Genomic DNA, 142,744 nt, shown 5'->3' on the forward strand with positions numbered 1-142,744 from the left:
CTCAAGGTCAACATCCTTGTTGCTCTACTCTGTAGGCTGACGGGTCACTCTTCTATTTACTTGAGGAGAACAGTGCCTGGCTTACAGTCTTCTCCGTCCTCAATCCTGCCCTCTTTCTTGGGGACTTCAATATCAAACTCTTGGCCTCTCACTTCAACTTCTGTGACTTTCACTCTATCTCAGGCATCCACAAGTCATACATCTCTTAGCCATCACCATCACCCATGACTGTTCTGCCTTTGAATTTTTGAATCCCCTTGCAGATGGAATAAAGCTAGGAGGGCTCAGATGGGTCGCCCTTAGATGATGGTGTTAAAAACCCTCTTTTCAATCCGTCAACTAGCTGCTTCCCTACTGCCTACAAACACGCCCGTGTTTCTCCCATCCTCAAAAACAAGACAAAACAACAACAAAACAACAACAAAAAAACCCCAACCCCCCTCATATGATCAGTCCATCTTTATCAGCTATCGTCCTCCTTTTGGGGGCTAACCTCCTTTATTCCATCTGCAGATTTGAAAAGGATGCCCCCAAGTTCTCTGGTCTCCAGATTCCTCCTCCATAAAATGAATGGGTTGAAGTAGGCAAGCCCCAAAGTCTTTCTACCTTTAAATCTACAATCTAATGACTTCTTCCTCTTCCTGAGGGTCATACAGTTAATTGAAAGGGTGACTTAAGCCCAGGCAAGGTCACCAGTTCTATGCAGTATTCTGACTGCCTTCCTAACTTCCGTGATTTAAGCAACTGAGTTAACAGTCCTTAACCTGGCATCCCCAGTCTTGTTTTAAAAGATATTTTGGTGACTGTATTTAAGACAATTGGTTTCCTTTGCAATGATGCTTTATTTTACATATTTAAAAGCTGTCTTTTGAGAAGGGTTCCCTAGGGAGCCCAAGGGCCTGAGGTCTAAGGACAGGCATTTAGAGAAGGTGCCAACCTGCATCAGAGACAAGACTTTCCTCACCCGGGAGTTCCCTGTATCCACACAATCACAGGTCCAGGCTATGCCAAGGTTAGGTAAAGAGCAGAATGTAAGCTTCCAGGGGGCCAGATCTGTTTCACTTTTGTCTCTGTTATCTGTAGGCGCTTAATAAATGCTGGCTAGTCGATTGATGTAGCTAGGGTCCATGGCTGGGTCTTGGGTCACCTAGGTCAGGGTTCTTTTTAGTAGACTAAGGACTAGAATTAGAATTTGTTAGGCTATTAGAGAAGAGGCGGGGCTTTCCCGGCACTCCGTGACGTCACAGACACCTTCCAAACGTTCTTCCCCAGACCCTCATCGTAGTGGAAACTCTGCCCAGAGCATTCGGTCGGCTCCGCCCCCTCCCTGCCGGGGATGGTGGTGGTAGGCCACGCCCCCAGGTTGGGCGGCCCCGGCTGGGCGTGGGTCACGTGTCTGGTTCTGGTCTTTCTCCGGCGTAGAAAGGAAGCCCCGCCCCCAAGGAGGGAGAGGTGGGCCACGTGCCAACGCGGAGTGTTCGGAGGCCCCGCCCCGGAAAAGCCTCGCGCCGAGCCCGCCCGCGCTGCCATGACAACAGTGTCCACCGCTGCCCTGGTTAAGCAGCTGCTCCGGCGGGACCGAAGCAGGACCGCGGGCCGGGGCCTGGGCCCTCCGCCGCCGCCGCCTTTGCTGCCGTCGCCCCCAGCTCCGCACTCCCTTGCTCGGGCCCGCGGCCGGGGCCGCCCCCATGCCGAAGATGAAGGCGCTGCAGTGCGCCCTGGCGCTGGAGATCCGCTCAGTGAGTGACCGGGCCGGGCCGGGCCGGGGAAACTGAGGCACAGGGGAGGGGGCCATGGAGCAAGATGGGGAGCTGTGGGGGAAACTGAGGCACGGCGGGGAGGGGGCCATGGAGCCGGAGCTGGGGGGAAACTGAGGCACAGGGGAGGGGGCTATGGAGCCGGAGCTGGAACTAGGGGGGAAACTGAGGCACACTGAGGGCCAGGGGTCATAGAGGAGTTGGAGGGATGCAACCCAGTAAGTACCTCATTTGATGAAGGAGGAAACTCAGGCCGAGGGAGGGAGGGGCTTTCCTCCACCTTGCCCTCCTCCCTTCTCGTCCCTAAACCTTATCTCTTCAGAGGAAGGGTCTTTCCTTCTTGAAAAAGAAACTTCCCGCATGTCTCCTTCTCCTCTCAGTCGGCCGTCCCTTAAAGTTTTAGGGAGAGAAAGAACTCCCAACCTTCTCTAGTGTCAGGAGACCCCTCACTCCCACCCCCAGAAATAAAGGTCCCCTCCCTCAGTGACTATGGAAGTCTTCTGTGATAATCCCTTGACAGGATTTCAGGATTGCCACCTTCTTACCCCCAGCTGTCTGAGCTGTCAGCTCCTGGAGCCCAGGGCTTGTCTGTTTGTTTTGTAAGTGGTTAATTAGTTTTTTGTGGCATCGAAGCTCCCCTTCCTCTATTGCCAAATCCCCAAAGTAAATTTTCGTGGTCCCCCTCTTTTCTGATTTCCTTCTTGATTTCTTTTGCCAGTGCTTTAAAGCAAGAAGTTGGGAGCAAGGTAGAGTGGGGTGGGGAATGATGAAATTGCCCAATCCCTTCACTGGCCTTTCTTAAAACCTCTCTCTTGGACAACTTTTTGAAGACAAAGAAGCTTCTCAGACTTGCCTGGGCTAGGGACAGTTGGTGCTCCCTTCCCGGGGTCCAGGGACCCTGATGTGTCAGCTCAGCATCAGCAGCTGCTTCCCCACCCTGCCCTAGAATGGGGAGGGGGCCTTCTCCCCAGCCAGTCAAGCAGGTCCCTTTCTGAGGCTGCCTGTCTTCTGAGCCATCCGAAAGGAAATAAAGAATGCAATAGTCTTCTGCAGAGGAATGCAAAGAAATCTCTCCATTCTCTGTCCTCTGGGCAAGCTGAATTGCATTTTGTACCTCACCTTGTCCAGCCAATGTGGCACCCTCATTCTCATCTCCCACCTTGCTCAGTTCTGCTTTTCTTTTTTCTTAATCCATCTCACACCTTGGTAACAGACCCCTCCTTTTCCATCTTTTTTTTTGGGGGGGGATTCAGAACCTGTGATTTTATTGATGCAGGACCTGTGTGCTGACCTGCACCTGTACTGCAACTCACCGTCTCATGCAGTTGCTTGGTGACACTCAGAGAAGCCAAGGGATTTTTCCCAGGACATGCCAGAGGCAGCCTTTGGGCTCAGGTCTTCCAGGTACAGAGGTCAGCTCTGTCCACCAGAGTCAGGTGACCAGGCCATGCTGCCCCCTTCCCATCTTAACCTTGTTTGAAATCTGACGTCTGCCTTTTGCCCATCTCCCCCAACTCTGCCCCCCGCCCATGATTGTTCTCTCCTCACACTTCTTAGAGCGCTTTGCCTGCGTCCCAAGTTGGCCATAAATTTCTACTTTGTGGCATCCATATTTCAGAGGGTATGTGATTTCACTCATGTGAGCTCATGGGTGGAGATCACAGACACCCATGGCCTTCTCCTTCTGTGTCACTTTTCATCCTCCATCCTCCTGTAAATTTCCCATAGAAGATCCCCCCAACCCACTGGTAGTCTTCCTGTAGGTATCTTAATACTATGTGGGTACTGTTGTGGCACTCAGGTTATCCATCTCTTATATTAGTGACTGACTGACTAAATGAATGACTGAGTGAATGACTGAGTGCATGACTGAATACATGCACATCCCCTCTCATTTGTCTGGGTGATAACTATCATGCCTCTTCTTGAATACAGTCATCAGTGCAGTCTGCCTATGTTTGCTTCTCTCGTTTGCCCTTTGGGCCACCTATCAAGGAAATCTGACCCTTTGGAGGGCATAATGTGGGTTTTTTACGATTCTTTGGATCAGGAGCTAAATAAATTTTTTTTCATTGCTATAATTACACTGACAGAGACACAGCACTCATTTTTCTTTCAATAGACTATTAAGTCCCCCGAAGAAAATATTTTTGTCTCTAACCCCAGAACCTGTCACCCGGCAGACAGATGTTAGGTGCCTGTTGATTGATTGATTTCAGGTTCTGGATCTTGGATATGTCCTTGTGGAGTTTGTAAAATGTAGAATTGGACGATTTGGTGTCTTGCAGTTCAGTCTTCTGATCATCTGAACTGTCCTGTAAAGAGCTTGCAAATTTGTGTCAAGATGGCTGCTTTCAATACAATGAAGGTATTCTGCAAATAATGATGTTGCTGTTACTGCTGTGATATTTGCATCCGTGCATCATTGTGCAGTTCACTGTTACTGCACTTCACCCCATCCTGCACTCAGCTGTCAGATAGCTCTTCTTAGAGTCCAGGCCTGACCCTGTCCCCCCTCTATTCAGGAAAGTCCAGTGGATCCCAGTTACCAGGAGGATCAAATGGAAGATGCTGCTTGACTTTTAAAGGCCTTCATGCCCTGGGCCCTTCCTACTTTCCCACTCTTACATCCTACTTCATACTCTGGGACGCAGTGTCCCAGGCCTCTTTGCTGTTCCTTACACCAGACACTCCCCTTCACTCACCAGGCAATTTCTCTAGCTGTCCCTCATGCCTGAAGGGCTCTCCCTCCTCACCTGCCCCTCCTGCCTCCCTGCTGAAAATCCCGACTTCTATAAGAAGCCTTTCCTGATCCCCCCGGGCCTCCTTGCTGTGATTATCTCCGACTTATTTTGTCTGTATCTTGTCTGTATGTGGTTTGTGTGTCATCTTCCCCAGCAGACTGTGAGCTTCTTGAAGGCAGAGACTGGCCTTCTTTGTACGCCTAGTGTGTGGTATGGTGCCTGGCACACAGTAGGCACACTGTGTGCTTTCTGGCTTGCCTTGAGTACAGCGCTGCCCCTACTTTACATCCTGAATTGGTCCTCAAGACTGTCTTGGGCAGAATGTTAGACAGGGCGGTTTGGGAAGGAATAACCTTGCCAAGAGCTATGGTCTAGAGGAAGAACCCAGCATTCCGTCCTTTAAATTGCTTCTTGTGTTCAAGTGTCTTCTGGTATCATTTATGGGTAAATGGTTATGGTTAAATTCCTTAGCCCTTCCTCAGCCTGTGGGTCATTGGGCCAGCACTGTACACAGAGAGTTTAGTGTCTGTAGATGCCAAGAGCAGTATGAAGCTCAGAAGCTTCTGCCCCCTTTGGTGCCACGCCACTGTAGACTGAATGAAAAAAAAAATTTATTAAGCACCTACTGTGTACTTGGTAGTGTGTTAAGCAGTAGGGATACAGATACGATTAAGCTCCATAGTTCTTGCCCTCAAGAAGGGGTGAGAGAACATGTAAAAGGAAAGTCGGAAAGTGGTGGGCATGAAAGGATGAGGGGGGGAGTCGTTTGGAGACCTCAGGGAAGTAGAGGCCCAGCCCTAGGCAGGACCCCAGGGAAGAGGTCGAGGAGAAAGGCCAAAGTTAAGGGGGTGTGATTTGGAAATGGCAGGAAGTGGACAAGTGTCCCATAGGCCCCGTGGCTTTGTCTTTAGCAGCTTCCTGAATTGCTCTGCCTGAATGTGTGAGGAGCCTGGCTCTGTGGCTCTCACCATACCCCCTGCAGGAAGCCTGGGAGGAGGGATGCTTTGGGTGGACGTTCCATTAAATTAACGTCCATTAAATTGATTCAACAAAGCTTGGCACTTACTAAACAGGGAGGTGTTTGTATTCCGGTTTTGAATGAGTGTCCTCGAAAAATTACTGCCACGTGCTACGGATATTGTTTCTGGGCTTATTTTAGAAACTCCAAAGACTTCTGTGCTGCATTGAGGTCGGAGATGGGGGGGGGGGCGGGACGTGAGGGACTTCCATGCCTGTGGGCCTCGGAAGCCTTCCCTCCCAGCCTGCCATTGGGAAGTCTGTCCTGGCTTTTCCTTTGGCCTCGGCAGTACTGTGAGAATGTGGGAACTGCAGGAATTGGAGGGAGGTTTCACCCTCCCACAGGACCCGGAATTCCCTACAGCAGCTTTATCAGAAAGCAGAGCCACCTAGTTTAGGAGAAAATAATGTGTTGCCAGGGGGGATATATGCATTTTCTCAGTGATTCCGTTGAGAATTGTGTGTTTTCTTGCATAACCCGCTTTTAAAGAGTAGTGTCAAAACTGTACTTCTCTTTTGAGTCTAGAATAACATACTTTTTAGTGCAGTTCACCCAGAAGGCAAAAATTCATTACTATATTAGTCTGAATATAATCTGCCCTCAGAACTAGAGATGAATCAGGAGAGTCTAAACTTCGATACTGGGGAGCAACAGACCTGCACCTAGAAGGGCTGTAGAGGACCATGTGTAACACTTCTGAGGAGAAATAGTCAGAAGTCCCAAGTAGAGGCTTACCACCCTGGAAGTTATCAAGGTGATCTGTGTATAGCTGTAAATATACTCCCCAAGCCTAATTTTCATTTACTAGCTCCCCCTCCTTTCTATTTTTGGGGTCAGTGGATAGAGTGCTGGGCCCGGAGTCAGAAAGACTTGTCTTCCTGATTTCAACTCTGGCCTTAGATACTTACTAGCTGTATGACCCTGGGCAAGTCACTTTACCCTATTTGCCTCAATTTCTTTCTCTGTGAAATGAGTTGAAGGAAATGACAAACCACTCCAGTATCTTTGCCAAGAAAACCCCAAATGGGGTCACAAAGAGTTGGACACAACTGAACAACAATAGAACCTTTCTTCTTTCTCTCTTTTTCTACTTCCCCTTCTTCTCCCTTCCCTTCTCATTTCTTTCCTCTTCCCTCATCTTTCCTTCCCTCCTTCCTCTTTCTTCCCTTCCCTTATTTTGACAGATAAGGAAACTGAGGCTTAGAGAGGTTAAGGAAGCTCTTGTCTGAATCACAGTTAATATCAGAGCTAGGAATTGCACCCACTCCAAATCTAGCATTCTTGTCATTACAGCAGATTGGCAATGATGCCTCTTTTGGAGGCCCATGTATGAACTTTTGGAATTTGCGGTTAGCAGACACCGATTAAGCACCTACTGTGTGCCAGTCACAGTGCTGAGTGCAGGGGATACAGAAGAGCTCCTTAAGGAGCTCACCATCGAATGGGGGGACAACAAGCAAACAACTACTTCCAAACAAGCTCTATATGAGATGAATAGGAAATAGAGGAGCCTTAGGAGGGGTGGGAAGAGCTTTCTGCAGCAGCCGCCTGGGACATGGGGAGGTGGAGATGAGGAAGGAGAGCATTTCCAGCCTGGGGGGTGGCCAGGAAGAAGGCTTAGGTTGACCTGAGCCCAAAGGGGCTTGTTTTGTGCAAGGAACAGCAGGGAAGCCAGGATCACTGGGGTGGGGATGGGAGCAGGCACGAGAGGCCGGCTGTGAAGGGCTTCGAAAGGTAAAGGGGCATTTTGTGAGGAGATAATCACTGGAGTGTACGGAGTAGAGGAGTGGCATGAGCAGAGTGTGCTTTGGGACTGGAGTGAGGAGAGACTTGAGGCAGGCAGACCCCGACAGCCAGGGCACTGGTCCAGGCTTGAGGTGATGGGCTCGCACCACGGCGAGCGGGGAGGGTCAGTGGCAGAGAGAGGAGGGGTGTTTGAGAGATGCCACAGAGGTGAAATCAACAGGCCTTGGCAACCCTTAGGTTGTGAGTCGGAAGGACTGGGCGGACAGTGTCACCCTCCATAGTAACAGGGAAGTTAGAAGAGGGGCAGGTTTAGGGGAAAAGAGAATGAGTCCAATTTTGGACATGTTGAGTTTAAGATGGGCCTCCTGTACAGTCTGAGGTGTCTGAAAGACAGTTTGAAGATGCAAGATGGATGTCAGCAGAGAGGTTAGGGCTGGATTGTTGTTTGTCTTTCTGCTCAGAGGACCAGGACACCGGGGTGATGTCATGACTTGCAGTGAATTGCATTTAAGTGAGGGAGGACCGTGCAAGGTCACCAACCTCACTCTCTCCTCTAGAGCCATCTGGGTCCAGTGGCCAGATAGGCACCAGAACGACTGGAGATGGCCCCGGATGTTTAAGGCAATTGGGATTAAGTGACTTGTCTAAGGTAACACAGTTAGGAAGTGTCTGAGGTGAGATTTGAACGCAGGTCCTCTTGACTCCAGGACCAGTGCTCTCTCCACTGTGCCACCTAGCTGCCATAGGACTGGATAGATTTGAGAATCATGAGCGTAGAGATGATAATTCAGCCCAAGGGGGCTGATGAGGGCCCAGAAGAGAACCCTTGGGACACCTGTGATTAGAGACAGTGGTGTGGAGGAGGATCCAGCAATAGAGACTGAAAAGAAGCAGTCATAGAGATAGGAGGAAAACCAAGAGGGAGTGATGTCCCAGATGTCTAGAGAGAAGAGGGTGTCAAGGACAATAGAGTCATAAAGAGTGTTAGAAGCTGCAGAGAGGTCGAGAAAAATGAGGATCGAGAAAAGGCCATTGGATTTAGCAACTAGTAACTTTTCATTAGTAACTTTGTAGAGAGCAGCTTGGGTGGAATGGTAAGATTGGAAGCCAGATTGTAAAGGCTGCGGGAGAGAGAGAGAGAGAGAGGAGAGGAAGAGAGAGAGAGAGAGAGAGAGAGGAGAGGAAGAGAGAGAGAGAGAGAGAGAGAGAGAGAGAGAGAGAGAGAGAGAGGGAGGAGTGAGAGAGAGAGAGAGAGAGAGGGAGGGAGGGAGGGGGAGAGAGGAGAGAAGAGAAAGAGGAGGTGCTTATTGTCCACCTTAGCAGGGGCAGAAGGATCAAGTGAGGATTTTTGAGGGTGGGGAGACATGGGCATGTTTGTGGACAGCAGAGGACGAGCCATTTGACAAGGAGAGAATGACGAGTATTAGAGTGGGGACTACAGAGTGGGTAGTCTGCTGGAGGAGATGGGATAGAATGGTATCATTTCAACAAGCCTTGGTAAGGAGTAGGACCACCTCTGCATTAGAGAGAGGGGCAGAAGGTACCCAAGTCATAGGAGATGAGGCAGAGGGGAGGAGGAGGAGCTCATGATGATTGGCCTGATTTTTTTCAGTGAAATATGAGGCAAGTTCCTCAGCTGAGAGAGTGTGGAGGGGGAGCCATAGGAGGCTTGAGGAGGAATGAGAAGGTTTGGAGAGTGAGTTCAGAAGCAAAGTAGCTTGAAAAAGTAGATTGCCAAGCAGCAGGGAGGGTCTGATTGAGATGGTGTGACATAAATTTGTAGTGACCCAGTCAGGAGGTGGTGAGATTTTTTTTCCCATCTTTGTTCAATTACATGTGTGTGGGATTGAAGGTAGCAGAAGGTGGGAGTGATCCAAGGCTGAAGCTTGGCAGGGCATCCACTTAATGATGATGATTTATGATTTCTAGACATCTCATATTACCTTATACTGATGTCTTTGTTTGCCCCTGATCCTGCTGCCCATGTTGTTGCTGTACTTCTCAACCCTGGTTCTGACTCTGCTTCTTCTTTTGTTGACTACTCAGAAAATAGACTTTGTTGCCTCAAACAACCCACTAGCAGACATCTTAAGAGCTCAGTGGCATAGTTGTTGGAGTTAGGAAGACTTGAATTCAAATTCTGCCTCACATGTTTACTATTGTGTAACCCTTAGATTTTACAGGGAATAGGGAACAAGAAGCCGTTCACTGAAATCTACCAGTGATACCAGTTTCAAGAAATAATAAGTCCTTTTCTCCTTTGGGGGTACTTCTTTTGGAATACCCAAGCTCAGAATTTGTCTTTTTTCTTCCCAGAGGACATCTTATCCTTCCCCTTCAGAATGTAAACACTGAATCATCAGCTAATCTTTTTGAGCTATTTAGAGTTGTTTACCTTTATTAAATTTCTTTTATCTGCTATGTATTTTAAGCACTGTCTCCCACTATGATTTTTCAAAAGTCATAAGTTCTGCCAAAAGTCTTCTTTTTTATATAAGACTAAACTCAACTTTTTAGGATATTATCCTTGGGTATGAGCCACTTTTCCTTGCTTTTTGGGTACCTGATCTTCTTTTCCTGGAGGCTTTACCTTGGAATGCAGGAGTTTGGTGACTCCAGTTCTGGGAGAGTTAGAGCAAGGGTTCGTTTCTAAGGGTGTTCTGTGAATTTTATCCGTCTTTACTTTTATTTCTGGAATTTTTGATAAACTTGACTTCTTGATTATAGCATTCAGGCCTTTCATTTCATCATGCATTGTATCGAGTGGCCTTCCAATAAAATCTAATTCTAGATTTAGATTAGAATTCTAGATCCTAACTCTACTTGATATAAGAATCTCATTCTTACACTGTCTTGCTGAATCCTGGCTACTGGGTCAGTTGTTTTTTTATGGTAGAAACGTCTTGTGTCTTTCCAGTTTTGCTGTCTTTTGCTGTTCTTTTAATAGCTCTTATTATAATTTACATTTTGAATATCTTTCCTCTATTCTTTTTTCTCCAGTATGTCTGATTTATTAGGATTTTCCAACTTCTAAATAAACTTTTTGAGTTTTTAATTAAAGTTCAAACTTTATTCCTTGCATTTGATTTCTTTTTCTCCAGATTTCCATTACTTCTTGGGTTCTTATGGCTTTCTCTTGTCCCATGGCATATTTTTTTTCATTTTCTTAGTCTTTCTGTCAGTTTTTCTGTTTTACTCTGATACATCCCGTGAGGCATTTGTGCTAGACACCTGTGGATTCAAAGACAAAAGTGAAAAATGGCCCCTGTCCTCAAGCTTACATTCTCCTGGGGGGATATAACATGGTGATCTCATCACTAGATGGTGAGGGGTTTAATGGTCATTCCTATGTGCAGGATGGCCCCCCTGATCTACAAATCCAGCTGGAGTCTCTCCGGCTTCAATCTGGCAGCACCAGCTGCCTCTTGGGTATCTTGTCATGGACAGCCTATACACAGAGCTCATTTTCTTCCCTGGCCCAGTCCCTCCCCCAGTCTCCTCTCTTCTCACCTCCCCTGTTACTGTCAAGGATACCACCATCCTCACTTCCATCAGGATCTTCACTCCTACTCTTTTCTACCTTCATAGCATCTCTCAAATATCCCCTTATGTCCACTTTTACACAGCCCTGTCCCCGCTTCCTCACCTTTTGCCTGGCCTTCTGCAACAGCCTTCTACTTGGTCTTCCTGCCACCAATCCATCCTCCATTCAGTCTCCAGTTACTCTGGTGTGTGGGTCTGACCACGTCACTGTCCTGTTCTAGTGGCTGCCCATTGCCACTGGAATCCCATGTGAAACCCTTAGTTTGGCTTTTAGAATGCTTCCCAAGCTGCCCTTGTCCTACCTTTGATCTTCTCACATCCTTCTTTCCTCCATGACCTTTACATTCTCGCTGCACTGGTTTCCTTTAGTGCCTCCAATGTGACCCTCTGTCTCCCCTCACTGTGCCTTTGTGCCCAAGGGGTGGCTCTACCCCTCACTGCTCCCTCTTTGTTTCTTTGACTTCTTCTAAGGGTCGGCTCAAATCCCACCTACTGCAGGAGGCCTTTCCCTCTCAGCTTGTCTTCCCTATGTACTGTATGTATCTTGTATATTTCTAGTTATTTTCATGATAAAATAAAAGCTCTTTGAAGTGAAGTGTTGTCTTTTGTCTTCTCCCCTTTTGTGTAACCCCGGTGCTTAGCGTAGTGCCTAGGACATAGTAAGTGTTTGCTAAAAGCTTGTTCACTTGACCTGAAAGTCTACACATGATAAATTGAGGCTGAAGAAAGGGGTATTAACAACTAAAAGGGAACCGAGGCACACGGCGACTGCATTAGGTTGGTCCCTGCGTGAGGAGAGAAAGAAATGAGAAGGGTGAGGGAAGGGAACAGCTGGGGACGTGACTGAGGTTTCAGGATGATGGTCTTCTTGATGAAACCTGAAATTAGAAAGAGGGGGCTAGGATTAGAGGGAGATGATGAGGACTGTTTTAGAAATTTTGAGTTTGTGATCAATCATCGATGGGGCATCCTATTGGTGATGTGGGACCATTGCACCAGAGCCAGACTAGGGCTGCATCTATAGATGTGAGAGCCTTCCGCAGGAGGTGAAAATTAACCCTCCAGGGGCTGATCTTCACCAAGAGAGGATGTAGAGAGTGGGAAAAGGAAAGCCCCAGGATCCAGAGTTAAGGAACCGGGCCTGGATAATAAGATCTGGGTACGGGGAATATCCTTCCTTTCCCCTTTTAGGTTTTTTTGTTTTTGTTTTTGTTTTTGTTTTTGTTTTTTGTGGGGCAGTGAGGGTTAAGTGACTTGCCCAAGGTCACACGGATAGTAAGTGTCAAATGTCTGAGGCTGGATTTGAACTTAGGTCCTCCTGAATGTAGGGCCAGTGCTCTATCCACTGCACCACATAGCTGCCCCTCCCCCTTTTAGTTTTAACAATTTTATTTGGTGCATTTCTAGAGGTGATGATGGAGGAGCTGATCTTACAGGCTTAGGTAAGATTTACTCTTACCAGAAATCTTTGTAATTTTAATTATTCTCATACTCTGGCAAAACAAGGATGTTCCATTTAGCTCTGCCCAGTTTATTTTTTAAAGTTCTTCTGTTTTTCTCTTGTGTATAATAGAGAAGAGTTCCTTTTATAAGCCACGTTGAGGTCATCAGAATGTTCATTGTCTCCCCCTGCTCCAGGTATCTTGTCCACGTGTACAGCTGAAAGACAAGGAGGACGTCTACCTCAGCGTTTGTGTGTTTGGCCAGTACAAAAAGACACAGTGTGTCCCTCCTATCTTTCCGCTGGTCTTCAATGCCAGAATGGTGTTTGAAAAGGTATGTTCCCTTGTGAGTTCAGCCCCGTGTGTCCTGTAAGGCCATGGTTACATGTCATGGGCCAGGCGCATGTGAATGACTACTCCCTGAGTTTCCAGGCTTAGGGGAGGACCGGTATTTGACTGCACGAGGAAACGTGTGAAAAGAGCCTCGTCATTTGCCAGGAAAAGCACAAGTCTCATTTTACTCTTCAGAAACGCCACTTTGGTGTCACACTTGTGACTTGACTTAGTCCAGACCCGATTCCGACGTGCCACTGAAAGTCGAATTTTCTGCCCCTGGAATGATTTTTTTTTTTTTTTGGTGAGGCAATTGGGGTTAAGTGACTTGCCCAAGGTCACACAGCCAGTAAGTGTCAAGGGTCTGAGGTCAGATTTGAACTCAGGTCCTTCTGAATCCAGGGCTGGTGCTCCATCCACTGCGCCACCTAGCTGCCCCGAAATGAATGATTTTTAAAAATCATCCAACAAGGTGTTGTTAGTTACATCTGTGGGTGCCCCACCTCGGGCTGATGGTTTTCTTGCTTTTCTTCTTTGGGGCTGTTAGAGCCCAGCTCCGGATCCTGGTACTCTGGACTCTGGTTTTCCTAAACTGTGGAGCCAAGACTGAGCAGCGTAGAAACAACTCTTTGCTGTCAGCCACTGAATTAGGAATGATTCCCCTTAGCTATCATTTATCTTTGATTAAAAAAGACAACTGCACCTTGAAACGTAAATAATATACTACAGGAAGGCAAGGAGCAGTGATGGATACCACATAAGAAGGCATTGTTGACTTGTGGATCCTTAGAGCTAGTTCTCGTTCTCTCTGGTCTGTTTACCCGGCTTGCCCCTAATTGCCAGACAGCATTTCTTGAAGCTCAGTATTAGCATCTGTATTTCTGCTCACTCTTTCCGTCTACTCCCCTACTCCCCAGGGCAGCTGATATTTCCATAAAACAAACCCCTTTGACAACAACCATGGGAAGAGGAGACGAAGTGACGCTGCAGACGAGAGACCAGGGTTTCTCTAGATGGAACAGGAAGGACTTTGTGAGGATGAAGGAAAAGAAAATCACATCCTCATGATGTTCCTTGTTCGAGTAGAAGTTGTTGAACTCATTGTCTTTGTGTCCCCAGTGCAGCACAGGGCTAGCTCACAGAGCTGCTTAGCCAGCACTTGCTGCGGGCTGATGGGAGTCTTCTCTCTGCCTCTATTCTCACCAGGTGTTCCCTGAAGCCATAGATCCAGGAGATGTTGTAGCACAACTTGAATGTAAGTTTCATTTTAATTTTTTTAATTCCCTGTTTTTAACTGTGTGCGGATTCCTCATTTTTCTATAAGGGTTTGGGGGCTGATCTTTGAGTGCCATCCTCACAACACATGGCGCTGTCAGTGCTGGACAGGGGAGGGAGCTGAGCCTCACAGACAGGGAGGAAGTTTCTGATCTAGCCCACAGGCCTAGCGCCTGGAACAGAAGCTAGGCCTGCTACTTCTCTGCCTTGCTGCTTATTGTTACAATTTAATCCTTCAAAAGTGCAGTTTTCAAAGACAGGTTTCCCCCTCCCCCCAGGATGTAGGTAGTACAAATAATACTATTTTATGGATGAAGAAACAGAGATTAAGGAGGATGAGATGGACTGTCTAGTCTGCAGCTTCCAAGGAGGTCAGAGCTGGGACTTGAACTCAGCTCTCAGCCATCTCCACACTGTGTGGTCTTCCTTGATGGCCACCTCTTCCCCACTGGAAAATTGGATTCTGCTCCAAGAGCCACCTTGGGCTTTGATAGGCTGGTTTTGTCCTGATTTTGCCCAGATCCAGGGCTCCACGGCATTTCCAAATAGTTTTTTTCCAATAATTGGGTCCTCACCCCAGTAATTGGGGGTCATTAGGTTTATTGGATGCTATTTTACCATGTCTGTTTTTCTTCTGTATGCTGTGTTAGCTAATCTCTCTTACTGATTGACTTTTATATATTTCATCCAGAACCAAATTGTTTTGATGATCATTATTTTGTAATGTCATTTGAGATCTGGTACTTCTAGGCTCCCTTCCTTCTCATTTTTTTTCATTCTCTCCTTGGGAACCTTGCCCTTTTCATCCAGATGGATTTTTAAAATTAAAATTTTTTAATCAACAAAAATATGCCTTCTCTTCCTCCTTTGTCCCTCCACCCCCAATCAAGAAAGAAAGAAAAACGAAGCTCCTACACAAACATATATAGCCAAGCAAAACAAATTTCTGCCTCAGCTATATCCAAAGAAATAAGGTGTCCCTCTGTCCCCTGAGTCCTTTACCTCTCCATCAGGAGGTAAGGAGCATGTTTCATCACGAGTCCTCTGTGATTTGGGTTAGTCACTGTGTTGATTAACGTTCTCAAGTCTCTCAAAGTTGTTTGCCTTTACAACATTTTTCTTTTGGTATAAATTGTTCTAGGTATGTTCACTTCCCTCTGCATCACTTTATACAAGTCTTCTTAAGTTTGTCTGAAACTCTTTCCTTTATCATTTCTTACAACGTAGTAGTATTCTGTCCCATCTATGTACTATAACTTGTTCAGCCATCCCCCATTTGATGGTCTTCTCCTCACTTTCCAATTCTTTGACACTGGAAAAAGAGCTGCTGTAAATAATTGTATCAGTCCTTAGAGACTGTTTTGATTAGGGTTAATCCCTTCCTTAATCTATCCTTCTTAACTCTTTCTTTTCCCCTTTCCTTCCTATTTTCCTGTTGAGTAAAATGCATTTCTGTACCCAATTCTGTGTGTGTGTGTGTGTGTGTGTGTATGTGTGTGTATTCTTCCTTCTTTTGACCAGTTCAGATGAGAGTGTGGTTCAAGTGTTCCCCCATTCTCCCTACCCCTTCCTTCTTTTTTGTATTCCTTTTTTGTACTCATTTACTTCAATTATGTGAGAAAATTTTCTTTAACCTGACTTTCCCTTTCTCACCCCTTATTGTGCCCTTTCCCTCCTCCCTTTCCTTTTTTCCTCTTACAATTATCTGAGGCCCTCTGTCATATTTGGCTCCTTCTATAAACCCTGATATCAGAGTTCTGAGGGGATACTGAATATAAAGGCATCATTGTTCTTTAGTCTCTTATAATTGCTCACTCATATTTACCTGTTTATTTTGTTTGACCCTTGTGTTTTGTCTTTCACAGTTTCTACTCAGCTCAGGTCTTTTCATCAGGAATGCTTAAAAGTGTTTGATTTCATTAAAGATCCTTTTTTTTTTTTCCTCCTATGGCATTATACGTAGTGTTCTTGGGTAAATTATCCCTGGCTGTAAGCCTATATCCTTTGCTATTTGCAATGCCATACTCCAAGCTCTCTGTTTCTTCACAGTATGGCGGCGGCTGCTAAATCATGCGTGATCCTGACTGTGGTTCCTGTTGGAATTCTTTCTTTTTGACCGCGTGCAGATTTGGAAACCCTGGACTTTGTCTGCCGTGTTTCTGGGAGTTTTCATTTTGGAGTTTGTTTTAGGGGCTGACTGCTGATTCTTTCTGTTTCCACTTTGCCGTTGGCTGCTTTGGGATTTGGGCAGTTTTCTGTTACCGTTCTTGAGATAGGATGTTTAGGCTCTTTTTGGTCCTGGCGTTCAGGTGGTCCAATGAGTCTTAAATTATCCTTGATCTTTTTTCCAGTTTAGTTGTTTTTGCTATGCGATATTTTGCAATTGCTTCTATTTTTTAATCTTTTGACTTTGTTTTAATATTTCCTGTTGTTTTATGGAGTGTTTAGTTCCCATTTGTTCCATTCTGATTTTCAGGGAGTTGGTTGCTTGGGCAATGTTTTTTACCTCTTGTGCTAAGCTGTTAATTCCCTTTTCAGTTCTGTCTTCCATGGCTCTCATTTCATTTATATTTTTATTTATAAAACCATTTTAAAGTCTTTTAAAAATTCTTGCTTCATTTCTTCTAGGAATTCTAGTTGAACCTTGTGTTCAACTTGTGTTTCTCTTTGAGATTTTGCTTGTAGATGCTTTGGAACCAGATGCTTTTATAACTTTTGTGTTGATGAGTTAGCAGTGCAAACAGTTTGGAGAGGGATGGAGACGTCACTGGCTTGAGCCTTCTCCTTAAAATGGAGGTTCTGGGAGGAACCACCCAATCTGAGGGAGATGGTCTCTTGCCAGGTTTGTTTCTCACTGTGCCCCTTTAGAAACCCTTTGTAATTTGGTGAAAATAGACTGTTTTTCTTTCTTTTATGTGCTCTGTGCTTCCTGACTCTGGGTCCTTCATGGGGCCTATGGGGTCCCTCAAATCTTCCTAACTTCCCCAATCAGATGCAACCTTGCCCCTTTTTAAATTTGTTATTACTCTGGTCTTAATATCTACCAACTCTCCCTTTTGACAAAGAAAAGCAGTTAAGCAAAGATGCCCATTAGTATGAGACTCTGTCCTGGGAGTTCCCGCCCTGTCCAGTGGGAGGGATGAGATGTTTCTCTGCTCCTTTTCTTTCCTGGGAACTTCCTTAGTCATCCCATACTCGGGGTCCAGCTTCCTTCAATGATCTCTTACATTGCTGTAGTCTCTATGCACATTTCCCTCATGGTTCTACTCACTTCTCTCTGAATTATTCATACAAATCTTTGCACCTTTCTCTGAATGTCTTAGATATTTCAAGGATTGTACGCAAGGATGGGCAGGTTGTCCAGGGACCTGCTGAGGTCATGGAAATGTGCCTTTGCCTTTCTGCCTGGTGATTGTTCTGATGTGCTGAAAGAATGGCTTAGGGCTGACCTGGCTTGGTTTACTCATGAAAAATCTGTTTTCTTTCTTTGCAGATGACACAGCAGTATTTGAGTTGATACAGCTTGTTCTCCCAGGTATGAAACGGATTCTGTTCCTAAGACAATATGGGCTATATGTGGGGAGCCAGTTCCCAGGGGAGTGAGCTTCTCCATCTCCCCCAGCTCAGTCCCACCCCCATCCTTAGCCTCTTACTTCCTTAAGGACAGTTTTGTTTAGTGCTGAAAAGATCCAGAAGATGTCTGGCCAAGGTGATCGGGATCGCATTGTCCAAACTTTGATGAACAGAGACTATTTCAAATGTGACGTAAACTGACTTCATCCAAGACTGTTATAGCCGCCACAATTCAAGCTCCAGCTTTTGTGATGTTGCTAAAAATGCAGACTCCTGTTCACCACGCGGCCTTGGCAGTATATTTCCTCCCTATAGCTGATGCCTCCCCCCTTTTTAAAAGGAAGGATGACTTGAAAACTTGGGCATTAAGTGTATTCACAGTTAATTAATCACAATTAATACATTAACTGTATTTTAGGATCCATGAAAACTCCCAAATGTCTGTTTCTGTTTCTGTATCATCTGGATGTTTACGTGGAGAGAACAGGAAACATGCTTCATGCTTTATTGAAGAACAACTCATTGGTGGGAGCGGGGTGGGTAGTCTTTGTTTAAGACTAGATCCTCCCATCTCACCAAGGCTGGAAGTGCAGCATCTTCTCATGGCTCTAATCCCGAGGCCGACTGCTACAGATGCTTTCTTCTGCTCCGTTGTTCTGAGCTGTCTGGTTCACCCCTCCTTAGGCAGCCTAGTGGCTCTCCATTCCTGGGCTCTTACCATCTGAGCACTGTACGTCGTGCTGACCCCCAGTGTGCTTTATCTCTCCTTCAGCTTAGAATTCCCAAACTCAGCTGGCCTTGCCCTGTAGCAAGCATTACGGGCGGGCACCACCATAACCTTCTGGGGGTTTTGTTGATGTTTTTGTAGGTGTCTACATGTCATGTAAAACCGAAGTTGTAGTTTTTGAAAAAAATTCTTTTGTGACCCCACATAACTTCTTGAATGTGTGAGAATATCTCCACTTTAGAGATAAGAAAGTAGGTCACACTTGTTGATAATTAATAGTCTAATATTCTGATTCATTGGCATTGGTTTTCTCTGAACTAACATAGGTTGCCATCCCCTTCACATCTTAGTAGGTAATTGCATTGCTATGGCTGAAAAATATGGATTACCTCATGAGCAGACCTTTGGTGAGGAATCCCTCAGACCTTTTTATGGCCTGTCCCCCGTAGCAGGATCATGGTTATTCCCCAGGTCTGGCCCAGAGGCCCTTCTGTTCTGCTAGTCACCCAGGGCTGTTTCTGTGTCATGAGGAGGCTAGGGGAGGGCTGGAGGGGAGAACCTGAGGAGAAGGGGTTAGAATCACACCGACATTTCAGCAAAACTGAGACGGAGGGAAGCAGTTGTTGGGTGGCTCCTGCCTTCCCTGCCACATTTACTTTTCAAGTAAAAAATGATCCATATCCCTATTCTGGGCTTTTCTCCTTAAGAAGTATTAAAATTCAGATGCAGCCTGGGGCTGGGATCTTCAGTTGGCCAAGCACAATGGGATCTGGCAGGACGATCTGTAAAAGATGCCGGAGTTTCTGGATGCACGGGTGGGTATTGGTGTCTTAATCCGTCTTCAGTCCTAAAATCTGTTCCTTGTAGTGGGTGAAACGCTCTCTACATATGAGGAGAACACAAGAGACTTCATGTTCCCGGGTCCAAAGCAGATGTCTGGACACCATGATTCAAACCGCCAAGTGATGATGCAAAGAATTTCTGGCATCAGGGTAAGTGGCAAACATGTGAGGCCCCAGCTGTGGTACGGGAGTGGGGATCCCGGCGGCCCGGAGCCAGACCTTCCTTAAGTGCTTGCTCTTGACTGGTCAGTCCATATCAGGAATGGTGAGTCCTCTCTAAGGCTCACCTCGGAGGGCATAGACTGTGTCTGTAAGAAATGATCTCCACCTTAACATGCCTGCTCTCAGCCGTGGGCGTGTGCCGCTCAGGCTCTGTGGAGAGGAGCGGAAACACTCCGCAGTGCTCTCTTCACTCTTCCCCTCCCCCATGGATGGATGTGTGATGAAGGGATGTTTGTTGCCCCCAGTATTCATCTCCTTCACTTTCAGCTTTGGTATGCTGTTTATCCTTGGTCTTTCTTTTGGGCCTCTCTAAAGGCTCCACTCAGAGTGCGGGTGGAGGGCCCTGGGAGCACTCGGCTACCCAGGGAGCACCATCTCTTTGTGGTCTCTTGCTCTTGACACCTGAGCTTCTTACCTCACGTATTTTCTCGATGTCATCCTAGAGAGTAATTACTCTGTGGGCGTAAGGCCTCACTGACAGAACAGTGCTCGCCACTCTGCCGTGCTCTCTCCATGCGGTATTTGGTTTGGTCATGGTTTGGGTCTGAGATTTTATCAGAATTGGAGACTTGTGGTGAATAATGCTCCTCTGCCAAAGTGGCAGAGGAGCACCTCTTTGTCTCCAAGAGTGCTTGGGACGCTGGGAGGTCAAGCAGCCTGGCCAGAGGCACACAGTCAGCATGGGTCAGAAGCCAGGCCTTCCTTTTTTTTTTTTTTTTTTTTTTTACTGGGCAATGAGGGTTAAGTGACTTGCCCAGGGTCACACAGCTAGTAAGTGTCAAGTGTCTGAGGCCGGTTTTGAACTCAGGTTCTCCTGAATCCAGGGCCTGTGCTTTATCCACTACACCACCTAGCTGCCCCAGCCAGGCCTTCTCGAATGCTGGGGCAACTCTGTCCATTTTGCTGTATTCCCCCGCTTACAGTCCAATTCCACCAGCATTTATCAAGTGCCTGGTTCATGCCCTGCTTGGCAGGGTTGGGTTGAAGGGTTGAGCTAAGCCATGGGCCCTGTCCTTATGGAGCACACAGGCTTGTCTGGGAATACGACACCACCAGGCATCGATGGGAAGGGCATTAGAGAGGGTCAGACGAAGGTCTACGGGAGCTTTGGGTTGGAGAGATGTGCTGACATCAGGGAAGGCCTCAGCAGAGAAAGTCTGGGTTAAACTAATGAATGGGCAAGAATTCAGTTGAGGGGGGGAGGGTATAGGAAAGACAATGTAAGGAATGGCTTGGAAGTGGGAAATGCCATGGCATGTTTTAGGGCAGACAGATAGCCAGTATGTGACTGGAGCATTGAACGTGGAGGGCATGTATGAAGTCTAGGTGGAAGGGTTGGGTGTCTCTAGATTATGGGAGCAGAGGACTACGGCCTTGACTTGGAAGCTGATTTGGAGCCTTCCAAGATTGCGGAGTGGAAGACTAAGGTGGCTGTGTCTGAGCCAGAGAAAGATCATTCCTAAAGTCTGTGGAGCATCCAAATGAAGTGTATTGTCAGCCCATCAACAAGCCTGCCGCGTGACAGGCTAAGTGCCAGGGACACAAAGAAAGGGGAAAGCAGCCCCTCCGGGCCCTCCCATTTCACTGGAGAGACATTTTGTAAACAAATAAGAGAAAGACTAATGGTGGAGGTGCTATTTAGTCCCAGCTCTGCCACTGAAAAGAGTCACCTTGTTAAGGGAAACACATCCCCAGACTGTCCATCCCTTACTTTGCTGTAGCAGAAAACCGAGCTAGACTTGGGGTTCATTCTCACATAAAGTTAGATAACGCCTCTGTGATGAGTATGTGAAGGAACCAGGGGCCTTCAGATTAGCCGGAGCCTGAGGGGCGGGTGAGGACCTCCTCCAAATGACTGAAGGGCCGTTATGTGGAAGAAAGATTCAACTTGGTTTTGGAGATTTTCCTAAAGCACTGATGTGACTCTGTTCTTCCCCTCCTCCGTGAATGCCTGTAGCTCCTATTTCCTTTGGATCAAATACACTGCCCCACACTTGGCATTTGGAGACCTTTTGGGAGTGGTCCCACCTTACCTTCCTGGCCTAGTCGACACCGGCCCCCTCACATACTCCGTGTTTCAAATGAACCTTCCTTCTTTGCTGGTCTTCATATTCTGGCACCATCTCTGTGCCTTTGCAAGGTCCATTCCTCATGTCTGAAATTTCTCCTCATGTCTGCTTCTTAGTTTCTCTGGCTTCCTTCAAAATTCAATTGACTTTCTACCTTCTACATGAGACTTTTCCTGTTCCTGACATATGCTTGTGCCCCCTACCCACCTCTCTTCCAAATTACCTTTTTTTTTTTTTTTTTGTGGGGCAATGGGGGTTAAGTGACTTGCCCAGGGTCACACAGCTAGTAAGTGTCAAGTGTCTGAGGCCAGATTTGAACTCAGGTCCTCCTGAATCCAGGGCCGGTGCTTTATCCACTGCACCACCTAGCTGCCCCCCGCCCCCCCCCCCCGCCAACTTACCTTTTAATTTATTTTGTCTTTTTATCTGTCTGTCTATGTACACACACATAGTCCAAGATCACATGTTGTTGGCCCTAGTAGACTGCAAGCTCTGTTAGTGTTTAGGGGACAGTTTCAGATTTATCTTTGGGCAGCTCCAATTGTTAGGAAATTTTCCCGAGGCCAGGCCTAACTTTGGTTCTTTGCAGCTTCCCCTCACTGTTTCTGGTCGTGTCCTCTGGGGCCAAGCTGAGCAAGGCTAGTCTCTCACCCACAGAGCAGCCCCCCACATGCTTGAAGGTAGCTTCCACAACCTCCCCGAGCCTTTTCTTTTCCTAGGATAAACATGGATTATATGACATGGATTCCAGGGCCATTGTCCTTTTTATTTATTTATTTATTCACTTATTGATTGATTGATTGATTATGGGGCAATGAGGGTTAAGTGACTTGCCCAGGGTCACACAGCTAGTAAGTGTCAAGTGTCTGAGGCCGGATTTGAACTCAGGTCCTCCTGAATCCAGGGCCGGTGCTCTATCCACTGCACCACCTAGCTGTCCCCCATTGTCCTTTTTGAGGCAAAACCGTGCATGCTGTGGTCCAGCTGTAGTCTGATTAGGGCAAGGACAGTGGGATCATCCCCTCCCTCCCTCTAGACCCCAGTGCCATCTCCTTGTCACTCGAGCATATTTCCTAGCCAGCATATCCACGAGGCTGTCATTCTACTGTCTGGTGCCTTGAGCTCATTGAGTGGAGCTAGCGATGATTCCTTCTTTGTCTCTGGAATGCTGGCCTCTCTTCCTCCCCTCTGCCTCAGATTTGTCCCTTCCCCCATTATCTGCAGGAAGGGTTTCCTAGTGTGCTCACTCTCTCTTTAACTGCCTTGTCTTGAATTATTTAGCATCTCTTTGTAGTTATTAATGTTACATTTTTGCTCATTGTATACGTAAATGTCTTTGTTGTTTCCTCCATTAGAATTTACTAAGATCCTTGTGAGCCAAGGATTTGTATTTTCCATGCCCAATACAGTGACTGGCACATAGTAGGTGTTTCATCAATACTTGTTAATTGATTGATTTCTCCTTCTTCCCAAGAGATGTGGTTCTATTTTTTGTGGTTTAAGGTCGTTCCCTTTGGAAAGGAAACCAAGCAAACTCAGACTCGGCAGGTAGAACTCCTTTTGGCCACACCAAGCAGAAGGCCTGTCCCTTAGTTTCTTCTTCTTTTTGCTGTCTTTCTCATTCCTCAGTCATCTGCCTCTTGTATATTTAACAAACCCTTTGTCAAGAAAAAACAAAACAATCTCTGCCATCAAGGGCTGCTTATAGTCTGTCCTGGAGAAGAACATGTACCCACATAAGTAGATTTAAAATATATCCAAAGTGAGTCCAAGGTAATTTGGACAGAGAAAGCTATGAAGACGTGCGGACCGGGTCTGTGACAAGTTTATGTTGTGTGACCTCGATTGGACGTTCCCTGCTGCAAGGTACCCCTAGCATTAGGGGCAGATAGAAAAGGAGACCGAGCATTGTCAGACATGTAGGAGAAGGACAAGGAAGAGAGGCCTGTGATGAAAAGCCAGAGAGGAGAGATTGTCCATGAGAAGAGGGTCACGGCTGCAGAGAGGTCAAGAAGCATAAGGACTGAGAAAGGGCCATTGAAAAGATGATTAGTAACTTTGAACAGAGCAGGTCCACTAGAGTGATGTTGATGGAAGCCAGAATGCAAAGTGAGTATGTGAGTAAAGTGAGTAAAGGGAAAGCAGTTGAGTATAGACACATTTTTCTAAGAGTTTGAGAAAGGAGGGGGAGAGAGAGGACGAGGGTTTCAGGGTGAAATGAGAATGTTTTTAGACCTGTGGGTGGGGAGACTGGAGAAGTTTGGAGTTAGCAGGGAAGGAGCCAGTGAAGTTGAGAGAGAGAGCAAAGATTAGAGAAAGAGTGAGGATGGTTTGGGGGCCACTGTCAGAGGAGATGGGAGGGAATGTGCTCCAGGACCTTAGTGAGGAGAATGGCCATCTCTTCATCAGAGATAGGAATCAAGGCTCAGAGACGATAGGGATGAAGTCAAGGGATTTCAAGATGTTAGAATATTATGAAGTGAGAGGTGGTGACAAAGAGCACTTCTTCTCTCTGTTAAGTGTGCAGCCAGGTCCTCAAGCTCCTATAAGCTACTGGAGTGTTGGGAGGGATACTGCTTGAGGCTTGAGGAAAGAAGAGAAGACTCCAGATGGTTGTTTTGGGAGGCGTGATCAAGAGTCACTTAGGTAGGATGAAAGGGAGTGCCTTGTTGTACTGAGATCGTAGACATTTGTAGTGGACCCAGTCAGCATGCGACATCTTCCAGCACCATTCAGCAGTGTGTGAGTGGGAACAGAGGAGGCAAATGGTGGGCTGGTGGGCTGGCCAGGCATGAGCCAGGATGAGGCGAGGGGATGAAGGCACAGGGAATTCCAGAGTAGAGGACGCTGTATTGTTGAACTTGTTAACTACAGGACCAAGAACCGGAAGGGAGGAAAGAGAACCCTAACAGTCATAGTTTGGAAGAGAACTTGGGCTGGGGGGCGGTATAGGGATTTGCAGTCAGTAAGAATGAAGAATAGGGTTAGGAAAACTTAGTCCCAGGACAAGATGAAGCAATGGGTTGTTAGGGATGTGCCCGACACCACTACCCTTTAGTTCAGTTCCGGTGTTGGGACAAGATGAGGCCCTTATAGGTTCAATGAACAAAAAGGGTTTATTTAGCCACCACAGAGAAAAGGTAACAGCAAGGAAGCAGCAGTAGTTAGCCAGATATGGTAGACAAAGCCTTTCTTACCTCCTTATGGAAATGCACCTGATCAGCAGGACAGGGTATGGTGACTTGGTGGTCTCCAGGACTGAGAGGCCTGGACTTCATGTGGGGGGGACATTTCATGCTGTTAGGTGATCAAGAAGCTGAACCAAGGGAGGTAGGGGCCAATCAGAACCTAGGGATGGCTTTGTCATCTTTTAGGACAAGCTACCCCGTATTGGGGATTGGGAGGGGTGGGCCTAAGGCCACTATTGCTGGAGGTTGGAGGTGGGGACATGCTCTTGTTAATTTTATTACAGGGGTTAGGGTCAAATAGAAGAATTTCAGCCTTCATCATGGAAGGAGAAGATTTGTGGGTGATAGAGAGATGAAGGTGGGAGTTAGGGGGAATAAGCATTTATACAGTATCTACCATGTTCCAGGAACTGTGCTCATTGCTTTTTTTTTTTTTTCTTTTAGTGAGGCAATTGGGGTTAAGTGACTTGCCCAGGGTCACACAGCTAGTAAGTGTCAAGTGTCTGAGGCCGGATTTGAACTTAGGTACTCCTGATTCCAGGGCCGGTGCTCTATCCACTGCGCCATCTAGCTGCCCCAGTGCTCATTGCTTTTTGCAAACATCTCATTTGATCCTTACAAGTCTTCCAGGTAGGGGCTATTATTCTTCTCATTTTCTAGTTGAGGAAACTGAGACAAACAAAGGCTAAGCAATTTGCCTAGAGTCACCCAGGTAGTAAGTGTTAAAGGCCAGATTTGAACTCAGGTCTTTCTGACTCCAGGCCCAGCGCTTTGTCCATTGTACCACTAGCTACCTCTAAAGATAAAGGCTCTGACCCTGTGGTGGAATGAAGAAGCAGGACCTGAGAATTGGAATGGGAATGGGATTATTCAAAAGGAATACACTTGAAACATAAAGATCCATGCAGTTAAAGAAGAGGTTGGAGCAAAATCCGTTGTGCTTCAGAAGAAATTAAAAGGCCAACGATAGCAATCCACAAGCATTTATTAAGCAGTTACTATAAACTAATCACCATGGCAAGTTCTCCGAATACACAGAAAAGTCCAATGTAAAACAAAACAAAGCCATAAAGTAAACAAAAAGTCCCTGCTTTTTCTATATTACTAAGTGTATATGTATATGTATATATATATATATATATACACACACATATATACTAATATACTTTATGCATACTTTCTTTTGTGTCTTTATGTATAAATGTATGCATTTAATATGCTAAAGCATTTTGTGCCTCATGGAACCCTTTAGCAATTTGACGAAGCCTGTTGTTTCTTTCTCAGAATAAATTATATTTTAAAATTAATAAAGTACATAGGAGTACAGAGAAAAACAATTGTATTGAAATAAAATGATCAAAATATTTTTACAAAAGCAAACAAGTTGCTGGACTCCAGGTTAGGGATCCCTGTTCTAAAAGATCCAACTATTCTGGAGAGCAATTTGGAACTATGCCCAAAGGGTATCCAGCAGTACCACTGCTAAATTGACATCCCAAACACACCCCCCCAAAACAGAAGACCAATTTGTACAAAAATATTTCTAGCAGCTCTTTTTGTGGTAACTAAGAATTGGAAATCAAAGGAATGCCCATCAATTGGGTGGTGGCTAAACAAGCTGTGGTATATGATGCTGATGGAATATTATTGGGCTATAAGAAATGACAAGCAGGATGACTTCAGAAAGGACTGGAAAGACTTGTATGAACTGATGTATTGTAAAGTGAGCAGAACCAAGAGAACATTGTGCACAGAGACAGCAATATTATTTGATGAAGAAAAGTGAATGACTTGACTATTCTCAACAATGCAGTGATCCAAGACAGTTCCAAAGGACTATTGATGAAACATACCATCCACCTCCAACGAAAGACCTGATATTGATGGAACAGATTGAAGCAGGCTATTTTTCACTTTCATTTTTTTCTTTTAATCTTCTTGTACAAAATAACTAATATGGTAATGTTTTACATAATCATACATGCATAACCCATATCTGATTGCTTGCCACCTCAGGGAGGAAGGGAAGAAGGGATAAAAATTGGAACCCAAAACTATAAATAAAAATGTTTATAATATTTTTTTAAAAAGGAATGCCTGTTCTAATAGGGGAGATACTATTTAAATAACACAGTATGTAGAAGATATATACAGAGTAGATTAAGGTGTTCTGAAAGGGGAAAGCATTAGCATCTGTATTTAGTAATCATGATCTCAGATAAGGAAATGGTAAAAACAAATTTGATTAAAAGATAAACAGGGGAACTATATTATGAAGAAAGGTACCAGAGACAGTGAATTAATATCTGTACTAAACATTTATGCACTAAATATCATCACATCTATCTACTTAAAGGTTAAATGATTTATAGGGAGAAATAAACAGTAATACTTTAATAGCGAGAGACCTGGATGTATCCTTTTAATGTCTAGTTAGAGCTGACCAAAATATAAACAAGAAAAGCATTAAGTGCATGAATGGATTTTAGAAAAGTTACATATGATAGACCTTTGACAATTACGACATGGGAATAGGAAAGAAAATACATATTGCTTAGCTGTGAATGACATCCTTACAGAAATTAACCATTAAAACCTTGCAAACAAATCTAGAAATGCAGAAACATTAAATACATCTTTTATGGACCATAATTCTACACATACGATGAAGAGCTACTGAAGAAATAATTCATAATTAATTGAAGACTGAATAATTTAAACTTAATGACTGTGTGAGTCAAAGAACATATCAAATAAACGTACATAATTCCTTTAAAGATAATAACAACAATAAGGCAGCATAATAATATTTTTGGGAAAAGCTGTTCTTTGGTTTTTTGGGTTTTTTTGGGGTTTTTTTGTGTGAGGCAATTGGGGTTAAGTGACTTGCCCAGGGTCACACAGCCAATAAGTCTTAAGTGTCTGAGGCCGGATTTGAACTAAGGTCCTCCTGACTCCAGGACCGGTACTCAATCCACTGTGCCATCTAGCTGCCCTGGAAAAGCTGTTCTTAAGGGAAAATTTTTGTCTCAGAACATTTTTAACAATAAAATACAAAACAGGTTAAGAAATTGGCTGTGCAACTTAAAAAAACCCAGACAACCAACAGATTTTTTAAAACCCCTAAACACCAAAATATAAATTCTAAGTGTCAAAGAAGAGATTAACAAAATTGATAGCAAAAATTAAGTCAATAAACATAAAATTTTTAAAAAAGAAACCAATAAAATAGATAACCCTTTAGCTAATTTGATTTTAAAAAAAGAAATAGGAGTTCTACCACTTTTCTTCTATGATACAAATATGATACTAAAACCATGGAGATTTAAAACCGAAAAATATGACTTAAAGGCTAATATCTAAATGAATATTAATGCAAACATTTTAAATAAAGATATTAGGAAAGAGACTAGAAAAACATATTACAAAGATGAAATACTCTGACCAAGTTAGATTTATACTATATTATATACTATATTAGGAAAATTATCAATATAGTAGACTATATTAACAAAACAACAAAAAGCATATTATTTTATCAATTGTTACAGAAAAAGCTTCTGATAAGATACAATATCCATTTCTCTTAAAAAACTAGAAAACATTGGAGTAAGTGAATCTTTCCTTATTAAGTAGTATCCAGCTAAAAAGAAAGTGCTGGGGCAGCTAGGTGGCATAGAGGATAGAGCACTGGCCCTGGAGTCAGGAAGACCTGAGTTCAAATCCGGTCTCAGACACTTAACACTTACTAGCTGTGTGACCCTGAGCAAGTCACTTAACCCCAATTGCCTCACCAAAAAAAATAAATAAAAAGTAAGTGCTAGCATTATATATAATAAGGAAAACTAAAGGCCTTTCCAATAAGATCAGTGATAAGACAAGCATGTTCGTTACCACCATTGTCATTTAATGTAGTGCTTGAAGTGCTAGCTATAGTAATAAGGAAAATGAAATGGAGGGAGAAAGCCTTATCAGAGGGAAAACAAAATGATCACTTTTTACAGATGACATGATGGTTTTCATAGAGAACCTTAGAGCCCTAACTAAAAAACTAATTGAAACGGCAACTTTAGCAAAGAGAAGGGAAAGGGAAAAGCATTTATATGGTGCTTACTATGTGCCAGGGGCTGTGCTATTCATTTTTTACAAGTATTACATCATTTGATTCTTATAACAACCCTTTGAGGTTGATGCTGTCAGGATCCCTTTTTTTTTTTTTTTTTTTTTGGCGGGGCAGTGGGGGTTAAGTGACTTGCCCAGGGTCACACAGCCACACAGCTAGTAAGTGTCCAGTGTCTGAGGCCGGATTTGAATTCAGGTACTCCTGAATCCAGGGCCGGTGCTTTATCCACTGTGCCACCTAGCCACCTAGCCACCCCCGATCCCTTTTTTTTTTTTTAAGTTGAGAAAACTGAGGCAAATGGAGGTGAAGTGACTTGTACAGGGTCACACAAAGCTAGTGAGTATCAGAGGCTGGGTTTAGAACTCAGGTCTCATTGCCTCTAAGACCAGCACATTGAGTCACCAGCTGCCTCTACAAAAGTTTCCATATATAAAACAAGCCCATATAAATTTTCCATATTTAAAATATTGTCAACAAAACACAGCAGGAAGAGACAAATTATTCCATTTAAAATAACTGCAAGAATGTCTAAAATACTTGTTGGTGTGCCTGCCAAGACATATACAGTAACTATATGAATGCAAATATAAAACTTTTTACACAAATAAAGACAGACCTAAATAATTAGAAAAATATTAATTGACCACGGGTAGGGTTAGTCAATACAATAAAAATACCAGTATTGCCTATGTTAATTTACATATTCAGTGCTGTACAAATAAAACTTTAAAAAGTTTATAGAGAAAAATAGTAATTGAATTCACCTGGAGGAAAAAAAGGTCAGGAATCTCAAGAGAAATATATAATTTTAAAATTGGGCAGGAAAGGGGCCTAGCAGTGCTATATTTGACCTACTACTGCAAACCAGTAATCATTCTAACAACTTGGTACCAGCAAAGGAATAGATCTCATAAGATCTCATAGACAATGTACCAAAGCAAACTAGCCTTGTGTTGGATAAGCCCAAAGACCCCAGCAACTGAGGTAATAGTAACTTACTGAGCTAAGATAAAAGCTGTTGGGAAAACTGGAAAGCAGTCTGGCAGAAACTAGGTACAGACCAGTATTTCACAGTGTCTCCTGAGACAAGCTCCAAATGCATGCGTGGTGTAGACAAAAACGGTGATGGATGTCATCAGGAAGTTAGAAGAACAAGGAAGAAATTGTCTTTCACACCTTTGGATAACGGAGAGTTCATGACTAGACAAAGGAGAGAGAATTTTAGGAGATAAAATGGATACTGTTGATGATATAAAATTTAAAAGTTTTTGCACAAATAAAACCAATGCACCTAATATAAAAGAGAAAGAAGTAACTGGGGGGAATCTTTCCAGGAAGTTTCTCTAATAAAGGTCTCGTTTCTAACACACACACACACACACACACACACACACACACACACACACACACACACACATGTATGTGTGTGTATATGTATATGTGTATATGTGTATGTATATATAGGATGCATATTATATAGAATACACATAATATGTATTCTATGTAATATATGTGAAACTGTTCTAAGTTTATAAGAATAAGAATCATTCTCTATTTGATTAATAGTCAAAGCATATGGACAGTCCATTCTCAGGGGAAGAAATACAAGTTGTTAATGACCATATTAAAAAATCCTTCCAAACATAGAGAAATGAATTATGGTTGCACTCACACCTATCAGATTGGCAGAGTGACAAAAAGGAAAAAATGACAAATGCTGGAGGTGTTGTGGGTAAATAGGTCCATTAATGTACTATTGGTGGAGCTATGAACTAGTCTAGCTATTGTGGGAAGCAAATTGGAGTATGTCCCCACAATGAATAAACTGCATATACCCTTTGACATTGTACCCTAAAGAGATCAAGGAAAGAGGAAAAGAACTCATATACAAATATATTTATAGCAGCTGTTTTTTTGATGGTAAAGAATAGGAAACTAAAGGAACACCCATTGATTGGAAAATAGTTGAACAAATTATGGTATGTGAATGTGATAGAACACTATTGTAAGAAATGATGGGGGTGGGGCGGCTAGGTGGCGCAGTGGATAAAGCACCGGCCCTGGATTCAGGAGGACCTGAGTTCAAATCTGGCCTCAGACACTTGACACTTACTAGCTGTGTGACCCTGGGCAAGTCACTTAACCTCCATTGCCCTGCAAAAAAAAAAAAAAAAAAAAAAGAAATGATGAGGGGAATGGTGTCAGAAACTTGGGAAGATTTGTATGAACTGAATTGAGTGAAGTGAGCAGAACCAGGAGAACAGTAACAATAATGTAAAGGCAAATAACATTGAAGAACTTAAGAATGCCAATCAAGGTAATGAGGACTCATCATGAATATGCTGCCTACATTAGAAGTGATAGACTGAGCTGTAAACTGAGACACATAGTTTTTGAACACAGCCAGTATGAGAATTTGTTTTGTTTGTGTGTGCATGGGTTAAGAGTTTTGGTTTTCTTTCTTTTTTCAGGGTGAGGGGGTAGAGTTGGAAGAGAGAGAAAGATTTTTGTTTAGTTAAAAAAAAAAAAAAAACAGGGGCGGCTAGGTGGCGCAGTGGATGGAGCACCGGCCCTGGAGTCAGGAGTACCTGGGTTCAAATCCGGCCTCAGACACTTGACACTTACTAGCTGTGTGACCCTGGGCAAGTCACTTAACCCCAATTGCCTCACTAAAAAAAAAAAAAAACCTTAAATTGAAAAAAAGTAAAATAAAATTGGTGATAATAACATCTTTAATAATTGCCTAACAGAGTTTGGGAGATCCCACTGAGGTCATATATGTAAAGTACTTTATAAGCTTTAAAACATTATGTCATGATTATTATTATCTATTATCTATTATCTCAAGTAGGTAGCACAATACAGAGCCCTGGGCCTGGAGTAAGGAAGACCTGAGTTCAAATCTGTCCTCAGACACATGCTAGCTGTGTGACTCTGGGCAAGTCGCTTAATGAATCTGCCTGCCTCCATTTCCTTTAATGACATTAAAAAAATTCTTAGCACAATGCCTCGCACATTATGGGTGCTCAGAAAAATATTCAGGGGCAGCTATGTGCACGTGGATAGAATGCTGGGCCTGGAGCTAGGAAGGCCTGGGTCCAAATCCAGCCTCAGACACTATGTGACCCTAGGCAAGTCCCCTAACTTTGCCTCAGTTCCCTCATTTGTAAAATGAGCTAGAGAAAGAATTGGACACAATTGAAACAACTGAACAACAGCAATAAATATCTGTTCCTTCCCCCATGTCACATGTTTGAGGATCAGATGAGATGACATCTGTAAGGTGATTTGCCCATCTTAAAATTCTACATAGAGGGGGCAGTTAGGTGGCGCAGTGGATAAAGCACCGGCCCTGCATTCAGGAGGACCTGAATTCAAATCTGGCCTCAGACACTTGACACTTACTAGCTGTGTGACCCTGGGCAAGTCTCTTAACCCTCATTGCCCCACCCCCAAAAACAATTCTACATAAATATTAGTGGCCATTACTATTATCTATTTCACAACTTATTCTGGGTTCAAATGAGATAATGTTCATAAAATATTTTATAAATTGTCAAATGATAACATAAATGAATGAATGAATAAATAAATAAATATTAGCTGTTCTCGTAGTTATTGTCATTTCGTAGGCTGACTTCTGTTCCTCCTGTTTCCCTTCATCTCATGTGCACATTCACAAGTACACACACGTACACACGCATATACATACATGCTCACACACATAGTGGAGAGAGTGTTGGACTTGGAATGAGGCAGACCTGTGTTTAGACCCTTCCTCTGACTTGACTAGCCATGTGGGTTTTTTTTGTTTGTTTTGTGTGTTTTTGTTTGTTTTGGTTTTTTTTTTTTTGTGGGGCAATGAGGGTTAAGTGACTTGCCCAGGGTCACATAGCTAGTGAGTGTCAGGTGTCCGAGGCTGGATTTGAACTCGGGTCCTCCTGAATCTGGGGCCGGTGCTTTGTCCACTGTACCACCTAGCTGCCCCGACTAGCCATGTGAGTATCATAAAATTGGGCCCCCCTCTGGGCCTCAGTTTCCTCGTCAGTGACCAGTGCTGATATCACTCATGGTATGGACCCCATCAGGCTGTTGTGAAGCTCCACTGAGGTCCTGGATGGGAAGCGCCTGGCAGCCCCTAAAGCCCTCTGCCAATGGCTGTGGTCTTCTCCTTCAGTCCAGTGCAGAGGGAAGCGGGCCTCCTCCCCTGCTGGATGGGCAATCGCACAGGTGGAAACGATGAGGATTTGACTGAACAAGGTTTTGAGCGGCAGACTCCTTTTATCTGCCTTCACAAGCCTGCCTGGAGTCCTAGGATAATGAAGTGATCGCATCTCTGGCCGTTCCCTCGTGGTTTTGCTGCCTGCTGCCAGGCTCTCCGGTTGGTAGGTCCTGGGGCTTCAGGCTGGTGACAGCCCTGTAAAATGGTCTTAGTTGTAGGTGTTTGTGTTATGCCCAGGACATTGTGGCCACCTTTCAGCTGCTCTGGTTGCTTTGGTTTCAGTAGTTTGTTGATGGAATTCCCAGGGATATTTCAGGTCCCTCAGCTGGTCAAGGATAGTTGACTTTGGTCAGGGATGGTGAGTTGCTGGAACTTACGACAAAACAGTAGTGAAAGTTAGCTCTATTAAGGGGAGACTCTTACAAAGTGAAGGGCACTCAGGGAGGGTGGTGGAAACCGATGGAGCCCACTAGGCCCCAGGGTGTAACTGGGAGCCTTGCTCGGGCTCTGGAAGGAAGGGGACACCCTCTCCCCACCCCACCGACATCTGGTGGGTTTTTAAAGGGTTCTTCTCTGGCTTCGGCAGGACCAGGCCTTGGGGGAGGGAGTGAGGAGCCTGGGCCTGGGGACTTTCGCTTATTCCTGTGAGTGGGGAAGGGAAGCTCCTGGAGGCTCGGAGGCTTGTCTGCTAGGATAAGGGGGCCTTGGGCCTTGGGTGCTAGTCTGATCCTCACTGGGTCACTCAGCTCCCCTTCAAGGGGGCTGGGGCTTTCTCGGGGGCTTCTTTGTCCAGGGCTTCAGGGAAGTGCCTGGGCTCCTCATATTGGCCTTTTTATTATTTTCTGAAAATTGATGGCCTTGGTCTAGTGCTCTCTAAGATCCCTTCTCATTCTAAAGACTATGGCTTTATTTTGAACCTGGCTGATGTCTTCTGTCGAGTCATTGATAAAAAGTCTGAGTAAAGAGGGTCTGGGCACACATGCTAGGAGAAGCCTTCTTCCAAGCTGGCACTCGGATGGAGAGCAAATTAAAAATATATGTGTGTATGTTTATATTTATGTAAATATATTTAAGTTGTTCTCCATCCAAGTGTCAACTTGGATACATGTACATACACACATATACATATATATGCACATATGTGTGTATGTACGATGAGTTATTACATTTTTTTTCCTGGGCAGCTGGTTGCACAGTGAATAGAACTCTAGGCTTGGAGTCAGGAAGACCTGAGTTCAGACCTTTCATCAGACACTTACTATTGGCGTGGTGCTGGGCAAGTCGCTTCACCTCTGTCTGCCTCGGTTTCTTCAATATTAAAATAAGGACGATAATAGTCCCTGCCTCCCAGGGTTGTTCTACAGCCTAGCACAAGCATAGCATAAATGCTTAATAAATCCTTCCTTCCTACTTCCCTTCCTTCTTCCCTTATACGTTTTCTTTCCTCCCTCCATTCTTTCTTCCCTGTCCGTGATGTCATCCAGTGCTCAGATTGCATCCCTTCTTTATCCTTTTCAGCTCTATGTGATACGGTTTTGAAGATAGTGTTCGGGCCTAGAATTGAATAAGAGAAAGGGAACAAGTTGTTGAGTCATTTCACATGTGTCCGAGCCTTTGTGACCCCATCTGGGGTTTTCTTGGCAAAGATACTGGAGTGGTTGCCTTTTCCTTCTCCAGCTCATTTTACATATAAGGAGACTGAGGCTAACAGGGTGAAGGGACTTGCCCAGGGTGACCCAGCTAGGAAGTGTCCGAGAATGGATTTGAACTCGGGTATTTCTGACTCCGGACCCGGCACTCTATCCACTGTGCAACCTTGCTACCTGAAAGGAGACAAGAGACATTGCATTCGGGAGACTGCAGAGCTTTTAATAAACTCAGAATTCTCCCTGGAACACACCGGTCCAATGGACCTTCGAAGTCCTTGATTTGGATGTTATCTTCAGTGATGCGGTTTGCAAAGCCCATCCCTACCTGCCTTGTGGGCCCAGGGAAAAGATACCACCACACTGGTATAGGCCTACCTTGCCGACTGCCTGCTCTTCCCTTCCAGAGCCTGTATGAAAGGTTTCATACACCTGTGTTCTCGCCAACTAGGCTGCTTTCTGTCCTAGACTGTCACAGGCGTCAGAGGGTGAAAGGCTCTTAGCAGGTACCTAATTTGGCCTGTACCTGAAGGGAGGGTGGTCTGGAACAAGCCGTTGCTGGAAGACCCCCACTGAAAGAAGCTCGGGGGTCGCCGCTCTCATTGTTGAGAGGACGTGGCAAGTTTGATTTATAAACTCCAGGCACGAATGTTCAGCTCAACATCTCTAGCTGCTATTCCTGGTTCTGTCCCTTGGGGCCAAACAGGACGAGGCTAATTCCCCGACTTCCTTTCCTCCTAACAGTGCTTCACATGTTTCAGTCACTCATCAAGCCTCCTACGTCCCAGGCACTGTATGGGTCCTCTAGTAACAGGGCCTGTAACAAAAATGAAGACAAGAAAAAGCACCTGCCTGGCCACTGTCGGGGGCGACCAAAGTGGCCTACTTGGGCATAGATAGACAAGACATACACAGAGCAAAGACGAGGTCATTTTTGGAGGGGGTGAGGAGGGCTGGGCGGCAGCAGCATCTGGCAAGATCAGGAGAAGCTTCACATAGCAAGTGCAGTTTGAGATCTGAGCTTCGAAGGAAACCAGGGCCTAGGAAGAGGTGAGGAGGAAGTGCCTTCCAGACATGGGAAAAATGGCAGACCAGAGAGCAGTGATTCTCCCGAGTGTTTGCAATAACTCATCGTGCTCTCTGCAAGTAGGGATAATTTTGTCTCTCCTTGGCCAAAGTTTATGCCTTTAATTTTGTTTTCTTGTCTTAGTGTTATTGTTAGCATTCCTAAAACCATGTTAAATATTAATGTGTGGAGGGATCACATTTGCTTTTGGCATGTATTTATTGGAAAATCTTATGTTGTTTATCCACTGCAAATAATATTAGTCTTTAGTTTTATATTCTTTTTAAATCATATTTTTAATGGACTTTCTGTACTTAGGCTTTTCAAACGTGTTTTCTTTTTAGCAAAAATGACTTGTATTTTGTCAAAGGCTTTTTTGGTATCTATTGATATAATCGTTTGGTTGAGTTATTTTTATTTTTAATATGAAAAATTGTTAATTATTTCCCTAATGTTGAGGCTTCCTTGGGATAAATCCAACTTGATCATAGTGAATATTTTTTGGGGAATTCATTGTTATAGTCCTTTTACTAGGATTTTATTTAAAAACTTTACATCAATATTTATTAGTGATATTGGGCTACAATTCTCTTTCCCTGCAATAGCCTTCTTGGTTTCAATTCTAGAATCATGTTAGTCTTTTAGACTAGAATAAATTGTTTCTCTGTTATTGAGAATTTTTTTTTATTAATTGCTCTTTAAACCTTTGATAGAATTTTGGTATAAATTCATCTGAACTGCCTTTTCCCTCACTCTTGCCCCTGGTAGTTCTTTTGTGATGCTCCCCTGCCCCCCTGCCCCCTCGCCATCCCAGAAAGGTTAAGAGCTTCTTTTTATGTTCTACTAATTTGGGTATTTGATATGTTTAATCATATACTTCCTTTTATGATACTCTTGCTAGTGTATGTATGTATATAAATATATATGTATTTTATATAGTAGTTTCCAATCATTTTCTTCTGTGTTTGTGATGAAATCATCTTATTTATTTTTTCTGGTAAAAGGGTTTTCTTTTCTTTTTTTGATTAGTTTCTAAAGGTTTATTGATTTTGTTCTTTCAAAACTCAGCTTTTAGTTTCATCATTTTTAGGCCTTATATTTTGTGTGTTTTTTAAAATTTTGCTTTGTTTTGTTTAATCTAATTAATTAATTAATTTTAGTTTTCAACGTTTGTTTAGATAAGATTTCCAATTTCAAATTTTTCTCCCTCCCCCCTCCCCTAGATAGCAGGTAATCTGATATAGGTTTCATATATATATATATATATATACACATACATATATATATACATATACACACACACACACACACACATATATATATAATAACACTGAACATATTTCTGCATTAGTCATGTTATAAGAGAAGAATCAGAGTAAAAAGGAAAAACCTCAAAAAAGAAAAACAACAGCACCAAAAACAAAAGAAATAGTATGGTCCACTCAGCATATATATTCCACAGTTCCTTTTTTTTTTCTGGATTTGGAGAGCCTTTTCCATCATGAGTCCTTTGGAACTTTCTTGTACTGTTGGATTGGTGAGAAAAATCTAGTCTATCACAGTTGATCAACACATAATGTTGATGATACTGTGTATAATATTCTTCTGGTTTTTCTCATCTCACTCATCATCAGTTCATGCAAGTCCTTTCAGGTTTCTCTGAACTCCTCCCGCTCATTGTTTCTTACAGAACAATAGAATTCCATTACATTTATATACCATAATTTGTTTAGCCATTCCCCAATTGATGGGCATCCCCTCAATTTCCAATTCCTTGCCACCACAAAAATATTTATAGCTGCTCTTTTTGTGGTGGCAAGGAATTGGAAATCGAGGGTTTGGGTTTTTTTGAGGGGAAATGGGGGTTAAGTGACTTATCCAGGGTCACACAGCTAGTAAGTGTCAAGTGTCTGAGGCTGGATTTGAACTCAGGTCCTCCTGAATCCAGGGCCAGTGCTTTATCTACTGTGCCACCTAGCTGCCCTTTAATTTGTGTTGTTTTTAAATTTCTCCATTTTAAAAATTCCTTATTTTTTGCTTATTTTGAATTTGTTCATGTATTGATTTTCTAGTTATCGGTCTGTATAAATATATGTATCTATACACACTCAGTTCATTAATCATCTCAATTTTGTTCATTTATGTTTCCAGAAATGTAATTTTTCCTCTGCAGACTGCATCTCAGAAATTTTAGTGTGATCATTCCCTTTTTGTTAATTGTTTTGATGATTTATTCCTTGACACGCTCATTATAAGGATATCATTTTTTCTCCATTTTTCTTTATCTTTTGTGTTCCCTGTCTTAATTATCATACTTACTGTGTTATGGTCTGTGGCCAGAGAGAAAGGACTTGTATCAATGACTTCTCTTTGAAAAAACTTTAACAAAGAGTCACCTCCATATCTGAATTGGAGCTCATCTTCCTCGTGGCAGAGGGGGGAAATATAGTTTGTCTTGCTCTTCTTGCTAGGTCAACCACTGAGAGAATCAAGGGATTTTTTGGTCTCATTTTTAAGGCTAACAATAGATAAAAACAAGCTGTTTTTATTTTAAAAGCTCACTGTATGATTAATTTGGAAGAATCTTTCCTTCTGAACTACTCCTCCCCTACCCCTTAGTTATGTTTGTGAGTAAAACTTCTGATCTGAGCCCTAAATTGAGAGCCATGGGTTTTTTTTTTTGTCACAACAGGTAACATATATTTAATATTTTTCCCTTTTACATTTGTTTATAATTTCTCTGTGCCCTGGTACAGGGTCTGTTTTTGTAAAGGTATGTATAAAGCAAGTGGCACTGAGGAAAATGAGTATTCTTTCATGTTCTCATTTTAAAGACACCACAGGCCTTTCAAATCCCAATAATCTGTTAAGTTCTCCAGTTCTGAGAGAAACGCTAAAGTCTCTTGCAATTAATGTGTTACCATATCATAGTTCTGCTTTAACTGTAGTTTTGTTTCACTGTGAAGCCAGATTCCTCCCCACACTTGAGATGCTCATGCTGCCTAGCTCCTGTCCCCAGATCCCATTTGTTGCCTGCTCCTGGTGACAGGAATGTCCATGGAGTAACAAAATCTCCTTGTCTGCTATAAGTTCTGGAAGAGGAAAGAAAGAAGAGGGTGGTGGGGGGTGTGGGCGGGTGGAGGCAGGAGGGGAGAAGTAGAGGAAAATCCCAAGGTTCAGGCAGTAGGTCTGGAGGTCCAGCTTCCTGAGAGCCCTGAGTTGTTGCTGATGTGAACTTTCCTCCCAGCAAAGTATACCTTCTGTGAGCAAAAAGCTGCTTGAGTGTGGGACAGCTGCCCCTGTATGTGCTGTCGGTGCCCAGTGGCAGCGTCTGCAAAGGACAAGTGGAGATGCTCTCCCCGCTGTGTGGGGCACACACTGTGTGCCCTGGGCTCAGTTCTGCTCTTGTTGCTACCCACTTAACTTTCCCTTAATGACCAGGGGTGCTAGGCCTTCTCTTGCATATGTTTCATATTGCTATCTCTCTGTTGTGTAAGGTGGCTCTAAATATAATCTTGGTTCTCTGACGAATGTCTTTTGATGTGATTTGGTGGGGAGTTCATGACTGCAATTTCTGCTTTTCTTGGAATCACTTGATGCACAGGGAATCACGTTTTCACTCCTTTGTGTCTCTTCTGTAGATGTGTTTCGTGTATGTTGCAAATTGTTGGGTTTTATCTTCTCAGTTTCTCATTTTATTGGATTCTTTATTCACATGTTAGATTATGATTGTTAGGCTGTATTTTCCTCCAATCATAACTTTTATATTGATTTGTATCCCCTTCCTCTTTTAAGTCAGCACTTTGTCCCTGTAATGAGCTTTGCTTGTACTACTTTGACGCTAGTGTATCCCTAAAGGCTCTGATTCCAGTTGTCAGTTTTTCCTCTCTCTTTTATTTTCTCTCCCCCTTCCCATCTTTGTCTTTCCTCACCCAGATGTGGTTTAAGTTCTTCACTCCTTGCCCTGCCCACCAACCTCATACCTTATGTAACATTTTTTTTCCTAAGTTTTTACTTACTTTGTCTTCCTCCTAATTTCTATCTCTTCTATTTTTTTTTTTCATTTCTGAGACTGTCTCCTTTTTTGCCCAGTTTAGAAATATAGCAGGGGGCAGCTAGGTGGCGCAGTGGATAAAGCACCGGCCCTGGATTCAGGAGGACCTGAGTTCAAATCCGGCCTCAGACACTTGACACTTACTAGCTGTGTGACCCTGGGCAAGTCACTTAACCCCCATTGCCCTGAAAAAAAAAAAAAAGAAATATAGCAGCCCTCATTTTTCTGATCTGGGTCAGTTTACCCCTCCTTGAACAACCTGGTGGCCCTTCTGTTCCCATGACTCAGATGTAGACACCTGATTGCCTTTAACCCTATTGCCCCTTAGAAGTCCTAAACCCAAGTCATTAGCCATCCTACGACTCCTCCAGCATCAGGGAGTACAACCCCCTGTTGATTTTCCCATTCATCACCTATGTACTTTTCTCTCATAAGCAGAGCTTCTGGGATTCCAAATATTAGCTCCATTTCCTTTCTGTGTTATTCCATTTGTCTGTATTACCCTATTCCACTTTCTGTGTGTGCATTCATCCATCTGATATTCATTATTTATATTCCTTCACTCTTAGAAATATCAGTATGTGATGAAAGCTGAGCTGCACTGTGATAGTCATTCTGTGTCCTGTATCATGAGACCTGGTTCTTACCAGTTTTTTACTATGATCACTTACTTCTCCTCAAGCCACAATATTTAGTCATTACATCTATGGCCTCACTACCACCCATGGTATTCACCAACCCTTGGGATCCACCCTCTACTAGTGTGGGATATATTCCTATGAAGTCTAAACTTTCCTAGATGATCTCATATTGGTTCTCCCATAATGAAATTAATTCTAAGACCCCGATTTCTCACCAAAGCCATATACTTCTACCCTGCCATGGGAACCTTATTTAATGGTATCTTTTCATTTTCTGTTTTAGGGTACATCCTTTCTTTCTTTTTTTTTTATAAGGCAAATGATTTTAATTTAATTAATTAATTAATTAATTGATTGATTGATTTTTGGTGAGGCAATTGGGGTTAAGTGACTTGCCTAGGGTCACACAGCTAGTAAGTGTGAGGCCGGATTTGAACTTAGGTCCTCCTGAATCCAAGGCCAGTGCTCTATCCACTGCGCCATCTAGCCGCCCCAGGGCACATCCTTTCTACTGTTCTTTCCCTCAGCTTAGTTCTTCCCTCTTTCTCTTCTTTCCTTACTTAATAAACTTCCTTCTATATTATGTATCTCTCATCCTTTTTATAACCCCTTCTTATCACTTCCTCCTTTCAAAAAAAGTGGTATTTGTGTACTTACATGGTAGAGTAAGGTTCAGTCTGTGGGATATTCAACTCTTCTTTCTTTTATCCTTATTTTTAAAGGATGCCTTTAAATCTTCAGTGTCTTAGGTCCTCTTTATCTCCCAATAATTCCTTTTGTTTTACTCACCCTCTCAATAATTTTTTTAAACAATGACCTGCAAAAAACGAGCACATTGACTTCAATCCTTAGTCTTTTCTTGATAATTCAACTTAATGGCATTTCTTGTGTTTTTCTTGTTTGGAATGTTTGCATGTCAAATGTTCTGTTCACATATGATTAGGTTTTCTGCGTGCTTGTTTTATTTTGTGGGAATGTCTCAAATTCTTCTCTTTTTTCCTCCATTTTCCCCCACTGATTAGGCCAGATGTCACAAGGATGTGTTTTTCTGGTTTGCAGTTTTGTAATATTCTGTGGCTTGTTTCTTCTTCTAATGGCTGTGAAGTAGTCCTGAGTCATTTGCATTTATGTTCAATCATAGCTGAAAGCTGTTTTCTTGGTTGTTTGCAAAATATATGTTCCCTCCCCCCTCCTTTTTTTGGTATTGAAGTTGTGAAATTTAACCATTATGTATCTGGGAGTTTTAAACCTGGAGCTTCTCCTCTGCTGGCAGTCTGTGGAGTCAATCAATTAGTACTTTGTTGTCTGTTTTCAAACTTTTGAGGCAGTCCTTCCCCAGAAACAACCCCCAATAATATATTAATCTTTTTTAAAAAAATTATTACTGGGGCAGCAAGGTGGCTCAGTGGATAGAGCACCAGCCCTGGATTCAGGAGGACCTGAGTTCAAATCCGGCCTCAGACACGTGACACTTACAAGCTGTGTGACCTTGGGCAAGTCACTTAACCCCAATTGCCTCACCAAAAAAAAAAAATTATTACTTTACTCCTCTAGGAAACCAGTGATTTTTAAATTATCTCTCTGCATCTCATCTTTAAGGTTAGCCACTTCTCCTCAGACAGAATTCATGTGGTGTGGAAATAACAGATTTTTGTTTCTCTTCTGAATTTTCCTTTCACTCCTATATTTTTTTAGTTCAGTATCTTTTTTTAAGCCTCTCCTTCTTTGGCAGGATTCTCTATCATGCGTTCTAAGATGTCTACACTGTGGTTTGTCTTCAGTAATCATGTTTTGAAAGCACAGACTTTTGACCCAATTACTGTTCTAGTTTCTTTTAAATTTTTTTTTCTTTTTCTTTTAACTAGTTTACAGTTTCTTGCTGTCTGGGAAGTACACAGAATTCCCTTTGCCACTGGAGATTTTTGGCTTATTTTCCTTCGTATAATACTTATTTAATATGTTGTGGCCTTTTTTGAATTTTTGTTCAACTGTCCTCCATATTTGAGTCACATTGTGTTATACTCTGTTTTGGGTATGTAAACTAGGCTTCTATCTAGATTTTTTCCCCTTGAACTCTTGTCTTTCTAACTTTTTCTTGAATTCTTAATACTTTGCTTTTGCCTTCCTTCTTCACTCTTTTACTCATCTCTTTCCACAATTCAGTGCCCTGAGGTAACTGGTCAAGGGTTCTCTTTTGTTGTTCAGTGGTTTTTCAGTCATGTCTGACTCTTCATGACCCCATTTGGGGTTTTCTTGGCAGAGATACTGGAGTGAGTGGTTTGCTTTTTCCTTCTTCAGTTCATTTGACAGCTGAGGAAACTGAGTCAAATAGGGTGAAGTGACTTGTACAGGGTCACACAGCTAGTAAGGGTCTGAGGCCAGATTGAAACTCAGAAATATGAGTCTTTCTGACTCCAGGCCAAGAACTCTATCCCTGCACCACCTGGCTGCTCCAGCTTCTCATATCTGCTCCCAAAGACACAAACTTGTGAGGTGAGCTATTGGTGCTGGCCATCAGGGAGTTATGGGCTGGGGCTTAGGGGTAGGATTAACATTTAAGTTCTATCAGGTCATCCTGTGAGGGTTTCATCTTGGGTTGTGAGGCAGAGTGGTTTAGAGGGTAGAGTGCTAGGCTCAGAATTGGGAAGATTTGAGTTCTAATGTGTCCTCTGATGGCTCAGTAGCTCTGTGATTTGGGGTAAGGCTTTTCACTCGTTTCAGTCTTAGGTCTTTTCATCTGTAAAATGGGGGCAATAGCACCCACTCCTTCCCAGGGTTTTTGTGAGCCTCAAAGGATCTTTCATGTACAAGTGTGTGTCTATACATGTATACATATACGTACATGCATACATACCTATGTATGCATGCACATGTGGATATGTATATCTAGGTACATATAGTGCTGTCCAAACCTTAAAGTGCTATGGAAATTTTTGTTATGATTGAATGATTATTCTCTCTTCTTGTGGGTTCAACTTCAGTTTCTATAGATTTGGCCATATTTCTTTCTTTTTAGGGTTTTTGGTTTTTTTAGGTCATAGAAGTATAGTTCTAATCAACTTTTGCAAGGGTAACATTCCTAGAAAACAGTGTGAAAGTCAAAAATACAAATATTGATACACTGAACCTATGGGAAATAGTGGGTTAGGTTCCTGTGACCACCAAACCCTGTAATATTTCATTAGAGATTCCTGAAAAAACTTTTCACATATAATCTTTATAAGAAAACATTAAATCTGATAATATATACTTTTCCTAACCTAATAACTGAAATAACCCATAAAATGCAGTGCACAAAATAAAATTAACATGCAAAAACATTTTTCTCTCTAGTAATTGCCTAGAATTTTGTGATCTTTTGTGTTAACATCTCAATAAAAATTTATTTCAGATAATATTCACTTTTTCTAATACATGAAATCTATAGTACCATGCTTTCCTCCTTTTTGTGAATATAACAAATCATCAATTCATTAACACCAAACCCACATTCAACAGTAGCTACAGACATTGTGACCTAAAGTTATCTAAACCCTTTATTTTCTTACTTAGGTGTATCACTGACCTTACGCTTTGGGCTTGGAGCCCAAAGGACTTAAACTGTGCGTTGGGGGCATAATTGCAACACAAAAATCAAGTTTTAAAGTTAAACAATGAAAATATGCAGCAGATGCATGGGGAGCTCTTTAAGGTAGGGTGAATAAGACCAGTGAAGCACCTCGTAGGATACCAGCCCCTCCACAAACTCGCTCATGCCTCAATTTTTTTTTTTCTACTGCACATAGCTATGAGTGTGCACGGATGCCAATGCAAAAGAGGAAATGAGGTTCTTAATTATATCATGTGAATGCTTGAAATCACAAAAGTTAAATAGACAGATAGATGTTGAGGATTGGCTGTATATGGAAGATAAGGAATAGTTACGGCATTGAACTGAAGGGCTCCTCAATAGGCTTATTTCCTTTTCTGTGAAAAAAGGTTTGGACTTCAAGAAATTACTGGTTGGGGCATCTAGGTGGCGCAGTGGATACAGCACCGGCCCTGGAGTCAGGAGTACCTGAATTCAAATCCGGCCTCAGACACTTAACACTTACTAGCTGTGTGACCCTGGGCAAGTCACTTAACCCCAATTGCCTCACTTAAAAAAAAAAAAAAAAGAAATTACTGGTTAATGGGGAGGCTTAGGTGGAAATAGTGCTTCTATTATATAATTTCTGATAGAGAAAAGGGAGGAATGCCCAGACTAGTATGATACAGTCTAGACCTAGAAATAACAGAATTTGAAAACTTCAGGGGAAGGGTAGGGAGGATCTCATGGGGTGAAATTTTCCCCAAAAAGTCAAGCATATGGGGCTAAGGACTTCTGAAGACACAAAGGAAAGAAAGCATTTTCAATGAGGAGGGAGAAGTTGCCTGTTTAGCTACACGTGGAACTCAGCAATTAAATTAGAGTTATCAAAGACAGAAGGAGAAGATGGAAGGGAGGGCATCTAGGAGAGAATGAGTACAACAGTGTAGTATCGTCCCCATATGAGTAGTTCAGGTCTGGGGTGCTAACCTTCTGAAACTGAGGCTGTCAGAGAACACGCAGGGCAAATGAAAAATAAAAGTCTCCTAAGGTCTCGCTGCAGTTTTAGGTTCTGATCACTTGGGGCAGAGGAAGGGATGACCCAAGGTTACAGAGGATGGAAAGCATGGCTCAGTGCTCCTTTTGCATCTCTCTCAAGAGCACATGCTGAGAAAGAGGGAACAAAAATGGCTGGGAAGAGGGGCAGCTAGGTGTCGCAGTGGATAAAGCACCAGCCCTGGTGTCAGGAGGACCTGAGTTCAAATGCAGCCTCAGCCACTTGACACTTACTAGCTGTGTGACCCTGGGCAAGTCACTTAACCCTCATTGCCCCACAAAAAAAATTTGAAAAAAAAAAAGAATGGCTGGTAAGGAGCTGACACCTGACATAAGTGAGGAGAGAGTCGGAATCTTTAGCTACCCTTAATGTGTTCAGACCACTTGGCACTGGAGGATTTGGAAGATAGGATGGCTGAGCCATTTTTGGTGATATTTGAAAAGTTCTGTATGATTGGAAAGGGTAAATGCGCCACCTGTCAGCTCTGGGCATTGTTTCTGACCATCTCCCACGCCGAGGATGCTCGTCCACCTCCTCTCCCCCTACTGGTTTCCCTGACTTCCTTCAAGGCCCAGCTAAGATCTCACCTTCTGCAGGAAGCCTTCCCAAACCTCCCTTAATTCTAGTGTCTTCCCTGTTATCTCCTTTTTATCCATATGGCTTGTTTGCACATAGTTGTCTGCTTGTCATCTCAGTTAGATTGGAAGCTCCTTGAGGGTAGGGACTGTCTTTTGCCTTTCTTTGTATGCTTAGCACAGGACCAGCTTTAAGTAAGCACTTAATAAGTGTTTATTGACTTGCTCTTTGACCGACTGCTTGAAATTAGTTTGCTTTATTTTGATATTGGGCTAAAATCTGCAGGGGTGAAGTCCCCAACTACAAGAACAGGAGTTGAGGAGAGACAAATTGTAAGCCATGTCATGAATCAGGGGTTTGATTGGGTAGAAGATAGGAACAGCACAGATTTCAAAAGAGGAGAGGTGACTGAATGCTAGAGGTAGGGGGAGAAACTGGAAGTGTCAGTGGGAGCAAGGAGTATTTCAAAACCCCCACCTTGACTACCAAGCTGAAGGAAATGAGTGCAGCCAGGACTAGAAAGGGGAGCCTGATTCAGTAATAATTAGTAGATGGAAGGAGTGGGAGACGAAAAGATTGAGGAAGAAGGGAAGTTTTTTGCCTGTGGAACAGGCTTTTCAGAGGGCACATTGGTATTTCATTGGAACTTTGGGGTAGGTTTGAAGTGGATGGGAATAAGGTGGGGGTGGAGAGTGGGGTTTGGAGAGTGACCTGTAGGGATTCAGAATCACTGAAATGTGGAGGCCTCGTTAGCTTATTGGCAGGCCACTATACTGTCCCTCCAGGGCCTCGTTGGGGCGTGGTCCAAACCCACCCTCTGTGTTCAGAGGTCCTCCTCTGACATTGGCTTTGGTGGCTCAGAGTCACGTGATGTATGAGAGGGTGATGACGTGGAACATTTCATATAAATCCAGAAGAAAAGAAGAAAAAGAAGGTGGAGCTAACCCAAGCCTATACTCCTCCTATACTCTATTGTTTGCATCTTCTTCACTGCCTTTTGTGGCGAGGATAGAGCCTGTGTCTGAGAATCTATGCCAGGGAGGTGAGAACTCTGGGAGTTTTGTCCAAACTGAGAAGCTTCAAGTATTGGCTCTGCTGTCTGAGAACTGCCCTGAGTGTGGGGGGAGGCTCACCATCAGCTGGCAGATTCTTTGGCCCTGGCAATCTGTTGAACAAAAACCATGGCTCAGAGAATATGAACAAAAGAAAATGGCTCTGTGATCCCCTCTTGCTTTTGTAATGGTGGTGGCTGAGTTCCCAAAAGTGTTAGTATTTCAACAGGAACGAAACATTAATTTAGCTGTTTGTACTTTAAATTTGAGATCCCTGTCCAGTGATCAGTGAGTCAACATGCTCCTGGAGGAATTGAACTGTATCAATACCGAATGTAGGAGTCAGTCAGTAAACATTTATTAAACTACTAAGATATGCAGCTGTGTGACCTTGGACACATCACTTAATCTCTCTTGCCTTAATCCAAACCATTCCAGCATCTTTGCCAAGAGAACCTCATATGGAGTCAGGAAGAGTCAGACATGACTGCACAAGATGTACCAGGCACTGGGCTAATTGCTGGGAATCTAAAGAAAAGTAAAAGACATTCCCTGCTCGCAGGGTGCTCAACCTAATAAGAGAGACATATAAACAACCATGTATAAACCAGCTCTATACAGGATAAAAGAGGGGAGGCCCTGGAATTAAGGGGGATCAGGAAAGCTTCTCCAGAAGGTGGGATTTGGGGGGGGCGGGGCAGTGAGGGTTAAGTGACTTGCCCAGGGTCACACAGCTAGTAAGTGTCAAGTGCCTGAGGTTGAATTTGAACTCAGGTCCTCCTGAATTCAGGGCCAGTGCTCTATCCACTGCGCCACCCAGCTGCCCCCAGAAGATGGGATTTTAACTGAGGTTTGAAGGAAGCCAGGGCCGCCAAGGGGTAGAAATGAGGAACGGCTCGAGGCATGAGGGATGGCCAGTGAAAATGTCTGCAGTCAGGAAATGAGGAACAGCAAGGAGGCCAGTGCCAGTGGATTGTTGAGTGAGTGATTGTTGAGAGAGTGGGGTGGGGGCAGGCATGGGACACTTGAGGAGGCACTTTGGAAAAGCTGTAGGAATGAATGAGATTGAATAGTCAATCTATTATTATTATTATTATTGTTGTTGTTATTATTATTATTAGGGAAGGTACAAAACATTTGCCTTGCTGCATTAAGGGCCTGGTCAAGATGATATCACATAAATTTGTAATAGACCCAGTTGTCACAGCTTTGTGATTTTCTTCAGCTTCATTGCATGGCGCGTGTTGGAGTAAGACGTGGATGGTGCGAGGGATCCAAGGCTGAGGTGCTGGCAGGGCAAGATTGGCAATATCATAAGGAGGGGAATGGACCCAAGTGAGGAGCACAGTGTGAATACACTGTGTGGCCAAGGGGCAAAGAAAAGAAATGGAGGAGAGTATGGCCAATGCAAGGGAAGTAGCCTGGGAAAGCACTTGAGGGTCGGAGGTCATGGTGTGGAAGAACACAGCTCAGGGTTGTGAGGCAGAGGGGAGCGCCGGTCGATTTTGATCAGATAAGTGAATTTCAGAATTGGTGAATGTGGAATTGGTGCATTTGTGGGTAATGGCAAGACCGAGGGTATGACCATCTCTGTGCGGCTGAGGCAGAGCGGAAATGCATTGAAAATGAATGTTGATGAAATGAGAGGTTAGGGTGTTGGAGGAAATATCATTGTGGATGTTGAAGACCCCTGGTATGATGTCAGGAGTTGGGGAGAAAAGACTGTGAGCAAGCCACTGAGGTCATTAAAGAAAGAAGCAGAACATCCTGGAAGCCAAGAGAGAACAGCGACTGGGGTTTTGATCAGGTGGTAGGCATCACTGAGTGAACCTTAAAGGAGGAGGGGTCCCCGTGTGGTGGGGTAGAGGGGACACATGGTAATGGCAGTAAGGAGCAAGGAGCATTCCAACTGCCCCAACCCAACCAGTGAGTTGGGCGTATTAGTGAAGGTGCTGCCAAGGGAGACCCTAGTCCGTGGCATTGGGAGGAGCCGGGTCTCAGTGAGACCCAGAAGATGGGGTTCAAAAGGAAAAGAATTAAGATGAGAGGTGTGTTCTCTGTGGACCAGGCCTTCCATAGAGCACAGTTGAAGCGGACGGCTCGCTTTTGAGGGGGACCTTGAGGGGCAATGGGGTAGAAGGAAGTGGGTGTTGAAGAACAGGCTTGATTGAGAGCCGAAAGCTCAGAATCTTTGGTCTGAGGAAGGTGTGACCAGCAGGCAGCGTGTTAGTCAGTGAGGAATGAGCGCAGGTAGATGTTCATCGTCCGTGTGTCTTGGGTCTTAGGGGTTGTCCATATGTCTTGGGTCTTAGGGCAGAGGCCTCTCGGGGGTTTATGCAGTTCTTGTGAGGGGACAGGTGCATGAAGCGGAAGGGATAGTGTTCACGAGCCCAGGCTAGAAACATGATGGATTGGCCTTTTCCCTGACAGGGAGGAACCTGGTGCTTGAAGGAGATGTATTTCTCTTCTTCTGGAGAGAGGCAGGAGACATGGTGTGATGGACTCACTCCTCTACCCCAGGTAGGCCGGAGCCAGCTCTATAGCGTGGGCTGATTTTCACTCAAGTAACTGACCAACAACCACCACCACAAGATATGTCTGGGAAGTGCCCTTTACGTGCCAGACACTGTGCCAAGAGGTGCCAATACAGATAGAAAGAATTAAATGGTCCTTAGTCCCTAGGAACTTATATCCTAATCAAGGAGACAAGTACAAGCATAAGCCCAGAATAAATAAGAAGAGTAGAAATACAAGTAAATACAGGATCATTTAGGGGGAAGGGCACTGGCAGCTGAGTGAGGAGGGGCATCAGCTGGTGCTGGAGCTTCGTCTTGAAGAGAGGAATTCTTGGAGGCCCAGGGGAGAGGATGGGAGCTGGGAGGGGTGCGCAGGGGGACAGAGGCATGGCAGTGGGAGAGGGAGTATCAGATGTGTGGGGCAGCAGGTAGGCCGGTGTGCAGAGGAGGAATAATGTGCAGTGAGGCCAGAAAGAGAGATCTGAGCCAGCTGGTGAGGGGCATTAAAGACAAATCGACACAACTGGGAGCCCCTGGAGGTTGCTGATTGGTCAGGTGTGTGCTTTTGGAGGCACCGTAGAGGATGTCTTGTGGTGGGGAGAGTTTGGGGGCGGGGAGACAAATCAGGGGTTGCTCAGATCATCTAAGCTGGGGGTGATGAAGGCCTGACCTTGTGCTGTAGCTGTGTGAGTGGAGAGAATGGAGAGAAGGGGTTGGATGTGAGAGATGGGGAGGCAGAATGGCAAAGGTTTGGCACCGAATGGTCGGTGCTCACATAACAGGCACAATGAGCGACAGAATCCCATCCAAAAGGGCCTTGGCCAACCACAATGTTGGGGTGAATACACTAAGATGAAATTCTGTAGGACCAAATGTAATGGGTACAAAAACATTAGCTTCACGAATAGAAGATGGGGGAGGCGTAACTGCACAGCAGGCCTTCTAAAAAGGGTCTGGGGGGGTTAAAAAACCTCATGCATTCTGGCTGACTGTGGAGGGAGGGGCTTAGTTTACAGCTACAAGGGCAGGGATCGATTGCCCCTGTATGTAGGTAACAAGATTCCACTTAGCTTCACATCCTGTCAGCTTCAAACACTTTGGTGCCCCTTGTATCTGTACCCCCGGACTTAGCACATGACATCGTGTCTGCCACATGCCTGCCTGCATGAAGGGTGGGGTGGGATGCTGAAGAAGTTTAGTGTTGCCCCAAGGTCTTTGTGTACCCCAGTGAGGCGGGTAGAGCGGGACTTCCCAGGGCCAGCCCAGCTCAGTGCCAAGTCTCTGAGAGGAAATCATCTGGGGACACGGGGATGAGGAGAAGAACCTCTGTCTCCTCCCCGACTCTTAGACCCAGTTCACTTGGTGAACTCTGAAAGGTCAGAAGATTTGGGGCATTCCCACAGTGTCCCTGGATCAGCTGATGGCAGGGTCTTCATCAGGAGCCCACAACAAGCTGCACACTGAGGAAAGCAGAAAGCTGCTCTGTGCCCAAGGGAAGCATTGCGAGGAAGCCACAAAAGGAGGAAAGGACTTCTGTCCAGCCAGAACTTTCTAGCTATCCCTTTGCCACGTGTGCTCTAAAGTGAAGCCCACTTTGCCCTGGAATCTGCATGTGCTCCTGGGAGATTCATTAAAGGCTTTGGGGGGGGGGGGTTATACCTGCTGTTTGTATTCTAGGACCTTAGTAAATATCAGTTTGAAAAAGCTGATGTCTCCCGATGGTCACCAGGGGTTCTAGAGAACCATCCCCTAAGCCCACCCCTACCCCAGGACTGCCTCTAGATTCTAAGGAAAGTGGTGGCTGTGGCGGTGGTAGTTGTAGTGGTCGCAGTACTAGTATTAGTGATAATAGAAGATTTGGGGGCCCTGACCTGACCTAGTCCTAGGGAAGGTAGGAGAATGGGCGCCAGGGCATGTGCTAGAGGAGTATTCCGTTTGGTTTGGGGCACCACGATTTCAGAAGACATCAATAAACTGGGCAGTTAGACCGGGAAGGGGCCTCAAGCTCTTGATGTCTGAGGATCGGCTGAGGGAACTGGATGCGTTTAGGCTGGAGAAGAGAAGGTGCAGGGACAACAGGGCACTTGTCTTCAAGTACTTGAAGTGCTAGCATTTTGAGAAAGCCTTGGGCGTGTTCTGCTGAGCCCCAGGAGAATGAAGCATAAGCAGTGGAGTCAAAGTTGCAAAGCGGCAGATTTATGCTTGCTCTCAGGAAAAACATAGAGCTTTCCCAGAGGGCAGTGGGCCATGCTGGGAAGTGGGGACGTCTTCCAGTAGAAGCTGGACACACACTTGCTGGCAATAGATGTATGGTGGAGATTCTACCACGTTACACCAGATGGCATTGGGTCCCTTGGCTGAGGAGTGGGGATAACACGAGGGGCATGAACTGGGGAGAGAAGAAGCCTTCCGGAGAACGTGGGGGCTCTGTGCGCCCTTTCCTATTACAACATCCTGCAGCTTGGTGATTTTTGTTGCAGAGGAGGGTACTAAACCCTTTTCCAGCCATTAACAAAGGTGTACAGGGAAGAACCCTGCTGAAATCTGACTCCTGGCAGGATAAGAAATGTTTTATTCTTTCTAATTCCTTCTAATTATAACTTGGAAACTGAGACTCAGAGGAAGTTAAATGCCATTGTCATGAAGGTGTTGGAGGTGAGATTCAAACCCAGGTTCTGGCTGGACTCTGTGTCTATCTCCTAGGTGCTCCGCTGTGGAGACCTACTGTCGCATTCTCTGAGAGGAAGATAGGGTTTGTGGGGGCCACGTTACTGAAGCTTGGCGCGTGTTTCCTTTCCTGTACAGAATCAAACAGCAGTGAGGCCACTGGCCATTGTGCCCAGGAGAAGGTTCAGGAAGAACATGAGGAGCAGTCGGGGAGAGAAGTCGTGTTGAGCGTGGGGCTTGGGTGGGGGGAGCTTCTGGAGACACTTGGAGTAAGAGGTTTTGACCGTGGGAGGACAGGGGACACGTGTGGTGAGTCTGGAAAGATGCATTGGAACCAAGCCTGAGAGGGAGCCAGGCAGTGACAAAAACCATTGGCTGCGCCCAAGGGTCATCATGGAAACGGGAGGAAGCTGCTTTGAGCCCTTGGTCCTAGAGCTGTCCACTCATCAAATATTTAAATGTGGTCTTGGCTCGGATTATTGTGTTTGCAGGGGATGCTGAGTGTTGATGAGGCATGGTCCCTGCTCCAGTGAAGATTACGCTTGGGTCACCAAGACATAAATATATCAAATAATTCAGAATGTTAGATGACAATTGAATTAGAGGGATAATGTGCACGTGGGAAGTGTATGTGTGTGAGGAATCAGGGCTGGCTGCCTGGAGGAAGTGGCCTTTGAGCTGGGCCTTCCAGTGTGGGCAGGATGTCACCAGACCCATTTGGGAGGGGAGCGTTTGGGTGGCCGGGGTCTCCTCTGTGCTGTCTCAGGAGCTCCCTCAGCCACCTGGAGGCAGTGGAACCAGACAGTGGCCATCTTGGGCTGCCATGGACAGGGCCTTCACTGTCTGAACCTAAATGCCTGGAGTTCTTCAAACACTGGAAACACCCCCAAAGTAGGTGACAGCCGGATGTGTTGAACTGAAAAAACCAGACCTTTCATTGTTTTCCCAAAGCCCCAGAATGGTGCTGCTGACGTTTCGACAGTGACCCCCAATGACAAAGGGAAGGAGCTCGCCTTTAGATGGCGTTTTGTAGCTTTGAGATCTTCGTCCTGATGCTGAGAAATGACCTTTTCCTCTCTCCTTCCTCAGGGACTTGCTCCAAAGATGGAATTTTCTACCACTTCTGTGATCACAGAGTGCCTGATCAGCTCAAGGAAGTGTCGGGGCCTCCAGGTAATGTCTCTTAGCTCAAAGGCTTGCTTCTGTGGCTCAAGGCCTCTGTCTGTGTGCACGCTCCCCTTCCCGGTGTGTCCCGTGCCCACTTCCCACTGCTGGTATTTCTTTGGGTAAAGCAGTTGTTGCGGCTGTCTGACAACTGATTAAATTTAATCAAATGTGATTGGAATAAAAGCTTGCTGCTCAGTGGGAGGTGAAGGAATCAGCTGGTGGCTGCTGAGAGGAGGAGGGAATGGGCATCTTCTCCATTGTCATCCTGCCTTGTGCAGCTAGCAGGCCGTCCAAAAGAAAGACTAAGGGAGCCCATCCCTAGAGCTTTCTTCACAACTGCTCTGGAAGGAAGGGCCCCAGGGTTTAAAGCTGAAAGGGGCCTTGGGGGGCGATTTAAGCCAGAGGCTTCTCATACATAGAAAATGGGAATTTAGCTGAGGCTTGAGGGAGTCCAGGACACCGAGATGAGAGCGAACATTGCAGGCATGGGGTGCAGCCAGAGAGAGAGCCCAGTACTGAGAGATGGAAGGTGGTGTTGGAGGGACAGCCAGGAGGCCAGGGTCCCTGGGCTGGAGCGAGTGGTAAAGAGGGAGGCCTAAGAAGGCTGCCAAGGTGGGAGGGGGCCAGGCTGGGAAGGCCAATCAGAGCATTTCATATTCGACATTGGAGGTGTTCTGGAGATGCTGGGAGTTGTGGGATAGTGAGAAGTGACATCATCTGACCCCTGCTTAAGGAAGGTTGCTTTGACAGCAGAAAGGAAAATGAAATGTAGGGGAAAGAGACTTGTGGCAAGATGGCCAACCATTGGCCTCCTTCAGTGGTCCATGAAGGAAGGGAGAAGGGCCTGAACCAGAGGGTGGAAGGGTCAGAGGAGGGATATTGCCAAGGAAAAATCACCTGCACTTGGTGACTGTTTGGCTACAGGAGGTTAGAAAGTGAAGACTTGGGATGATGCCTGGGTTGTGAGCCTGGGGCACTGGGAGGGTGGAGATCCTCTGAACAGGGATAGGGAAGTTAGGAAGAGGGGAGGGTCTGGGGATAGAGAATGGGTTCAGTTTATGTTGAGTTTAAGATGTCCATGGGGGGGGCAGCTAGGTGGCGCAGTGGATAGAGCAGCAGCCCTGGATTCAGGAGGACCTGAGTTCAAATCTGGCCTCAGACACTTGACACTTACTAGCTGTGTGACCCTGGGCAAGTCACTTAACCCCAATTGCCTCACTAAAAAAAAAAGAGATGTCCATAGAATATCCAGTTGGAGATGTCTAATAGGGAGGGAGTCTGGAGCTTAGGAGAGAGGTAAGGGCTGGATAAGCATATTTGACAGTCATCAGCATAGAGATGATCATTGAAAATCCTGGGAGCTGATGAGATTGCTAAGTGAAATAGTATAGAGGGGGAAGAGGAGAAGGTCAGAGTCCTGGGGGATACCCCCCGCTTTAGCAGTTGTGACCTAAATGAAGATCCAGCAAAGGACACCAAGAAGGAGTGGTCATTGAGGGAAAAGGAGCCCCCAGAGAGAGCCGTGTCATAGAAACCTGGAGACAAGAGGGTGGGCAGTAGTGTCTTTCAGAGGCTTGAGATGAGCTCCTCCCAAAAGGATTTTGCCCGCAAATCTCTGCAGGTCAGCTGCTGGGGCAGCAGTCCTTCCGGGCATTAGTGTGAGGCTGCCTGCCACCAATGTGGCCCGTATGTAGCGGGGGGGAGGAGGGGCAGAGGCTGCATACCGGTGGGGGAACAGCCGGGTGACAAACTGCTTTACACTTGGCAGGGCTGGGCTAGTCCTCCATCGACAAAGCCACAGTCTGTGGCTGGGGCCAAAGTCGAAGCCTTCCATCTGCAGGTAGGACCTCTTAGTGCTGGGCATGGGTCACTTCCACACATCTGGGGAGCCCCCGGCTCGCTAATGCTCTAACGTTTACAAATCGCTTTTTTTCACAAGCGCCACGTGAAAGAACAGGCTAAATGCTATTTCCATTTTGTGGCATGTCTCTGATGCCACATGTGAGTCACAAACCCTTGGCTCCTGACTCCAAGTCCCATCCTATATTGCCACTGTTTCCATCAATACTGGCGACCGGAGACGCTTAATGAAGGTGCAAGCACGAGTTTGCACGAACCGACTCCTATTTTGCTTGTGGCTTTTACGATCAAAGATCTCACCTTTTGCTGATCTCTCTGAGATTAGACTGAATGCATTAAGCTTTTACATGCCAACTCCGCCCATGTGCAGTGCCACGTAATGCGGAAAGGCAAGTGCTTTACAAGTATCATCTCATTTTATGGGGGGAGGTGTCATCATTGCCATCCCAGGTTAACTGAGGCACAGAGAGCTTCTAGAGATTGTTTGAGCCTGGATTTGAATGCAGATCTTCCTGATCCAGAACTGGACCCACTGCTGGGAGTGCTTATAATGAAGGGGAACAGGAAAGGATTGTCATGGACTTTGGAAGCTGAACTGAGTCTGGCAGGAAGGGGCTGAGGGGATGAAGGAGGGAGCATCTGGGGCATAGGGGACAACGAGACCCGAGCACAGAGCCTCTGGTGGAGTGTCTGGTTTGAGGAGCAGCTAGAGGCGCTTGATGCACTCAGGCCTTCAGAGCAGCCTGGGGAGGGCTGACCTCCGTCGGGGGTTGTGGATGTGAAGGGCCTGGGCACCTTATGGGACAACCCACTTTGTAAACCTTGAAGGACGACGATTTCAGAAGAGGATCCATGTTCTATTGACTTGGGTGAAGTAAAGCCTTGACAAAGTCTGTTATAAACTCCTTGGTTTCCTTTCCTGTGAGGGGCCTCGTCTGTCCTGTGCTCCAAGGCCCTAGTTTCACAGTTGAAGGGACTGAGCCCTAGAAGGGAGTGATTGGATTCAGTCCAGCTCCTGTATGCGGGGACCTGGACAAGCTCCGTATGCTGGCATATGGAGATGGGAAGACAACAGTGCCTGCCCTCAGGGACCTCACAGTCTAGGGCTGAGGCTCTTACCTTTTTTGTGCCATGGACCCTTTAGTAGTTGGGTGAAACCTCTGGACCTCTTTTCAGAATGCATGTTCTTAGATAATTGAAAAAAATGCTAAATTTTACAAAAAAGACTGTTTGGGGCAGCTAGGTGGTGCAGTGGATAAAGCTCCAGCCCTGGATTCAGGAGGACCTGAGTTCAAATCCAGCCTCATACACTTGACACTTACTAGCTTTGTGACCCTGGGGAAGTCACTTAACCCCCATTGCCCTGCAAAAATGAATGAATGAATGAATGAATGAGGGATTTCTTTCCCATCCAAATTCACAGGCTCCCTGAGATCTGCCCACAGCCCCTGGTTAAGAACCTCTTGTCTAGTGGAGGTGGGGGTAGAAGGAATAAGATTTCCGGGAAGTCACAAACATGGAACGTTGAGCAAGCCCTCCTAATGTCCCCACGTGGCTCTGGGTTTCCCATGGGTTCTGACCAGAAGGCGATACTGAGCATGGGTCATGAGATCACACAGAGAGAGAGCCTTAGGGAGGCTCCTCAGCAGGCTGGCTGTAGGCTTATGAACCGGACAGCTTGAGTGGCCCTCAGATATCTCACCAAGTCCAGCATGGACTGTATTCTGGCTCAGTTCCCCAGTGGTAGAAGTAACAAGATGAAGCTCCAAAGAGGGAGGGGATGTGCCACCCTTCTTGCACCTTGGGCTTTCTCTCCCTCTCCATCACCACCATGAGGTGACCCCCATTTCTTTTTCAGGCTCAGGATAAACCATCATACCATGCCGCCTCTCTTGAAAGGAGCCATGGTCGGATGCAAATCAGAGGGCCGTCAAGATCGTCCAAGAAGAAATCCAGGTCCCCCGAGAGGCACAAGTACTGCTCTAACCCACGGAACTATGAGCAGCCCACCATCTCGTCCAAGTCCCACTCCCCGTCCCCGTATACCAAGAGGCGGATGTGTGAGCTGTCTGAGGACACCAGGCGGCGGTTGGCTCATCTCAACCTGGGGCCCTACGAGTTCAAAAAGGACACTGACAAACCTCCCTTTGTCATCAGACATGTAGGTGTCCTCTGCTAAGCCTCCTTCCCTGTGCTCTCTCGGGCCCGTGCCCTCTGAGATGGCATTCTAAAGTGCTCTCACCCCTGCCTTTACAGGAATGCATCTTCTGCCCCAAGCAGCCCGTATCCTCTGCCCAGCCATTTCCAGTGGAAGGCAAACAGCAGGGTGAGCACGTCTCCGTCTGCCTGCCATGGTGACTGGCGGAGTTGGTGCTGCCACGCTTGGGCCTTCTCTGGCCACACCTTTTCTCCTGGCACAGGGAGCCCATCTCTGGCGTGATGACATTAGTATTACAGGGACTGAGAAGGACAGGGACGGAGCCCCAAGGGCAGCATAGGAAAGAGCGTTAGGGCCTTGGGAAGCTCTGGGCAGAGGAGGGCCTTGGAGAAGGCGCCTGGAGGAGGAGAGGACGCTTCTGAGCAGCCCGCCATTTCCCCCTCAGCTCCGTCACATTATTTGGCAGCTTTGCCCGCATCAGACCCAGGTTGGCCTCTGGGCAGCTTCCACAGCTAATTGCCCTTGTGCTCTGTCAAGTACTTGAAGGCAGTTCATCTTCATGTTTCCCCTTTGTCTTGTCCAGTGCAGGGGAAGCAGGATGGTGGAGCTGGAGCGGAAGCCCAGCTCGGCCAGTTGCTACCTTGTTCCCCCTCCCCCCAAGTGTCTTCTTCTGGCTCTCTCCACTGAGAACCTCCAGAGCCCCCTCTTGCCCTGAATTTTTGGTCTTAGGGTGCTCTGCCGTGCTGAGCTCTACAAGCTCTGCTCACCCCAAAGTTTGGCCCTTTTGTCCATTACACAATACATGGTTAAGGCTAATCTTAGAAGCTTGGTTAAATTTAACCTGTATTTATTTATTTATTTATTTATTTGTTTGTTTGTTTGTTTGTTTATTTATTTATTTATTTATTTAATTTTTTGGTGAGGCAGTTGGAGTTAAGTGACTTGCCCAGGGTCACACAGCTAGTAAGTGTTAAGTGTCTGAGTTCAGATTTGAACTCAGGTCTTCCTGACTCCAGGGCCGGTGCTCTATCCACTGTGCCACCTAGCTGCCCCTTAACCTGTATTTATTAAGAGAAAGAGTGAAGTGTAGTGGCTGTAAGGACTGGGTTTAAAGTCAGGAAGACTTCCATTCAAATCTGTCCTGTGGTCCTGGGCCCATCATTCAACTCTCCAGTGCCCCAGCTAACTCCCTAAGTCCCTGATGGGGTTTGGGTGGATGGAGTCCCTGACCCAAGCTAAGGGAATCCGCTCCTTTCGGCTTTCCTGGGGGTAATGGGGCATTGGGAAAGAGGTAAAGTGTGAAGCAGACAGGGTTGTATCCTCTCTGAGGTCACAGTCTCTGGGGACCCTGGCAGATAGAAAGGCTAAGCTGAGAAACATGACTTCTGACTGCAGGAGCTCTGCCAACAGGTCAGCCTCGGAGCCCTCCCTCCTATGCACTCAATCGGTGCTTCCGGCCATCCTGGGGGGTAGGGAGGAGCCCCGGTACTAGCCATCCAGCTCGAGGTGAAGCAACTGGTCCGAGGTCACCCACCCAGCATTCCTCCCACCATCTGCTGCCTTCAGCTCTACCCACATGTGGTGCTGAATAAACCATGCTGTTCAGTTCCTCTACAAGTGGATGTTCCACCTCAGCTGAGCCTCACGGCCTAGGCAATCCTTCTGTCCTTCCTTAAGCAGTTCACTGTCCCACTCGCCACAGAGTTTTCCAAGCCTTTTCACCCCTTCTTAAACCTCCCACCCCTACCCCCTCAGAACCCTGCCTTCCATTTCACTGAAAAACTCCAGAGTGCTCAGTGGTGCTTCTCCTCCCCTTCTCCTCCTATCATATCACTCAGCTATCTCCTGACGCTACCTCCTCCTCTACCTCATCTCTCCTGAAGACATGGCCTTGGTCCTTGTGAGGACAAACCCCTCTATGTGCACCAGGGATCCCATGCTATCCCGTCTTCTCCAGCAGATTGCCCCCTCTGTCATCTTCACTTTCTCACTTATCTTCAGTCCTCTTTCCCTGTTGACCGACTACACTTATTTTGTCTCCCCCCAACCCGCCCCATTCTCAAAAATCCTCACTTGGTCCATCCATCCCCATTAGCTGTTGTCCTGATTCTCTCTGCTTGTGGCTAAACTCCTTGAGAAGGCTATTGATACTGTGTGTCTCCCCTTCCTTTCTTCTCCTTAACTCTTTGCAGTCTTGTTTCCAACCGCCTGCTCTCTAAAGTCATTAATAATCTCCTCACTGCCAGGTCTCATGGCCTCTTCTTGGTCCTCGTCTTCTCGACTCCTCTGAAGCCTTGGGCGCTGCTGATCATTTTCTTCTCCTTGATACTTTCTTCTCTCTGGGTTTCCTTGACCCCGCTCTCTCCTGATTCTTCTTCTAGCTTATTGTTCAGCCTCCTTTGATAGATCTTCATCTAGCTCTTGCCTTCCAATGGTGAGTGTCCTCCTGGGCTCTGTCTTGCGCCCTCTTCTTTTTCCTCCATACCCATTCACTTGGGGACCTCATTAGCTCCTGTAGACCCAATTATCATCTCCGTGCTGATAATTCTCAGGTCTGTTTTTTCAGCCCTGCCTTCTCTCCTGATCTCCAAACTCACATCTCCAACTGGGTCTCCAGTGGACATCTTAAACTCAAAATGTCCAAACTGGAAATCGTTCTTGTTTTCCCCAAATTCGCCCCTATCTGAAGCTTCCCTATTAATGTCGAGGGTACTGCCAGTCTTTCAGCCACTCAATTAAAAGCCAAGGTGTCATGCTCAGCTTCTCATTCTCTCTCCCTTCCTATACCAGATTGCTTGCCAAGGCTCTCTATTTTATCTTTTCATTCTCTCTCATATGTATCTGCTTCTTTCCTCTGACAATACCACTGCCCAGGTGCGGGCCCTCAACACCTCATGTCTGGATCATTGCAGGTGCCTGCTGGTTTTCCCTGCCCAAATCCTTCTACCCCAGACTATCCTCCACTCAGCTGTCAGATTGATTTTCCTTAAGCACAAGTCTGACCAGACCCCACCCCCCACATTGAGTCACCCCCCCACACACACTTTGTCTCCCTGCTAGACTCAAATACAAAAGTCCTGTTTGTAAATCCCTTCATAACCTACTCCCCCTTTCCAGTCTTATTAGAGATTATTCATGCCACCATCTCCCAGTAGTATTCTGGGATCCAGTGATGACGCCTCCCTGCGTTTCCTCAAACAAGACACTTGATCTCTCCATTCTGGGCATTTTCCTTGACTTCCCCCCATCTGTAATTCTCTCTGCCCATCTCTGCCACCCGGATTCCTTGATTTCTTCATGTCAGCTAAAGCTCTGCCTTCCCATTCCACCTTAGTCTTAGGTCTTTCCCTTGGAAATTATCTTCAGTTTAATTTTGATGGACAGATAGATGGACAGACAGACAGACGGATGGATGGTGTATCTAGTTGTTTGTGTGTTTTCTCCCCCATTATAGGGTGATTTTCTTGAGAGCAGGCACTTTTTTTGTCTTTCATTGTATCCCCAGCACTTAGCACAGTCCCTGATGTGTAGAGGGTGCTCAATAAATGCTTCTAGACTTGGCAGAACTAGGCCTTGAGCCTAGGTCGTCGTCTTTTTTTTTTTTTTTTTTTGGCAGGGCAGTGCAGGTTAAGTGACTTGCCCAGAGTCACACAGCTAGTAAGTGTCAAGTGTCTGAGGCCAGATTTGAACTCAGGTCCTCCTGAATCCAGGGCCGGTGCCTTATCCACTGCGCCCCCTAGCTGCCCCCGAGCCTGAGTCTTCTGACTCCAAATCCAAGGCTCTTTCTATCACCTCATGGTTGCAAACATGACCTTTAGCATATACAGGAAACAGGAGAATCTGACCAGCTTCATGATTTTCTAAACTCAAATTTAAGTCCTTTTCACGTGAACGAAGAACTCCTTTAAATGATCTTTATTGCAGCCCCAGACCCTGGCATAGCTGAGGAGCAGCAGTAGTTTTCCTGGTGAAGTTCAAGGGCTCCGGGCTCCTTGGGGAGCCATGAAGCCTTGGCTGGCAGTTAGCCACTTACAGCTCAGCTTTCCTTGATCTTCATGTAGGCAGGTCGCTCTTCACCAGGTACTGGCGCTGTCAAAACCCAGAAGTCCTTTTCCGATGCCCTCTTGCTCTGGATCTCTGGGACAACCATTGCCTTTTTAGTTCCAGTAGCCATTGACCATTTTTGCGTCCCTCTTTGTCTCAGCTGCTCATCTTCCCTTTGCCTCCTCCCGATCTGTGCGAGGGCACTTACAGCATAATTTTCCCCATTTAAAATGCTAATTATTGATTTGGGGTTTCTCTGACTGGCCCCAACGCTGTAAGATGTCCACGGTGGTATTTGGCTTCCTCCCTGACTGGCAGGCTGTTTTAAAATGTCCTTAACTTTAATGGCTGTCCACAGTTGGGCATTTTGTGCCTGGCATTAAACTGCAACTGGAGACCACACTCGAATCTAACTTTTAATTGGAAGGAATGGAAGCACATTTAATTAAAGTGTCTGCGTGGGGGAAGATAGTAATCAGAAGTATTTTTATGGTTAAGTGTTAGCCACCTAAACGTTGTTCAGGGACATAGGGCTTTTAGAGTGCTTGACACGGAATGATTTGCATATAGCTCAATACAGACATTTTTAAAAGTTATTTTTGCCCAGCCCATTTTTCTTTCTAGCTCACTTGGACAATAATATAATCACACCCAATTCATCTAAAAATCTCACCGAATATAGCAGTTCACAGTTGACTTTAGTTAGGTATGTTATCACTTGTCCCATGAAGGGATTCTTTTATGTTGAATATGGAAGGCTTTCCTATACATCTTCATTATAGCCGTAATAAGTCCCATTTCCCTAGTGCCTTAAGGCAGACTGAAGGCTTTGCTGACAGCCACTCAATGAGGGAGACACAGAGGTGGCAGTGATGAGAACTGACATTCATCACTTTAAGGTTTGCTTCAAATACACTCCCTGTGAAATGAAGAGCTTCTGCCGGGTGACCCCTTGGATCCTCTGATCTCCTTGGAGCCTCACATTAACCCTGTGGGGTAGGGATGATGGACGTTGTGAGTCCCACTTGACAGAAGACTGAAGTGTAGAGGTTCCCCTGAGCTAACCAGTGGCAGAGGTCGAAGCCCCAAGTCCCCCACTGTCCACTCTGCCATGGGTGACACAGGAGGAACCCGAGGTCTGGAGAGATGAAATCCTACCCAGTTACACACGGCTAATAAAGGGCAACATTGGGGCTGTGACCCAGGCTCCTGATTTTAGGACCATGGTCCGTTATTTTTTTAAAACTGCAATGACACTCTTCCTCTACCAGGAGTTTCGATTCCTACATTAGAGTTTGGTTGAATCTTATTTTTTTTTTCTTGTTTCTATTCAGTTCGACAATATGCATTAAATATGTATTTGATAGGATCCTAGATCTGAAGCTAGAAGAGCTCTCAGAGTCTAGACCCTTGTTTTATGGGGAAAGAAACTGAGGTCCAGAGAAGTGAGGTGACTTTCCCAGGGTCACACGGGTAGTCAAGATCAGAGGTGGGCTTTGGAATCTAACCCTCTGACCCGGAACCATTGTTCTTTAGGCCACCTCAGGCCTGCCAGGGAGAAGGGCTTTTGCCTTCAGCAATCAGGCAGCATGTTTTGGTGGAGAGGGCTCAGGAGACCTGGGCTAGCATCGTGGCTCCAGTACCTTCTGACTCTGTTACTAGCACGGACGTGTCTCTGATCTGCAAAAGGAGGCTATAATCCTTGAACTCACTGCATCCCTAGTGGTTGTAAAGAATGGGCACTGCTCGCCTTAATGCATGGTGGGAATGGGAGTTACGAGTTGTACGTCCCGGCCAGATGAGGCTCTGGGCTTGCTCAGCGAAGGGCAAGGAGTCCTCTTGTCAGAGCTTGTGAGCTGAGGACAGTAGCCCTGGGGGGTGACCTGTTATGGTTCCTTAACTGTTAGAGAAGTGCCCTCCAGCTCTCCAGTTCTGGTAATTTTGTGCCCGGGCTTCCATTGCCTTCCATTTTTCCATCCCTGTGATCCCTTCTAGCAGGCACTGATTTACCATGGCAGTCTGCTTGGATTTTAATTGCCATGCTTTATTTTCATTAAACAAGACAAGCAAAGAGAACCAGAGGGGAGTCCTGGCCAGGGATAGGGGGCATGCAAGAAACTAGATCCACTGCAGGCCCAGCAGCCTTGAGCCACTCTACTGGCAGGGACCGGCCCAGAAGAGCCTGGACCACTGGGACTCCAAGAGGCACCCTAGGTGGTTTTAAAGAAATTTTCATTGGTAGCTGTTGTTTTTTGTACATCCCCACCAGAATTCATCCAAGTATCTCTCCCTTACCCCTTTCCAGAGAGCCATATCATATAGTAAGTAAGATTTTAAGGAAAAAATTGGCAAAACCAATCAGCACATGGGAAAAGTCCAAAAGTATATGCAATATTCCATGCCCATGGACCTCTCACCTCAACAGAGGAGGTGGGTGGGAATGTCTTCTCTGCCTGTTCTTTGGGGCCAGTCTTGTCTGTGTAATTCTGCAACATTCCCTTTAGATTATTGATATTGTCATTATGTGTAGTGGCTCACTTCATTCTACATCAGATCTTGTAAATCTTTCCATGCTTCTCTGTCTTCATTCTAATCATTTCTTTGAGCACAGTAGTATTCCATTACATTCATGTACCTTAATTTGTTCGGCCTTTCCCTAATTGATGGGCATTTATTTTGTTTCTACTCATTTTTTGGTTGTTGTTTGTTGTTGAGTCATTTCAGTCATGTCTGACTCTTCATGATTCCATTTGGGGTTTTCTTGGCAGAGATACTGGAGAGGTTTGCCATTTCCTTCTCCAGCTCATTTTACAGATGAGAAAACTGAAGCAAACAGAGTGAAGTGACTTGTCCAGGGTCACATCGCTAGTATGTGTTTGAGGTCAGATTTGAATTCACTAAGAGGAATCTTCCTGACTCCAGGCCCAGCACTCTATCCACTGCACCACCTAGCTTCGCACCACCAAAAGTGCTACCATAAATGTTTTGGTGTGTGTGGGGGCTTTCTTTTTATTAGTGACCTCCTTGGGATACATGCGTAGAGCTATAATGCCTGAGTTGAAGGATAGGGGCATTTTAGTCACTTTGTTTTCATAATCCCACATTGCTTTCCAAAGTGTTTGCATTGATTTACCTCTCCAACAAAAGTGCCCTAACCCTCACAAATCCCCCAACATCGTGCTATTCCTATCCTTTGTCATCTTCACCAGTTTCCTGAGTTTGAGGTGAAACCTCAGAGGTTTTTTATTTGCATTTCCCTTATTATGAGTGACATTCTTTCATATGGTTGTTAATAGTTAGCCTTTAACCATTTATCTATTGGAGAATGACTTTTTAATTGTGTGTGCGTGCGTGTGTGTGTGTATGTTGTCTATATATTTTGGATACCAACCCTTATCTGAGAAGTTTGGTAAAAAGATTTCCCCCCCATGTTTAACTTATTTCTTCTTGTAGCTACATTGATTTTGTTTGTGTAGAATCTTTTCAGTTTTATGTAACCACTGTTGCATATTTTCTTTTGTAATTGCCTATGTCCCTTGTTTTGTAAAGAATCTGCCTCCTACCTCATACCTGTGGCAGTCACATGATTCGCTTCTCTTTTAATATTTGTGGCATTTTTCTTATATTAAGATCACATATGGGGCAGCTAGGTGGCGCAGTGGATAAAGTACTGACCCTGGATTCAGGAGGACCTGAGTTCAAATCCAACCTCAGACACTTAACACTTATTAGCTGTGTGACCCTGGGCAAGTCCCTTAACCCCCATTGCCTCACACACACAAAAAAAGATCACATTTTTGGTTTTTTGTGGATATGACCTCTGGTGCTGGTCTCAGCCTACTTTCTGCCAAACTGCTTCCCAGTGTTTTTTTTTCCCAGCATTCAGGGAGCTCTTTGTGATGAAATTCATGTTTTCTTCCTTACTGCATGCTGACTTTGTTGAGCTCTGTCCATGCCCCTGACTCCACCTCGCCTGGCCTGTTAATGTGCCTCTCTGGCCTTGGCCACTGCCAGATGGCTTTGATGACTGCTGTTCCACGGTGTCTCATGCAGTTCTAACATCTGAATTCTTCTTTCCCTAGGCTGACCCCCCAAGCCCCAAGCCTGAAATTCTTCTCGGACCTAATGGCAGAGAACCTTCAAGAGAAGGATGGTGCAAGTTGCACAACGGTGAGCTGGGGCGTGCGTGCGTGCGTGCGCGTGTGTGTGTGTGTGTGTGTGTGTGTGTGTGTGTGTGTGTGTGTCTCCTTTCTGTCTAGAAGGAGGGTTGGGCTTACCCAGGCCAGGATCACATAACTAAGAATTCAGTCCCAGCCTGGCCAACAAGCATTTATCTAGTGCCTCCTGTATGAAAGGTAGGTATCAAACCTGTGTCTTCCTAAAGTCCGGCACTGACCACTACACTGCACTGTATCACTGAAGAGCAGGCCCTTCCTGTGGCTTCCTGGTTCCTTCCCCTTCCACTCCTGGGCCCTGGAGGATCAGTGTTTCTGAGCATTTGCCATGTGGCCAACCCAGTAGGAGGAACAAAGAGCCAGTGGGTATGTGCTTAGGGTAGTAATATTTGCCACCACCACCCCCCTTCTGTAGCCTGGAAAACCCTCTCCTCACCCCCAGCTTGTGGGGAAGAGAGGCCTCCCATCCGAGCACTCTGAGGCATAAGGGAGATCTGAGCCAGCTTCCTCGTTTTACGGATGGCCAAAGTAAACTGCAGAGATCTTGTTCATTCACGTGGTAGTCAACAGAAGAACCAGTGGCCAGCCTCAAACTCACACCTAATCACTGGCTGTTAGCTGGCCTCCGTCGGCCACTCTGCCTTCAGTGTGTCCTCAGGTGACACGCTACAGTTGTCCTGCCCCTTCACTGATACTCTGTCTTAGGGACTGTGGTCAAAGAACTTCAGCTCTCCCACCCTTCACTTCAGTTAGCCCTAGGACAACAACAACAAGAGAAATTCACTGTGTTGCCAAGCCATTCCTGCTGGGTAAGACCTGCCACATGCGTCAAGAAGTGAGGGTCACACACATCACCCTGCAGCATTGATGGAGGTTGGAGGATTAGTGGAGGCTGAATTATTTGTGATGAATTAATATGCGAATTTCTTCGGCCACCCAGCCTTGGCCAAGGCAGCTCTTGTCTTGAGTAAGCTCAATAAGGACTTATGTCTCATCGGCTATGCCAGCCACGTGGAACCGTGGGCAGGTCCTGGGGGAGCTCTGAATTGGGTCTCGGCCACAAATTGCCTGCTTCCTTAGAAACAGCCCGGTGGGGTTCAGAGAGGCTCATTACCACATTCTGGGTCAAAGAGAAGGACAAGTGACAAATGGCCCACAGCTGTCCTCCACGTCTCTTGCAGTGGGAGAAAAATGGCTAAGAATGATGATATAGGACTTGAACCATTGATCATCATCAGCTGAGGCCTTGTCCAGTGACCGGTGAGTAGCCTTAGTCCTGGAGGAACTCACGCCAGCCTTGACACGCACACTCTCATGGAAGGCAGAAGATGGAAGGGAGTTGTTGGCCTACAGCTCTTCTCTGGGGAAGAATGTGGAGAGAGAGCAGCCGGAGCATCCTTCCGTGGGAGACTGGGATAACCTGGATCGCAGGGCTTGTGCTGTCGAGAGCCCTTCCCGGCCTGGGCCCCTCGGACCTCTCCTGTTCTCTTACCTCTTGCTCCCTGACACATCCCCCTTGAGGTCCCGGGCCTCCTGGCTGGTCCTTGGAGCACACCTTCCTGGCAGCGCTTCCCACTGTTGTTTTCTCCAGTCTATGCTGTCTGTGGCTTGTTTGCACATAGACGTTTGTGCTGGGTCCCCGTTAGACCATGATCTCCTTGAGGGCAGGGGCTGACATTTGCCTTCCTTAACACAGTGCCCGCACATAGTAGGTGCTTAATAAATGCTTGTGGACTGACCAAAGACTCCTTTGTCTAAACTACACTTCTCCAGTAATGGTGGGAGCAGAGTGTTTGAAAGAGTGCAGGGTTAAGAGAGGCTTAGGCAGTATTATGGCTTCTACGCATGAGAACTTTCCAGGACTGGAGGAACTGAGCCATTCTCCCAACCAAGGAAACCCAGACCAAAAGGCAGTGGCTGTGAACTCCAAGGCTGGCTCCGGCTTCTCTGGAGGCAACAGAAAGGCATTGGTGGAGTTGGGCCTGTTGCTTTTGTAGATATCCACCAAGTCTCTTGCGCTGTTGGGGCATCAGGCTGGGCCTGCGGATGGAGGCAGAAGTGGGGCCGGCGGAATAAAACATGGGCTTCTCCAGGGCAGTGTCCAGTGAAGGGCCCGAAGGCCGTGGAACATGCGGATGGTGCGGAGGAGCTGGGCCCCTTCGGCCGGTACGAGGAGAAGGGGTGGGAGCGTTTGAGGGGCTGGCCCTGTCTGGCTCAAGAGGCAGAGTCAGGAGGAGTGGGTTCAGGTTGCAGAGAAGCCAAGGGAGCTGTCCTGGGGGCAGTAAGCTTCCCCAAGAGCTGGTGAGTTTCCCCAACGTGGGGTCCTTAGGCAGAGGCCCAACACCCGCCGGATGGGAGAGATGTGGCAGAGCAAAAGCTGATGAGCGGCAGCAGCTGACGGGCTGGGGTGCGGGGCGTGGGAGCACGAGGGGCCGAGCCTTTCGTGAGACACCCGATGAGTTTGGATTACAGTGTTCATGGCTTGCAAAAAGACCACCGGGAGAATAATTGCCGTCTAGGGGCCAATCCTTTGCAGAGGATGAAGAGATGTGTCTCCTCATCTCCCATTAAGTTGCACAGATAGTGTTTTGGATAGAATTCTCATAGATGCCTCTCCCCGCAAGTTCTCTTCTTCCCCCTTCTGGGTTTCAGAGCTGAAGAAGCTTGTGAAGGGCAGCCAAGGCCACCTGCGTACCTTCTCTGCAGTACTCCCCAGAATTGCCATCCAGACACTGACAAAATGGCAGACTATGAAGATTCATTCGACAACATCTAACATGCACATACAAAGTGTGTGCGGCAAGATACTGGACGTTGGGAGAGCGACAAAGCGTAAATAAAATATAGCCCCCATAGAGCCACCTTCATAGAGTTTAGAGCCCAACACAGATAATTACCCTATGTAATATCGCTTGGTAAGTATGGTGGAAAATCCCAGAAGAGTGTGCCGTGGGAGGCCTATGGGAGGAGGAAAGCAGAGGAGGGTTGGGGGGAGGTGGAGGGTAATGGAGAAGCAGGCACTCGATAGATGGAAGATGGGTGGGCAGGGCATGGCTGGTATCGGGGTGGTTTGGTATCTGTTCCAACCTGCTCAAACCCATGTCTTCTTGGGCCAAGTCTAGGGCTCTTTGCCCGGTGACGTGCACCTGGTTATCAGTCCTTTCTGTCTGGGATGGGCTTGATCCTTGCACCACTTCATCATCCTGAGGACTCCTGAAGTGGCTGAGTGTCCTAACAATATGACAGTAGAGGTGACGGTTGGAGCCAGATTGTTGATCTTTATGTTATCAAATGTTTGTATTTTAATTCTTTTGTAACATCCTTTTTCAGATCATACTCATCTGGGCAGCTACCGATCCAAGGACTATAAGGTGTGTAGAAAAGGTGTGTCTTCTGAGGGAGGGTGTGAGGGTGTGGCCCCATCATGGAAAACGTGCAAGTGACCCAATCTTGGCCAGCCACGGTGGGCCGGAGAGGCTCTCGGTGAAGCCGTGATTCTGCACCCATCCTTAAGCGGGGCAGTCAGGGTGGTCAGGGACACCCCGCCTCTGTGTTGAGGGGGCTCCCTCCAGGTGCGTTGAATGATGGATCGCGGGTGTCTTCACGGGACTGCCAGCGAGGATGGGGGGCAGGTTTCCTCTTTGTTGTGGCTTTGTGCTCTGCCTCTGCTGAAATGGAAACTTCCTAAATACAAGTGGCGCTGCATTTTCTTTTCATTAGGGGACAGGAGAAGGAGAGAGAATAAGCATTTATGTAGTGCCTGCTCTGTGCCAGGCATTGTGCCAAGCTCTTTCCAAATATCTCCTTTGATCCTCACAACAACCCTGCATGGGAAGTGCCATTGTTATCCCCATTTTACAGTGAAGGAAACTGAGGCAGACAGAGGTTAAGTGGCTCGTCCAGAGTCACAGAGCTTGTGAATTTCTGAGGCCAAAGTTGAACCCGGGTCTTCTGATCTCAGGTCTAGCCTGCCTCTTTTCCACCTGTATGACCTAGTTATAAGCTATTCATTCATTCATTCATTCATTCATTCATTCCAAAAGTTTTTGTTGATCACTTGATTCTTCTTGTTCTCATTATTATTAACCCTCTAGTATAGAAGTAAATGCTGGACAAGCAGGCCAGAGAAGTACTGAAGAATCACAGCCAGGAGTAGTTAGGGGAGACCTTCCTGAAGAACTCTGGCTTGGTTTGGGCCCTGAGGGATCGACAGGACTTGGGTGACCAGAGAGAAGGGGACAGCGTACTCCCCAAGGCTTGGGGCTGCCCATGCACATGATGTGTTCAGAGGACAGTGGGATTCCAAGTGAGCCTGCAGTAGAGACTCTTGGCTGGAGAATGAAGGAACCATGAACTCCTACCTACATGAAAATGTTAGGGGTTTCTTGCCTTTTCCAAATCATACCCCTTTTGTTAGGGGTACTTGGTTCTCTCAGAAACCTCAGCTCTTCCATCTTCCCTCTGCAGTGTGTGTATCTACCCTGTCACCAAGTCCTGCCCGCTCTTCCACGTAATGTCTCCCAGAATCGTGCCCTTCCTCTTTGTCCCACGGCCACCAGCCTACCACACCCTCCATGCTAGAGCCTGGGCTAGCATAGAATCGGAGATCTGGAGAGTTGGAAGCAGCCTCAGGTCATTCAGCTTCTGCTTGAAGGCCTCTAGGGATAGGGACCTCACTACCTCATTAGGCAGCTCATTCTATGTGTTAGGAAGTTTTCCTTAGAGAGCCAAATTGTGCATACGTGTAAAATTCCCCCATTGTTCTTTGTTCTTCTTTCTGGGACTGAGCAGAGTAAGTCTGATGTTTGTTCCACATAGGAACTCTTTGGTACCTGAGGACAGTTTTCTTGTTCTTCCTGAGTCTGCTCATTGCTAAACTAAGTATCTTTTGTTGTTGTTGTTGTTTCTTTTTAACATCCGTTTTAAATATATTTTTATTTTCTCAAATATTTTCCAATTATATTTTACTATTCATTTAAAAAAAATTTTTTTTGTGAGGCAATTGGAGTTAAGTGACTTCCCTAGGGTCACACAGCTAGTAAGTGTTAAGTGTTTGAGGCTGGATTTGAACTCAGGTCTTCCACCTAGCTGCCCCTTACCATTCATTTTTTAACATTTTGAGTTTTTAATTCTTTCCCTTTCTCCCACTCCTTGAGAAGGTAAGCAATATATCAATTGTGCATGTGAAATCATGCCAAACATTTTCATATTAGCCATGTTGCAAAAAACCACCACAAAACAGAAGAAGCAAAAGCAAGAAACTTAAAGTAAACAAATATGCTTCAATCTGCACTCAGAGAGTTCATCCTTTCTGTCTCTGGAGGTGGAAAGCATACAGATACAAAAGAGAAGAAGACCTCAGGGAGCTTGGGTTCCAATAGTGGGAGATGAGATAGGTGAGCTACAGGTAGGCGCCCACTCAGTGAGGGAGTGTGTGAGGAGCTTGGATTTCTCAGTCACCTTCCAAAGCACCCTGGTTGTTTTGGGGCCTCTGGAGAAGGAGAAGGAGGCCTTTGGCTGTGGCATCCAAGCTCCCCACTCCCTCCTATATGCATTTTCCTTGAATTTCTGAGGGGCAGAAAGGCTTGCCAAGAAAGCCCCAAAGCCCGAGTTGGAGGACAGGCTCCACCACTTCAGCCTGGCATGACCTTGAGCAAGTCCTTTCCCTCTCTGCCCCCAGCTTCCTCATCTTTAATGAAGGATTGGCCTTCAGGGAAGGTGTTCTGAGGGTGCTCCAGAGCCCATAGGCCATGGTGTCTGGCCTTCAGTCTGAGAAGGCGGCATGTCCTGCAGGTGGCACGCTGTGGCATGACTGTCCCTCCCAATGAATGGGTGAGAGTGCTGGGGAGGGACCGAAATGTGATCTAAGCGCCATGAGCCGCCTGGGAGCGAGACAAGACCCGAGCTTGTACTGGGCATTGAAGCTAGCAGATGTCAGTGCCGCTACCGGCTACGGTCATCTGGGGCCTCTGGGAGAGCTCCTGCACGTGCAGGCCGCCCACTAGAAAAGGGGCCTCTGGGAGAGCGGGCACGGCGCAGAGACTCCATCTTGGACATTTGAAGTGAAATTGATTTCTTTTCTAAAAAGAAGAAAGTTACTGGAGAAAACCATTGTTGGTGTTACCCAGGCAGTGTAGCTACCAATTAATTAATCCCATTCCTAAGACCTTTGAAGCAAGGCTGTTTTCTAACAAAACTTATTCAGGGACCTGAGCACCTCGGAGTTGGAAGAGAATTCCAGTCTCACTTGTCAGGTCCTTCAGCCTCAGCCTGGGGCCCTGCACGGAGGGGGGTCCACTGCCTTCTGAGGCTGTGCAGCCCACTTTGGGGTAATGCTCATTGTCAGGGAGGCTTTGCTGCCAGCAGGCCTGAGCTGGCCTCTCTTCTACGTCCCTTCCCCCCTTCCCTCCACTTTCCACTGGGTCTGGGTCCACCCTCTTGGGCCAAATGCATCGGGAGCCCGCTTTCTGCAAACATTATTAAGTATGTCATCTGCAGCGCAAGGCTGAGGACCTGAGCTCCAGTGCTTGTGCTAGTGCCTTGTGACCTTGGACAAATGGAAAACTAAAAGTGTCCTTTTCTGTCACGTTGGAGGGCCTGGCCTTAAGATGCAGCTGGTTATCCAATTCCTTCATTATCCAGAGGTCAGAGCACGGCCGGAACAGGGCTACTGCACACCGAGGGCTTTGGATTCAGATCTGTGGAGCCTTGAGCAGAGCCAGCCTTTCTGGGCCTGTTTTCCTATCTGGAAAAGGAGGAGTTTGGACTTGAGCTCCAAGGTCCCATGAGTCTATGGACCCGAGTCCTCTGCCTCCCTCCCCGGTACCTGCTGTCTCCGGCATTGGGCCTTTCGGTGATGCCCCAGAGAAGATGACAAGCTGATTCCTGCTTGGTATACAGCAAGGGGATGAGGAAGCATGGACACTGGTGACTTCAGTATGAATTAGAGGATGAAAAATGCATGTGGTGCTTATTTAAGCTCCTTAGGTGAAGATGCAGGTGCCCGACCAGCAGAGCAGCTTCTCAGTTCAGTCCATGCGTGTTTATCTGCAGTCTGGAGCTTGTGTCTAACCCTCGCGCCCTCCGCTTCCCCTTCCTTTAAGCCTCCTTTTCTTGCTGTCACGGTGTTTGCCCGCTCATCCATAAGTATGAGTTACATCTGGAAGGTAGAATTCTGGTCTAGGCTCCACAGACTGAGGAAACACTTTGATGGACTGACAGTGTTCAGAGGAAGGCAGCCTGGAGCAACGGGCCGGGGACGATGCCAGCCACGTGGGGCTTGGCTGAAGGAAGTGGGGGTGGTTGGCGTGGAGAAGGGGAGACTTGTAGGAAGGGCATTTGTGAGTGTGGACAGAACGCTGCGGGCATGGCTTGGACTCGCTGGCCTCCGGGACCTTCCCCACTCTGAGGCTGTGATTGTAAACATCCAGTGGGTGTTAGGAAGAGTCTGCAAAGAAGAAGGGAAGGAGTGTCCTATCAACTGGTCAGCAGGCATCTGGGAAGCCCTACTGTGGGCCAGGCCCTGGGCTGAGGGTCAGGACACAGAGACCAAAGGAAGCCCTGCTCTCCCAGAGTTTCTGTTTAAGTGGAGGAAGCAACATGAGTGTGTGTGTGTGTGTGTGTGTGTGTGTGAACACAAAATGCACACAGGGCACCTGCAAGGCCATTTCAGGAGTGCAAAGCATTGGCAGCCAAGGACCTGAGAGATCTCTTGGGGAATGTGGCGCTGGGATTCTCAGAGGCAGGGTTGGGAAGGGGGAGTGTCCAGGCGGGGGGGGGGGGGGCGGGGAGGGGGGCAGCTGGTGCAGAGGCCTGGGGACAGCTCATCAGTGTCGAAATAGGAAGAAGGCCATTCTGCTGGAGGGCAGCTAGCATGGATGGAAGGACCCTGCAATTCGACGGGGACCAGTGCCAAGCATCTTTATGTGGATTCTTATAGAAGGTATCAGACGCTGGGACCGGGCCTTTGTCTTTTCTTACAGGCCTTAACCCCCATCTGCAAGGGATTCAGTTAGGGAGTGACGTCCTCAGACCTGTTAGCTTCCCGGTTAGATTCCACTTAGCTCCAGGAGAGGGAAGAGACTGAAGTCAGGGGAGGCATCGGGGATGGCATTATGAAATGCCTGGCATGTGCAATGCACAGGACGACAGATCTCAGAAGGAAACAAGTCCTGTCCTCGAGGTCCTCACGTTCTGCTTGGGAGGAAAGGATACATTTATCTGAAGTGAATTCACAGTGATTTCTGGGCTATGGAAAGCCTCCCTACTGGGCAGATCCATGCCCGGTCCCTCACGCCCCTGCTTCAGTTGGCTTCAGACAGTGCCCTCCTCGCCTTTCTGTCCTGCCTTCTCCTCCCCACTTTGAGTTCAGCAAATCTCCATCAATCCCAGCTGCTATCAGTGTTTGTGAAAGGCCCCTGCTCAGCACTGGGGGCACAAGGACTGGGTGCCCCACACCAGGGGTCTGTCCAGGTGCAGGAGCAGGCCAGGAGCAGAGCGTAGAATAACAGCTACCCATCACTACTGGGGATCCTACCAGGAGACCTTTGCAGACCCTCATTTCTCGGGGATCACTGAATGTTTAGTCCGAGTAATGTTGCCACGTACAAAAGCAAGGTGTCCTGCGGCCAGAAGACCCAAGAGGAAGGTGCTGGTTAAGATCAGGGGCAAGGAGCATCCTCTGCCAGGGCAAGGATGTGCTCTGCCTCAGCAGCTGCTGTTGGAGGTGACTTGTGATCGTGAGGGCCCAGAATTTAGAGCTTAGCAGAGAGTTCAGCCCCCTCTTGTAGTCAGAGGCTGAGCCAGTGTGCGGAGATCTTGGTCTCTTCTGGTCTCCTGTCGTGTGCCTGTCTTTGGGCCTTGTCAAAGGCCGCCCGATCTGACCTGTACAACCATAACGGACAGCTCCCCTCTTCTAGAGCTGTGATGTTTACCACCCTGCATGGAAGCCAGAGTATCAGTGTTCCCATTTCACAGAAGACTGAAAGGTTTCAAATGACTTGCCTCAGTGCCGCAGCTGGCCAGTGTCAAAACCAGGACCAAAGTCCAGAGTTTTTGCTACCCCATCCCTCCGAGCAAGACTGCGTGTCCACAGCACCACTGTGCTGCTTTAACATGTTTCAAGCTCAGTCTCTTACGCTTTCAACTGTGCTCATTGACTCAAATTGACTTTGGCTTCGCTGGTTGTCTATCATTTGATGTTCTCTGGCTCCCTCCAACTGCAAGCTGGCCGCCGTGTGCAAACCCTCCGCCAGCCAGCCTGTCCTCAGCCACCCCTGGAAAGCAGCAGGCCTTGGAGCCCGGACATACCCACACCGGGCCTTTCTCGGATGGAGATGGAGGCTCCCCATTCGTAGAGGTCTCAGCTTCAGTTTCCCACTCTGTAAAATTAGGACCATAGATTTAAAGTTGGAAGCAGCCTTGATCCAACTCCATCCCTGGAGGATCTCTAAGGATCTAGGATGCACCAAAGAATTGTAGGATCTTTGAGGCAGGATGAATCTCAGATGTCCTCTTGCAGAGGCCAGACCTCAACAGGAATCCCTCCTAGGCCACCCTGACGTAGCCCTCTAGTGATGGGCACTTCCTGTCTCTGGGGGCCTCCCTCTGCTGCGGAAAAGCTCTGCCCCATTGTGAGCCTTGGTGCGGGAGGAGGTCCCGCTCCCCTCTGGGTGAGCCCTGGGGTGCTCTGTCTGACTGGCTGTTGGGTCCTTCAGGGAAGAGTTTTGGCTTTTGTTCTTCACATAGAACCTCGGCCAGCTCCCAGTCAGGCTGTGTAAATGATTGTGGGCTGAAGAAACCATCCACATGGATTGGCCAGTGGGAGCATTGGGCTTCTGACCCTTGGGTTCTTGAATGCTCTGTTATTGTGTCTTTTAACAGATTACCAAGCCATCTCATGGAAGAGATCGGGAAGACTCTCTTGACAGGTGTGAAGAATATATTGCCTCAAGGCAGGCTAGGCCACACCACACAGACAGGGCTCTCTTGGTCCACTCTGCACCTTCATCGATGCAGAAACGCTCTCCTAGCCCTGTGCTCAATCAGTCGACTCTCAGGGAAAGGTGAGGCTCTCTGTGTTCTCCCTCTCTGGCCAGGCTTCTTAAGGGGGGGGGCCTCTCTGAACCTCAGTTTCCTCATCTGTTGTTTCTGGGGAAGCCAAGGCAGTGTCCCAGGAAGGATACTGGGCCGTTATTTAGGATATCTGAGTTTGGGTTCTAGCCTTTCCCCTCGATAGCTGTGAGCCTGGACAACCCCTTCAGCTTCCTCAGGAAATCCAGTTGTTGTTTGCTGTAGAATGAGATGCTTGGGCCGAGGTTCTCTGGGGTCACACACTCTTAAAGCAGGAGGCACCTTCTCAACAGACGGTGATTATTTCCACTCTAGACCTCCACTAGCAAACTGGATTAGCGACAGTTGGTGGGGGAAAGAATTTGGTGAGTGGCCCCCAGTGTGCAATGGAGTCAGCCAGTGGGTGGTAGCTGCCAGGGTGGGCTGGAGCCAGGGAGGTGAGAGGCCCATCACACCGGGAGTCTTGAGTTCCTCCTCCTGGATGGCAGATCGTAAAGCACCAGCGGTGCCCTCTGCTCCTTAGGGTCCCCTCCGCCTCGGCCATCCAGGGCCTCACAGGCCCCCTCGGCTCAGGGACCCCCTCACCCAAACAAGAGTTCCCTGTACAACCCTTCACAAGGGGGCATCCAGCCTGTCGCCCTTGCCGGTGACCAAGGAGGGGGAGCTGTGGAGGGACAGACGAGCCCCCTCTGCTGGTCTTTGCATTCATCTCCTCTCCTTGTGACTCATTAAGTCTCTGTACATCTGATGTCCCCTCCTGGGGAAGGGAAAGGGCTCCCTGCTGACTCCCAGGGAGACAGACTGACCGACCAAGGGGCCTTGCTTGGATGGGCCCTGGCTCTGCCCAGCAGCCCAGTAGCCCTGCAGGACTTTAAGCTCTTAAGGGAACAGCAGTGTGAGTGTTTGGGGGCTTGGGGTTAAGGGTTTGTAGCTTGCTCAAGGACCAAATAGGATGTGCTTTTAATGTGATTTACCTTGAGTGAAGAATGTTTTTAAATGGCGCAGTCTGTATTTTGCCTCCTCACTGAGTCTAGAAACACTGTATTGTGGGTAAGGTCCATCCTGCGCCTGCCACGGTGGGCAATCTTATCCCCAAGAGGACCGCTCTCCTCCAGGGTGTTTCTCATCCAAGGCAGCACCTGGGTGATGGCTGAAGTTCTCCACTGAACACAAGGTGTGAAGACCCTCTGTCGCCCTCATGCCTGGATCCCAACTGGCCAGAGACTCAGGGAATGCTGGAGCTGAAGGAGCCCTTAGGCCAGGGAACACGGACTGGCCTTGGTCTGGAATCAATCTTAAACTGGCCAGTCACTCAGCGAGCATGCGAGTGAGTACCCCTGTGTGCCGGGCACCCTGCTAGGCACTGGTGTTACAAAACAAGGCAGGAGCACGTGCCCCGCTCTCAAGTTGCTCTGAGCCTGACGGGGAAGATGACGGCAAACCACTGGAGGCTTCATCTCTCCTCTCCAGGCCTTTACGCTGGCTGTGCCTCGTGCCCGGAATGCTCTCCCTCAGCCCCTCCACATGCGTGTAACTTCTCCCCAAGAGCCATCCTGCCGGTGTGCTCACATGTACTGGTACATAGGTGTGCATGCCTTCGTGTTGTCTCCCCAGTACAAGGCGAGCTCCTTGAAAAGAGAGTTTGGTGTGTGTACTTGTCTCCTCCGAGACTGGCACATAAGAAGTCAGTGCTTCTTGGCCAAGCGGTTGGTTTGTTGTGTGCCCACACAACCCCCTGTGCTCTTGGCTGTCCCCTCAGTGGGGGGAGGGGCTATTCCTGGGGACTATTGGAGCATCTTGGAGAAGAGAAGGTGTGGAAGTATGTGCATCAAGGTTGTTCCTCACTTAGAATAAAGCCACGGGTTCTGATCCTGAGAACCTGAGAACTCTGATGGGGCTGCCTCAATATTTCTTGAGGGCAGGGCCCACTTCATTTCTTTGTCTCTGTGGCCCCAGCCCCTTGCAGAGTTCCTGGCACATAGTAGGTGCTCAATAAATGTTTTTTTTTTCTTTTTCTTTTTTTTTCTCAATAAATGTTTACAGAATTATTGAATAATGTAAAGATAGAGACATTGCCTTCTGTCTGGATTTCTAAAAGTCCATGATCTCCACTTAGAGATGTCAGACTTTCATTGATCTACCATGTGGCAGACTCTTCACATGAAAGTGTGTGTGTGTGTGTGTGTGTGTACACACACACACACACACACACACACACACACACACACACACACACTACGGTGTACTGCCTGTATTTTAGACCAGAATTTAATTTTTCCCCTAGCTGCCTCAGTAAACAGAAAAATTAATGTCTTTAGTTGTGTTACCAGGGAAGGAAAAATGGTTTTGTCCCATTGATTGTGCCTCAACATGGCTAGCATCTTTAAAATGAATTATAAGCCATTCTCTGATTAATCTGCTTTTTTCTGGGTCACTGAGCAATGCTTCCAAAGTGTTTATATAATCTGTTGGAATCGATCAACAATTTAAACTGGTGTAACTGTCGGATGTGTCTGTGTCCCCAGGAAAATTGGAAGTATGACAGAGAATGCAGGTATGGAAGTTTGTTTTGTTTATCTGGGCAAATGGGGCCTGAAATTCAATGAGCTTTCCTGGAAGGCCACAGGAAAGAACTGACAGTGTCACCAGGCCCAAACCTCGCGAGCTAGGATTGCTTTTGAAAGAATTATTAGTGGGTTTTGGCAAATGAAATGCATGCCCTTATAAATGGGGTGCTTTGCTTCAATCCGTTTTATGAAATATATCCACTATAACCTACAATGCTCTCAATAACATGAGATCAGATTTCAGAGGCTATTTTCCTCCCCAAGATGTCTTGAAGTGGTTTAAATATTAACATTATGACTTAAAATTTGGATTAGGCTTTATGGTTATTACTAAAATTAGACAGCTGAGATACCAGGAAAACTAATTAAAAAGAAGCTGAGAATCTCCATCATACTTGGGGTTTGGAATTTCATGAATGAGGATATTAAAAGTTCATGCCCTTCTCCAGCGTCGTTTATCCCACAGCACAGACTAGTGGCTTCTCTGGTGGGCCGTGCTGGACCTTGGAGGAGTGCCACTTGGAGCCCTTGGCTTCAGTCCCAGGTTCCCAAACATGAGTGTGAGTGCCATTGCTGCAGATAACACCAGTACCCACCTTTCACATGCTGATGGGTGACATTGAGGGCTTGTTGAAAGCCCCGGCCTGTGTCCTTTCTTTGGAACCCTTTGGGGGGCCTCACCTACAGTAGATGCTTAGCATGTGTGGGGAGAATGGACTTCACCAGATTCTTTCATAAATCAGTTATTAATTTGGCGGATTTACAAATGGATTACTGGCAACTGCCTGGACAAGAAGATTAATTGGTGATTTATCTTCTTATATGTAAATGTGGACATGTTTGAAATGGCATGAGGGGGCGGCGCCAAGATGGCGGAGGAGAAGCTGTGACTCCCACAAGCTCCAGATAAACCCAACCACTCACTCCCAAATAATGCGGTTAAAAAAAAACCACACACACACACACACACACACACACACACACACACACACACAAAACCCCAGAGCAACCTAATACACATAAGAACAGAGTGAGACTATTTTTCAGCAAAAGAGGGCAATTGCGATCACCTACTGATCAGGCTGAACAGCTCAATGTGCAGTATAGACCCAGCCAGGAACAGACAGTGCTTCCAGAGTGCCTCAGAGTCTTCAGCGCCAGCAGCATTTGAGGCTCCGATTGCAGACTGGCGAGGGGATTCAGCAGTAGGCCGGGGTGAAGTAGAGGCAGTCTCTGCTGGAGTTGGGGCGAAGCGCCCTGGTTCTGAACCAGTGGGCTGAATCGAGTGGTGGTGGCCCAGTGGGGAAGGGGCACAGGCACGCCAAGTTTCCGAACATAGAGAATCAGGGTTCAATCAGACTTCTGTTTCTGAGTCAAAGAGAAAGCGGCGTGGTTACTCACAGGCCAGGCAGGCTGAGAAGAAGCCCAGTCACCCCCTGGGCCACGCTGTAGCTCAAACAGTGTGTCCTGGAAGCAGCGCTACACGTTAAGAAGGAGTCAAAAGCCAAGAAATAGCTGTCCAGGATGAGTAGGCAGAGAAAGCAGCAGAGCATCAAAAACTTCTTTGGGGGAAAGATAGACCACAATACACCCTCAGAAGAAGAAGAAGATAATAACAAAGTCAAAGCTCCAATGTTCAAAGCTTCCAAGAAAAATATGAATTGGTTTCAGGCCATGGAAGCTCTCAAAAGGGACTTTGAAGAGAAAGTAGGAGAGATAGAAGGAAGATTTAGAGAGATGGAGGAAAGAATGGAAAGGGAAATGAGAGCAATGCAGGAAAGTCATGAGAAAAAAGTTAACAGCTTGAAAAACCAAATGGGAAAAGAAATAGAAAAGCTCTCTCAAGAAAATAATTGCCTAATAATTAGGATTGAACAAATGGAAGCTAGTGACCTTATGAGAAATCATGACACAGTAAAGCAAATCCAATTGAATAAAAAAAAGACCATCATGAACTGAAGCAAAGTGAAAATAACAACAATAGTGTAAGATGATCTGGGAGGCATGTGGTTATTTTCAGCAAGGCAATGATCCAATATAACCCTGAAGGACTTATGAAAATTGCAACCCATCTACAGAGAAAGAACTGATAGTATCTGAAAACAGATGGAAACACATTTTAAAAACTTTTTTTTTTGACAATCCCTTAATCTGAAGTTTTGTTTTTTAACTGTTTTCTCTCACCACCTAGCTAATGTGGGAATGTTTTACATGACTACTCATGTATAACTTATTTTGAATTGCTTGAGTTCTTGTGGGTAGGGGGTGGGAAGGGAAGGAGGAAGAGAAGTTGGAACACAAAGTTTTAAAAAATTGATGTCAACAAAAAGAAACATGGCATGAATGAAATATGCAAAGTATTTTCCAGTAAAAGGCCCCCAATCAAAGAACACGAATGACCTCAGCTTTTTCCAAATGAACTGTCCGAATGGAGGGTGTATACTCAGAGCTGGAGTGAGTGACCTTAGAGATGACATGGCTCAGCTCTTCTGAGTCACAGGCACCAGGCTGGCCAGAGCAGGCTTCTAGGGAGGACCTGAGCAGGTGTTTGGGCCCAAGTCTTCAGACTCTGAATCCAGTGTCCCTTGCCTCTGGGTCACACACACTTATAATCAGTGTGATGGCCAGGAGTGGAATGTGTGTGTGTGTGAGCCAGGCCTCAGAAGTGTGAGAAAATGGAAGGAGTGAGAAAGATGAAATGTGCTAATGGTGGGGCCAGCATTCCAGTGGGCACAGCAAAAGGAGTGGGCAGGCATGGAATGGGACATTGTGGAGGAAAAGACCTGAGGTCAGATCCTGCCTCAGACACTCAGCAGCTGTGTGACCCTTGGCAAGTCACTGAAATCCTCAACACCAGTCTCCTCTTGTATAAAATGTGGTTGTTGGGTGCATCAAATAACATAGAGTTTTACACCTGCTACGTAGTTTTGTTATTCTTGCTCTGTGGAAGCCAGAGTTTTAGGATCACAGGCATGGGATGGAAGAATGCTAACCACTGGGAAATAAGTCCAGGCAGCACAGCTTATGGTCTGCTGATAAAAGCAGCAGGTTAGAAAGTTCACAGTCATCGACTTGTGTCCAAACAGCCCTCTAATGCCTGTACCTCCCATGGATTGTCACGGGGGCAAGTCTGGCATGCTGGTGGCCTCAGCTTTGTTGTCTGGCTGGGAAACCTTCAGGGTAAAGAGGCAGGAGGTGGTTGGTCTTGGCCCAGAAGCCTCTGGGAACAGGGAGTGTGGCCCAGCCAAGTCGTGACCTGGGGCCGGCTATCTGTAACAGGCATGTGGGGATCGGGAAGGGCTCCCTACCCGTCTCCCCACAACCACCTTGTCTACAAATCATCTCTCTCTGTCATTTATGTCTGCAGATATCATTCAGATTGGTGCTCACCTTCAAACTCCGATGAAATACATGAGCGGGTAAAAAATGTATTGAAATCACACGGGGTTCATCAAAGATGTCTATATGTAAGTGTGTGCAGCTTCTTGGGAACTCTAGATTTGTTAAAACTGGCATTGAGGCCTCCTATCTTGAATTGTTTATCTGACGTATTATTCCCCTTTCATTTCTACCTTCACAAGATCTGTGAATCGGCACACAGTAAAGGCTTAATAAATGCTCACTCTATCATCTGTCTGTCTGTCTTTCTGTCCATCCATCTGTCCATCTGTCTACGCATCTGTCCATTTCTCAAACCATCCATCTACCCATCCATCCGTCCATCCATCCATCCATTCACTCATCCACTCATCCATCCATCCATCCACCCGTCCATCCACCCATCCATCCATCCATGCATCCATCCACCCATCCATCCACCCATGCATCCATCCACCCATCCATCCACCCATCCATGCATCCATCCACCCATCCATGCATCCATCCATGCATCCATCCGTCCATCTGTCCATCTCTCTAACCATCCATCCATCCACCCATCCATCCATCCACCCATCCATGCATCCATCCATCCATGCGTCCATCCACCCATCCATCCATCCATGCGTCCATCCACCCATCTATCCATGCATCCATCCATCCATCTGTCCATCTCTCTAACCATCCATCCATCCACCCATCCATCCATGCATCCATGCATCCATCCACCCATCCACCCATCCATCCATCCATGCGTCCATCCACCCATCCATCCATCCATGCGTCCATCCACCCATCCATCCATCCATCCACCCATCCATGCATCTATCCATGCATCCATCCATCCATCTGTCCATCTCTCTAACCATCCATCCATCCACCCATCCATCCATGCATCCATGCATCCATCCATCCACCCATCCACCCATCCATCCATCCATCCATCCACCCATCCATGCATCCATCTATGCATCCACCCGTCCATGCATCCATCCACCCATCCATCCGTCCATCCATCCATCCATCCGTCCGTCCGTCCGTCCGTCCATCCATCCATCCATCCATCCATCCATCCATCCATCCATCCATCCATCCATCCATCCACCCGTCCATCCACCCGTCCATCCATCCATGCATCCAACCATCCGTCCATCTGTCCATCTCTCTAACCATCCATCCATCCGTCCATCTGTCCATCTCTCTAACCATCCATCCGTCCATCCGTCCATCCACCCATCCATCCATCCATCCATCCATCCACCCATCCATCCGTCCATCCATCCATCCGTCCATCCGTCCGTCCGTCCGTCCGTCCGTCCATCCATCCATCCATCCATCCATCCATCCATCCATCCATCCATCCATCCATCCATCCATCCATCCATCCATCCATCCATCCATCCACCCGTCCATCCACCCGTCCATCCATCCATGCATCCAACCATCCGTCCATCTGTCCATCTCTCTAACCATCCATCCATCCGTCCATCTGTCCATCTCTCTAACCATCCATCCGTCCATCTGTCCATCCACCCATCCATCCATCCATCCATCCATCCATCCATCCATCCATCCGTCCATCCATCCATCCATCCATCCGTCCATCCGTCCGTCCGTCCGTCCATCCATCCATCCATCCATCCATCCATCCATCCATCCATCCATCCATCCATCTATCCATCCGTCCATCCACCCGTCCATCCACCCGTCCATCCATCCATGCATCCATCCATCCGTCCATCTGTCCATCTCTCTAACCATCCATCCGTCCATCCACCCGTCCATCCACCCGTCCATCCACCCGTCCATCCACCCGTCCATCCATCCATCCATCCATCCATCCATCCATCCATCCATCCATCCATCCATCCATCCATCCATCCATCCATCCATCCATCCATCCATCCATCCACCTACCTTTCTGCCTCTGATGCCCACCTCCTCGTGCCTGCTCTATGGAAGTAGCTCTGTGGTTGGTCTCCCTGCCTCAGGCCTTCCCTCTCTAGCCCATCCCACACTCAGCCACCAAAGTGATTGTTCTGAGGTTTAGGTTTGCTGTCCCCTGCTTAAAAGGAAGGGAGGAGGGGGCAGCTAGATGGCGCAGTGGTTAAGCACCGGCCCTGGATTCAAGAGTACCTGAGTTCAAATCCGGCCTCAGACACTTGACACTTACTAGCTGTGTGACCGTGGGCAAGTCACTTTACCTCCGTTGCCTGCAAAAAAAAAAAAAAAAAAAAAAAAAAATAGAAGTCACAAAAAAAAAAAAAAAAAAGGAAGGGAGGAAGGGGGAAGGGTGGGAGGGAGGAAGGGGGAGGGAGGGAGGGAGGGAAGGAGGAGGAGAGGGGGAGGGAAGGAGGAGGAGAGGGGGAGGGAGGCGGCGCCTGTGGCTCCTGCTCCTCCAGGCTCAGATGCAGGTGTGTGTTTAGCCTTCCCAGCCCCTCACACCCTGGGCCTTCTACCTTCTACATTTGACTCTCCTCCATGTGCTCCACAGCCCAGCCCTCCGGGCCTTCCTGCTGATTCTCTGCATGTTTGCACTGGCTGGGCCCCCTGCCTGCAATGCTCTCCCTCCCAGCTTCCATCCAGATTCAGCCCAAATCCCACCTTCTGCCGGAGGCTTTCCCCACCCTGGGCCTCCTCTTTGGAATTACCTTCCATTGACCTTGTAAGTCTTTTTCTTGTGGGGGGCAGTGAGGGTTAAGTGACTTACCCAGGGTCACACAGCTAGTTAAGTGTCAAGTGTCCGAGGCTGGATTTGAACTCGGGTCCTCCTGAATCCAGAGCCGGTGCTTTATCCACTGTGCCACCTTTCTGCCCCCTACTTTATAAATCTTATAGGACCCCCATTAGAATGTGAGCTCTTTGCTGGCCCTAGCAGTGGCACATAGTAGCCACTCAATAAATCCCTGGGGACTGACTTAAAGGGCCATGCACCGGCCTCTTGTCTGTACCAGGAGGATGTCCACCCTGGAATTCCCCAGCTCACAGAGAAGCGAGCCTGGAGAGGATGAAAGAAACAGGAGGGCCTACCAAAGGCCTTCCCCTCAGGCCCCCCGGGGTGCCGTGTTTTCCTCGGGCTCTTTTTACTTACCTGTGCATAATGCCTGTGTCTGTGTCTTATTTCCCCCAGAGATTGGGAGCTCCAGAAAACAAGGCCTCATCAATGAGGCTTTAGCTAAGCTGTTTCTTCCCCAGAACCGGGCGCAGGGGTAGGCACTTGTTTGCAGGATTGATTTGACTTCCTTGAGCTCGGCCAAACCCTCTCCCAGGGCACACTTAGGTCCCTGACAGTCTGGGTTTGCCCGCCAAAAGCCGGCCCTTCTTCTCTGCCTGTCGCACAGTGCCTCGATGTGACAATTCATTTACATCGACCAGACATCTGTATAACACGATTGGCATTGATGCTGACATCCTTCCTGTCATCCATTCCCCATTTCCGCGTGCTGGTCTCCTATGCTGCCCCCTTCCTCATCCTGCTTTCTCTGCCTCCAGGCCAGGTGAGGAGAGAAGCTGGGTATTCCCTCAGCTCCCCTTGCCTGAGTGGCCTGATACCCCGACAGGACTCTGGTCAGAGCCCTAATAACCCACCTGAACTGAATCATTGGGTGCTCAGCAACCTCCGCTCAGTCTCCTCTTCCTGGTGACCTCAACTCCCAGCTGTGACTATTCAAACCCCATGCTCTGCTCCCCACCCTCTGGACCTCCTTCCATCTTCAGTCTTTTTCTTTCTTTCCATCTTTTGGCTCTCCCTGAGACCCGGCTCCCTCCTCATGACAGCCTCCAGCACTGGCTGCCCTGTCACTCATCACCTTCACTCCTAGTCAAAGTGAGGCGGTCGGGGTGCTCCCCATTGCCACCTGCAGAGTGCCCCTCTCCCCCTTTGAGGCTCCCTGAGTCCCTATCAGCCACCCAGTCACTACACACCTCCAGAGCACTCCCCTTCTCTCCTCACAGCCTCTCTCCTCCCCAGCCCTTGCCCTCATCCCAGGGGCACCTCCTCAAACACTGTAACCTCACAGCTCTTCAATTTCTTTATCATGACCTGACCCTCTCCCATGCTTCAGCTACCCAGACGTGTGTCCTACTCTGGATCTTCTGTCTTCTCCATCTTGACCCCTTTGGTGAACCAGTTCAGCTCTGGTCCGTTGCTTTTATCTTGATCTTTCTCTGCTAATCCCCAGCCCTGGATGACTGCCTCGGTCTCTTGGCTTGTCTCCTATTCACGTGCTCCTGGACGCAAAACTGCTGACCCAGTCCTCTCCACATTTGTGTTAGGTCATCTCAGCTGGGCCCTCACCGTGGTGAGGGGATCCTCTGACACCTCCCTGATGGACTCCCACTCAGCTCTTCCAAACCTTTTTGTCCCTCTCCCCGCCCCCTTCAGCTGAAAGCTTTCCCTTCCTCCTAGCAAGCAGATAGATAGATGCCTTCTTCTACCTGTCTCTGCTGAAGAGATGACCTTTCTCCACATCAGAACCAACCCCCCTATGAAAAATGATGCATCCCACCCCATCTTCTCCAGCAGATTGCTCCGGTGATCTGCCCCGTTCTCCCACTTTCTTCCTTATTTCTGTCTTTCAGCGGCTTTGCTGCTGCTCCTCCATCCTCAAAAGAGCCTCAGTTTACCCAAACATCCCCACTAGCTATTGTTCCGTGCCTCTCCTCCCTTCTGTGACCGTGCACAACCATTGCCGCTGCGTCTCTTCCTCTCACTCTCTTCTGAACTCTCTGCAGGCTGACTTCTGACCTCCCAGGTTAGCCAGGATCCCTTGATTGTCCAACCTGATGCCTCTCCTGCCCTGGCATCCTTCTTGGCCTCTCTGTGGCCTCTGACACTCTCAGTCTTCCCTTCTCTGGAGGTTTTCATGACACTGCTCTGCCCTCTGTCCCCTCTGCTGGATCTCCATGCAGGCCATGCCCAGTAACTGGGGGGCGGGGTGTCTCACAGGGGCCTGTCTATGCCCTGTTCTCTCTCTCTCTCTCTGCTTTTTCACGTGGTGATCTCATGAGTTCCCATGATTTTCATGAAAATCTCTATGCTGACTAATCTCCGATGGACTGAGCTCTCCCCAGCCTCTGTGCGGCCCTCCTATCGGGCATCTCCAGCTGCCTGTTAGACACAGCTCTCTCTTCAGATGTCATAAAGCCACCATGTCTCAAACCGCACGGATCACCCTTCCCCCAAACCCTGCCCTCTTCAGAACTTCCCTGTCACAGCTGAAGGTCCTATCTCTCTCTCTCTCTCTCTCTCTCTCTCTCTCTCTCTCTCTCTCTCTCTCTCTCTCTCTCCAGTCACTTGCCAGGTGCTGTGGATTTTACCTTCATAGCATCTCTGTTATAAGCCCCTTTTCTTCTCTGACAGTGCTGCCCCCACCCCTCCATGGCTGCCCTCCTCACCTCACCCCGGACCATTGCTATAGCTGCTACAGGGTCTGCCTGCCTCCAGTCTGTCCGGACCATCCGCCACTCAGCTGTCAAAGCTAGGTGGCACGGTATATAGAGTGTTGGACTTGGAGTCAGGAAGATCTGGGTTCTAATCTAGCCATAGACATTTACAAGCCGTGTGACCCTGGCCAAGTCACTTTCTCTCTCTCTGCCTCAATATCCTCGTCTGTAAAATGGGGATAATAATAACACCTGCCCCCCAGAGTTGCTGTGAGGATCAGATGAGATAATGCCTGTAAAGGGCTCAGCACAGCGCCTGTTTGGGACTATATAAATATTAGCCTTCACCATCATCGTCGTAGTCTTCACCATCATCATTCCTAAAGTGTGGATCTGCAAATCCCACCCCCACCCCCCCCACTTGACAAGGTGGCTCCCCACCACCTACAGGACCCGACATAAAACGTCCTGTTTGGCCTTCAGAGCCCCTCCTCGCCTGCCGCTCCCCCCCTCCCCGCCCCAACATCTGGGATGCAGTGACATGGGCTTCCCTGCTGCCCCTCAGCGACAGCTGCCCTGACCTCTGGGCTTTGTCACTGGCTTCCTCCATGCGCCAAACGCTCTTCCCCCCTCGCCTCTGCCTCCCGGCTTCCTTGAAATCCCAGATAAACTCCCACTGCCTGCAGGAAGCCTTTCCCAGCCCTCCTTGATGCCAGTGCCTCTGCTTTGTTGATCATCTTCAGTTTTTTCCAGCATTTCTGGTGTCTCCATAGTTGGTTCCATGTTGACTTCCCTCCCCAATTGGACTGGTAGCTCTTTGTGAGCAAGGACAGCCTTTTGCCTTTCTTTGTATGCCTGGGACTTAGCGAAGTGCTGGCACATAGTAGGTGCTTACTAAATGTTTGTTGACTGATTAACTTGTTTACGTTGTCTAGGGTGAAGTGGTTTCAACAATACGTGATATCCTTTTCTCCTCATCTGTCTTCTTTTCTACTGCTTCTGAATCTTAGCCCTGACAAGTCAACGGGTTGACTTTAGCTGACACAGGAATCACTTCTACACTAATAACAAGTCTTTCCTTTCCCTTAAACTATAAGCTCTTCTGTTCTTTATGGCGTCATTTGTTGCTTGGCATGTACAGTGCCTGTCGCTTCTTTTCTCAAAGAAAGCATTTTCTCAGAGACATGAGGTTTCTGTGTCATCTCCAAGCCTTTGGCCCCCCTTATTTCCTTTTTTGTTTGTTTGTTTGTTTGTTTTTGTGGGGCAATGAGGGTTAAGTGACTTGCCCAGGGTCACACAGCTAGTAATTGTCAAGTGTCTGAGGCTGGATTTGAACTCAGGTCCTCCTGAATCCAGGGCCGGTGCTTTATCCACTGCACCACCTAGCTGCCCCCTTATTTCCTTTTAAACAATACGTCCACCTTATCTTTCTCCCCTTCCTCACCTTTTCCCAATTTTGTCTTGAAGTCACCAAGTATGGGAGTATATGTTGATTTGCTTTGGAGATTATTACTCGAATTCTTTAGAGAATTTCTTTACCATTTCATCCTCACCCACCCAATTTGGTGCATCAGCCAAAGTCATTTTCATGGTGGTCTTTTTTGCACACAGGATTGAGGTAGAGGCTGAACCTCTCTCAGTGCTGATTGGCACCTTCTCTGCACCTTATGCTTTTGGAGAGTGGTCGGGGCACTGAGAGGGGAGGTAACTGATCCAAGGTCACAGGACCAGGACCCGAGGCCAGCTCTCCATCCATTATGACACACTACCTCTCTGGTCCCTACCCTAATGTTAACCTTTTGGTGAAGACTTCTCTTTGGGGGTTGTGCATAAGGGCAGGATCCAAGGAGAGAGAAGGTGCTTCTTGGTGAAGAGGGGATGCTCATGGACTCTGCTCTCTTACCAGATTTCCTGCTATCCAAGCATTGGACAGCTTACTGAATCCTATTAAGATGATGGAATGAGATAATATTTGTACAGCTCTCTGCAAACCCGAAAGTGCCACATAAATGCCTGGCTATTATTGTATTACTGCAAAACGTTATGAGCAAATAGCCCATGAAATACTGTCTTTGGTGCACAGTAAAGCCTGGCCCACCACCTGCTGTTTGCTCCTCCAAGGATCATCCACAGGCCACTCCTCCATTTCCTTGACACTCCCTTCTTTCTTCTGCTTTCCTTCGTAGCAAGAACGTCACCACCCATAGGATGTAGCTCTCACAGCAAGATGGCCACTCCTCACTCTTTGGACAAGGGTCTCAGTGCCCGTGGTCAAGTGAGGGTTTCTAGGTTGTCTACGAATTACACGGTTGTTAGCACTCTGTCTCCTTGTCTGCTTCTCCATAGATGGGAGCCACACGGTACACAGAGGGCCGCTTGTAGGTTGCCAGGGCCCCACAATCCATCACCAAATGGTAATGGGCCCCTCCAGAGTCGGCCAGTTTTCCAAAAGAGGCCAGAAGTCATCTGGGCTGTCGTCAAAGCCTGCTTTTCAGGCTGGTTAAACCTGGTCGAACCTGACTTTCAGTCTCCCATACAGAAATGGGCACAGGCTCCCACAGATTCATATAGTTGGGAAAAGAAATCCATATCCAAAAAACTCGCTGCCCAAGGTGAGGAAGACTTTGGGGACACGAGTCACCACATCAACAGTGCTTTGGTTAATTTTTTGTGTTTTTGGTTTTTTTTTTTGCGGGACAATGAGGGTTAAGTGATTTGCCCAAGGTCACACAGCTAGTAAGTGTCAAGTGTCTGAGGCCGGATTTGAACTCAGGACCTCCTGAATCCAGAGCCCAAGCTTTATCTACTGCACCACCTAGCTGTCCCCGCTTTGGTTAATTTTGCTGGTTTGTAGACCCCTTGCTGCCTTACAGCTGCTGAGCCCTCAATAGCCACGCCCCTTCAGTGGGCCAGGGCAGCTGGATTCAGCCCTAGTGAGGGCAGGAGGAGTGACTTTCTTTGGCCTCTTCCCAGGCCCAGAATAAAAGCTGTATGCCTCCTACAATCTTCAGCCTTCAGCCGAGCTTTCGAAGGCTGGAAGGAAAGCATATTAACCCTTTTCATTTGCTTTCTCGACCCACCATCTCCCAGCAGCCAGCTGAAGGCTTTGCAAATTACTCTGAGGCTTAGACTGAATCCTGCAGCAGAGGAGGTGACGTTGGGCAGCGTACAAGCCCGTGATCTGCCCAAGATCCCCTGGTCTGTCTGTCTGTCTGCCTCCTGTCTTTCCGCAGATCTGGCACCAAACTTATTCAGTGCACTCCAGACACCCATTGGGTCATCAGCCATTTCATGGTACTAGGGCAGGGAGCATGCTTGGTGTGTGACTAGCCCACTTCCCTTTCCAGGCAGACAGAGCCTGAGGATGGCTTTGAAAATTCCGGAAATGTATCTTTTTATCATTATGAACTTGATAAACATCAATAAACATCAACATTTCTCTACAGTAAAGAACAGAAAAAGCACCTCTCTTCACTGTGCCACAGTGTTGGTTTTTGATCTTTCACAATTGCTGTGGCAACACCAACACTGCCACACTTGTGTCCCTTTCTGAGCTCCTTTCTGCTCCATTTGGTTTATTTTTAATGGCTCGTTAATGATCTTATTTCTCCCCTTTGTAAAAGTATCACTATTGCTACCCTCCGTTTCCTGCCATACCCCTTCCCTGATCTAGTCAAACAATAAAAGGCTGCTTTTGTAACCAGTGTGTAGAGTCACAGCAAACAAGTCCATGCACTGGTCACGTTTGCAACCATGAGCCTTGTTCTGCATCTCGGGCTACCATGACAACTGTGATTGCTTCTGGTTGTCGAGACCGGTGTCCTGGTGGCTGGCCTCCCAGGTTTTGATGATGTCCCTACGCCAATTCTTTTATCTCATGCATCGATGAAATGGGACCCTGTACTTAGACGTATCAGAAGGCTTTTCATTGTCCTGGGGCTCCTGTCTTGATCCGTCTGTGGTGGGCAGTGATTCACAGCTGCCCAGCATTGATGCTCAGTGCTCAGAGAGTCTTGGCATTATACAGATGGATGTGGGGGCTCCTGAGCAGTTGGGATTCATGGAAGGTGCTGCTCATTTTCTCAGATGCCTCCTGCCCTCTTTTTCAGTGCTGAGCATGGCTTGTTGCTGACTATAATGCTGTATATCTACTGATAGACTTGTGGGCTTCCACTATCAATTCAGAAATAGGGAGTCAGAAGGCCCTGAGTTTAAGTCCTTGGTATGTCACGTCCTTGTCATGTAGCACTGAGTAAATCACTCTCCATCTCTGGGCCTCAGCTTTTCCACCTGTGGTTCTCTCATTCTCTCCCCAGCAGCTCTCAGACAGGATAATCCTGTGACCTGGGTTCATTCTAAAAGAATGTAAGACTTTTCATTCGTGCCTTGGAAAATTCATCTTTGTTCCTAAGCCAAGGCTGCTTTTCTGCAGAGCTTGGGAGGCATCCGTGACCCTGTTTGGTGTGCTGCCTAAACTTTTTGTTTTCAGGATGGATTGGTTTGGGGTCAGAGTCGTCTCTGACTTTCAAATGCACTTGAAATGACAAACGAAATGTTGTGGGAGCTTGGAGTTTCTGTCTAGTGAACATTTAGCCAGCTTGAAGGGAGTCAGGGATTCCAGACCTCCAATGTGTGAATGCTCAACCAGGAACACAAGATAAGTGGCTTGGCCATTCTTCTGCAGAGCTTATCCCGCTGAGGAGGCCATGTGGTTTTACTCCCCCAGAATGTGCTTTATCAGAACCCATTTTATTGATTTTGTTGTGAAATCTGTGGCAACGATCATTCATAATTTTATGTTTTTTTTTAAAAAGCACCTGTTTCTATGAAATCATAAACTTAGTGGACATTTACCTGGTATTTTGTTCCATCCAGTTCAAAAAGCATTTCTTAAGCACTCTTGGAGCTGGAGATAAAATCCTGTTTTGTTTCCCATCTTGTAGTATTTATTCCTGAGGCAAAGTAGATTTGGGGCAGTCATCATAATCAGCTGCATGTGTGTGGCATTGGGAGCCTATTACCTGAAGACCAGTCTGGCTCGGCGCCGAGGGAGCCAGGCCCTGGAGTGGCCACCTCCAGGTGCTTCCTGAGGCTGGGGGTGGGTTGAATCTGTGCTTTCTGGGAAGTGACCCACACTTATGAAATCATGGGCCACCCATGGAGGATAGAAAGCACTTACCAAGATCTCCCTCTGTACTGGGCACGGTGCCATGCACTGGGGACTCAGGATTAAAAACATCGTCACTCTGTGTTGTTGCTGGCCCTTGGTGCAGGCTCTTAACAAATGCTTCTTGATTGGTTTGTTGGTGGGTCTAATGGATTCAGCCTGAAGGACAGGAGAGTTGGAGGGATGGATGAGAAAGCTGTCCCAGGACAGGAAGGGCCAGCACATGGGCATGAGGCATTAGCTCTGTGGTGCTTGACCCCAAGGGCAGATGGAGGAGCCATAGAAAGAAGATGCAGAAAGTAGATGGAGGTTTGGCTTAAAGTAAAACTCACAGTAATGAGAGCAAGCCATCTGTAAATGGAATGGGTGCCTCAGGAAGTCATTAAGCAGAGGCTGGGAGATCAGAATGACCCTTGACAAGGGACCTTGTAGGAGAGTGTTCTTGAGATACTGGACAAGAGGTCCACTCCTTTCTGGGACCCCATGATTCTGACTTTGAGTCTCAGGTCTGAGACTCACTGGCGGTTTGATCTGCTCCAAGTCACTCCATGTCTCCTGGCCTCAGAGCCCTGGCCCATGATGGGGTCTGGAATGAGAAGGCTCCTCTTCGGACCTAAGTCAGCAGAGAAATTAGTGGAGACATCACAAGAGCCTGTTCTGCAGTCATCATGAGTGACATGCAGTCAGCGCATGTGTATGTACAGCCAGCCCATGTGCACATGCAAGCACGTGGTCTCTGGACCACCTCCTCAAAAAAAAGAAAACGGCTTTGGTTTGCACAGTTCTAAACGGACAAACCTTTCTTTCCTAACACGAGATCTACTTGCCAGGATCTGCTCCGGAGGCGTGCTGGCCGGTGACCCTGTGTCCCTCCAGCTGGATGTGGAGTTGCGTCTGCTCAGCCTCTCTAGTCCAGTTCTTGATTTCCCCACCGTTGCTGGGGTGCGTCTGAGAGATTAGCCCTGTGCGCCGTCCTGTATCTGGCTCAGGAGACTCGGTGCTCTCTCTGTCTTAGGCAGCCACTGTCTGTGTGGTCTGCTTCTCCCTTTCAGTTTCAAGGGCATCCTCTTTCTGGATGAGAACGAATCGGAGGAAGAGTGAGGCAGTTCAGTGTCCCTTCATTGTCCAGTGTCCCCTGGCTGGGCAAGCTCAGCAGCTCCTACTAAATTCATCAGGCTTCCCACCCCCCACAACCTGCTTCAGAAAGCAGCCCCTTTTCTGTTTGCTCAGAAATCTTGAACCTTTGAAGTCATTGCAAGCTTTTCCTTCCCTCTCCCTTTCTTCAGTAGCCACAATTAAGAGACTGCAGCTTTGGAGAATTGGGAGGAGCCAGACACAGTCGGCTCCTGAGCACCCTCTGCATTTGGGTTCACACTCCCCACTTCTTGTGCCAGCACCTGGTCTTGTCACTTAGCTGAGCCTCTTCTATAAGTGCCCTCTGGAGACAGGCCCTCCTTCAAACATGCTACCTCTCCTCCATACGTAGGCCTTGCCCTTTCCCTGAGTCTTCCCACATGGATGGGCCTGTCCCTCCAAGGCCTCTAAGACTCAGATTCTGAGGACTGAGTGTGTAGGTAATAAGTATTCATTGTAGTTAATGACACTGAATCTGACCATCTTCCTCCTGTGATGGGACACTCGTTCCCCACTGGGGACACCCTCTTGTCCTTGCCGTGCTGCCAGCTATCCCTTAGAAGTCTCTTTACCTAAATGCTTTTTTTTTTAAAGTCAGGCAGTTGGGGTTAAGTGACTTGCCCAGGGTTACACAGCTAGTAAGTGTTAAGTGTCTGAGGCCGGATTTGAACTCAGGTACTCCTGACTCCAGGGCCGATGCTCTATCTACTGTGCCACCTAGCTGCCCAGAAGTCTCTTTGCCTTCCCTTCCCCACACTGTGATCACTGGCCCAGGTTTCTTACACACACATCTCAGGCCAGAGGTGGGTCCTGAAGGGGACAGTAAAGTGCCTTTTTCTGTTCCCAGCTTGGCTGCTGCCACCTCCTCCCCGAGGCTTTTCTTGGCCACTTCAGCTCCCTCTTCCCCGAGTCCCAACCCTTGAATAATCTTCTTCTCTTTTACCTCTCTGCCTCTTTTTGCCTTTGCTTTGTGCATGCACATTGGGCTCAGGGCACCGTGGGCCTCGATCGACACATGAACAAGATGCTAAACGTTCAGTGACAGTAAACAAGCAGTGCCAGCCTGTTTCTGGATTGTAAATGCTTTTTCTTCTGTCTTATCCCAGGATTAAATATCACTGCCACAGCCTGGGAGAAAATCAGATGCCTCCTGGGTTACCTGTACCCCAGATCAGATTCACAAATCATGTGTCCCAATCAGTTGATCCCTTCATGGGGCACAAAGGCAGATTGTCAAGCCCCCATCTTCAGAGACCCTCAAGACTGAACTCAGACAGAAACAGGTTCTTGCCTTGATATACACAGAGGAAGCATGCTGGAGATAACACAGTTTTAAAGGCATATACGGGTAGTTTTCAAGAGCTCTCAGGAAGGAAGAGATTCCCCCCAGTCTGCTAGGTCACAGTATTGTTGACAAGGATAGGTGAGAGAGGGGACTTCTGGGTCACAGGACCAACAGAATGGTGGACGGGACATTTCCTCTGATCCCCACGACCTGCCAAACTTCTCCAAATGAAAAATTACATGAAAAACATAAAGCAACTTCAGTCGTTTCCATGGTCTAAGCCAGAGGTGTCAAACAAGTGGCCCACAAACCCCCTGAGTGGCCCAAAGCAGATGAAAATATAATTGAGGAATGTTTAATGACATTAATTAAAATATGATGCAACACAGATACTGTCAGTTTGTGGTTTTCTAAGTCACTATGTAGCCCACTAGGATCTGTTCAATTTGAGTTTGACACCACTGTCCTGGCACACCTGGAATCCAAAAGAAGGTTAAAAAAACAACAGCTCATGGACTGCTGCCCACCCTGAGCTCTCCTGCACTGTGCACCCATCACGCCCAAGCTGCCATATGAGCTGGCAACAAAACCCAACACCCCAGTGTCCCACCTCCTCTCCCAACCCTGCTGAAGCTCACTGGCCCACAGGGCAGCAGCGTTCTGTGCTACAGGAGATCTCTGCAGAAAGGGGCTGGATGGGTGAACAATGGTCTAGCAAATCTGATTAAAAAGAGGGCAGAAGAACTAAGAAGAACAATCGGACCTTATGATGTCTGGTTATATGCCAACAAAATTGAAAACACAAAAGAAATAAAGGAATATCTTCAAAAATGTAAAATATTCAAGCTATCAGAAGACCAGAAAGAGATTTTAAACTGCCTAATCTCAAAAAAGGGACTAGATCTAGCCGTAAAGGAACTAGTGAAGGAAGAAAAAAACCCACACACCCCTCATGATTTTGATAGATTCACAGGAGAATTCTAGCAAACTTCTCAAGAATAAAAACCCATACTTCCCAAATTATTCTCATAAATTAAGAAAGAACCCTACCAGAATCCTTTCATGGGGCAAATATAATCCTAACCTCTAAACTTGAGAAAGATAAAACAGAAGGAACGCTATAAACCAATGTGATTAATGAATATTGACTTAAAATTTTAAACAAAATCTTGACAGAGACTCTGGAAATTTATCACAGAAATAATTCAATAAGACCAAGTTAGATTAATGGTAGGGATGCAAAGATGGTTCAACATTAGGAAAACAATAAAATTAATCATATTAAAACCAAAATATTCAAAACCACGATCATCTCAACAGATGCATAAAAAACCTTTGACAAAGGACATCGCTCATTTGTGCAAAAACCCTACTAGGTCTATGTCTAGGTCTAGAAGGACTTTTTTTTTCCTTTAATATAATGAAAAACAGGGGGCAGCTAGGTGGTGCAGTGGATAAAGCACCAGCCCTGGATTCAGGAGGACCTGAGTTCAAATCTGGCCTCAGACACTTGACACTTGCTAGCTGTGTGACCCTGGGCAAGTCACTTAACCCTCATTGCCCATTAACAAAACAAAACAAAACAAAAAAATAATGAAAAAATCTATAAAAATAAAATGGGGATACACTAGAACCTTTTCCAGTAAATAAGAGAGTCAAGCAAGGATACCTCCTCTCTGTTATTTGATATAGGTCTGGAAATGCTAGCAACAGCAATAAAATTATAAAGAAATTGGAATATAAGGATAAGTAAAGAAGAGATAAAACTGTACCTATTTGCTGATGTGATGGTATACTTGGAGAATCCTGGGGAATTGGCATTCATTCTAATTGAGAAAATAACTTCAGCAAAATTGTAAGCTACAAAATAAATCCTCAAAAATCAACAGCATTTCAACATCAACAGTAACAAAACCCAAGAAGCAACAATAGGAAAATATTATTCCAAATAACTACAAAGTTCATAAAATATCTGGGAATCAGTCTACCAAGGCACACAAAGAACATGTATGGATACAATTACAAACTTAAATAGCTCGAGGAAAATTCAGTGCTCAGGGCTAGGCAGGACCAATATGGTAAAAATGACAATACTGGGGCAGCTAGGTGGTGCAGTGGATAAAGCACTGGCCCTGGATTCAGGAGTTCCTGAGTTCAGATCCGGCCTCAGACACTTGACACTTACTAGCTGTGTGACCCTGGGCAAGTCACTTAACCCCCATTGCCCCACAAAACAAAAACAAAACAAAAAACAAAACAAAAAAAAATGACAATACTACCAAACGTTAATTTATGTTTTTATTGTTAAGCCAATCAAAACTACCAAGGATTTACTCTATAGAACCTGATAAAAACAATAACAAAATTCACTTGGAAAAACAAAACATCTAGAATGTTGATGGAAATGATTAAAAGAAATGGGGATGCAAGGAAAGTAGCACTTCTAGGCCTCAAAAATATAAAGCAGCTGTCATCAAAACTATCTGGTACTGGTTAAAAAAGAGAGGTAGATCAAGAGAACATGGGAAAATCCTAAACAATAGAACTCAATGACTCAATGGTTCAATAAAGTGGAAAATATGATTTACTTAGGGAAAGCAATCATTATTTGACAAAAACTGCTGGGAAAACTGCAAAGAACTCTGGTGAAAATTAGGCTTAGTCTAACATATCACATGACATTCCACAACATCTCCCACTGATAGCTGTGAGATCTGCTTCTCTTCTAATTTTTTTATATCATAGCATAACATGATACTCTATGATACTATTAAAATTATAGTATGATATCTATTATGGTATAATATATATATATTGTATAGTGTGATACTATAAAATTATAGTTTAGTGTATACCATATGCAGTATATATAGCATAGTATAGTATGTATCGTATAGTATAGCATGATACTATTAAGAAATTATAAGAGAAGCAGATTGTGTACCCCTCGCAGCTATCAGGAGATAATATTCTTTTTTTAAATGTATTTTTAAAATTTCATTAAATATTTCCCAATTACACGTAATAAAAATTTAACATTCATTTTAAAAAAAATTTTGAGTTCTGAATTTTCTTCTTCCTTTCTGCCCCTCCTTCATCCCTTGAGAAGGCAAGCAATATTATCAATTATACATGTGAAGTCTTGCAAAATATTTTTCCATATTAGCCATGTTCCAAAAGAAAACACACACACGAAACCAAGAAAATTAAGGTTTAAAAAAGTGTTTCAATCTGCACTCAGTTCATCAGTTCTCTCTCTGAAGGTGGATAGCATTTTTTATCAGGGGTTCTTTGGAATTGTCTTAGATCGTTTTCTTGATCATAGTAGCTAAGTCTTTCGAAGTTGATCATAGGAGATATATTCTTAACCAAATAAGAGATAGAGGAATAAGTAACTTTATTACCTGAAACTGAAAAGCTTCTGCACAAACAAAATTAATGCACTGAGGATAAAGGGAAGTGGTCAAACTGAAAAAAAAATCTTATACATGGCACATTTTTTTTTTTTACTTTTTCCAATGTGTAAATTTCCGTTTAAAAAGTTCTTTTTTGGAAGACCTGAGTTCAAATCCATCCTCAAACACTTGACACTTACTAGCTGTGTGACCCTGGGCATGTCACTTAACCCTCATTGCCCCCCAAACCCCCCCCAAACCAAAATAAGTTATTAAAGAGAATGCACACATTTTTCTTTCTTTTTTAAAAGTTTTGTTATATGGGATGACTTTGGGAGGGGCAGGGGGAGAAATACTGGTGATAGCCATGATGATATAAAAAACAGAAGACATCAATGAAAACTTACTTTAAATAAGAAGACTGGGGGGACAGCTAGGTGGCACAGTGGATAAAGCACTGGCCTTGGATTCAGGAGGACCTGAGTTCAAATCTGCCCTCAGAAACTTGACACTAGCTGTGTGACCCTGGGCAAGTTACTTAACTCTCATTGCCCCACAAAAACAGAAAAACAAAAAAGAAGACTGAGTGGAGATGATGTCAGCCACTACCCACCCCCATACCCACTTTAACATCTTTGTAAAATCCTCATGAAAAAGGTCTCCTGTTGGAGCAAAGGGACCTAGTGTAGGTACCCTAGCTCTAGGACTTCCTGGGTATGGACACCCCCTCCACTGGTGCCACTTCTGACTTCCTCATTCTGTGGCATTCTTCTCAGTGTGCTTCCGTGAATTTTCTGCAGGAAAACACATAGAACCCTTCCTCTAGTTTTCTTCATAGTTCATAGATACAAGAGCAATGGTCAAGCTGCCAATTATCCCTTCCTCTCCTTGTCTTTAAGAATGTGTTTCATTTGACTGATCAGAAGTACTAAAAACCTGGGATATATTGGGGAAGAGTAAAAAAGAGGAAGAAAGACCCTTCTAATGGCCTCGGTGTGCTGCTTTGTTCTCTTTGGTTCAGCCTTGGCAAGGACCTTGGAGAGCATTTTATGTGTTAGGAACCTGCATTATTACAGGTCCCACAGTGAAAGGCAGAGCAAAGATTCAAACCTGGGTCTTCCGAGTCCCGGTCTAGTTCCTCTTTTCTAAGCAGCCATCAGAGGGTTGTATTTGAGAAGACTGACTAAGCCAACAGCGAATTCTGTTTTGCTAGGGCAGTAACTTCAACTATAAATTTATCAGTGTACTCAACCCAAGGAACTGATGTTTCATGGTCATGGGTAGGCCTGTTCTGGGCCTGGGAGATCACAAGGAAAGAGGTTCCCCCCAGCGTCTGGATGAGATCACGACAGATCCATCGATGCCCCAGAGTCCGGGGTGGAAATCAACTGAGACTTGGAAGGTTTAGAAAAACACAGTTTTCCATTAGGCAAATATTTTCCCAGCATTTCAGTCTTTGAAGTATCTCTTTTTTTATAAGGGTCCAGAAGGTTTGAGAATGCCAAGTCGGGCCCTGAGAATCTGAGCCCATTTCAGTGCAGCAAGCTTAGGCATGAAGAGAATGCTGCTGTCACAAAGGACAAAGATGCAGCAGGGGTCAGACGCTATTTTGTCGTCCTGTGACGTCTGCTGTTTAATTGGCTGGGTCAGACTAACTGCAGCATTCCAGTTAGCCTCTTGGCTTTGTTACCTCCCCTTAACTAACAGTGCAAATTGCTCTTGTCCATGTAGGAAGCAGGGATCCGATGCTCAGGACGAGTCAGGGTGCTTCCAATTGGCCCTGGGCCCACATGAAATCTGCAATAGCACATGCGTGTAATAGTCATGCTTTCAGGTTTACTTAGGCTAAGGTAGCCTGAAGTGAACACTGGCCCATCGGGGCTGAGCAGGCAGGGTCCCGGTTATTTAGAGTTGGAGGCACCTAGTCCAGCCGTGTCATTTTGTAGATTGGAAAATCAAGTCCCACAGTGGAGAAGTGGTGCATACAGAGTCACCAGCGTAATAAGTGGCTGAGTTATGATTTGAACCCAGGTCTTTTGATTCACGATTCAGTGCTCCCCCTACCATACCACCCTTCCATCCAGGTGTGGAGCATCACGGAGCTTGAGTGAAATGTTACCAATTTATTGGCTAAAAAGTGTTAGCAAAGATTCCACTGAGGTTCATTATGCCTTTTTCTTCTTCTTTATCAAGAAATTTTAACAATTCAATACACTTTAATGGAGCGAAAGCTATTTCCAGAGAGAGAAGAAAACAACTTAATGATGTCTTGAATTCTTTCAGGATGAGAGAGACCAGGAAAAAGATGAGGAGCTGGACCTGAAAAGAAGTTTTGCATATAAAGACTCTGTCTGTGATAGCGATCCAGAATACAGGTACCGAGGAACCTGGGGTCTGCGGGCAAAGGGATAGAAGCAGCCTGGTGCCTTAAGCTTGCTCTCAGAATGTGGGAAGGGGAGCCCCTGAGCCTATTGGGGTCTTCATTTTCTGAGTTCCACCCTGGGTAGTAGTGAAAAGCCTGGAAGGCAGAGAGACAGGTTTCACACTGGTGGGCTCTTGAGGAATTTTCCTCCCCAAAGCAAATACAGTTCATTGTGAATTTTGGTCCTTCCCTTCATGCCCTTGTGGTCAGTGTGTGGGTGTGGCTGCCCTACACACCTTTATTTTCAGAGCTTCATTCAGTGGTGAAAATGCTGAAGATCAGTTTGCATAATTTTAGCTCAGGAGAAAAATGTGGTTTTTTTTCATCTCTAAATTTCAGAAATGTTTTTGTCGTTCTTGTATATCATTCCAGTCTTGTCTGACGCCTCATGACCCCATTTGGGGTTTTCTTAGCAAAAATACTGGAGAGGTTTGCCGTGTCCTTCTTCAGCTCATTTTACAGATGGGAAAACTGAGACATACAGAGTTAAATGACTTGCCCAGGGTCATACGGCTAGAAAGTATCTGAGGCAGGATTGGAACTCATGACCTCCTGACACCAGGCCCAGCACTCTACCCATTGTACTACCCAGTTGACTCTAGTGCAGGTGCTGCTCACCTTCTTCCTAGAAGTTTTGCTTCTCGCAGGGTAGCACAAGGTCCCATTAGTTCTTTCTGACCCTCATAGGACACTGCTGACTCACACTGAGTTTCCTCCCAAGTAGTTTTCAGACCAGCTGCCCCCTCAGCACGTTCTCTCCCTTACCTCTGACCTCGTCCTCCCTCACCTTTGGGAAGGTTTTGAACCCAAGTATAAAACTTTACATTTATCCTTAATATTAATATTGGGTCTGGCCCAATAACTCACTTGTCAAGGTCTTTGGGGATCCTGACTGTCATCCAGCGTTAGTTCTCCCTCCTATCTGGGGGTCATCTGCAAGGTTGACAAGTGGGCTGCCCAGGCCTTTATCTGAGTCATTGAGAAAAATGTGAAACAGCCCAGGGTCAAGCACAGACCCCTGAGGCACCTCACTAGAGACCACCTGCCTGGGTGTGTTGGCCATTAACTCCCCTCAGTGCAGCCATTCAACCAGATCTGCATCCCACTAATTGTATGGCAATCTCATGTACACCTCTCCTTTTTCCCTACAGGAGCAATGTGAAGTACTTTATCAGGTGCTTTGTCAAAATCTCAGTAAACTAGATCCTCAGTGTTCTCCCTGCCAAACTAGAACAAGGTTGGAGGCATGATCCGGTGCTGGCTCCTGGGCTTCTCCCTTCCCAGAGGTTCACCCATGATGGGCGTAGGCTGCAATCGAAAGCCTGGCGCATGGGCTGTATTTGTGTCACCAGCACCGCCTCGAAGCCACGCCCTCCGGCTGGCCCACTATAGCCTCCCGGGCTCCCAGCAGCCTCCCAACAAGCCCCTGCTCTCTGCTCTGCGCGGCTTTCAGAAACCAAACTGCTCCAAAGAGCATTACTAGGGAGTGTGACCCCACTTCTCTAACACCCATTTGTGCAGACGCACCAACTAAACTCAGTAAAGCAGCTGTAGAATAACAGACTGGTGACTCATTAGTAAGTTTTAATTACCTCTAATAATATCTTGTGGCTGCAAAGTCGTAGTCTTACAAAATTATATCTTGCCATTATGTAATTATATGCTTTGTAAATCTTTATAAAATGAATTTTTTCAGTTATGAAGCATTTTTTCTCCCATCCACCCAGGGGGGAAATAATACAAAACTCATAACAAATAAGCAGAGTGGGGTAAAATAAACTCCTACATTGTCCTTGAGATGGGCAGCATTCTTTATCATTGGCTCTCTGGAATTGTGCTCTAAGAATTGTTCATCTTTTTTTAAAAAAAATAGTATTTTAGGGGCAGCTAGGTGGCACGGTAGATAGAGCACCGGCCCTGGAGTCAGGAGGACCTGTGTTCAAATCTGGCCTAAGACACTTGACACTTACTAGCTGTGTGACCCTGGGCAAGTCACTTAACCCCAATTACTTCACCAAAAAAATAGTATTTTATTCTATTTTTTCCAATTACATATAAAGATCGTTTTCAACATTCATTTTTGTAAGATTTTGACTTCCAATTTTTTATCTCTCCCTCCCTTCTTTTCCTGTTTCCAAAGCCATCAAGCAATATGATATACAATCATGTTAAATATATTTCCACATTAGACAAGTTGTGAGAGAAGAATCAGAACAAAAGGGAAAAAACACAAGAAAGAAACCAACAAAAAAATGAAAATAGGAAGCCTCAATCTCCATTCAGATTCTATAGTTCTTTCTCTGGATGTTCTTTCTCTGATTTTCCATCACGAGTCTTTTGAAATTGCCTTGGATCATTAAGAAGAGCAAAGACTATCACAGCTGATCATTGCACATTGTTGCTGTTACTGTGTACAATGTTCTCCTGGTTCTGCTCCTCTCACTCAGCATTAGTTCATGTAAGTCCTTCCAGGTTTCTCTGAACTTCGCCTGCTCATTGATTCTTACGGCACAGTAGTATTCCATGACATTCATAGACCACAGCTTGCTCAGCCATTCCCCAGCTGATGGGCATTCTTCCAGTTCTTTGCCACCACAAAGAGCTGCTGTAAATATTTTTGTCCATGTGGGTCCTTTTCCCTTTTTAATGATCTCTTTGAGACGAATCTTTTACACTCATGATGTGGAATATAGACTATCGCCTTGGCTCTGCTCACTTCACTCAGCATCATTTCACGCAGGTCTTCCCAGGTTTTTCAGAAGCCATCTCCACGCCCGTTTCCCACAGCACAACAGCAGTATTTCATCAGTCATGGACCATACAAAAAGAGCTGCTATCCATATTTTTGTGCATGTCCCACCTCCTTGTTCCAGAGCTCTGAAGTGTCTCTGCCTGATCACAGTCCATTGGCTTTCCACCTCTCCCACTTCTGTCACCAAACCCTCCTCCTCCACACCATGATCTTCCATCCCTCAGCCCCTGGTTCTCTCCCAGACTGTTGGCTTCTCTCTTCCCCATCTTGATCCCTTGATGAGCCAGTTCAGCCTCATACTTTCCTCTTGAGTCCCTGGGAGGGAGGTGCGATTATTATTCCCATTTTACAGATGAGAAAACAGAGGCCAGCAGTGGTTAAGTGACTTGCCCAGGGTCATTCACCTAGCGGGATTTGAACTCAGGGCCCAGTGCTCTCTCCATTGTGTCTCCACCCAAGACATGGCCACCATTTCCTCTTCTTTCAATGTCGGGTCCACATTTCATGGGATGCTTTTGAGGTAGGAGATTTGTCAGCCTGAGGAGCTAAAGAAATTCTGGCTGTTGTGGGTTGGTTCTGGGCCAGTGCCAGGCCCTCCTGCCAGGAGCCAGAGCCTCCTTTGCCATGGTGCCTCTGCAGCCTAGGACACTCCAAGATTCATCGTGTGGCCTGAGCAGCCACGTCCATGTGACGTCTTTTACGGATGGCCTCTGTGACTGAAGAGAGGAGGACTCACAGGGCTGGGCATGCCAGACACAAGTCAGTTCCCAGCAGCCCTAGGAATGGGCAGAGGAGGAAGGTGGGCGGTCTCGGCTGGCCAGGGCTGGCCGGGGCAGCATGCTAGGTAGAATGGGGAGCTCAGAGAAGACCCCCAGGTCTTCATGCAGCTCCCAGGGGCTGCTTGCAGCATCAATTAGTGCCTGACTAGGGGGCAGCTAGGTGGTATAATGGATAAAGCACCAGCCCTGGATTCAGGAGGACCTGAGTTCAAATCTGGCCTGAGACACTTGACACTTACTAGCTGTGTGACCCTGGGCAAGTCACTTAACCCTCATTGCCCTGCAAAAAAAAAAAATCCCAACTGAATTAGTGCCTGACTTGCTGCAAACAGAGTGCACTAGGACCCCTAAAGGGGAGGAAGGGAGAGTCCGGTGGCCAGGGCCGTAGACCATATCCGGGTCAGTTTCTGTTACTGTTGCGTGTTTCAGTAACTGTGGTGCTTCTCTCAGAGCTTCAGAAATGGCTTCAGGCGACAGAGGAACAGCGGAGGCGGGTGACAGTGCCACAGCAGCCGGGCAGACATCATCTAGAGCAAAGAGCAGGCAGCAGATCCCAGCTAGGCCCGGCTTCTCCCTGAGCCTCGGCCAGGGCCTCTGGGAGAGTTCAGAGCTCTGTGACAAGACGTCTGCCACAGCCATGATGATGCTCAGGTGGAAAGGACGTCCTCTGAGGCACGCTTCAGCCAGAGATGAGAGGCCCTGAGGCTTGGGCGCTGTTCACTCCCGCCCCTTCCTTACCGGTGAGGTAGGGCTAATGGCATTTGTATTACCTGCCTCACTGGTCATGAGGATCAGCAGTCTCCACATCCCATTTTAGCCTTCTCTCATCAGCTGTTGGTATTACTATGAGCAGGGTGATGGGAACATCACGGACTCCATTTTACCAATTCACCTTTTAATGTCCCTCATGGTTTCTTTGTCCTGTTTACCTTTTTATGCTTCTCCAGGGTCTTGTATTTGAAAGTCAAATTTTCTATTCAGTTCAGGGCTTTTCATCACAAATGCCTGAAAGTCCTCGTTTTCAATGAAGCCCCATTTTTTCCTCTGAAAGATTACAATCAGTTTTGCTGGGTACATGATTCTTGGCTGTAGTCCCAGTTCCTTTGCCCTCTGGAACATCATATTCCATGCCCTCTGGTCCTATAATGTAGATGCTGCTAGATCTTGTTTTAGCCTTATTGGGGCTCCACAGTATTTGGAGTCCTTTTTCCTAGCTGCTTGCAATGTTTTCTCCTTGACCTGGGAGCTCTGGAGTTTGGCTATCATATTCCTGGAGCTTTTCCTTTGGGGATCTCTTTCAGGAGGTGATCAGTGGATTGTTTCAATTTCTATTTTACCTTCTGCTTCTAGAATATCAGGGCAATTTTCCCTGACAATCTCTTGGAGGATGGTGTCTAAGCTCTTATTTTGGTCATAGTTTTCAGGCAGTCCAGTGATTTTCAAATTATCTCTTCTAGATCTATTTTACAGGTCAGCTCTTTTTCCAAGGAGATATTTCATATTGCCTTCTATTTTGTTATTCGATTGGATTTGCTTTACTGTGTCTTGGTTTCTCATAAAGACTCTAGCATCCATGTGTTCAATCCTAATTCTTAGGCAATAATTTTCTTTAGATAGCTTTTTAATCTCATTTTCCATTTGGCTTTTCAAGCTATTGATGTTTTTCTCATGACTCTCCTGCATCACTCTCATTTCTCTTTCCATTCTTTCCTCCATCTCTCTAAATCTTCCTTCTATCTCTCCTACTTTCTCTTCAAAGTCCCTTTTGAGTGTTTCCATGGCCTGAGACCAAGTCATATTTTTCTTGGAAGCTATGGATGTAGGGCCCTGAGGTTGTTATCCGCTTCTGAGGGTGCACTGTGATCTTCCTTGTTACTGAAGAAACTTTCTATAATTCTCACCTTTCTTTGCTTGTTCATCTTGCCATCTTTTACTTTACTTTTAACTCCCCACTGGGAGGCCCTACTTCCAAGCTACACTGTCCCAAGTTTCAGAGATTCTCAGGTGTTTTGGTTTGAGGGAGGGCAGGTTTTCTCTCTCCCGGCCTGTTATCTGGTCTGAAGATAACCTCAAGCCAACGAATTAGCCAACCAGCAAAGCTTTCTGTGCTGTGGTTCTTAGCTTCTACGTGCCTGTGCCCCTTCCCCACCTGGACCTCCTGCTGCTCAGGATTTCTTCCTGGTTCCTTGATGGGGTGGGACAGCCGAATTCCTTCCTAGGTCCCACTAACACCCCTGCACTTCCACCCCCCCCCTCCCCAGCCAGCAGTTCAGCCCTCTCACCCAATAGCAAGCTCAGTTCTAGAAGGCGATTCAGAGGCTCGGGGCTAAGTGCCTCTGGTGTGGTGTGCTTCGGGTCTCCGTCAGCAGGATCACGGGTTGGACTTTACTTAGAGCTCAGCCCTGCCCCCTTTAATCTGCCTATGGCTGGAAAATAATCTCAGCCCATTTTTTTTGTGGGTTTTTCTGCTCCAGGGGTCCTTTTATTGCCGTTTTGGGGTAACCGTATCAGGAGCTCTGTGTGTTCAGTAGGCTCCATTTTACAGATAAGGAAACTGAGGTCCAGAGCCATTCAAGAACTTTCTCTAGATCACGTTGCTGCTGAGTCGTGGCCTCAGGCCTCCTCCCCAGATCTGTGGGCTCCTCACCCAGGCCTCTTGCCGCTCGCTCATGTGCTTCAGCGCCTCCAGCACCTGAGGTCTCATTAGGGTTATGTTTTCCCTTCACTGACATACATTTCAAGCTGTTTCTGCAAGTTGGGACCCAGGCCTCCTCTCTGCTAGCAGGCCCGGGCTGAGGCCTTTCCAGCCTGTTCGGGTTTGCCAGAACTCGGGTCCCAGCAGTGTCCTAGTGTCGGCCAGCCTGCGGTCACCTCCGTCCCACAGCTAGGCACTGGAGGTGGATTCGGCCACCTTCCCTGCTGTCTCTGATGCGATCGCTGTCATAATCGTTGTATAAGTTATACGGTGGAAAAGGGAAGATACCTGGAGTGAAAGAGGAATTGCCAAGACCTAATAAAGAGGGTTTGGAGTGCAGAACGTGGGGCCCCTTGAAGGAAAGACCTTTTAGATAATCAAGCCCAATGTCTCTTACTTAGGGGGAAGCCAAGGCCCAGGGTCACACAGAGAAGAAATGGAGGACTTGAACCCAGCTCTCCTGATGCTTCATGGCATCCCATTTGAGGACTCAGTGAGCATCTATTAGGTGCTTACTGTGTGCCAGTCGCCAAGCTAATTAAGCATTGGGAACACGAATCAAGTGCCCCCCAAAACACAGTCCCTGTCGTCAAGGAGCTTCCATTCTGATGAGGGAAGACAGCACCTACAAGGATGCTGAAAAGCTAGGGGGATGTAGGAGGTACCCTCCATAATGGGGTGTGGTGGTAAGAGCCCTGGGAGTGGAGACCAGAGCCTAGAGAGGAGTAGAGTCAGGGCTGGCCTGGTCACTTTTCCTTCTGGGAGGAAGGGGCCGTGGACCCAGGGAACTGCCCAGGAAGCACTAGAAGAGAGCTCGGATGGGCCGAGAAGGAGGAGGCCCCAACCTGGCCCGAGCGCCGGGGCTTGTTTGTCTTCACATTCTCCAGTGCGCAGACCCCTCCCCCATCCAGCCCCTTGCCTTGCTCAGTCCCTGACAAGATCTGAACAGACCCTCCTGTTTTCCCTTCTCCGTCCTCCAACAACAGCTCTTGGCCCTGAACAATGCCAGGCCCGGGGAGAAGTGACTGAGGAGACCTTCTACAAGAACAATTGTCTTAAGAAATATACCTTTCATTACATTTCTCCTCGTGGTTCTGAGACAGCTGACAACCCCCCAAAGAGTAATGTCTTCATAGAGACACTCACTCCTATCTGGACAGTGACTTGCAAAGACATCTGTGTTACAGAAGGCTTGATTGAATCAAGATGGCCGTAAGCAGATCAGCCGAGCGCTGTGACTGCCGGCCATCTGCCAGAACAGGGGGGCTGCCCCCTCAGCAGCGCTCACATCATGTCTAAATGACATTAGCCAGGCTGGCGTTCTCCCACTCCTTCTTCCAGTGTCATAGATAGAGGGCTGCCTCCGAGGCCAGACAGCTCGACTGCTGCATGTGGACAAAGAAGAAACTGAGGTGTGGAGAGAAGGGTGGGGCCTGCCCATGTTCACCCGAGCCGGGGCCCCCCACAAAGCCTCCCTCAGAAGCTGCGGAATGATCAGAACCCCCGTTGCTGCAGGCTTCAGCCACCCTCCGAGGCAGGGAAAGAAAGAATCAAACGCAAGAGCCAGGCCTTACTGTGGTTCTTTAATCTGTCTGGGAAGAAGGGCTCCTGACTTAGCAGAAGCATCCAGGTTCCAGTGGAAGTGTGGAATTGAGGGAGGAGCAGCCGATGGAGAGTCCAAGTTCTGCCCCTATTCCTTAACCCGTAGGGTCCCTCCCAGCTCTCAGCCCTCATCCTCAGGCCTGCTGGGGCGTTGTCAATTTGGGTGATGGAGCAAAAACCTGGGATTACTCACCCTGTTCAATCATCAATGGAACGATCTCCCTCTGAGCTCACTCAGCATTGCATTTGTGCCTTTGCATTGTGCTGTTATTGTTTTCTGGATAGAGGGTTTATCTCCCTACTAAACAGTGGGCTCCATGGAGGGGAGAAACCAGGTCTTATGTCTGACACCCCACCCCTCCCATGCCGTCATTTGCCAAGTCTTGTCGATGAAACCCATGGGAGCTGATGGGTCACCAAGTGAAGCGGTATAGGAGGAGGGCCCAGGACAGGGTGGTGAGGGGTCATCTCCAGAGGAAGATCCAGTCAAGGGGACAGAGAGGGAGCGGCCAGAGGGATAGGAGGAGCACGAGGAGATGGGAGGGGTGTCCTGAAAACCTAGAGAGAAGAAAGCACAGAGGAGGCGGTGGTGATGGAGGGACCACTGCACAGGCTTTTACATTGACTTCTGTGGGAGGGACCCTCCGTCAGAGCGTCAGTGCAGGGCTGCATACTCTCCTCTCTAGGTCTGCAGGACAGTCCTCTCTCCTGGCTCCCCTCCTACCCCTCTGGCCACTCCTTCTCCTCCCCTTGGCTGGATCCTGCTCCAGCTCATGCCCTCTGACCCTGGGGGTCCCCCAGGGCTCTCTGCCCTGGGCCCTCTTCTCTCTCCATTCTACTTCACTTGGGAATCTCATCAGCTCCCACCGATTTAAATGCCATCTCTATGCTGATGATTCTCAGATCCTCCCCAAGATCAAAGCAAATCAAATCATCGACCTTTCCTGCCTGACCTCTCTGCTGACCTCTGATCTCGGTCTGCTTTGCACACATCTCAAACTGGATGTTGTGTAGACATCTTAAACTGTAAGGCTGTCTACAGCAGAACTCATTATCTTTCTCCCAAAGCTCTTCCACTGCCCGAACTTCCCAATGACCTTAGAGAGCAACACCATGTGCCCGGTCCCTCAGGCTCACAACTCAGGAGTCCTCCTGGCCCCCACATCCTTTCTGCCCATGCGGCCTTGGCAGCATCTCTCCAATACACCCCGTTTTCTGGTCTGACCCTGCCCCCACCCTGGTTCGGCCCCATCACCTCACACTGGGACCATTGTAATAGCCTGGGAGTGGCTCTGCCTGCCTCAATTCTCCCCCCACTCAGGCCAGCCTCCTTTCAGCCACCAAAGGGACTTTCCTGAAGGGCAGGTCCGATTCTGCCACTTCTCTCCTCATTAAACTCCCGTGGCTTTCCCTCCACTTGTCCTTCAAAGCCCTTTCTAACCCCACCCCCTCCTAACTTTTTAGTCTTCTTACACCTTGCTCCCTCACAAGGACTCTTTGATCTAGTGACCCTGAGCCGTGGACATCTTCTCTGGCTGGACCCCATGCCTGGAGCACTCTCCCTCCTCCACTTCATTTGCTGGCTTTTTTGGCTTCCTTTAAGTCCAACTAAAGGCCTGCCTTCTACAAAAATGCCTCTCCTGGCCCCTCTCAATTTCCTATTTATCCTGTATGTGGTTTGTTTGCATCTTCTCACCCCTGCTGGATCATCAGCTCTGTGAGGTCAGGGACTGTCTTTTACCTCTTTTTGTATCACAGCCCTTAGCACAGGGCCTGGCACACAATAGGTGTTTAATAAATGCTTATTGGGGCAGCTAGGTGGTGCAGTGGATAAAGCACTGGCCCTGGATTCAGGAGGACCTGAGTTCAAATCCAGCCTCAGACACTTGACACTTACTAGCTGTGTGACCCTGGGCAAGTCACTTAACCCCCCTAGCCTCACCCCCCCAAAAAACAAAAAGATTATTGATTCAGTGTCAGTCCAGGTCCTCTAACTCTAAAACTAGAGGCTTTTGTATTGTGTCATGCCGTGTGTCCGAGGAAAGCAGAGGCAGCCTTGCCCCGGCAACCCCTGGGACCTTGGGCAAATCCTGCACACTCCATTCTCTTCCCTCTTTAAAAATCAGTGGGACATTCGCCCTTCCCTATACATGCGCTTCCCCTCCAGAACTCCCTATGACTTTACTTGTCTTTCCTCAACTGTCAAAGGAAGCGCTTGAGCCAGGTGCCCCCCCCCCCCCATGCCCCTCCAGCTGTTTCAGAAGCAGCTCTGGATTTGGAATTAGGTGTCCTGAGTTTAAATCCTGCCTTTGTTACTTACCCTCCCCTGTGACCTGGGCAAGTGACTCAACCTCTCCAATGCGCATCTTCCCCAACCAAGGTCATGGGGCTGGATCAGGGGCCTCCGGGGCCCACGAGCTTTAAAAATAGATGCAATCATTTGTTCCCTATGTGAGCCTATGTCTCATATGCATTTAAAAGTATTTCGGAGAAGGGGTCCATAGGCCTCACCAAGGGTAGAACGCCCAGGTCAGAGGGTCTGCTCCTTTCTGCCCATGCGGCCTTGGGGAAGTCCATGAAGTGGGTGCCAGGGGCCTCCTCAATAAAGCAAAGGTGCTGGCCGATGGGCCCTGAGACCCCTCCAGCCCAATGGGCCAACTTAGAGGAAGTTTTTCTTTTTCTTTTTTTTTTTTTTTAGTGAGGCAATTGGGGTTAAGTGACTTGCCCAGGGTCACACAGCTAGTAAGTGTTAGGTGTCTGAGGCCGGATTTGAACTCAGGTACTCCTGACTCCAGGGCCTGTGCTCTGCCACCTAGCTGCCCCTGAGGAAGTTTTTCAAAGGGAAGGTAGAGGCAACTTTGAAGTCTCATTGATCGTGGCCTCTGGATATAGAGAACCACCACAGCCCCATCGATTTCTAATTAGACCATTACATTGCAGAGGTTTGATCAGACGTTAATGGCAGCTGGTGAAGAGCTGAGACTTAAACTCCTGGGTGGGGGTACAAATAACAGATTGACTCTCTTCAGAGAGCCCCGACCTCTTCTCCTTCTTGTGCAGCCAGTGGGCAATAGCCCACGGTAACTGTGCTCATCACACCAGAGGGAATTCTGACTCGCTGAGTGAGAATTAAAGGGTGTAAACCCAGAGCTGTGGGGTGCCTAAAGACCAGGTGGTGCTGTTAGGAGGCCTCTCATAGAGGCCTGGCTCCTCCGTGCCTCCTTCTACTCTTACAGGTCAATGATTTCTCATGCCACTCAGCTCGCATTTGGGCTGGTCAGCACTCTGGCCAACAGACCGCCCAGGTGTGCCTGGAACCCAAGGATTGTTCATAGAATGGAAGCCTGCAGCCTCAAAAATGTGTCTTTGTACCTTCTGATCTATGCAACCGCCCTCCCTTGGCCCATCTCCCTCCTCATCTAGGAGCTCAGCAGATCCCACAATAGCTTCCTAACCAGTCACTTCCCCTCAGTTTCCTCATCTATAAATTGGGACCAATAAGACTTTCTACACATGCTATAAATCTGCAAACTGATGAGTGCTCACTGAGGCATCCAGCATTTCTCACCGCCCCATTTCTCTTCTGAAATAAGTATTTGATTTTTCCCAATTCCATGTGAAAACTAATTGTAACAATTTTTAAAACTTTTGAGTTCCAAATTCAGTCTCTCCCTTCCTCCCTTCCCTCTTCAGTGAAAAGGTGAGCAATTTGATATAGGTTATACATGTTTAGTCGCACAAAACCTATTTCCATGTCAGTCGTGTTGGGAAAGGAAACATAACCCTCCCCCTAAAAATAACAAGAAAAATAAAGCCAAGAAACCCTAACCTTCAATCTGTATCCAGACTTCATCAGTCCTTTCTTTGGAGGTAGATAGCGTTTTTCATTGTAAATCCTTCAGAATTGTCTCGGATCATTTGTCTTGCTGAGAATAGTTAAGTCATTCACAGTTGATCATATAATATTGTGTTCAATGTTCTCCTGGTTCTGCTCACTTTACTTTGCATCAGTTCATATAAATATTGCCAGGTTTTTCTGAAAGCATCCTGCTCCACATTTCTTATAGCACAATAGTATTCCATCACAGTCATATAAAGCAACTTGTTCAGCCATTTCCCAACTGATGGACATCTTCTCAGTTTCCGATCCTTTGCCACCACAAAAAGAGTTGATATAAATATTTTTGTACATATATAGGTCCTTTTCCTTAAAAAAAATCTCTTTGGTATACAGACCTAGCAGAGGTATTCCTGCGTCAAAGGGCATGCACAGTTTTATGACCCTTTAGGCATAGTTCCAAATTTTTCTCCAGAATTAGTTAGATCAGTTCACAACTCCAACAGTGAATTAGTGTCTCAATTTTTCCACATCCCTTCCAACATTTGTCATTTTCATTTTGTCATATTAGCCAATCTGACAATTGTGGGATGGCACCTCAGAATTGTTTTAATTTGCAGTTCTCTAATCAATTATGAGCTAGAGCATTTTTTCATATGACTATAGATAACTTTGATTACTTTGTCTGAAAACTGCCTATTCATATCCTTTGACAACTTATCAGTTGGAGAATGATGTACTCTTATGAATTTGACTCAATTCTCATATATTTGAGGAATAAGTGAGGCCTTTATCAGAAAAAATTGTTGTAAACATTTCCCCCAATTACAGTTACTATGTATTTCCCTCCATCCTATTTCTCCATTTATCCTTCTCTCTCCTTTCACTTTGTCCCTCCTCAAAAGTCCACCCTCTCTACTTTCAGCCCCCCAACTCCTTCCCTATCCCATTTCTTTCTTTCCTATAGGGTAAGACAGATTCCTATACTCAGCTGAGCCTTTGTATTATTCCCTCTTTGAGACGATTCTGAGAGTAAGGTTCGAGCGCTCCACTCCCTGCCCCCTGCTCCCCATCATCTTCGCCTCCACTGTCAAAGCTCTTTTGTGCCTCTTTGATGTGAACTCATACGCTCCATTCTGGCTCTCACTGGCCCATTTCTAGGGTTGCCCCTCACCTTACTGAGGCTGTAGAGGCCAGGCACCAACATCAGGAGCAGTACTTTTTCTACTCTCTGCTCTCTCCTATTATTCATTCAATAATCATTTATTAAGTGCCTGCTACGTGCCCAGCGTTGGGGACACCCAGAAAAAAGTAGAGGTCCTGCCTTCCAGAAGCTTACAGTCTATTGGGGGAAGTGGCAAATATTGAAGAAAAGTCAATCCAAAGAGATGCCAGGAATGGGGTGGAGGCTCCGGCAGCTGGGGGTGAGCTAAAAAGTGGGACTTGAGGTGGGGGTAGATATTGAGGATGATCCAGCAAAGAGAGGTCAGAAGGGAGCGCTCAGGGATGAGAGGGGCTCCTCTGAGGCCTGCCTGTGTGGTCTGGGGCCTCAGGGTCCTTCTGAGCCTCCAAGTAAAGGATGGAAGGTAGATGATGATCAAAGGCCCTTAGCTCTCTGGCCTGCCCCATGATCCCCCTCATCCTTCAGGGCCTCCTTCCCAATACTGCCCTTGACTCCAGTGGCCCTCACTAGCCCATCCCTTCTGAGCTCCTCCCCTGGGGTCAGCAGCATCTCTCTGATGGCATCATGCACTTTAGGATTGTGGCCATGAGAGCTGGGCGGGGGGACTTCACAGATGATCCAGCCCTACCCCCAACTTCACAGAAGAGGAATCTGAGGCCACAGGAGGGGGACAAACCTGCCTGAGGTTGGGCAGCCAGTTCGGGACAGAGCAAGGCTTCTCCGACTCCAAACCATAGGTCTCTGGCTGCCCTGGGCTCCACCTTTTTCATCTCAGCCACATGAGAAGGCCATGAGAGCAGAGCAGTCTTGGGCCGTTTTATCCCCTGCACCGGGAAGGGTCCTAGACACTCCAAACATGCTTATCGATTGGTGGTTAAGGAGATTCTGGACTCTCAGGGCCAGGCTTCCTTCCCCTGGTCAGTCCTGCTCCTCGATGCCTGCTGGGCCCACCCATCGGGCTGTGGTGGGTCAGTGGGCAGCAGACACCCGGCTCATCACGCATCCTCCCCTCAGAGACAGCGAGCCCAAGCTTGGGCTTCCTTGGGCGGAGTCACAGGCAAGCGGGAAGGAGACCCGGGGTCTGAACTTCCATCAGCCTTCCCTCCTCCTCAGTGTCAGGAAGGTGAAGGGCCACCACTTCCTTCCTCTTTGGGCACTGTCTGTGCCCCTGTGATTACCTGTGATAGTTTTCTTCGCTTTTGCCTTATCTCAGAGCTTTGTCTCCCAACATGCAGCCCAGTGCATGGTGCCCAGCAGTTAATAATAGTAGTAGTAATAACTAATAATAATAACGAACAATAAACGCATTTCTCTAACACTTGAAGGTTACAAATATTGCCTCATTTGGTCCTCACAATTACCCTGGAGGGAGGTGCTATTATTATTCCCATTCCTCAGAGGAGGAAACTGAGGGGAGGGAGCCTTTAAGTGACCAGCCCAGAGTGACACAGGCAGTAAATGCCCCAGGCCGGACTTGCTCCCGGCTCCCTCTGAGTCCATCACAGGGCACCCTGAGCCACCTGGGCGGTGAACCTTGTCGCAGTCATCCCTTTAAAGCTCCCGGTAACACTTTTAACACCCCCATCCCTTTCTCTTGGCAGTTCCGTATATAGGCCACGTGCCTTGGTCCACTTGGATAATGGCGAGTACTGGTCCAACCGAGCAGCAGCATTTAAAGCAAAGTCCCATCGAGGCAACTTTGAGAACAGCATGGACAAGATCTATAGGAACTTGTACAGGAAAGCCTGTGGCTCCAGCACGCAAGAAAGCTTCTGAGGACACCCGCCCGTGCCTGCTTCTCAATGAAATCTGTTACTAGAACCACGTCTGTCTGCTTTCTGCCGGCCCAGGACGCGAGGGGCCTGATGGGGGGCTGGAGCCCAGCCAGTGCGCCCCTCGGAGGGAGGGGCCTGATGTGGGGGCGGGCCAGTGCTCCCCCTCGGAGGGAGGGGCCGATGGGGGGCTGCCAGTGCCCCCCTTCTGGGAGAAGGGCCCGATTCGGGGGGGCGGCCAGTGACCCCCTCAGGGGGAAGACACCCCCACCCCGGCCAGTCGCGATCCTGGGCGTTGTGCTGCGCTCTGGCTAGCGCCTCCCTCCTCTGTCCAAGTCCCCTGGGGCAGGGGCTGTGGATGCTTGAAAAACACTTCCTTGCCTCTGCCCTTGTCAGGGTCGGAACGACCTCCAGGTAAGAAGTGCGGACCCCAGTTATGCTTACGTTCTTGTCACATGCAATCCCTGCAGGATGCGCCCACGGGCCTGGACGCTTCCTCCTCCAGGGCTGAGCGTCCCTGGGCTCGCCCGGCTCTCCCTGCCACCTCTCACCTCCCGCCACCAACCGTGGCCTCTGCATTGACTGAGAAGCACAGAGTGTGGTGGAAAGAGCCCTGAGGCTGGGGTCCTGCGCGGGAGGTGAGAGGTGGCAGGGAGAGCCGGGCGAGCCCAGGGACGCTCAGCCCTGGAGGAGGAAGCGTCCAGGCCCGCGGGCGCATCCTGCGCTGGGGGGGAGGGAGAGGGGGGGGGGGTTGGAGGTCTGATGACGTAAGCATGAACCAGTTACTCCACCAGCCTCAGGGCTTCCATTACTCCCGCCTGTCTGTGTGACCTTAGGCAGGTCACCTCCCTTCTTGGACTGTCCACTAAAGGAGGAGATGGACCAGGGATCTCTGAGGGCGCTTCCATCATCACGTCTCGAGGGGCTTTGTCGGTGGGACATTGGTGGTCTTGAGGAGGACCCAGGCCAGTGCATCCCCCTGTGGAGGCTGTGCTCACACCTGGTGGTAGCCCATTGACGACTTACTGGGGGAGGACCCGGCTTGTTCAGCTGTAGGGGGTCAGAACCATCCCCCCTCTACTAAGCCCCCTTTGTACCCCCAGAGCTGAGGACAGATGAGAAACCTGAGAACGGTCTTGGGTCCTGGGGAGTCCCCTGTCTAAATGGCTCAGCAGAAAAGGGGGGCTCCCCACCCCACCCTACCCGGCCCTGAGTCCTGAGCCCGAGGACAGACAAGTTCCCTTCCTCCTGGGCTTGCTCCTCACTCTGACCCAGTAAAGTTGAGGAGGGAGCATATACCTAACACATCCTCACCACGTCAGTTACAGGAAAACAGAATCCAAGCTGAGAAGGGTCCCAGAAGTCATTTAGTCCTAAACAAAGACCCTCAGCTTCCCCCTCGATGACCCGCAATGATAACAGAATTTACCAACCCAGCCCGTATTACTTGGAGAGGCTCTAATTGTTAGGCTGTTTTTCCTCATATGGGCCATTAGGTGACAGCATAGTGCATGGAGTGCCCGGCCTAGAGTCAGGAGGACCTGAGTTCCAATGCAACCACTGGTGCTTACTCGCTGTGTGACCCTGAGTAAGACACTTAACTGTTCTGTTTGTATCTGTCTTCTCTTCTGCAAAATGAGCGGGAGAAAGAAATGGCAAACCACTCCAAGTATCTTTGCCAAGAAAACCCCCAATGGGGTCACAAAGAGTCAGACACAACTAATTGACCAGAAAAAATTCCCTCTATCTTGCTGTCTCTTAGCATGTACTTAATTCCATTGCGCCTATAGCTATCTGTCAAATACCTGAAGAAGCAGTCATCTCCTCTTAAATCTTTTCTCCAGGCTCGACATTGCTGTTTCCTTCAACAAATTCTCACATGGCAGTCTTGAGTTTCCCTCCATCCTGCTTGTCCTCTCATAGTTGTCCTCCTTTTTGTCAGTTTCCTTCCAAGGTCTCTTACCCAGAACAAAACACACCCCTCTAACTTTTGTATAATCAAGACAGTGTACAGAGGCACTCTCACCTCCAACAATCGAGAAAATGCAGAAACCTAGAATCATAATAAGCTTTGGGGGTTGCCTTATCACCTCAATGACCCTTTGAGCTTGCAATCCACTTGGCTCTCAGACCTTTGTCATAGTCATTGTTGCCTAACCATGCTTCCCTCATACGGTTGATTTCTTGGTCCCTAGTTTAGGTCTTTACATTTATACCCATTAGATTTCACTTTATTCAGTCTAGCATGTTAAGATCTTTTTGGATCTGGCCCAGTTATCTTTCATATTTACTATCCACCCTTGCTTCATGTGTCCTCTCAGTATGTTAAGCATGATTTCTCTGCCATTCTGATAAAAATATTGAATAGAACAGGGAAAATTACAGATCCACTAGTGATAGAACTCTTACGTCAACACTGACCCATTGCTGACTCCTGGGCCCAGGCATTCAACCATTTCCAAATCCACTCATCATTATCTGTCATGTTTCTCTCCATCTTGTCCACAAGGATATTCAGGAAATCATAGTTGGCTGAAATCCAAGTACTTCCTATGTCTGGAACTGCATTGGTATAGTAATGTGGGAACATGGTCCTCATTTGGTGTATGATCTACTTGGCAATAAGCAGCCCCCTTACCATAGCGCCTTCCCACCCAACCGCCTCATATAGCAATTTCAACTTAGCCCATGTATTTTCTGTTCTCAGAGCTGACCATTTCTCAGCAGAAGAGAGGGAAGTGTGTTTGAACCTCAGTCCTCTGTAAGCAACATCAGCTGCAGCATTTGATCTCATCTCTTCTTTCTATTAGAGTAGTCTTCATTTATGTTATTGCCATCATTTTGCTCATTATTTTAGGGGTTTGGTTTTATTTTGCCTAAGTTACTACAAGTCTTCAAAGCCAAGTGTTTCTGAATTCTTCCTATTCATCATTCCTTCTGTGGTAAAGTAGTATTTCATAATATTCACATATCATGATTTGTTGAACTCTCTTTCAGTTGTGGGGCACATAATCTATTTCTAGCTTTTTGCTACTGCAAGTAACTGTCATGAATCATTTTGTAAATAGGAGACCTTTCTTTCTGTTTCTGACTTCCTTGGGTAATAAATCCAGTTTAGAAGATCAAAAGATATGAACAGTTTAGTAACTTTTCTCATGTAATTCCTAGTTGTCTTCCAGAATGGCTGGACCAGTTCATAGCTCCATCAACAGTGTGACTGTGTCCCTTCGACACTGACTATTCCCATCTTTTACCATTTTGTCTATTTAAGAGGTATGCAGTTATTTTAATCATATTTCTCTTAATAATCTGGAGCATTCTTTCATAATAAAGTTTACTTTCCTTCCTTTGAAAACTTTAGTGCCTTTGACCACTTATATATTGGTGGATGAATTTTTGGTTGTAATGTTTGTGTGAATTCAGTATAGATTTTGGATATCAGAAATTAGCATTGTTTGATGCAAAGTTTCCCCGCCCCCATCGCAATAGCTTTTCTTCTTATTCAAGGTGCACTGATGTTGTTTGTGCTAAAGCTTTTTAATTTTACAGAATCAGAATTATCTGTTTTATCCTTTATGCTCTCCTCTATAGCTTCTTATGATTCATTCCCATCCAGTGTGTGTGTGTGTGTGTGTGTGTGTGTGTGTGTGTGTGTGTGTGTGTGTGTGTAGTATATGTACTACTTATATATCTATTTATATGTATTGTATATTATATGTGCATATATACTGCCTATATGCATATACACATATAGTATATATATATATTTATATGTATGTATGTATATACATATGACCTGTCTTTTGTGGGGCAGCTAGGTGGCTCAGTGACCCTGAAGTGGAGCATTGGCCATGAAGTCAGGAGGACCTAGGTTCAAATCTCACCTCAGACGCTTACTAGTTGTGTGACCCTGGGCGAGTCACTTAACCCCAATTGCCTTAAGAAACCACAGCCATCTCCAGTTGTCCTGATGTATATCTTGCCACTGGACCGACCCAACTGTGGAGCTGGGAGAACCTGGGTTCAGACCCTATGTCTGGCCCCTGCTAGTGACGTCGTCATTGTTATGTCACTTGAACCCTCGATGCCCCTAGATGAGTCTCTAAGACTCGAGTTCCAGAAGAGTTGTGACCTGTGTCAGTGGAGGGAGTTTATATACTGGGAATTTGCCAAATTGATGAAACGACAGGTTGGGGCCCAAGACAAAACTAAGACGTTGGTCTAAACGATTTTCTGCCACACTGTTCTCCAGGTTTCCTAGCAGTTCCTTTCAGGTGGAGATCTTCCCCAGGCCATTTGGCTCAGCACCAGGCTGCTGGACAACCTGGCCTGTACTGTGGGAACGTTCTGGTTTCCTGGTGACTCTCCTTTTCCAGATGTTCAGTACAAACCCTCTTAGTACATCTTATAATCTGGCCAGAAATCAAATCTGAAGTTACTTCGGGCACTTTGCAGAGTCCACCTTTCTCTCCCCATGTCCAGAATTGGGGCATTTGCTCTCCAGACCCATTCTCCAGTCTATCCCAGGTCTCTGCCCCATCAGCTCTCACATCCACGGGTTCTCTCAGGAGCCTGGGACAATGCTCTGCACAGCCTGGTGCCTGGAACCCCCCAGGGCAGCCAGATCCTCTCTCCCAGTCATCCTGGTGAATCGACATCTCCTCCCTTGCCCAGTCTGACCATCACCCTCCTTGGTGGAAAAAAGAGGGACCAAGCACCAGCTGACGAGGCATCCCCAGTTATCATCCCGTTTACACTAAGCAGCGTGTGTGGCCCTGGCCCTGCCTTCTCTGCTTCTGAAGCCGTGAAATAGCCTGAGTGAAGACGTATCTGCGCCTGGCCCACCCCAGTCTATCTAGTAGGAATCTGAAGGCAGCCTTTCATGGCACTCTGAGAACAACAGCGACAGGGACAAAGAGGAAGAGAGGCGGAATGGGGGAAACGAGGAAAAGATCTTAATTGGGATGTGTAAACGTGACAAGACTGCACACTTTCATCAGGACTATATTTTAATATGGGAACGTGGTGTGACCACTCTTCAGTGTGGACTTCTTCATTTGTTTTCAGGGATCTCACTTTGGGGGCGGGACCTCCTTTGATATCAGCCCTATATCACAACCAAAAGGAGGATATATGGCGTGATGGCTAGAGCCCACGGTGGCATCTGGAAGATGACTTAGATTTCACACGGACCACCCAGCCCTGAGCAGATCACAGAATCTCTCAGGCCTACATGCACCTCTGTGGGACTTGACCGGGAGCTGCCTCATGGGGAATTACCTCAGTGGATGAAAGCAGATCTGCACCACACCCTCCCTCCAATTACAGTCAGAGTGTGTGCTCACTTTGGGCTATTGGGTGGTTGAATTCAGACTTTACAAGGCTGGTTTGCCATGGACCCCCTGCCTCTGTTCAAGTGGGGAGCTCCTTTCTGGATGAACGGACCAATGCGTGGGGTCCCGAAACAGCAAAGATGCCTTTTGCCGCATGTACAAATAAAGGTAGGATGTGTCAGTGGTAAACTGCCCGGATTTCAGAGCTTAGCATCCTAAGACCCAGAGCCAGCAGGGACCTTAGGGACCATCTTGGGACCATGGAGCCCAACATGCACCTGGACGAAAATCTCAGCATCTGTTTGACCAATCAGCCTGCAGAGCAGGAGGAAAAGTGAGGCTGGGGATCATCCTTGGAAGCTGATGTTACCACTAGGGAGAGGACCCAGGATGGAACTTTGGGGGACATCTGTGGCTAAGGGTGTGCTGTGGGTGATGATCCACTAAATAATAACCAGGAGAGGGGCAGCTAGGTGGCGCAGTGGATAGAGCACCGGCCCTGGAGTCAGGAGGACCTGAGTTCAAATCCGGTCTCAGACACTTAACACTTACTAGCCGTGTGACCCTGGGCAAGTCACTTAACCCCAACTGCCTCACTTAACAAAATAATAATAATAATAACCAGGAGGAGCAGCTGGACATGGGGGGAGGGGGCCAGGAAAAGCAGTGTCGTGAACACCTGGATAGGAGACCGAATCCAGGAGGAGAGCGCGAAGATTCATGGTGTCCAGTGCTGCAGAGAGGTCACGAGACTCACTGATTTGACAGTTAAGAGACTTATTAATCAAGGTCTCTTTGGCAAGGGCAGTGTCAGGTGAAATCAGGGATATACCTTTCTGGGCCTGCACAATAATGGGACTGGTCCTGGTGACCTCTGCGGTCTTTTCCAGCTCTAGAGCGAAGATCCAGTGAATCTAAAAGTAAAGAGACCAGATTTTGTCAGGACTCTGTCATAGGCAGGCCAGGGAGACCGACCAGTCAACCAATGAGCATTTATTAAGCACCTACTATGCACCAGGCTCTGCCCTAAGCACTGAGGATACAAAAAGAGGCAAAAGATGACCCCTGCCCTCAGGGAGCCTGCACTCTCCATCTTCCACAAAGTCCACAGCATGGTCTTCCTAAAGTGCATGTCCAGCCACGTCTACCCCCCCACACACACACCCACACACCCAAGAATCTCACTGGTTCCTTATTACCTCTAGGGCCAATTACAGGTGTTTCTGTGGAGCATTTAAGGCTCTTCACCTGGCCCCAGCCCACCTGTCCAACCCTTTATATTTCCCTCCACACCCTCTCCTGTCAAGCCAGACTGGCCTTCTTCCTGTTCCTCACTCAAAATACCCCATCCCCACGCCTTTGCATTAACAGTCCCTTGTGGCCAGAGTGTGCTCCCTCCCTCCTTGCCTCCATCTCTCGGAATCCATATCTTCCTTCGAATACCACCTTCTGTAAGAGGCCGTTCCTGGTCTGTGCCCCGCCCCCTCCCCCAACCCAAATGGGCGTACCCTGCCCCCCCCCAGGTAACTTTGCATCCACTTTGTGTACACGTTATCCCCCTGATTAGGAGCTCCTTGTGGCCAGAGACTGTTTCACGTTTGTCTTTGGCACAGTGTCTGGCACGTCATTGGCAGATACTAAATGCTTATTCATTGACTGATCAATGAGCGCCGGTGAGCTCCACTTGTTTGAAAAGCTCAAGAGAGAGAGACCCGCTCCTCTCTGTCCAATGTCTCTGATGATTGCCTGGCCAGAGCAGCCGAGGCCCACCAGCTCCTGGCAGGGCCGCCTGGTTGCCCAAGACAGGGAAAGCTTTGCTCTGCCTACTTTGGATTCTAATACCAGTTCAATTCCTTCGATCAAATGCAAACTTCCTGGTTCCCAAGCTGAGCTTTCCCTTCAGCCTCTGTTCTCTTGCCATGCACAAAGCAGGTGTGTGTGTGTGTGTGTGTGCGCGCGCGCGCGTGCACACGCGTGCGCACATGCATGCATGCATATGTGCCACCAAGGTGGGCAAATCCCCCTCCTCCTTTAGTTCTGAAAGGAACCAGCTTCCTCCACCACAGGAATAATGGACGAGGATCGCTGAGGCTTTGTTTAGAGGGAGAGTGAGGGTCTTCATGCAATTGTTTTGGTTTCAATGAAGACCAGAACCAGGGAAGTTCGAATCAGATTCTGTTTTGTCCTCGTTGCTTGGGAGGGGGGAGGGAGGGGGGGAGGGGGCGGTCCTTTCCGGTTCCCAGGAGATGTCGATGTTCTTCCTTACTTCTTAATGTCACGCATTTAGTCTGCCTCCGTTCTGAGAGTTGTCCCTGGTGATAGAGAATGTATTGGGATCCGTGATCCCATGACCACTAGTCAGAGTCCTCGTGGTTTGCTCACAGAGCAGGGAATTTCTGGGAGGGCTCTTGAGAACTGGACACCAAGAGGCTGGAAGGTTTCTCAGAGGCATCTCATCTAACCCAGACCTGAACCGTAACCTCCTCTAAAGGCGTTCCCAACAAGTGGTCACTCAGCCACTGCTGAAAACATCAACAAGGAGCTCACTTCTGCCCAAGGAAGCCCCCAGAGACGTCAGGGCTGTGTTTCAATGAACTCTGAGAGCACAGCTTTCTATAGAGAATGCCCCCACCCTGGAGTATGAGGTGTGTGTGTGTATGTGTATGCATGTGTGAGTATACATGTGTATATGTATGTGCATTGTGTGTGAGTGTGTTGCATACGTGTGTGAGTGTGTATGTGTGTGAGTGTATTATGTGAGTGTGTATATGTGTATGCATGTGTGTATGTGTGTGTGTATGTTTCCTGAGGAGGCAACATTCTGTGCCCCCAGCAGTGATCTTGGCCACAGCAGGTTCCCCCCCCCTTCCCTGTGTTCCCCCCAGCTCTGCCTCCTCAGCCATGTGCCCACATCTCTGGCGATCTCAGCCTTCATTTGTCTCCCACTCCATCCTTCAGATATTGCTGCCACTCAGCACCCATCTGGGACCCATATTGTTCCTTCCCATTGAAGGATGGGAACCATCTTTTCATGACAAGTGGAGCCACGCACGCATTCCTGTTTTTATTGTGAAACACCCCCCCCTCCTCCCCAGGAAACACATATGTGTCTTGTGTATTTCAAGATGTTCCTTCCTCTCTGTGTGGGCAGGGCCACATTTGGAAATAGCTTGAGCCCCCAGGCTGGGCACCTGCTCCCCCCAGCATCTGGGGAGGACGCACCAAAGAGGACGCACCCCATCCCACAGATCCCTGGGCAAGGATTAAGAGCAGGGAAGGGAAGGGGGAATAAGTGTGCCAGGCACTGTGCTAATCTTCATAATAATCCTGGAAAACGGGTGCTAATAATCCCCATTGTATAGATTGGGAAACTGAGGCAGACAGAGGTTAAGACTTCCCTAGGGTCACACAGATAATAAAGTAGCCAAAGCCAAATTTGAACTTGTCTTCCTGACTCCAGGGCCCAGTGTTTTAGGGACCTACTGTAACCCCAATTATTACAACGTTACAGAAACTGAAGCCCAGAGAAGGAAAAGGGTTTATCAAAAACCACACAACAGATCAGTGGCCAAGCCAGGAGTCAAACCCAGACCCGCTCACTTCGAATCCAGGGTTCTTTCCCCTCTCCCTCTCTTCTCTCTTTAATTTTTTTCTCTCTTCCTTTCTCTTTCCTCTCCTCTTTCTCTTCCTGTCTTTCTCTTTCCCCCTTCCTTCCCTCCTCCCTCTCTCTCCCTTTCTCAGATAATTCTGGGAAGGGAGTAAAGAAGCTGGTTTCCCTTCCTTCTGTTCCTTGTCCCTCACTCAGAAGTTACTGAAATTACGAGAACTAGCTGAGAAAGAGCAAGGGATTTACCCAAGGCTACTGGCTTTGGAAGAAGGTGCACCAAGCCTCTTTCCACCATCTAAAGCTTCCTATTTATGACTCAGACATTACCTAGGTTCAGATTTACGTGGTTTAGCCTTTCTCTGCCATTGAGAGCACTACTATTCCATTATATTCCTATATTACAATTTATTTAGCCTTTCACTAATAGCTATGAAATTTGCATTTGATCCAGTGTTGCTATAAATATTTTGATGCATATGGGATCTTTCTGCCTTTAACTTCCTTGGCATGCATGCGTAGTGGTCAAATTCCTGAGTGAAAGAATAGGGACATTTTAGTTACTACCTTAGCATAATTCCTAATTACTCCCAAAGTGATTGGAACAATTCTCAGCTCCATCAACAGTGTATGAGTATGCTTAACTTTCCACAGCCTCTCCACGATCAAGAATCTTCTGTCATCTTTGCTAAGCTGATGGGTATAAGATAAAATCTCAGAGACAGAGAGATAGAACTTCTATTAAGCATTTGATATGTGCCTTTCCTGGCTAAGTGCTAAGTAAGGTGCTAAGTGCTGGTAAAACAAGCAGAGGCCAGCAGCCTTCAAGAAATTTACATTCTGATGGGGTATGTAGCACTTAAAGGGTAGATAGAAACCAAGGGTGGTATGAGAGATCATTGTGTAGTAATATGGCATAGAGGGAGCCAGACAATGGTGTGGAGCTCAGAGCCCCAGAAAGATAAGACAAAAGCTGAGTTATCAGAATCAGGGGACTGGGGACAAAGTCCAAGTTACTGGTGGGGAGAAGATAGAAATCGTGGTCTGCATGGAGAAGGCATTGGATGGAGCAGCTAGAAGAGTTGTTTGAATTTGCCTTTCTCTTATAGTTAGTGATTCAGAGCATTTTTATATGCTTGTTAACAATTTGCAAGTTTTCAATTAATAAATATTTGTTCATACCTGTGGACAATTACTTTTCCATTGGAGAATGGTTTTTGGTGTTTTATATTTGTGTTAGCTCCCTATTTATCTTGGGATATGAGACCCTTATCGGAGATATTTTATGCCATTTTCCCATTTGAATGCTTGCTTCCTTTCTTATCCTAAGTTGTGTTGGGTTTTGTGTGTGTGTGTGTGTGTGTGTGTGTGTGTGCATGCGCGCAAACACTTTTCTATTTCGTTTAATTTAAATAATCTATTTTATATCTTGTGTTTTCCTCTATGACTTATTTGGTTAAGTCTCCTGTAACTGTAGTGACATGACATCTGATTTTGTTCCCTTCTGACTTTTATAGGATGAATATTGTCTTTGCTATTCAGGAAGTGTATCCATCTTGACCTCATTGTAGCATATGGTGTAAGAGGCAGCTCTAAATCTAATTTCTGCTAAACACTTTTCCAATTTTCTCAAAGTTATTTCCATGGGTGTGCTAGAAATGTTTAATACCCACCTCTCCAAAAACATATAACACACTTTTAGATTTAATCTTTTTTTTTTAAGTGAGGCAATTGGGGTTAAGTGACTTGCCCAGGGTCACACAGCTAGTAAGTGTTAAGTGTCTGAGGCCGAATTTGAACTCAGGTTCAGCCTGAGTCCCAGGCTGGCCCCGGTGCTCTATCCACTGCGCCATCTAGCTGCCCCGTAGATTTAATCTTGATTATTAATTCCCCTACTCAGTCAACTCCTTGAGGGTAGGGACTTGCTTTTGGCTTTTTTGTATTCTCTGTGTTTAACACAATGCCTGACACATAGTAGGCACTTAATACATTCTTATTAACTGACTGATTGGCTGTGTTATCCCAGGGCTTAGCACAGTGCCTGGCACATAGTAGGCACTTGATGAGTGCTTGCTAACTTGACTTATAAAGTACTTCAAAGTTTGAAAAGTACTTCACATAGATTATTATATTCTCTGATGAGAAAACCGAGAGTGAGAATGGTTAAGAGACTTGCCTGGGGTCACATAGCTCGGAATCAGTGTCTAGGCAGGATATAATAAAAACAGTTGAGTGGGTATGCTGTTTAATTATTTACTGCAGAGTAGGATCCCCTTTCTACAGACTAGGAGGAGTGACAGTGACGGTTTCACAGCCCTTTATTATGGCTTACGAATCCCTCTGCAGATTCAGGCTCATCTGAACCACAGAATCACCCTGTGAGCTTGGTGCTACAAGGGTTGCTAGCACCATTCAATAGATGAGGGAACTGACGTTCAGACAGGTGGAATGACTTGGGGATAGAGTGAAAATCATTCTAGGAAGGAGCACAGTTGGGACCTGAGCCGCACCCATTCTCTCAGAGATTGGTGCCCTTCCCAGGAGACTCCACTATGGTGAAAGGGCCCACGGGACCCTATTGGACAAAGGCTGCAGGAAGCCATTGTAACCTTCCCCTCAACTGGAGGATATCAGGCTGGGGGCAGGGCTTTAGGAAATGCTAAGCTCTTTCAAGGTCCCAGCCGTCTCCCAGATCAGGGAGATCACATTTACATTATGATATTCTGCCGACCCATCCCTCAAGCACTAGACACTGTTGGTGCTGGGGCAGATGCAAAGGCAAAGAAGGAAATGGTCTGTTCTTAAGGAGCTGGTGGACCCGGGGCCCAGCGGTCCCTGGAGAATTCCAAATGAATGCCACACAGTGAGCAGCACGTGCCGAGTGCGAGAAAGGTGTGTCAGCTGAAGAAGAATCTTCAAGGAACTGCCTTCTGCAAAGGGCGTCATGGGGGAGTGAATGGTCAAAGACGGGCTGCTTGTGGGGAGAGAGTGAGGAATGAGAGAGGGCCGAGCCAAGGGCTGCATCAGTGCCCTCCTCCTGCCAGGAGAACACAAGGGTGGCTGCCAGCTCTCTGGATGGACCCCGTGGCCACTTTATGGGAGGACCTGGATGAGAATGCCCAGGATGGTCAGGCACCAGTGACTGGGGATCTGCATCCCTGGTGGGCACTCTTGAATTGATGAGGTCACAAATCCATTGGAGTATTTGATCATTGAAGTTAACCCTATTTCTGTCTGGGCTTCTCAGCCCTGAGGCCGGTGGAGAGAAGAATACACAACCAGTCATAACTATGGGCAGTGGGCTCACCTCCTGCTTAAATCTCCTGAGGACACCCAGGAGCCTAAGAGTTCTCCTGACTCCCAGCCCGAGGCTCTTTCCCCTACAACACTCCATCTCTTTTATTTACTGCCTGACTCTGAGGTTCTAACTCTGATGTTCTTTGTTTTATGTTTCAAGATCTTCCCAGTCCTGACACTCCCTGAATCCCTGTCTTGCCTGCCCTCAGGGAGCTCCTAGTCGACTGGGGGGGGGGGGAATGAGAACAAGAATCAAGACATACTGGTTTATTAAAAGCCCTATGGACCCCACACTTTGGGAAAGATTGGAATATGGAGGCATAAGGCAGGAAAGGCTGAGTGGAAGAGGTAGCATGGAGTAGTCCCTTCCCTACCCCCAAAGGAATGTAAATAATAGTAAGTCGTATTAATAGTGCTATTATTAATATTAATAATAGTAGTAGTGCTTTAAGCAAAGCACTTTACTTATCTTAGCTGATTGGATCCTCACAACAACCTTGTGAAATAGGTACTATTATTGTCATTTTACAAATTTGGAAACTGAGGCACAGAGAAATGAAGTGACTTGCCCAGGGTCACACAACTAATATCTGAGGCAGGATTTGAATTCAGGTCTCAACTCCTGAACTCTATCCACTGTGCTACCTAGCTTGCCTTGAAGACAGATGGTTTCCTTTTTTACCTTTGTGTGTCTGGCACAATGCTTGGCACATAGCAGCCACTTAAATAGAAGCCAGGAGACCCAGATTTTCCCATCCTGGGACTCTCATTTACTGGTTGTATGACCCTGGGTAATACTGTTCTTCTCTCTGGACCTCAGTTCCCCTCCCTGTCAGGTGAAGGCATTGGGCTAGATGGCTTCTAAACTTCCTCTGGCACTTAAGCTAGGTAGAAATTGGGGGCAGCTAGGTGGCACAGTGAATAAAGCACTGACCCTGGATTCAGGAGGACCTGAGTTCAAATCTGGCCTCAGACACTTGACAATTACTAGCTGTATGACTTTGGGCAAGTCACTTGACTCTCATTGCCCCGCACCAAAAAAAAAAAAATGATAGGTAGAAATGTACACAAGAAACTTACACTAGCCTCTGACTGAGGTCAACCCTCTGACCAGGTCATGCAGCCCACTCTCGTAGGTGTCTGAGAATGTCTCATTTCCAAGCTGAGACTAGCCTGGTCTCACCTTTAATAAACGTTTCTCTTGGGAAACATTCACTCTCTTTATGGCATTGAAACCCTGATAAGCCTTCCTGTCCTCTGCAGAGGACCAGTATCTGCCTGCAGTGGCTCCTACAACATCCGGTCTCCTGCCTCTATCTTTGCACTGGCTATGCCCTTACCTGGAGACTCTCACTCCTCATCTGTGCCTCCGGCGCCTCCTACAACATCCCATCTCCTGCCTCTCTCTCTGCTCCCTCCTCACCTGTGCCTCTTAGAATCTCAGATGTTCCTGCCTTTCCTGACCCCACCCCCAACTGTTAACACTCCCACTTATTTAGCTGATCATGTGCTGAAGACACCTAGTATAATGTGAGCTCCTAATTAGACTGCATTCAATGTCTAAGAAATTAGTCGATCAGTAAGCATGTGTACTGTGTACTCAGTCTACTGAGTGCTGGGGATACAAAGACAAAAGTACTGAACAGACCCTGCCCTCAAGAAACTTCCATTCTTTTTTTTAAATTATATATTTGCGTGTGTGTGTGTGTGTGTGTGTGTGTGTGTGTGTGTGTGTGTGTGTGTGTGTGAGAGAGAGAGAGAGAGAGAGAGAGAGGCAATTGGGGTTAAATGACTTGCCCAGGGTCACACAGCCAGTAAGTGTCAAATGTCTGAGGCTGAATCTGAACTCAGGTACTCCTGACTCCAAGGCCGGTGCTCTATCCACTGTGCCACCTAGCTGCCCCAAGAAACTTCCATTCTTAAAGGGGTGACAAGATGTAAAGCACAGACAAGAGACATACAGAGTCAATAAGACAAAACCTGGAGTGGGGGAGACAGTTGTAGTGTCTGGGATACTGGCAAAGGCCTCTTGTGGGAGCTGAGGTTTGAGTGGAGTCTTGAAAGGAGCCAGGGAACCATCATCTACAAAGAATGAGAGGCTCCAATCTCAATAGGCATAGCCATGCTTTGGCCAGCCCATTTTTCCTCAGCCAATACTTTGAGTAGCAATACCTAGATGCTGTTACTGATGCCCATCGAGTAGAATGAGCACCGACTTGGGAGCCTAGATGCAGGTTCAGAGCTGGGCTCTGCAGCTTGCTGTGTGAACTTGCCTGTATAAACCATATCGCCTCCCTTGGACTCAGTTTCCTCTTTTGTAAAATCAGGGGGTTGGATTAGATGTTCCAATATTCCTTCCAGTTTGGACAGGTACAACTAAGTTTTACCTTTTCCTGAGTGGTCCTGCCTCCTGCCAGAGTTCAGGTGAAGTGAATGGTTGAAGCAGATTGGGGGGATAAGCACCCCCACTGGCAGCAGGCCTTGTTCTTGGAAGGCTTCAGGTCTCTATGCACCCCACTACCTGCCACCTTGAATTAAGCCTTGACTTACCCACTGAATCCTTGCCTGGGCTCTCAACTCAAATTACCTTTCTCTCTTTATACATCCCTCCTCCCTTCCAGAGTGTGACCTTCCCAAAGACAGGGATTTCTTATGAACTACTGGGTCAGGGGAATGCCTCTAGGGATACACGTGTATCTCTCTGCCTGAGACTATCCTGAACCCCTTATAGCAAATCCCTCAAGGCCTTTTCTGTCTCCAAGAGGCCCAAGAACGAAGGTTGGCCCACCATAGAAAGGGTTGCCTCAAGTTCTGGTGAGCTCCTGTGGCTGGAGGTTTCCAAGCAAGCTGCTAAATGACTCTGTCTGGGAGGTTGTAGAAGATCCTTGCTCTGAGAGCATGAAGCAGCCCCTCTCTGGGATCCATCCATTTCTGAGAGTCTAGGATTCTATCATTCAGTGATCCAAAGAAAATGCCAGTGAGGGCGAGTGAAGTAGTTCTGTAAGTTAATTAGGAGGGATCAGTGAACAGCCATTCTGGGATGGGAGGCACTGTGGGCTGGGAGGAATGGGAAGAATGCAAAAAACCATTTATGAAGCTCCTACTACGTTCAGAGCCCCAAGCACCCACTGGGTAGACAAAAATGACAAACGACACAGTTACCATCCTCATGGGGTTTACATTCTTACAGGGACATGAGCAAGTAGGATGCAAAGCTGAGGGCAGAGAGGGGGAAAGGAGAGGTCCAGGGGAAAAACATTGAGGCATTTGAGGAAAGGGGTTAACTTTTGTCAGAGGCAACAAACAGATGAGGCTGTCTAAAGGTGGTGGCCCCTGACAGGGCCCTGACAGGGCCTTGAACAGATACAGGTGGGCATGGGAGGGAGGGAGAGTTCTTTCTGAGAGTGGGAGACACTGGGAATGAAGGTCCAGGAAAAGGATGGGGCAGGATCAGAATGAGAGACAAAGAGTCTTCCAATTTGGCTAGAATATAGAAGGTTTGGAGGTGTCATAAGCTAAGGTGGGGAAGTAAGGTTGCTTCCCTTATGCTAGGATAAGGAGTTTGTACTTGAACCCCTAAGAGCAGGGAGCCACTGAAGGCTTCAGAGTATAAGAGCTACACAATGGCTGTGGTACCTTAGCCAGGTGAAGCTGTCGGGGCTCCAGGAAGGGATGGAGCCAGGGATGTTGAAAGGGAAAGTGAGCAGGGAGCGAGGCAACATCAAACCTCACTGAGTAGACAAGGATCTTCCCAGCTCCTTCAATCTCCTCCTGGCTGCTTGGTAGCCCACAGGAGCCCCCCAGGGACTCAGGAGATGAGGAGAGAATCAGGCATCCCCCCTAAAGGCCCATGACCATTGTCAGGTCAGAAGGGTTTGGAAGGCTTAGAAATACCACCAGACCAAGGTGTTCCGTCAGACCTTCCCATGATTCACTGCATCATCCTAGGGAAGTCACTTTTCCTCTCTAGGACGAGCTTCGTCATCTGTGAAATGAGGATGGTAAGCCTGTCCTTCCTACCTCCCAAGACTACCTTAAAGGGCCATGGAAACGAGGAAACTGAGTCTCAGAGAGGGGAAGTGACTTTGCCCCAGGTTGTACTGCTAATGGGTCTCAGAGCCAGGAGGGTGCAGATAAAGCTCGGAGCTCCAAGTCTAGCATTGTATCTGCTGAGCTGTCACAGCAGACCCCCAATCAGCAGAGGTGAGGGAGGGTGGGTGGGAGATTGACCAAGATGGTCTCAAGTCCTGTCCAGTACCGACTGACCTTCTGTGTTCTATGATGCCCCCGGCTCATGTTCAGGAGCTTCCTTGGTGGAAGCTGATGGTGGCCTTTCAGGCAGATTGACATGAGTTGGTTTATGCCTGCCAGACTGATGTGGGGCCACACCAGCCACTTAGGCGAAGTAGCCCCAGAGGAAGATGTTGATGGTGAGCAGGAAGATGGCATTGATGTTACAAACTCGCCTCCACAGTGGGGTTTCCTGGATGCTTGTCAGTTTTCTTTCCATTGCAGCCTTCTCTGCGGGACTCAGGTTGGGTGTGGGTGTTGGAGAAAGGCCACAGAACCAGAAATAAAACTTCTGCCAACAGGACAGGCTGGGGACTGAGGAGGAGAGACCAAGGAAAAGAAGAAGAAGAAGTGGAGATGAGCAAGAGTCAGCTGCACCTTGTTTCCTGGCCCTAGGCTGAGACCGGGAGCATTCGAATCATGTACATCCTCCTAGAAAACCTTCCCCAGTTCTTATACATTACCCCATCCCTCCCCCCTCCCCCCGAGACACACACACACACACACACACACACACACACACACACACACACAAACATACTGGTCTCCTAGATGTTCTGAATCCACAGTGCTCCATCTCCCTTCTTGGTGCCTTTATACACACCGCCCCACCCCCCATGTCTGGAATAGACTATCCTTAGGATCCCTGATTTCCTTTGAGATCCAGCTCAAGAACCACCTTCCACATGAAGCCTTGGCTTTGTATAAGGGTTGGCACAGTCACTGAAGTCCCTTCCAACTCTCATACTCTGCGATTCTTTGCTTTGATATCTACCCCCCTCCATCACAACTACTGGTAACCCCCCAAATGACCTTATCGTTATGCTTTGTTATTTATATGCATATCTATATATCCATGTGTCTATCTCTCTAGCTCTCTCTCTCTCTCTCTCCATCCATCCTTCCATCCTTCCATCCATCCATCCAGCCAGCCATCCAGCCAGCCATCCGTTTGTCTCTCCTATTAGAATGTAAACCCCTTAAAAGCAAGGACTGTTTTACTTTGGTCTTTGTATCCTTGGCACTTATCATGGTGCTTGGACACATAGGAAGACCCAGATAAATGCTTATTGATTGATGGATAGATGGAATTTAATCATGGATTTCACCCCCCAAGTTTCCTGATTCAAATGAGATCAAATGACCTCTTTCCATTCACTTCTTTAGCTTCTTTTGCTCGCTGCTTACACTTTGCGCTTTTGTGTGTAGTTGATATAAGCACAGAAATTAAGGGGGCGGATAATAGAAATAACAAGGCGCTGAAGCATTGCAGGGAAGAGCAAACGTATTTACAAGTTGTTAGCCTGTGAAGCATGGAGGCATTCTTTTTTTTCTCATGGCATTGAGGACAGCTGGCCATTGATTGGTCAAAGATTGACTGCCCCATTGGGGGCTTTTTAAAAAGCTGAGTTTGTCAGCTCTAAGGGCAATTGAGACATATACAAGGCAGGGAGTATGACCCCTGAGCCTCTAGGAGAAGGGGGAGGGGGGAGGATTTGATCTGCGCCCTCCAATCATAGGCCATGTATCAGAACTACTTGCCCAGTAAGGGATGCTGCATCCAGAAGACTCAAAGATGGCAATGAGTTGCCAACATCCCAGGACAGTGAAATGGCAAAGCCGAGCTAGAACCCAGACTCCAATTCAATGCCACAAACACTTATTAAGCACCTACAATATACAAGGAACTGAGCTAGGGTCTAGGGATACAGAAATAAACATGAAAAGGATTCCTATCTTCAAGGAGTTTATATTCTACAGGTGAAACAAGGCATATAAATAAGTACAAAGTAATTGTCTGGGGGAGGCAACCCTAACAATTGGGAGGTGGAGGAAGCTTCTTGTGGAAGCTCGAGCTGAACCGTGTAGGGAGGGGGCACCACACGAGGCTTTGGGGGGCACCACATGAGGCTCTCAGAGCCTGCCTGCTTCTACTGGGGTCATCGTTCCACAATGGTACCTGCCTGCCTCTCCCCTCCTACCCCAGCTCACCTGGGGATTCCTTCTTTTCAAGGCTGCTGTCTTCCCACACTCTCTCTTCTGTCTGACTCTCCTGACCTGACAAATCTGCGTCCCGGTCACTCGGCAGGTGGGTGTGATAGTGCCTTTCCAGGCCTGGTGGTCTGGAGTTCCGGGTCCACCAAGTCAGGGGAATGAGCTGGAAGGAGAGAATATAAGGGTACTAGTCAGGGGCCAATGAGGAAAGAGCCTCCTGGGGAGGCAGGCTCCCTGCTCAGGTGCCAGGGGCTGGGGAGGGGTGAGTACAGTGAGTCCTGAGCATCGTCAGATCCTGGCCTGGCTCTGCCACCTTGGACCCAGACAGGTCCTTAGGGAATGTCTTTTCTTCATACAGTCATTCATTCTAAGGCACTTCCCAGCTCTGACCTTCCCTGTTCTAAGGCCCTCCTAGCTCTGACATTCTGTCTCTAGGTCCCTGTAGTTCTACTCTTCCATGGTCCAAGCTGACAGACCTAGAGCTGAAAGGGGCCTTTGAGAGCATCCAGCCTGAGCGTCTCATTTTACAAAGAAGGAAACAGGCCCTAAAGGCTGAGCCACTTGGGCGCGGCCACACCCCATTTGGCAGAGCTGCACAGGGGACCCTGCTGCTCTGACGTCCAGCCCCACCCTCTTGGGCTGGAACCTGCCTTCTCCTCGGGGATGGGGGCTGTGCAGAGGCTGACGGCGATGATGACGAAGCTAGTGAGGCCGAAGAGCAGCAGAGCAAAGTAGAGGTAGTGCACATCCCTGAGGACAGCCGGCCGCGTGTCCGGCTCGCCACAAGAGGGGACCCTGTAGGAGAACTCCAGGATCATGCGGACGGTGCCGACCACCAGGCCAAAGATGAGGCCCCAGAAGGCTCCCTGCAGAGAAAGGGCAGGAAGGAGCCCAGGTCACTCCCAAAGGGCCAGACCTGCCCAGCTCTGGGACATGCTGCCTAGAATGCCACCATTAGGCACTGACATCCCGAGCCTAAACCAGTATCTTCTTAGTCTAGAACCCCAGATTCAGAGAGAGAAGGTACCCCAGAGGACATGGCTGGCAGCTTCTCCCTCAGGCAAAGCCTCCCTTTACAGCTGCTTTGACAGGGAGTGAGGGAGTCTATAGTTGAACACCTGCAGTGACGGGAAGCTCAGTACCTCTCACATCGATTGGATAGATCTTATTGTCAGAAAAATCCTCCTTCTGGGGGAAACTGAGGCCCAGAGAAGGGAAGGCCTGTATTTTCACTGTGAATGATAGGATTGTGGGAAGATCGAGTCTGTGCTGGGAAGAACCTCGGTGACCCCCAAGTCCAGGACCAGAATGGGAAAGAGAATTGCCCACAATCTCCCATGTAGTCAGTGGCAGAGGCAGAATCTAGTGCCAGTACCTAGCCCCTGACCAGTGAGAGCCCCTGTGGGATGATGCATGCTAAACCCCCCCCCCCCCCGCAACCCACAGAAGGTGACTTGGGAGGGGTTCCTCTTCCCTTTCCCGCCCCACCCCCTGCACTCACAGGTTCTGTGACCCTGTGGCAGAAGATGGCCAGAAGGAAGAGGGCAGTGATGGGGGGTGCCAGGTAGCTGGTGACGGACTGGATGTAGTCAAAGAGCTGCCCGCTGTTGGCGCTCTGGATGATGGGTATCCAGACGATGCTGACCACCACCAAGACCACGACGAACACCCTGTGAGGAGAGGGGCACAGAAGGCCTCAGGCTGAGGCCAAGACAGCTCTGGGGACCAGGCCAGAGCCAGAAGAGGGTCTGTACCCGGGAATCAGGGAACTTGGGTTCCAGGGCCAGCTCTACCACTAACCTGCCGGGTGACCTTGGATAAGTCTCTGTTCCCTACCTTTAAAATGAGAGATTTAGACCAGATGATCTCCAAGGTCCCTTCAAACTCTGACATTCCCTGTTCTAGGCTCCCTCCCAGCTCTGACATTCCCTGTTCTAGGCTCCCTCCTGGCTCTGACATTCCCTGTTCTAGGCTCCCTCCCGGCTCTGCCATGCTGTGACCCACACTCCACTGGCCCCTACTCCCCAGGTATGACATCCAACAATCACAGGACAGCCACACAGCCTGGCTCCCTCAGGGGGGCTGAGCTCCCCAATCCCCTTTTCTGCCCTGGTCCCCTGCCCTGCTGGTATGATAGCACCAGAACAAGGCTGCTTCCTTCTTGCTTCAAGGATGTAATCACCCTGATAGGCCAGGCCAGGAAGTGTCCAGGGAGTCCGGCCGTTTGCTGGATTCCTGTGGCCTTCAGATAAAATCCTGACCTTGAGACCCTGTTCTATCGGCCTCCCTGCCGCCTGCCCACATGCCCTTGGCCCAGCTGCCTTTCTCCCCCATGCCTGGGCACACCAAGCTCATTCTGGCTTGGATCCTTCAGCCTAGGCTGGTCCTTTGCCTCTGGAATTCTCTCCCCCACCTTCTTGATGACCTACATCCTAGCCAGGGGAAGAAGCCTCAGGGCAAGTCTCTGAGATGCTTTGGGGACTACAGGGTTGGCCCCGGCCTGTGATCCTACCTCCTGTATAACAACTTAGAGCCCAGAGATATCAGAGTGGGAGGAACTTGGGTGGGCACCTAGTCTAATCCCTTCATTGATAGAGGGGGAATTTGGAGAACAGAGAAGGGACATGACTTATCCAAGGTCATGCAGCCAGTGGGTGTGCAGGGCTGGAACCTGCCCACTCTAAGCAGAGGGATCTGACCCCATTCTCCCTCACTTTGGGAGGGGAGGGGGAAGGGCCTCCAGGCCCAGGAGGATGGGAGCGTGAGAGCCCAGGGAGGTGGCCAGCACCTGCCCACCACCATCAGCTCCCGCTCAGTGGCCGTCCTGCGGATGCGCTGCCAGATGTCAATGGCGAAGAGTGTGCTGCTGCTGTTGAAGATGGAGGTGAGGGAGCTCATGAGGGCTGCCATGAACACTGCGATCATCAGGCCTCGAAGCCCTGTGGAGAGAAGCAGCCTCTGGGACGGTGGCCCCGCAGGCACCAGCTGGGGCTGGCTGGGGGCCAAGCAGCTGGCAAGCCGTGAGCTTCATCCCAAGGTGCCTCTGGGACCTAGGAGCCGTTCAGGACTGGCTGGGGGAGAGCAGCACTGGGAGCCCTGGGAGTGTCTTAAGGTTTCCAGGGACCAGCTGGGGCTGGCTGGGGGCCAAGCAGAGGATAGCAGCTCCAGGCTTCCTGCCTTCAGTCCTAATGCCCCGGGGAAAAGAAAACCCCAGGGATCTCATCTCCCTGCCTAGACTTGGAGATTAAGGAAGGCACGGGCCTGGGGGCAGGAGACTGAGGCTTGGTCTCTCTGCCCCTTCCCCTCTCTATTCTACAGGATGGGGAGGGCAAGCCCTGCTCTCTTGGCCTCACGAGGCTAACAGAAAAACCTGAACATCCTCATGGGGACGTGTGACATTATGATCAAGGGGGCTGGAGGTGGACCCCGGGGGCTGCCTGGACCCAGGTTTGGCCGAGCTGTGGCTCAGAGGTCACCGTGAGCAGCCAGCTTCCTCCTTCCCCTCCCCCTCCTCTCTGAATCACTGGGAGGGGCCTTAGAAGAGGGGCCAGAATTCGGGGGAGGAGCTTTGCATTTGGAGACAAGATGGTGCCATCCCTGCCACTTCCTAGCTGTGTGACCTTCTCTGGGCCTGTTTTCTCCTCAGCCTAGTAGGCGTTGACATCAGTGATCTCCACGCCTCTTCTGAATGCCTGACCTTTGAACACCGAGTCACTGATTCTCAGAATGGAAAAGGACCCTAGGGCCCACTCATTCTAACAAGGTGACCTAGGCCCAGTGTGGGAAGACACTTGCCCAGTGAGACAGTGATGGAGCCTGGAACAGGCCTTAGAAACCAGGCCCTTTGCCCATGTCCCAGGTTCCACTCCTCAGCTGGTGACAAGGCCTCAGCCCTCCAGGAATGTGAAGCTCATGTTATATCCCCTGTGCCCCTCGATTTTTGGGAGACCCCTGTGAGCTCAGCTCGGCAGAGGTTGTCACCCTGGTTTGATATAGACCAGGAAGACTGAGGTTCAGAGAAGGGATTTCCCTACGGTCATCCAAGTTAGGCAGGCAACAAACATTTAAATGCCTACTATGTGCCAAGCACTGTGCTAAGGGCTGAGGATACACAGGCAGAGATAAGATAATCAAGGCACTGCCCAGCCCCCCAGAGGCATAACTAGGGAGAGCCAGCTGGCGCTTTGTCCCAGGGTGGACAATTTAGAGGGTGTGCTCAACCCCTGAGGGGGAGGGGATTGTTCTCCAAAGTGGCTTGGCAGACACGGGAGCCCTGTGTACCTTGCCCATGCTGCCACCAGCTTCATCCATCGGTGCTGTGCTCCCAAGCATGGCTCTGGCCTGGACACAATCGTTTCCTTTCCTCTGGTGTCCCAGGGTACAATTCCTCACCTTTCCCAAGGCCTCCCCTCCTAATGCCCACCCTCCACTTAGCCCGGCTGTAAAGGTTTCTGGCTGTGGCCTTGCCTCTTGCCTGCCTCTCCTCTTATTCCCCTCCTTACCAAACTGTCCCTCCCCAGGCCCAAAGACCAGGTGAGGCCTCACCTACAGGCATGAGCTCCATCACCAGTTTGGGGTATGCAATGTTAGAACAGCCCACTCGGGCCCCGCAGACGGCCTGGCAGATGTCAGGGTCCACACAGCCGACTGTGTCTGTAAAAGCCAAGGCAGAAGTCAGGACTGAGGGCAGGCTGAGGCCCAGGCCCCTGGTACCTGCCTGTGTCCCAAACAGGGTGTCCACCCACCCAGAGGATGGTGGGGTGGGACAGGGCCAGGCCTGTGCAGGGAGGGACAGACAGGGCCCTGTGTCTTGGGGTAGAAGGGAAGCCCTCTGTCCCCAAAGTCTCTCTTCTCCAGGTCATCCTTAGAACCTGGTGTCTCACCCCTAGAAACCTACTCCTTTGTGCCAAGGGGTTGGCCCTTGTGAAAACAGGACACTTCAGAGGAAGTTAGCCATTAAGGCCTTTTCAGTGACTGACAGTTTGGGGAGGATCCTGGAGGCTAAAAAGATCAGAGCTGAGAAGATCTTTAAAACAGGACATGTCAGAGCTGGGAGGGCCTTAGAACAGGGGATGTCAGAGCTGGGAGGGCCTTAGAACAGGGGATGTCGGAACTGAGTGGGAGGAATCTTAGAACACAGAACATCAGTGGTAGGAGAGAACTCAGAACATAGAACTTCAGAATCAGTGGGCATTAGTGGGGAACTCTAGAATATAGGACAGACCTGGGAGGAAATTGAGAACTGAGGCCTGGAGCATGTAGATGACTCGGACACTCTCTTAGCAGTTAGTTGGTCATCTCCCAGCCCCACCAGGATCCTAGCCCTCTGCAGATCCACCCATGATTTCTGTGGGCAGCTGCTAAAACTTCCTCTAGGCCTGGGTTCTTCCTGTACTCCCCCCTCCCCCCACTGGACAGTGGGCTGCAGGAATGCAGAGCCATGGTCTCATCCAAACTTTGTGTCTCCCTCACAGCCCAGGAAAGGGATCTGAACACAAAGGGCTTAATCCATGTTTGCTAACCTGGGCTGTGACTAGAATCCGGGTGCCCTGCCTCCCTGTGCCAGATTCTCTCCACTCCACAAAGGGAGGCAATCCACAGAGACGGGTGGGGCTAGGATTAGAGGGACCCAGCCCAAGGAAGGCAGGCATCGGGACATCTGGGGCGGAGCGTCAGAGCTGTCAGCAAGGGCAGATATCAGCTTGATGTCAGAAAAAAGCAGCCAAACCGTGAGAGCTGCGCTCAGTGTCCTAGGCTGCCCTGAGAGGTACAGAGCTCCCCATCCTCAATCTTTACACAGAGCAGGGATGGTCTCTTGTAAGGGAAGATATAAAGGGGGTTCTTCTTCAGCTGAGGGGAGACTGGAGGGCAGGAAGGGCCGGCCAGCTCCAAGGGTCTATGCTGCCTTCACCACATCTCATCCCGATTCCTCCTTGTCCCTGGAGATGGCCCTTACCTGGGTAGAGAGCCCGGCTGATCATCCCGGGCATGACGATGAAGAACATGGGCAGGATTTTCAAGTAGCTCCCAAACACGGAGCCCCCCTTGGCATGGGATAAGTTCTTGGCTGACAGGGATCTCTGCACAATCACCTGGGACGGGGAAATAGAGGCAGGGGAGGGAGGTTGTGGAGGTCCAAGGACTAGGCGGCCTTGGGGTGGGAGCCCATAGCACGGACCACAGCCAGCCCTGGGAGGTCACACGGACTCATCCCCTGGCCTGGAGCGGTCTGAGCCTGCTCCTGGGCACCAGCTCAGCCCTGACTTGATGCCTTCCCAGCTCTTGTCTCGTGGGAAGGTGGCAGGGCGGGAATAAATATCCTCATTGTACAGATGAGAAAACTGAGGCTCATCCTTGAAGTCTCTGACTCAGGGTCACACACTGAGTTGGTGCAAAGCTGGACTCCTGACTCCGAGTACTAGGTACATGGTGGTGTGTGTGGGGGGGCTGAACTGCGGCGGGGGGGGGGGGGAAAGGGGGTGAGGGGGGAGACTGGAGTACGTGGGATTGTGATTTCATTGGTTTAGGGAACTCTTCTACCAGGGCAGGTGGCAGGTTGTCCTTAGAGCTCCCTGGGGCACTGAGAGGTCAAGGGGCTTTCCTGAGGTCACACAGCTGATGGGCCTCAGAGGCAGGCCTTAAACCAGGGTGGGCTCTATGGCCTACCCTTAGTTGAACTGGTCTCTTTAGGCCAGACTGGCTCCTGCCTGTGAGGTTTGCATAACTGTGGGCTCCCCTTGGGTCCTGCTTGTGCCCGGTCCCTTTTCTGTGTGGTCTCACAGGGGCCGGAAGTCCCGGCGGGGAGTGTGATCACTGAGGGTGGTGGTACCTGGTCTGTGCACCAGCACCAGGTGGCCAGCACTGTGAGTCCGAAGATGAGGCCAGGCCACGGGATGTCCCCGGTGACAGGGTCCCGGAGCAGGTGGAAGGCATCGGGCCGAGGCAGATGGCAGGTGGTGTTGGGCACGGTGACGTTGGCAATGGCCATGCTGTACTTGTCCTTCAGGCCTGGGTACCAGCCCACTTCCTGAAACCCTGCAGGTCCAGAGCATCTGCTCCATGGGTCACAGGGCCTGGAAGGGAGCGCCCCGCCCATGGCTCCCTGCCGGGGGTATGGGGGAGGGGAACCATGTCCTGGGCTCTCTGTGCAGATACTGGGGAAGGAGGGGACATGGCCCCTGTCCTCAGGGAGTGGTTAGGCTAGCAGGGGAAATAAAGCCCTGCCCACCCCACCCCCCACCCCAGAACCCACGAGGCCTTACCCACCTAAGAACATAAGTACCAGGGCTCCCCCGACCATGATGAGCGTCTGCAGAGCATCCGTGTAGATCACAGCAGTCAGGCCCCCTAGGGACACGGGGCAGCGATCAGTCCCACAACCAGCCAGGCTGTCCCCGTTCCTGGTTGTCCAGTGGAGGCTGCTTGACTTGACTCTCTCTCTGCTCCCATCTCTTTCTCTGTCTCTCTGTCTCTGTCTCTGTCTCTCTCTGCCCTCTCTCCTTTGTCTCTATTTTTTCTCTCTCCCTCCCTCCTCTTTTCATCTCTCTCTGTTTCTCTGTCTGTTCTCCACTTTCTCTGCCCCCCACCCCATCTTCCTCTCCCCTCCTCTTTCTGTCTGTTTCTCTCTGTCTGTCTGTTCTCCATTTTCTCCCCCATCTTCTTTCCCCCCCTCTCCTCTTTCTGTCTCTGTTTCTCCATTTTTTCTCTCTCCCTCCTTCCCTTTCTTCCTCTGTCTTTCTCTCTCTCCTCTGTCTCTGTCCTTCTGTCTCTTATCTCTTTTTCTCCACCCCCTTCTCCTTCCCTCTGCTCCTCTCCGCCCATCCCCATTGACCCTCTCTGTGTGTCCATCCTTGGCTCCCAGTGCCATTACCGGCAATGGTGTAGATAGCCGTCACAACTAGCAGGATGACTGTGGACAGGTAGAGATCCCAGCCCAAGGACACCTGGATAAACAGGGCTCCAGAGAAGATGTCGGTCTGCAATGACATAAGATGGAGAGAACTGTCCTGGGGCAGGGGAGGGGAGGGCTCCCACGCCAGGGCCCCCATCCCAGCTCAGGCATCCCAGGATCTGCCTCTCTCTCTTCCTCTGAGAGTGGCCTTGGCCTGGCTGGAAGTGAGGGGAGAAAGAAAGCAGAGGGAAGGAGAGAAGAGGTCCTGGCTTCCAGCTCTGGGCCAGTCACTGACTTGCTGTGTGTAGATAAATCCCTTCTCTGAACCTCAAAGACCTCATGTCTAAAGTGGGGGGTCTTCATCCCTCCCCTGCCCCTGATGGAAAGGTCTCTGTATGATTGCCCTCCTCCCCCCAGGGTGCTTGGCAGTGTGTGTGCCAGGCAAATAGAACCCAGGACAACCTCATGAGCAGGAAGCTCTACCCACTGAAATCTTGGTGAAGATGTACAGGATGAGAGACAGGACAGACATGTACACTTGGATCCTCTGGCCTCCGAATCGCTTCTTCAGGTACTCAGGCATGGTGACGACCCCTGCCGCAATGTAGACAGGGACAAAGATCCAGCCGAGGGCCAGGAGCGCCCAGGTTGCCTGGTGAAGGCAGAGGGGAGAAAAGAATGAAGCCAGAGCTCTCTCTTGCTGGACCCTAGATGTAGGTGAAGTAGGTGGCTGCCTACACATGAAGTATCAGGATCTGTTTGGTCCTGAAGTTGGGAGTCCTATGAGTGGAGTCTTAATTCCGTCACCAACTTTCTGTGTGTGATCTTAGGGAAGTTACTCCCCTACTCTTCACCTTGGTTTCTCCATTGGTAAAATGGGGTGGGGGGAGGGCAGACAGTTTCTAAATTTCCTCTTAGCTCTGACATTCACGGGTCCATGTTCTATGATCCTATGTTCCAAGTGGACCTAGAGTTATGAGAGAGATGATTATTTCTCTCTTCTAGTAATAATCAATTACTGTTGGAGAGAGCCAGGATTTTTTCCCTTTCTATTTCCTCATTCTCTTCTAGATCAAATCAGCTCCTGAAGAATGGGGCTGATACTGAGATTGGATTTAACATTCTCTTCTGTCTCATTAAGACCCCACCCCAACTGGGGAAGCCCATTGTGTTCTACTCTGGCTTCCTGTGGGGGGTAGATCCTTTGTCTAGATTGGCCAAGGCTGGGGGTGCTCAGGGAGTAAGAGTGGCATAATCAAAGTTGAGTCCCCCAGCCTCTCATTAGAATAAGTCTGCTTCTCATTATAATATTCATTCTTCTCATTAAGTGTTAACCAATCAGGGTTGATTGCTGCCTGTTCTTCCACTCTTCTAAGGCATATAAGCATCCAGAGGGCCCCCTGATCCATCTTTGATTCACAAGAACCAGCTAGATGACCATCCTTTTATTAAATTATTCACTAGCCATAATTAATGAAATGATTAATTACCCAGACATTATGTCTCTCGAATTTTTCATATGTCATTATTTACAGTAAGTTACAGAGAGGAGACCAAGCCCAGATAAGCGTTTCCTATCTCAATTAAATCTACAATGGTCTTGTTCATGTTCCCTGGAAATCATTTCCCATGGCTACTCACATTCCACTCAAAGCCGCCTACAGCCAGGCCCCCGGCTGCCCCAGTACCAGCCAGGCCAATGAATAAGCCACTGCCCACATTGCTGGACATCAAAGAGGCACCAATCTGAAAGGTACAGGAGAGAGGTCAAGGAAAGGGACTGAAGTCTGGGTTTCTGGGTAACTAGATTTGGGAGGTGGGCTCCCAAATGGATGGAG

At 47.6% G+C, this 142,744-nt stretch overlaps 2 protein-coding genes across 3 annotated transcripts in view; one reads left to right on the forward strand and one right to left on the reverse strand.

Annotated features, from left to right (window-relative positions):
- The first annotated feature begins 1,560 nt into the window (after positions 1-1,560).
- On the forward strand, positions 1,561-114,935 carry SPATA6 (spermatogenesis associated 6). The gene is made up of 16 exons (XM_044005276.1): positions 1,561-1,739; positions 12,447-12,584; positions 13,790-13,838; positions 17,352-17,393; positions 19,026-19,150; positions 48,915-49,004; positions 52,757-52,840; positions 54,603-54,674; positions 56,553-56,855; positions 64,979-65,066; positions 67,724-67,903; positions 68,402-68,442; positions 74,954-75,135; positions 81,077-81,176; positions 99,737-99,828; positions 114,326-114,935. The coding sequence occupies exons 1-16, from the start codon at positions 1,689-1,691 to the stop codon at positions 114,498-114,500; spliced, it is 1,812 nt and encodes a 603-aa protein (XP_043861211.1). The 5' UTR covers positions 1,561-1,688; the 3' UTR covers positions 114,501-114,935.
- A 15,005-nt stretch (positions 114,936-129,940) lies between these two features.
- Positions 129,941-142,744, reverse strand: part of SLC5A9 (solute carrier family 5 member 9) — a 16,929-nt gene continuing 4,125 nt past the window's right edge. Inside the window, exons 3-16 of one of the 2 annotated variants that reach the window (XM_044004199.1) lie at positions 142,548-142,652; positions 141,394-141,558; positions 140,886-140,991; positions 140,282-140,362; positions 139,845-140,050; positions 138,972-139,107; positions 137,561-137,668; positions 135,804-135,954; positions 134,517-134,685; positions 133,666-133,881; positions 133,154-133,178; positions 132,653-132,673; positions 131,588-131,612; positions 129,941-131,220 (exon numbers count right to left, since the gene is read on the reverse strand). In XM_044004199.1, coding sequence (XP_043860134.1) covers positions 131,127-131,220; positions 131,588-131,612; positions 132,653-132,673; positions 133,154-133,178; positions 133,666-133,881; positions 134,517-134,685; positions 135,804-135,954; positions 137,561-137,668; positions 138,972-139,107; positions 139,845-140,050; positions 140,282-140,362; positions 140,886-140,991; positions 141,394-141,558; positions 142,548-142,652 — 1,608 coding nt within the window. In that variant the 3' untranslated portion in view covers positions 129,941-131,126. Of the gene's footprint in view, positions 131,336-131,587; positions 131,613-132,652; positions 132,674-133,012; positions 133,179-133,665; positions 133,882-134,516; positions 134,686-135,803; positions 135,955-137,560; positions 137,669-138,971; positions 139,108-139,844; positions 140,051-140,281; positions 140,363-140,885; positions 140,992-141,393; positions 141,559-142,547; positions 142,653-142,744 lie in introns of both variants that reach the window. The other variant, XM_044004198.1, reaches the window with a different exon arrangement.

This window comes from Dromiciops gliroides, chromosome 4 (genome assembly GCF_019393635.1).
Source record: "Dromiciops gliroides isolate mDroGli1 chromosome 4, mDroGli1.pri, whole genome shotgun sequence".
Taxonomy (NCBI): domain Eukaryota; kingdom Metazoa; phylum Chordata; class Mammalia; order Microbiotheria; family Microbiotheriidae; genus Dromiciops; species Dromiciops gliroides.

What these genes read in the sequence shown, in the direction of transcription:
- SPATA6 (XM_044005276.1), top strand. Translation starts at nt 1,689, where the DNA reads ATGCCGAAGATGAAGGCGCTGCAGTGCGCCCTGGCGCTGGAGATCCGC. An exon ending in GGAAGTGTCGGGGCCTCCAG is followed by an intron (nt 52,841 to 54,602) that starts GTAATGTCTCTT and finishes TACACTTGGCAG; the next exon opens with GGCTGGGCTAGTCCTCCATC. An exon ending in CGTTGGGAGAGCGACAAAGC is followed by an intron (nt 67,904 to 68,401) that starts GTAAATAAAATA and finishes ATCCTTTTTCAG; the next exon opens with ATCATACTCATCTGGGCAGC.